This window comes from Heterodontus francisci, chromosome 1 (genome assembly GCF_036365525.1).
Source record: "Heterodontus francisci isolate sHetFra1 chromosome 1, sHetFra1.hap1, whole genome shotgun sequence".
In the NCBI taxonomy this organism is placed as follows: Eukaryota; Metazoa; Chordata; class Chondrichthyes; order Heterodontiformes; family Heterodontidae; genus Heterodontus; species Heterodontus francisci.
Window position 1 is genome coordinate 139,013,918 of NC_090371.1, and position 131,907 is coordinate 139,145,824.

General features: G+C 43.6%; 2 protein-coding genes across 10 annotated transcripts; one reads left to right on the plus strand and one right to left on the minus strand.

Moving 5' to 3' along the window:
* Positions 1-7,963: 7,963 nt before the first annotated feature.
* On the minus strand, positions 7,964-58,903 carry fam114a1 (family with sequence similarity 114 member A1). Of its 2 annotated transcripts, XM_068036837.1 has the most exons (14): positions 58,799-58,903; positions 55,554-55,964; positions 52,686-52,770; positions 50,349-50,465; positions 34,561-34,661; positions 34,039-34,173; positions 31,217-31,369; positions 23,477-23,603; positions 19,458-19,540; positions 16,556-16,711; positions 15,113-15,252; positions 14,114-14,186; positions 12,862-12,915; positions 7,964-10,999 (listed from the first exon to the last, which is right to left on the minus strand). In XM_068036837.1, the coding sequence occupies exons 2-14, from the start codon at positions 55,950-55,952 to the stop codon at positions 10,898-10,900; spliced, it is 1,725 nt and encodes a 574-aa protein (XP_067892938.1). In that variant the 5' UTR covers positions 55,953-55,964; positions 58,799-58,903; the 3' UTR covers positions 7,964-10,897. The 2 variants fall into 2 exon arrangements, with proteins under 2 accessions (XP_067892938.1, XP_067892949.1); XM_068036848.1 differs by lacking the exon at positions 14,114-14,186 and having other exon boundaries at positions 10,912-10,999.
* A 12-nt stretch (positions 58,904-58,915) lies between these two features.
* On the plus strand, positions 58,916-95,435 carry tlr1 (toll-like receptor 1). Of its 8 annotated transcripts, none has more exons than XM_068036779.1 (4): positions 58,916-60,936; positions 78,599-78,655; positions 80,917-81,004; positions 88,916-95,435. In XM_068036779.1, the coding sequence occupies exon 4, from the start codon at positions 89,002-89,004 to the stop codon at positions 91,387-91,389; it is 2,388 nt and encodes a 795-aa protein (XP_067892880.1). In that variant the 5' UTR covers positions 58,916-60,936; positions 78,599-78,655; positions 80,917-81,004; positions 88,916-89,001; the 3' UTR covers positions 91,390-95,435. The 8 variants fall into 8 exon arrangements, with proteins under 8 accessions (XP_067892880.1, XP_067892869.1, XP_067892898.1 ...); XM_068036768.1 differs by having other exon boundaries at positions 58,916-60,912; positions 78,593-78,655; XM_068036797.1 differs by having other exon boundaries at positions 58,916-60,912; positions 78,625-78,655.
* Positions 95,436-131,907: the final 36,472 nt, after the last annotated feature.

Here is a 131,907-nt window from a genome sequence, read left to right on the forward strand (position 1 = left end):
CTTTCATGGGATGTGGGCATCGTCGGCAAGACCAGCATTTGTTGCCTACCCCGAATTGCCATTGACAACTGACTGGTTTGCTAGGCCATTTCAGAGGGCAGTTAAGAGTCAACCACATTGCTGTGGGTCTGAAGTCACATGTAGGTCAGACCAGGTAAGGATAGCTCATTTCCTTCCCTAAAAGACATTAGTGAACCTGATGGGTTTTTATGACAATGATAGTTTCATGACACCATTACTGAGACTAGTTTTCAATTCCAGATTTTTATTAATTAATTGAATTTAAATTCCACCAGCTGCCATGGTGTCCCCAGGGCATTTGCAACACCAGTGCAGACAACTGTGGGAAGAAGTGGATAGTGAACAGGAAGAAAATAGTCAAGTGTCTCAGGAGTGTAATGACTTAAAGCTGGCATTCCGGGTGCTGCGGGAACCGCATAAGGAACTCAAGAATTGTTTGGTCATTCAGCACGTGAGGAAGAAATCAAATTGCTCCAGCACAAACTATAGAGACAGAGAGGTAAAAACAGAAAGTGCTGGAAATACACAGTAGGTAAGGCAGCATCTGCAAAGAGAGAAACAGAGTTAACATTTCAAGTCAATGACCTTTCATCACAACTGGGAAAAGTTAATAGACTTTAAGCAAGTGAAAGGGGAGAGGGGGAAGAACAGAAGAGAAGGTATGCGATAGGGTGGAAGACAGGAGAGATTAAATGACAGAGATGCTACAGAATAAAAGGCAAAGGATATATCAATAACCATGGTAGTGCTCGATAAGGTGTCTACCAAAACTCGTTTTCACAGCCACATCTCCTTCCTCAGCGACTGTCTCCAACTCTGTTTAGTTTAGTTTAGAGATACAGCACTGAAACAGGCCCTTCAGCCCACCGAGTCTGTGCCGATCATCAACCACCAATTTATACTAATCCTACATTCATCCCATATTCCTACCACATCCCCACCTGTCCCTATATTTCCCTACCACCTACCTATACTAGGGGCAATTTATAATGGCCAATTTACCTATCAACCTGCAAGTCTTTGGCATGTGGGAGGAAACCGGAGCACCCGGAGGAAACCCACGCAGACACAGGGAGAACTTGCAAACTCCACACAGGCAGTACCCAGAATTGAACCCGGGTCGCTGGAGCTGTGAGGCTGCGGTGCTAACCACTGCGCCGCCCCACTGACTTATTGCACGTGGATTCCAACTGAAGTCTCATCCTTTATGTTTCGGATCCACCCAGTATTACAGGAATCTCCGAGACATACGTTTCTCCAACCACTGTTCTCGCCGTATCCTGACATCCACATTCAGTGCCATGCGTCGCCACTGTACACACTCAACCTCTCTCCAGCAGCACCGACTCACCTTATCTCAAAGTTGTCCTGCTCCGCTGTTTCATTTCATCCTTCGTCTTATCCAACGCATTAACAAAAAACTTTCAGGCGTTAAGGAACGCAAGCTCCAGCAACTCATGGGTACCAATGCCCCTCCAGATCCTTCTTCCCCTTCATTTCCCTCTGACTCCATCTCTTCTTCTAATCTCACCCCTTGCCATGTATTTACCAATTCCTCTGACCTTCCCCTCTCTGGTGCTGAATAATCTATACTTAGCAAAGGACTCAGTTTTGTCCCCTTATGCCCCCACCTCAATGAATTTTGCGCTCACCATGACATTGAGCTCTTTTTCCATTGCCTTCACCTCTGGGCTCACTTCTTTGGCCAGGAATCTTCACTGAGACCAGCAGACCCATTCACCCACCTCCAGTACTCTCCCTCCACTTAGACCCCTCCCTCTGGCCGCTTATCCGCTCTTGATCTTTTCATTGAGAACTGTCAGCGTCTGTCTCAATTTCTCTGCTCCCCTCACTCACTCTAACCTATCTCCCTCTGAACTTGCTGCACTCCGTTCCCTAAAGTTTAACTGACATTGCGATCAAACCTGCTGACAAGGGTGGTGCTGTTGTTGTCTGGCGTACCAACCTCTACCTTGTAGAGGCTGAGTGTCAACTCTCAACCACTTCTTCCTACCTCCCCCGGACCATGACCTCACCATCAAGCATCAAGCTACTGACCACAGGACTGTCACTGACCTCATCTCCTCTGGAGATCTTCCCTCTACATCTTCCAACCTCAGTGCTGCAACTCAGACAGCCCGTTACTACCTCCTTCCCAAAATCCACAAACAGGACTGTCCGGCAGACCCATTGTTTCAGCCTGTTCCTGCTCCACTGATTTCTTCCCATCTTGACTCTATCTTTTCTTCCCCCTGTCCAGTCTCTTCCCACCTACATCTGTGACTCTTCTGACACCCTACACCATTTCGACAATTTCCAGTTTCCTGGCCCTAACTGCCTCCTCTTCACAATGGACGTCCAATCTCTCTACACCTCCATCCCCACCAGGACAGTTTGAGGGATCTCCGTTTCTTCCTTAAACAGAGGCCCAACCAGTCCTCATCCACCTAGCTGTTCTCATATTGAACAACTTCTCCTTCAACTCCACTCACTCCTGTCAAATAAAAGATGTAGCTATGGGCACCCGCATGTGTCCCAGTTATATCTGTCTTTTTGTGGGGTATGTCGAACATTCCTTGTTCATGTCTTACTCAGGCCCCTTTCCCAACTCTTTTTCCGCTACATTGATGACTGTAGCGGTGCCGTTTCCTGCTCCTGCCCTGAACTGGAAAACTTCCATCAACTTTGCTTCCAATTTCCACCTTTATCTCACCTTCACATGGCCCATCTCCAACACTTCCCTCCCCTGACTTCTCTGTCTCTAATTCTGGAGATAGGCTGTCCACTAATATTCATTATAAACCCACTGACTCCCACAGCTACCTCGAATACACTTCCTCACACACTGTCTCGTAAGGACTCCATTACATTTTCCCAGTTTCTCCGTCTCCATCGTATCTGTTCAGATGATGCAATCTTCCATAACAGCACTTCTGATGTCTTTTTTTCTCGACCGAGGATTCCTCCCCACTGTGGTTGTCAGGGCCCTCAACCGTGTCCGGCCCATTACCCGCACTTCTGCTCTCACCCTTTCCACTCCCTCCCAGAACCGTGACCGGGTTCCCCTTGTCCTCGCTTTCCACCCCACCAGCCTCCAACATGATGCCTCCATCAAACACATCTTCCCCTCCCATAGAATCATAGAGCCACAGAAAAGTTACGGCACAGAAGAAGGCCATTCAGCCCATCGTGTCTGCGCTGGCTGAAAAAACTAGCCGCCCCATCTAATCCCACCTTCCAGTACCTGGTCAGTAGCCTTGCAGGTTACAGCACTTCAGGTGTATGTCCTGGTACCTTTTAACCCCTCCCTTGTCAGCATTCCAAAGGGACTATTCCCTCTGCAACACCCTGATCCACTCCGCCATCACCCTGACACCTTGTCCCCTTCCCACAGCACCATCCCGTGCAATCGCAGGTGTAATACCTGCCCTTTTACCTCCTATCTCCTCATCATCCAAGGCCCCAAATACTCCTTCCAGGTGAAGCAGTGATTTACTTGTATTTCCTTCAATTTAGTATACTGTATTCGGTGCCCATAATGCATTGGGGAGACCCAGCACAGATTGGATGACCGCTTTGTGGAACACCTACGCTCAGTCGCGATCCCGAGCTTCCGGTTGCTTGCCATTTTAATTCACCACCCTGCTCTCACGCTGGCATTTCTGTCCTCGGCCTGCCTACTGCCCTCTGACACAGCTTCCTTTTTGTTGTTCTTCTCCCCCTCCTTCGTCAGTTCTGATGAAAGATCACAGAGCTGAAACATTAACTCTGCTTCGTTCTCCACAGATGCTCCCAGTCCTGCTGCATATCTCCAGCACTTTGCTTTTATTTCAGATTTCCAGCATCCACAGTATTTTGCTTTTATTATTAGAGACAGAGAGCTATTGTCTGTGCTATGGCAGGGGCTGTGGAAGAAGGGAATACATTAGATCAATGGTGGGAAAAGGTAGAAAAGATAGTGGAAGATGAAGAGAAAGGGCGTGGTACCATATGGTGAGGTGTAATATGCCCGGTATGGCACACAAAAACAACACTGGTGGCTAGGGGAAACCCAGTAGTATCAAATGATGATGAAGCTTATACTCCCTCCCAATTAAGGGAAGCATCAAGGGATTTAGTAATCCTCAGATGGGGAGATGTAGCAGGTAACTTTTTGCATTTAAAGACGATGGCTGTGATGCAAAGTTTTGACAAATCTGAGAAGAGGTGTTTGCTTTTTAGTCTGGATGGGGCGGTTCTGGCTGCATTACCCCCAAGTAGGCCCGACCAACGGTTACCTGGGACAACCCTAAGTGACATGTTAGGGAAGGTTGTGGGTACAGAAGGGGTGATCCATTTAGGATCATGGCAGAAAAACTATGCTGGGAAACGAGGAACGCCCAGAAGCATTTGCAAGCAGATTGTGGCCTGTTTATAATGAAAGCCAAGGAGGTTTGGATTGGAATCAACTGGTAGTAGACAATCTCCGCCAGTGGTTAGAAGCTTTTATAGCTCACCAAGAACCTGTTACTAATACAGCCATGTCAGGGTTCGATTTGGGAGATGCAGGCATGACAGAAGCTCAAGTACTGAGGAAGTTGATTATGTTTTGGGAGGATAAGCAGGAGAAGCAGTATAAGGACAGGGCAGAAAGGTGGAACAAAGGAAAAGTATAAGAGATGAAACCCCAGGCAACTCCAGACCCGGCCCCTAAACAGAGCCAGGGGAGGCAGTGGAGAAATGAAGGAGCAAAACTTGTGGGAAAAGCAAAAGTAGGTAACCAGGCAGATAGTGATAGGGAATGCTATAACTGCAGGAAATTTGGTCATCCAGCATGGGAGTGCTATGCGTTGAGGAATAGGGAAGGACGGGAAAAGAATCCTGAGGATGGGGGAATCGCAGGATGTATTAGCGCATCTGGCCCATGCCTTGGAGAAGGTGATAGGCCAGGCTGGAGGTACTTGTAATCCTACCAAGGGAGGAGACAGGGGAACCTAAGCTGGAACCCTGCATAACCTCTGAGCAGTGAAGGGGCCATGACAACCAGCTGTCACACCTGTGCCCATTCAGATATTACAGCCATGGAAGACTGACCATAGATTGAATAATAGGGCAGCACAGTGGCTAGCACCACAGCCTCATAGCTCCAGTGACCCAGGTTCAGTTCTGGGTACTGCCTGTGCAGAGTTCACAAGTTCTCCCTGTGACCGCGTGGGTTTCTGCCAGGTGCTCCGGTTTCCTCCCACAGCCAAAGACTTGCAGGATGATAGGTAAATTGGCCATTGTAAATTGCCTCTAGTGTAGGTAGGTGGTAGGAGAATGGTGAGGATGTGATAGGGAATATGGGGTTAATGTAGGATTAGTATAAATGGGTGGTTGATGGTCAGCACAGACTCGTTGGGTTGAAGGGCCTGTTTCAGTGCTGTATCTCTTTATGACTCTATAATAGAAGGAAAGAAAGGGGAATTCTTGGTAGGTACAGGGGCGTCACATACTGTGGTCCATGCAAAGGATCTGGAAAGGTCCAATTGGTCTAGCAGCGAACCCTACATTTTGGAAGGACGCGGGAAATATGCTGGCTGGCACAGTAGCAAAACCTCTTCCCGTAGAAGTGAGGCCACTCAAAACAAAGTGGGTATGCATATCAATGAATTAGGATGAGGAGAGAGGAGCATTGGGACCAGACTGTATGGGTTCGTGATAGATCTAGTTAATCACTGTTTATGGAAGGGGAATGAAAGACAGTGCATTATGGTGGATGGGCAAGGGAAGATATGAGTGGCTTCAGGAAAGTGGGTATACGACTGGGAGGCATTGGTGAAAAGCAGCCCGGAGTGGAATAAAGCCATTATAGAGCATGAGAAGGCAGCATTTGTCCAACACAAACACGACTGTGGGAGAATATCAGGACTAGAGGTGGCATTGGAAGGAGAACCTATGAAAACCCCATAGAGGCAATATAATTTCTGCAAAGCAGCAGAAGGGAATTTAGAGGTAGCGGCAAAGTCTTTCGACTTAAGGCCTTTCTTTGAGGAACCAGATGGATCACGGAGGATGACGATAGATTTTAGGGTATTAAATGCCAGCATGTGCCTCAATGGTCGCTGCTGTGGTAGATTCGATTGGCAGTATACCAAGTTCCACGAAAGTGTACACTGTATTGGATATTTCTAATGGGCTTTGGTCTATTCCAATGAGGAAAGAAGATCAGTACAAATTTGTCTTCACCTTTAAGGGGCAGCAGTACACGCAGACATGTCTGCTGCGAGGGTTTCATAACAGCCCATCAATATTCCATCAACAAATGGCTAAGTGTTTAGGAGGGTTCTCTGGCAGGGAGAAGCTGATCCAATACGTGGATGATATGTTATTATGGTATTGCTGAAGGAGTTGTTGCAGCTCCTGACGCGATATGGGTTGAAGGTAAACACTAAAAAGGTCCAGATAGGGCAAAAGGAGATACAATTTTCGGGGCTTATGCTGAGTCTTATCCTGTACCTTGAACATCGCAAACAGTGGAAGGGACATGTTTGATATGATCCGCCAGTCTTTGGAACCAAGGTACAGGCCGTACCCAACCAGCCCGTACTTGCAAAACCCAAAACACCGTGTCCAACATTAGATGTGATTCTGCGATTGGACAACATTTGCTAAATAATCCTCAGTGTGCTAAGAATTATGCTGACAACCAATTTAAGAAAGTCAGTCAGGCTCGCAGTGTGGCACATTTGCGTGTACTGGAAGCTACATATATTAAATACATAGGGCCATATTCTTTGCAGACAGAGAGAACATGCACACAGATTGCGCCTGTTTCAGCTGAACAAAATAAGTGACAGCCATTCACTGGTTCAATTCTCAGGGCAATGCCTTGACCAATCCGAGTCAAACTGCCTGGTTTAAATTTCAAACAAAGTTTGGCAGTTAATGGTCAGTCATCATAAACTGGTGCATTCCCCATGGCAACATCGCTACCAGAGTCCACCTGCCAACCAATCAGCACTCACTTCTCAAACAGTATAAATTTGTTGTTTTCCTTTACATTGGTATTCTTGTGAATTGTCCTGATGAGTGCAAGATGAAAAGCTTCGACAAAATATCTCCATTTTCAGCAATACTAAAAAGTAAAACCTGAAAATCAGAAGGCCTAATTATTTACACTAAAATAAAAGCAAAATACTGTGGATGCTGGAAATCTGAAATAAAAACAGAAAATGCTGGAAATATTCAGCAGGTCTTGCAGCATCTGTGGAGAGAGAAGCAGAGTTAATGTTTCAGGTCTGTGATCTTTCATCAGAACTGGCAAAAGCTAGAAATGTATAGGTTTTAAGCAAGTGAAGAGGGGATGGGAGCGGGAAGAAAACAAAAGGGAAGGTGTGAGACAGGGCAGGAGAGATTAAATGACAAAGACGTCATGGGACAAAGGCAATGGGAGTGCTCACGGTGTGGTGAAAGACAAAGCGTTAGTCCAGACAGAGTGTTAATGACAGAATAACAGACAGCTCTGTCCAAATGCACAAACATGAAAAACCAAGACTGGCCTTTTTATTATTTTAGTTTTTAACCATGTGCCTGCCTTAAACTTGTTTTTTTCACGTTTGTGCTTTTGGACAGAGCTGTTCATTATTCTGTCATTAACACTCTCTCTGAACTAATGCTTTGCCTTTCACCACACCATTAGCACTCCCTTTGCCTTTGTCCCATGGCATCTTTGTTATTTAATCTCTCCTGCCCTATCACATACTTTCCCATTTGTTCTCTTCCCCCTATCCCCGCCACCACCCCCACCCCCCCCCCCCCACTCTCACTTCACTTGCTTAAAACCTATTACATTTCTAACCTTTGCCAGTTGTGATGAAAGGTCACAGACCTGAAACATTAACTCTGCTTCTTTCTCTATAGATGCTGCCAGACCTGCTGAGTATTTCCAGCATGTTTTGTTATTAATTATTTACTCTGTAGCCTTGAACAAGATTTACATTTACTGAACAGCAATGGAATACAAATCACTTACAAATCATAGCAAATCATTACATGTATCTGTTCATCTGAATTCCTGTTTTGTCAAAGACAGACATTTTGCACTCTGAATGCAATTTAAACAATAAATAATTCATCAATTTAGAACAATAAGAATATGTATTAACGTAAGTAATAATATAGACCTAAAAAACAGTCATATGCCCTTCATGCTTTTTTAAAAATCCTCTCCTGAAGACATTTAGGCTGTTGGGATATGCTTCCACAAGCACTGGCTGACCTTCACTATCGTGGCCAAAAAGCCAATCCATTCCTCATGTGCAAGCCTTGGCAGCAAATGATGTCCAGATATTCACCCCATGGAGTATTACTGCCAAACCTGATTGTGTCCTTGTCAAAGTTCACAGTCACTAGCAATTGGAAGCAGGAACCCTAATTTTGCCTTCCCTACCCCAGGGTGCTGCGGCCAACAGTAACACCTCTAAGAGACCAGAAACTGAAGTTGGGACTTTTTGTTGCTTGACTCAGTTATGATAGGTTTAGTATCTGAGCCATTAATAAAACTAAGCGTTCTACTTAACTGGTACACTAATATCTTTAGACAAATGAAGTAGAAGTGCTACAAGGGGTTTCTTGAACTTCCTTGGATATTTTGCATGGTGGATACTGCTACTTCAGAACAATTCTCAGGTGCTGTAGTTAAACTTTTTTTCATTTGTGAATACACTAGCCAATGTAATAGCAACATCATTAAAGTGATCTAAATGCAAACTTGTGGCAAGGATTAAGGGAATGAAATGTGGGACAGTAACCAGGTCAACCCAGTTTTTCTTTTTTGGACAGATTTTGTTTTATAGTTGGTGTGCATCTGACAGAAGAATTAGATATGCACCTGCCTCTCATGTCTCACCAAACACAAGCCAAGTGCAGAATTTTTGTGCCCATAAAGTTAGAGCCAAAGGGTTAGATTTTTCATCCATTTAATGTGACTAGGCAAAAAATCTAAATAAAAGTGCATTTAACTGCTGTACTAAACTACAGGGTTTTTTTGGTTATAGTTTGATTTTTGAAAATTTAACAATCATGAAAAATACCAGAGGCAGGATTTTCCCTATGGGCTTCTGAACTGCACCATCAGGCTCAAATGGGGGTTAGAAGCCCGCACTGTGTGGGAAACAGCGATTTTCCCCGGAGCTGTCAATTAATTGCCAGAGGGCAAGCTTGCCGTCAAATTAAGGATGACGGTCAAGATCTCGAAGCTGGAGGGCCGATCAGAGGCCTTCCAGCATAAGAGCAGCAGCAGGATCCCATGGCAGGTAAGTGGGAGAGTGCCCCAAAATGGAGATCACCTCTTTCCAACATTTTTAAACTTGAAATAAAAAAATGGCCATTGCAGCTGGGCCACCACTATGGGGTGGCAGGGTGGAATCCCCTCAAAAGGGCAGCAAAACAGGCAGGGAGGGACTCAGCCTGCCTGGTGCGCTAGCCCCCGGTCTGCTGCCAGAAGGCTGCTTCCAGGCAGCTAAACTGTCCCCCGCCACCTCCTTAAACCTGGAGGCCAACTGGAAAATCCCAGTCGGCCTCCTTCAATTGGCCTTAAGTGGCACTTAATTAGTTTCATCAGTCAACAGCCGCGTGCAGGCAGTGAGCCCTGCCGCAACCCCTCCTGCCCCACCCCACCTCCGGGAAAATGGCTGGGTGCAGAATGGGGGAAGCAGCACACCAGCTGGCAGTGCTACTTTTAGTACCTGCCTGCCTCAGTTCCCAGGCCTGGCAGTGGCTAAAGGTTCAGCCCCAGGTTTTCACCCATTTTTTATTGTTTAACTTCTCAAGATACTTTACATAAATTACAAGCAAAACACAATGTAAGAATGTAATTTGGATTCCAAGATGGGGAATAGACAAGTATAGAATGCATGGTTAGAATATAAAAATTTGAAAAATTTGACTGAATTTTCACAGTGTTTGGTAACTTCACTCGGAAATAGGCAGAGACCCTGGAGAAATAGCTGTTTTTACACCGTTTCTCCAGGGTTCTGCTGGTCTACCACTGAAGTTACAGTGGGAGATCGGGCCAACCCAGTGGAAATTCAGTGCTGACATATTTAACAGGGACACATTTAATTTATTTTTGCCGGCTTCTATTCAGTGTAGATTACATTAATGGCAACTGTTTTAATTCCTATTCTGCACAAATTTTTAATACATGAAATTCACAAATATACGACAGTAACACTTAACTTCCATACATTATTCGTATCAGCTTCTAAATTATTGTAGTGATTTTCTTGCAATCCTATAAATGACACTCTTGCATCCCTTTCCTGGATCAAAACATTATTTTGTACAATACTGAAGATGAAACTATTGCAATGATGTAAAAATATTAGTGATGTTTGCTGAGTGTTCTGTACTTCTGACTGGATCAAAAAAGGATTTAGAATGAAAATATAACTAAAATAGAATAGAAAAGTGCAGCTTTGGCGCCAAGAAAATAGAAGCTGAATTCCTGTATCAATGGCGTGATTTAAATATCATAAATTGTAAGTTTTACTTTGGAATTAAAAAGATTTTCAAATACTGTAAAATCTAATGCGCGAGTTGCACCTCCAGGTTCCTCAAAGGCACAAATCTGATACATGCAATTATTAGTGATCATTGCTTCGAAAAGAGTTTGGTACACCAAACACTACTTTCATTTCACTGTTAGCTGTGGTCTTTTAACAATTAAGGCATTTTGCATTTCAATTGGTCTTACGAAATTAACAGAAATTCTACTAATGACTTTTCTCCAGTCTTAATGTAAACCCTTCAGTGCAGAATCAGGTTCCTGTCAACTTTGCTGCAGGCTGTCCAAAATTCTGCAACTCAAAATCTATTATTACTGAATTCAAAGGCAGTCCCACAATTTCCTAGCTTATTCAGCTGCTTTGATGGTGCTGGACCGTATATGGCAAATCTGAAGAATTGGAAGCAGTAACTGAAATGCACTTTGGATGTAGGTGGTACTGTTAGAGCCCTGTAAAGATGAATCCAAAGCATATTAGTTCCTCCAATTGTTAGCAGTCTTTTACACACACAAGTTTTATAATCAAAACAAATAAGAATTTCTGTTTTCCAGTTTATAGGCTTGCTTTCAAAAAATGACACTGACAAAGTGGATTTCTGTGATCAGATCATGTGATTTGCAAGTACCAAAACTGTACCGAGTGTTTTCACAATCAGCTTCTCTAGGATTGAATTAACTAAATGGCATCATAACATAAAATAGTGAATGGGGCTGTGTAAATATCTTGCAAAATCTAGCCCATAATGTTACACAACTTACAGCAATTGGTTCAGTGAGCAGCATTCATTAGGAATGTTGAGTTCTGCAGAACATTTAGATGATAATTATTTTGTTTGCATTAGTGATTTAAGAAAGGATATGCCAATTTAATGCCAGCAATATTAAAGTTCTGGGGCCGATTGTATTTCCATGTCATAAAAAAGAGTGAGGCCTTGGCCAAGCAGCACAACAAAAGATGCAAAATGGTCAGAATATGCATTTTAAGCAAAATAAAAATGGAAACTGCAAATGAAGGAAATCTGAAATAAAGAGATAAAATGCTGGACATATACAACATCTGTAAAGGGAATATAGGCTTTGATGTTTCAGTTGCATACTCTTCATTAGGACTGAAGACTGGAAGCTAAGCATGCATTTTAGAAAGGCTAAAAAAAAAGACAAAGTTGACGGAAGAGACAGTCAACAGATGCATCAATCAGGGGGGTAAGTTGACCTGCATATTGAAAAAATATTTTTTTTTAAAGAGTTTGCAATGAGGTTAAACAAGTGGAAACAGCATATGTAGTGCTGCAGGAAGGGATCTGTAGACATGGGGTTATCTTCCACATGCACACTGTTGCCACCCAGCTCTACCTCTCCACCACCTAACTCGATCTTGAATGAGCCATAATCTCCTCCAGCTAAATATTAAGAAGCCTGAAGTTACTATCTTTGGTCCCCATCACAAACCTTTCACATTCGTCACTGAATTGATTCCCCTCCCCGCCAACTGTCTAGGACTGAATCAGACTGTTTGCAATCTAGATGTCTTATTTGCCCAAATGTTCCCTCCACCACAAACATCACTTAATTCTGCCTCTAACATAACCTGTCTCCACCCGCTACATCAGCCCATTTTCCACTGAAATATTCACCCAAGCCTTTGTCACATTCAGACTGGACTATTCCAATGCTTTTGAACCTGATTTTCCATCATCCAAAACTCTGTTGCCTAAGTCCTATCCCATGCCAAATACTCTGTATTCGCTAACATATACTGACTCCTGGCCCCAATGCCATCAAATTATAAATTCTCATTCTGGTGTTTAAATCTCTCTATGGTCTCACTCCCACCGCCCCATTTCTGGAGCGTTCTCCAGCTCTGCAACCCTTCCCCTCCGAGATCTCCATTCCTCTGCCTTAGCATTAATTCTTTAAGCAGTCATTACTGTACTACATGGGTCTTCCCCATTTCACCAACCTGTCTATGTCCTCCTATTTGAAAAAGTAAATATGTAAAAGGTATGGAGAAAATGCAGGGGAATGGGACAAAGTGGATAGCTGTTCAGAAAGCTGGCACAGCCTCAGTGACTGAATGGCTTCCTTCTATTCTGTTAATTCTATGATGAGATTTGACAGACTTTACATTCTTGCCCTGCAGTCAACATGCTGGCTAAATTTAGAAACAGTTTCCCATATTCTGAAAATTAAACAAGACATCTCAGTGTTTAAGCAAATGTTAATGGTAGGTGAGATAAGTTATCCCACATGAAACAAAGAAGTACATTAGGGAGCATTTTATAGGCCTTATTTTTAAAAAATGTAAAGCTCACCTCCAACACAATAGTACTTATCTGTGGATTTAAAACCTCTGCCTTCTGTTTAGCCTGTAAAAATAACGTGTAGAAAATTACACAAAAGCAATTAAAACAAGTCTGCCTTATTTTAAAATGGCTAACTCTTTAAAATATGGGAACAATTTCTGAAGTGTTTATATCCCTTGACATAATTTACGGATCGGTATGATGTACTGTTTTTAAAAAAATTTTAAACAAGGTACTTCTAAGTTTAATAGTAAGTACTTACACGTCAGTGTTTCTGTTATGTAAAATCATTAACATATGTTTAGAATATTATCCTATTTACAGAGTTGGTCAGTGTTTACTCAGCAATGCACATTCTTACTTCATGGAACTCTAACTTACTGTACTCTAATTATTGCTCCAATCAAGACTATATTGAACTTCTTGTGGACTGTGAAATCACTATTAAACCCACTGGTCACCTTGGAGTCCATGGCCGGATTTTGTGCTCATCCTGACGGCAGGTTTCATGGTTTGGGGGGGGGGGGGGGGGGCCAGAGATTGAGGGCAGAATCGTCTGCCAGGGAACCAGATATCGGGAATCCGGGTTCTGATTCTCCTGGGGGCGAGATAGGCCGACGACGACCTTCTTGCCCAGAGGCCAAATAAGGCTCTCTTCCTACCTCTGGACCACTGGGATCTTATGGGGTGGATTCCGCCACAGGGGAGGACACCTTGGAAAGCCCCCACTGTGAGATTGGGGGTGGGGGGGGGCGGCGAGTCTCTCCTGTGCGGGCAATTTATGGCCCAGGAACAAATGTACCTGTGGGACCCCCCCACCCCTGCAATGAACACCCACCACCCCCGCACTCTCGGGCCTTCTGGACTGGCCCCAGCGACCCCGCCTCATCTCTGGGGCTCCAGTGCTGGACCTGGGTCTGAGCCTCTGTAGTACCTGCAGTGGCCACCGCTACTGGTGGCACTGCCTATACTGCTGAGCTACTGGTCCTGTGATTGGCCCGCAGCTCTTGGGGACGGGATCATCCCCATTAAGTCTTTAAAGGGACGGGGATCCCGCCTCCTTAAACTTTGACCCCAAAAGTCCGGAGGATTACTCCAGGGGCTTGAAAAAAATGCAGAGGTGGGGTTCCCCCTGCATTTTTGGTCTAGCGCCAGGAGCTCTGCCTCCTGCGCAAAATCCAGCCCCATGTAACAGTTTCAAGTAAGCATCTTCCACAAACTTAAGACAAAAAAGTGATAACATAGAACTACAATAACCTACCCCTGCTCGAATCAAACAGGAAGCAAATTTCTTAGAAAGTGAGGACACTTCCTTACACATAGCAACAGTTAACCTGGATCAACATGAAATAAAATCTGATCAGAAAATGTGATTTATAAATCAGAAATAAATAAACATGCATATAAAAGGCTTGGTGAAAGCTTTCAAATTCAATCCAAGAAAAGCTGTGCCAGACTAAACTAAATGCTCAAACAAGTGTCCATTTACTACACAGCTCAGCCAGAAAGTCATATTAAGATATTAAGCAACCTGAACAGTGATATTCATTTTTAGAGAAGTAGTGGGTAGCAATGAGATAAGAAGTGATTACGGCATCCTAACTTGACAAAGTTGAATAGGCTGCATGGGTTTTACCCCAAGTGGATTTTTGTGATTAAAAAGCAGAATGAAAGACCATGCTTTAAACTCTTATCTAATGCAGATATTAACTATAATAACTAAACAAAATGTCTCAAATTCTTAAGACAAGAATTGAAAGATTGTATTGCATGCCCACAACAAGCCAATAATAGCTGTTTTCACATAAAGATTTAAATAGTTTTAGTTTGTGAATAATGAAGATAATTTGAATATTTGTAAAACTTTACTGCAGCCAGCTAAAAATAAGCAGAAACCTGGGATAAGTTGTATGCACAATTCCTTAGGTTATGTGGAAAGTTGGGTTGGTGTGGAGCACGGTTAGAGGGGAAAAATACGAAAAAGGAGCTCATTTTAAAAACAAATATTGGTGGCAAATCCGATCTCCTGCACACTACTGCCTTTGCCAGGATTTTGTTATTCACTGTGCTGTCACAAAAATACGTTATTTCAACACTTGGATGGATGTTTTCCTCGGTTTTCTAATTTTAGCAAAAAAAACAAAGTAGAGATCCTTGCTTTCAGCATTGTTCTTTCATAATCATGATGTACAGAAGACATTTTTTGATTAAATCAAATAAATTATCCCAAATGACAATCAATCTAGTTTTTATGTCTTACGTAGCGAGGATTGTAGACTGATCCAATGCTGATTTCTCCACATCCTGTCCATGAAGGATTAACTCAGCCACCTTATGGAGTTGTTCAATGCAGCGTGCTGTTACCTCAGCCAGACTCTCAATGGACAACATTAAAACATCCTGCATTTGAAACACATTTATTTGTGAAAAAAACAAACTATTTTTCTCTATAATCTTTGCCCCTCCCTCCTTGCTGGGATAGCACTCTACAGTTGACAGCCACCCAACACTAACTTGCCAAAATGGTCACTACCATGTATACTCCTCAACAATGAGCACTGGCGGGCAATGTGTCCGCAGAGGCACCACAGTTTAGCCCAATCCTATCCACACTTTATGGCACTTCCAGTACAGGCTGTTAGATTAAATATTAAGGACCCGCTGTTTGGCCCTCCATAAACCAGAAGCGCTGGGCAATTCTCTTGCTGCTGCCTCATCTGCCATCAGCTAATTCAGTGCAGACCAGAGATTGAACCTGACACCTTCTAGATTTGTTTGGCTCAGTTATTCACTGGATAAATTCATTAAGCTATCATAGAGCTCTTAGTTTATTAATTTTAATTGTACAAAACCTAAAATGAATTAATTTAAGTTTATATAATGTTTTATTAATTTTCTCAAGATGTTCTAAAGCATGTCACATCCAATGAATTATTTTGAAGTGTAATGAGATTGATGTCATGTAGACTAAATATGGCAGACATTCTGCACACACCAAAATCTTCCAAGGAGCAATGAAATGAATGACCAGTTCATCTATATTTTCATGTAATCGTGTAAATGACGGAACCAAAATTAACAGATCCCGCAAAAAGCTTATTTATCCCAAACTACTCACAACACAATATTTCATTAAAAATAAAATCATGTTACGGCCTTTATTTTGAAACTAGAAGGTACAGTTTACGTAATTTATCCACAATTAGAATGCCATTGTATATGATTTTAGATTAGATTAGAGATACAGCACTGAAACAGGCCCTTCGGCCCACCGAGTCTGTGCCAAACATCAACCACCCATTTTTTAATACTAATCCTACACTAATCCCATATTCCCAACAAACATCCCCACCTGTCCCTATATTTCCCTACCACCTACCCATACTAGTGACAATTTATAATGGCCAATTTACCTAGCAACCTGCAAGTCTTTTTGGCTTGTGGGAGGAAACCGGAGCACCCGGAGAAAACCCACGCAGACACAGGGAGAACTTGAAAACTCCACACAGGCAGTACCCGGAATCGAACCCGGGTCCCTGGAGCTGTGAGGCTGCGGTGCTAACCACTGCGCCACTGTGCCGCCCCCATAGCTGAAATATGGCTATGTACATTTGAATAATAGAAATTTAGTAAGAACAAGTTTATCTAGATAATCTTTGAATTTAAGCAGTTGAATACACTTCACATCCTAGAAAAGCCTCACCTCTACAGATATTTTGTCTTTTTTACTTATTTTGTATTTTTGTTTCTCTTCCTGTTCATCCTCTTTTTCATTATTTGCTTCTGAAACCTTTTCTTCAGCTTCTTCTGCAAGCAAAGCATTGGTCTCTTTCACCCAATCATATGCCTTCTTCCTTACCTGGAAAAGTGAGTGGCTGTCAATTTAATACGTCAGCTGACTTTCAGTGCTTTAGCATTACATAAATCTCTTCTTTAAAATCATGTTTTGAACATCTGATCATACCTTGTGCCATGATCACAAAAGATTAATATCAGAATAAGAGTTCTGCATTGCAATATATTTAAAACCTAAAATAGGTTTACAGTAACAATGATTTAAAAAAATGACTTTTGTGCTTTACTGATTTATATCTGTTCCCCCAAATCCACCATTGCAAGGTGTGTCTCTCTGTCCACATTCGGAGATTTTCTTGGAAAAATATCTTAGTTGAATCCAACTATCATAATTTGTGTAAAGCACAAATCACTTATTTTGTGAGTTTCAACTATTATGAAAGCAAAAAAAATTATTTTAACCATTTAATCAACTTTTTAAAAAAACATTTAGAAGTGGGCGTAACCCGATAATAAAAGCGCAGTCTCGTTATCAGAGAGATTTCTTATTTAAAATAATTCTATTTAATCCAAGTAATTATATTCCATGCAGAACACAAACTGTTAACATTGCAAACAGTGCGGCTAGAACCACATTTGAAGCCATTGTCTTGTTTGTTTCAAAACTGAATAGAGCCAGCGGGCCATTACTGAACAGTTGTACAATAAAGAAAAAAGTCCTGGAATGTTTCAGTAACAGTAGTTGCAGGATCAAGAATATGATTAATGCACTGGTGGGGCAATGGCTCATTTTAGAAGGTACTGCTTACAGTTCCTTTTGGAATAGTATATAAAGCACAAGAAGATTGATTCAGCACAATGTGAATTATACTCATTAATCAAAGATCCAAATGGAAAATAGACTTAGTGGCTGTATACAGATTCAAGACTGGTCAGAAAAGCTATAATGTATTGCAACACTGCAATTTATACAAAGAAATAACAGCTCAGATCATTTAATAAAAACTTTAACATGAAAATGAAATTGATGATAGTAGAATTAATAAACCTTGCTTTTCATAAATAGAGCTGTTCACATTACCAATGTTATTTCAATTGAAAGTTTGACTGAAAACATATAAGCATAGATGAATATGCACAGATTGCATAAAAGAAAGTCTCAAATCACTTCAGAGTCAATGAAGTAAGTTTGATCTGTTGACACTGTTACAGAGAAACTCAGCAGCTAGGTCCTGCAAGCAGTAATGAGATAAATACTTCATATAATTTAATGGGCTGAATTTTACTCACCCCCTGACGTTGGGGGTCGTGGCGGGGGGCCCAGAAAATCCTTCTGGGCCAGACCGCCACGGGCCTCGATGCTGGGAAGGCCCCACCCCATATTACTGGTGGCGGCGAGGCCTCGGGGGTGACCCCCTTACCACTCGGAAAAAAAAGTCATTAACATATGTAAATACATTATAATTGAAGAAAAATCACTTACCTCATCACGATGGCTGTCCCATGCCAATATTCCGGCTGGTTGCCTGAAGGCCCGTGCCTTGGGATTGTTATTTGGAGATCCGAGGCGTAACACTGGTGGGGAGGGGGGAAGGGGGAGGAGTAAAATTTTAAGGTTGGTGGTGGGGGGGTGGGAGGGGAAGAGTGGGGAAACCTCCTAGTATTGGCTGAGGGGATGGTGGGAAGGGGTTCAAGGTCAAAGGTAACGAAGTTTGGGGAGGAACTTTTGGCATCAGAATAAAAGTTTGTTTGGGGGTATAAGGCAATTTATACAATGAATACTCACTGTGGGGGGTGGTGGGAGAGGGAATGCAAAGTGAGAATACAATCTTATTTTAACTTTTAACAGACCGACACCTTTAAAAATTTAAATGACCCATCAGGGCTTGAAGCCCTTTAAAAATGGCAGTGCACCTGCGGAGTCGCACCAATCGTTGTTGCTGGAGACAAAGTGCTCCCTCCATGTTTATAAGCCGCCGTGCGAAATAGCGCGGTGGCTCTGCGGCGCACCTCTTGCGTGTGCGCCACATACTTTTTGATCAGCCCAATAATTCTGAACAGTTCTACAACCAGCAAAATGTTAAAGATATGTTTCCAGCCAGCATGGTATTAAGCATGTCCATTTACTGGCTAATATCAAATAATAATTCTCCTTAAAGCAGCCCCTTTGCATTAAAAAGTCAGGATCCCTAATGGTTCACTGGATAAAGGCATATGATGCAATACTGAACAATGCAGACCAGGAAGATCTCAGAATTGATCCCCAGCATGTACAAAGTTTGCTTTAGTAAAGCAGGATTGAGGTAAGACCACTATAATAGGTCTTAGAATGGCTGGGCTAGAAAGTGGCTGCACCTGATTATTGGGCAGTGATCGTTGCTGAAAAGTATACTTAGTTGGACTTTGGGCGAGGATAGGATTAGACTCGTATGAATAGTTTGCAGATACTCAGCATTTCAGCTTATACAGGAAAAATGGCTATTAGAGAGAGGTACTAGTTCTGATCAGTTTGTAAATAGATAAGTGGTTCTTAATGAATGTTAGGTATCATATATATTCTCACAAATCACACTGCCTAATGTAAAAATCCATGTGATTGAAAGGTCTCTAATCTAACTCTAGAAAGGAAGGCGAGACTTTAATCAAGAACGAGAGGATTTTAAAAAAGTGATGTAGAACACACAAAATTGCAAGTACATTACATCAAGAGTGCTCTCCCACACACACCATTACCTCCCCAATTAAGCAACTGCTGTGTATCCCCAAAACTTATGGCAAATGTACTGTAATGATTCACAAAATCTACTTGCCTTGTTGAGCTTGTCTGGAGTAGCAGCCATATGCAAATCAAATAGTAGCTCAGTTAGCATGATCACAAACTCCTCTCTAACATCTGATAGAAACAAAACAGCATTTCATCTCTTTACTGCATTCTTTTACACTATATTCGAGTTAACAGAAATTACAGATGACAATGGCTTCTTCCTAAAGTATTTGAGGATACATCAGTGTGTCACACCACTTATACAAGATAATCTCTACATCTATAGTGTACTTCTAGTCTTTAATTGAAGCAGTGGTAAATTATTTTCTCTGATTGTACTATACAGAAAACACTCATTAGTGAAGGACTTCTTTTGGGAAGAATGCAGAATTATTTGGGAAATCTAAATTCTGTGACATGTTAATTTGATATAATGGTAAGAGATACTTGGGCTTGTGCATGTTGAGATTTTCGTTCTGTTAAGTTTAAAGACAAAAGTTTGGGTACATTTTGTTTACATTAAGTTAGGCTAAAATGTATTTACTTGTTAAATAGGGGAACGTAATTTTTGCTCCTCCTATACGATGTGCTATTCCTCAGCTGACATCGCTCATGTCACATGTTTCTCAGTAGGTTATTGCTGTATGTGAGCATAGTTCTCCATATTCCGAGAACAGTTGAGGTGACACACATTCATGCAGTGAAATTGATTCTTTTCACTGTCACAGGAGCAGGCCATTCAACCACTCAAGCTTGTTCTGCCATTTAGTCAGAAAATGGATGACTTGTACCTCATCTCCATTTACCCACTTTCATCTATATCCTTAATTAATAAAAATCTGTTGATTTTGAAAATATAATTTGACTCAGCATTCACAGCCTTCGGAGGAGGGAATTCTAGATTTTCAACATCCTTTGTGCGAAGAAAATGTTTCCTGGTCTCACTCTTGAATATCCTACCTCTAATTTAAGATAGTGCCTCCTTGTTCTATATTCCCCCACCAGAGAAGACAGCTTCTTTGTATCTACTCTATCAAATCCTTTTATAACATTAAACCTCTCAATTAGATCACCACACTACCTTCTGAACTCAACAGAATACAAGCCAAGTTTATGGAACCTGTCATCATAATTGAACCATTTAAGCTGTGGTTTTATTCTGGTGAGTCTGGTGAATAAAATTAAAGTAATAAGAAATATGAAGCTTAAAGCAATGAAGTGAGAAATAAAATGCCAACTTAAGGGAGAAGTGAGAGAAAAATGAGAAGCAATAAAGGCCTGCTACCCGACCCAAATCCGATGGGACCCGACGTGTGTTGGGTTCGGGTCGGGTTGCACTTTCGGGTCCGGCATTTGGGTCTGACCGGGTCGGCCACGCTCTATCACAGGTAAGTGCCTCCAATGTTAATTTAATTTTTGGACTAGAAAGGTGATTTTGTTACAGTTATTTTAAGCTTGTGCAGATCAGCAACAAAGTGAAAAACGGAAGGCAAGTTAACTGATGGCCGGGTCGGATCGGGCGCAGGAAAAAATGGAAGGACTTGGACCTGGTCTAATGTGGCTCTGTTGGGCTCGGGTCGGGTTTTTTTTTTTGCAGACCCAAGCAGGCCTTTAAGAAGCACAGCAGATTTTTTTTTTTTAAAGTTAAAGGCATCTTAAAGGTTCATCATTTTAGTAATATATAACATCAACAATATAGAAATAAACCTACTACTGACATCTGGGTAGTAATATTAGGGAATCATTTAACTGTTGCAGCACTTGGACTGAAATGTGTTTTTTTTTAAAAAAAGGCCAGCTGTTGCATAATAGGTTTGGATAAATGTAATGGTTTGAATGGAAAGGATTAATCAGGGAAGATATTAGATTCTAGTGTAGCACTGCCAACAATTTGCTTACTGAGCAGACGGCAGCTCTGAGAATTAGAATGTGCTGGACGATAACATGTTTGCATCCATTGATAGGAGATACAAGGTAAGAGAGTACCATCTGCTCAGAAAAACATAACGTTTATGTAGCGTCTGGGAAACAGAGAATACAGCTGCTGAGTCATGCTGACAGTCAGGCAACAGTCATACGGATATACAAATAGTGAGGCTGCACCCGCAGGAAGGATAAATAGGGTGGTCACAAGGGCTTCAAACCTTGTCCATCTGTCCTGCTAACTTCAGGGATCTGTGGATATGCACTCCAGCCTTCCTCTATATCTAGAGAACTAGAAAATACTTCAGCTATACATAGGCCTGGTTAGACCACACCTGGAACACTGTGAGCAGTTCTGGGCACCACACCTTAGCAAGGATATATTGCCCTCGGATGGAGCGCAGCATAGGTTTACCAGAATGATACCTGGACTCCAAGGATAAAATTACATGGAGAGATTTCACAAATGAGGGCTGTATTCTCTGGAATTTGGAAGGTTGGGTGATTTGATAACATTTTCCCAGATATTAAAGGAAACGGATAAGATAAATAGAGAGAAACTATTTCCACTAGTTGGGGATTCTAGGACTAGGGGACATAGTCTAAAAATTAGAGTCAGACCTTTCAGGAGTGAAATTAGGAAACACTTCTACACACAAAGGTGGTTGAAGTTCAGAAAACTCCTCCACAAATGACAATTGATGCTAGATCAATTGTTAACTTTAAATCTGAAACTGATAAAGAGTTTTATTGACCAAAGCTATTAAGGGATAAGGGATAAAGGGATATGGAGTTAGGTTGTAGATCAGGCATGATCTCACCAAATGGTGAAACAGGCTTAAAGGACTAAATAGCCTAACTCCTGTCCCTATGTACCTAGGATTTGAACTACCAAAGGAATAGAACCTTGGCTAGGGTAGTTTCCTGGACAGAGATAGCTTCATTGTGATTGATGTGTCCTGCTTTTAGGTAAGGTAAAGACAGAAGGTAGTGAACTATCCTCTTATGAAATGCTGCTGCTTTGTTGATTTTAAAGTCTGTCATAAATAAGGCTGAAATTGATTTTAGTATACATAAATACATTCATGTCTGATTTGACAGGCCTGAACTCAAATTACATGTACAGGCACAGTACCTACTATTTGGCTAATATAGCCCAAGGAATCCAGAATCCTTAAAACAGCTAATCTGAAGGATAAAATTCTCTAAGAAAACAAAAACTAAAATCCTTCAGTTGTAGTTACATGGGCTGGATTTTATCAGCCCCTCAGCGTCGTGGATCGTGGCGGGGAGGGCTGTAGAATGCTTGTGGGAGGACCCGTCACAACCCAAGACGCCAAGAAAGCCCCACCGGATATTAGCTGCGGTGAGGCCTCAGTGTGGCCCCCCACCGCTGTGTGAAGGTGAGGCCTTCATTAAAATATTGAAGTGAGCTCACTTAACCTGCAAATGAACTTACCTGCTGCTGGCGGCTGTCCCATGCCGAATGTGCAGCCACTGTTCAGAACTCCGCACAGAGTTCCGAGGCGAAACACTGGTTTGGGGGGGGTGGCGGTGGGGAAGGAATAAAACTTTCATGGTGGGGTGAGGGGGGAGAAGTGGAAAAAGCAATCCTTATTGGCTGTGGGGATGCTGGAGAGGGGTTTAGGGTCAAAGGGAATCAAGTTCGGGGGGGTGGGGGGAGTTCGTGAGAAGTCATTTTTTGGGGGGGATAGGGCATAAAACTAATTATTTATGCATAGGGAGGATGAGAGGGGGGATTTGAAGTTTTAAAAAAACTTTATTTTAATTGAACTGAAACAGTGTCACTTTAAAAATGTAAATGTCTCCTGAAGAGCTTCAAGCCCTTTAAAAAGGGCGCCAGAAGCTGTTGCCGGGGACACGGTGGCCGTCCCCTCCATGTCATCAGAGGTGGCCATTCCGCCCCCTCCATTTAAATGATCCCCCGCGCATAACGTCGCAGGGGCTCTGCGGTGGCGTTTCTGGGTCGGCAGGCTGAAGTCTTCACAGCGTGCTGTCGCAGAGCGCGGTGCTCTGGTAAAATTCAGGCCCATAACTGTTACTTCTGAATAGCTTTCTAATGCTCTTTTCATCATCTTTTGAGAGACTGAGCAGAGACACAGTAATATCATATCAGCAGACCTTTTTCCTCCTCTTGCTCTTCCTCTAAATTTAATTCTTTGAGTAAGAAGACATCTTTAATACTGATCAGTTCCTTTTTCAGCGTCTCCAATTCTTCTCCTGTGAGGGACATCAAAACTGCTTGAACCTGGAAAAGCAGAAATTAGTCTTCAATAAAGTGATATAAAGATGAAACCATACATCAAGATCGTAATTTTTGTGCAATACCTTTTACGTGAAGTACTAATAAGGTGACAATGCTGTGGAACCACTCCCCAAGGTAATTGTGCTCTATTGTTCCTTTAAAGGAGTGACAATATTTACATATTTACAAACATCAGGCTCCAAAGCTGCAACTGCTTCAAATAGATCAAATAAAGAATTGGTAAATGCACCTCGAGTGGCAAAATTAATACTGAGAATTAAAAAGAGGGGAAAAAATCTAACCTAAGCAACAAAGACAATTGTACCCAGAGGTTCAGTTTAATTATGTCATCATTCAATTCTTCCCATTTCTGAAGCCAAGATTTAAGTGCTCTTAAAGCACCTGAATTAAGGGATATGGGAAGTGAGTGGGAAAGTGGAGTTGAGGCAGGAGTTCAGCCATGATTATACTGAAAGGCAGAGCACGCTTGAGGGGCCATATAGGCTACGCCTGTTCCTATTTCTTATTGTCTTATGTCCTGCATAGTGCAGTGTTTCTACTGACCAGGTTGCTGGTCCAAAAATGTTAGGAAATCTTTGACTGAAGCAATAAGCAACAATTGCATTTGCCATTTTTACAAGTACAGCTATTTATTTAGAATCTATATTCATCTTCACTCATCTCAGTTTCTTTCAATTAAAAAGAATAAGTTCCATCTGACAAGTTCAGAGGTTTAAAAGAACGGACGAATAGAAAAGATTATAGGATTAAACTATAACTTAGCTGAATGTAATTGAAAGACAAAGCAGAAATTGAGTATTGCTGAAAATAGAGACATGTTGGCGAAGCTTTTCATCTTGCACTCCTCAGGACAATCCGGAAGAATACCAATGCAAGGGAAAACAACTTTATACTGTATGAGAAGATTAAGTGCTGATTACTTGGCAAGTGAACTGATTGGTAGAGGCATTACTGTGGAGAATGCACCAGTTTATGGTGACTGACAGTTAACTACCAAGCTTGGTTTGAAATTTAAACCAGGCAGCTTGACTCTGATTCTTCAGGACAAGGCCTTGACCAATGAACCAGTGAATGGCTGTCACATATTTTGTTTAGCTGAAACAGGAACAATTTGTGTACATGTTCTTTCTGTCTGCAAAGACACTCTCAGTACTCTCTTCTCATACAGTATAAAGTTGTTGTTTTCCCTTACATTGATGTTCTTGCAGATTGTCCTGATGAGTGCACGACGAAGAGCTTTGACATGTCTCTATTTTCAGTGATACTCAAGTTCGGTACTACCAAATGACAAAACAGAAAGTGAAAAAGTATGAAAAAGTGAAAATGTGAGGAAAATAAATAATATAGAATAATGATGGGAAAGAAAAACAAACTGAAAAACATTTAAAAAATAACAAATAATGACAGAAAAGAGAGGTGAAAGAACAATATTTGAAGATCGTCCAGAAAAATCTATTTACTTTCTCCCTATTTATTTGAAACAAAGGCCGCAATTTTACACCCCCCGCCCAAAGAGCAGGAAAGTGGTGGGGAGGGGGCACGTAAAATGGAGCGGGAGGCTTGGGGGGCCCTTCCCGACCCGCTGCCACTGCCATTGCACGCAGGGTGGCGGCAGTGAAAATGGTCCGCCTGCCCCTGGCCAATCTTAACAGCCACTTAAGGGGCTCCACCCGCTGCCATGGGGATTTTACCCTCGGCTAGTTGGGTGGCCGATGCCCGAGAAAATAGCCGCCTAACAAAATCAGGCAACTCTCCGATGGTCTTCGGGGGGGCGGGGGGGGGGGGGGGGGGACCATCATCAGCACCCTGTGCCCGACAGAGGGCCGCCCCCGCTGCCCCAACCACCCCCAAAACGACCCCCTCCCCTGCAATCGACCACCCTTGCCTCAGTGGGGCGCGACCGATCACCCCCGGCGAGGCAATAAAAACTTACCTTCGTTCTGAGCCTCCCCGACATCATCTTGAAGCCGGGCATATTCGCAGCGGCGCTGCTGGGGCTAGGAGCTGTTGGCCCACTGATTAGCTGGCAGCTCCATTAGGTGGGACTTCCTGCCTCAAGCAGGTGGAAGTCCCGCCTCAGAACAGGCCAAATGAAAAATGCGGTTCGGATCCCCAGGCTAGGCGGAAGCGGGTTCGCCACCGACTTTTCAGTTGTTGGACGGCTCCCATCCGCCGAGGGAAAAATCCCAGCCACAACCTCATAGCTTTCTTCAGGGAGTGAAAAAAGGACACATTCAAACTTTACACCTTGCTACCTTTGTGATTATAAATGTTTTAACAGGTTTGCATAATACAAAAGTTCCCACAAGTCATCCAAAAAAAAGCACTCCAAGGTCATCTTATATGACTCTTCCACTGGTTTATTGTACATTTGTTAAAACTCTTTTGGTACCATGCACTCTACTGTTGAGTGCTCGACATTACATTTCACTTTAAATTCTTATTTTGAATACTGCTAAATACATAGAGGTATGGGTAGGCGTCAGATGTAATGATAGATCTGTAAAGTGTGAATGCTTCACATGGACAAGTGATAAATATAGAGCAGATTCACTGACACATGGGACACAGAGGGCTGAATTTTTCCACTCATTGCCGACCTCAGCAGTGAGCTTCAAAAATGGTGCAGCGCATGCACGAGATGTGCACTGTGGACTGTGGCAGCTCATTTAAATGGACGGTGCGGACCTCCACCCCATCCCCCCAACTGATGACATGGAGGGGGCGGATGCTCCATCCTTGGCAACAGTGTCCGGTGCCACTATGCAGGCGCCAGCGCCATTTTTAAATGGCTTAGAGCCCTTACTGATCGTTTAAATTATTAAAGGGACAGTGCATGTGAACTTATTAAAAATAATTGCAGAAATATTCCCAGCCTCTCTGCCACCGCCCCTCCCCCCCCCTCCCCATAGCATTACATGACATTCCTGCCCTCTCCCCCCTTGCCGAAATACTTGAGTATATGACCTTCAACTCCCACCTCAACACCACCCACCTCCCCCCCGACCCCACCCCCGGAAAAGTTCAGAACCTTTTACCTTTACCCCTTCCCATCAACCCCTCGACGAATCAGGTAAGTTTTGTCCCTCTCCCCCCTCCCAACCAGTTTGCTGCCTCAGATCTCCAAATGGAGATCCGAAGGTGCAGGAGTTCTGGCAACTGGCCAGAAGGTGACAGCGGGAAGGCCGTCGCATCGAGATAAATATTAATTCATTTATTTACATAAATTAAAATATTTTAATGAGACTCCCATTGTCAAGCAGCAAGGGAGGGCCACCATGAGGCCTCGCTGCCAACGGTAAAATGAGGTGGGGCCTTCCCGGCATCGAGGCCCATATCGGGCCTCTCCCGGAGGTATTTTCCAGGCTCCCCTGCCACGACACCCAAACGTCGGGAGGCTGGTAAAATCTAGCCCAGAATCTTGGACCATCTACCCGATAATGTTGGGTAGTCTTACCTTGCAAGATTTGTTACACTATGCAGTCTTCTCCTACATTTGTGCCCATCTCCTATGATAATGCACAAAGCACTGGATAGCTATACCTCCTGGCAGGTACTGCTGTCCTCTCGTGGAGAATGCCCTGGAGTTTTAAACAGGATAACTCAACAGTCACCCTTTCATGTAGCAGCATGCCCACTTCGAAATGGTGGTTGGGGACAGCACTCACTCACCCACTTGCCTATAGGATCCATTCGCGTCCACAATGGGTTTTCATTGTTGACTGTTACCTCTTTGGCCCCTATACAGCTTTTGCAAAGGCTGAAAATTTTAAAATAATTTGAGACTTTAAAAAGGCTACTGCAGCTTTTCATTCACACATGCAGTCATTTAAAGTTAAGGGACCATGTCGCTCCAATTATGAAATGCAATTCATTAGGACGGAACGCTGACAATATCCAGTTGTGTGCCCTTCATCTCACTCCCTGCATAAGGTTCAAACTGCCCAGGAAGTGCAAAATAATGATATTCATGAAATGGCTTTGTTGCAGAATTGTTCTGCCAGCAAACAATTTGGACCCTTACAAAGAAGTGTTTTGGCGTTTAGCTGGGCTCACTGTATTGGTCTTTAGAGATATTAAAACTAATACAAGGAGAGAAATATCACTGTTGTCACAAATTCCCATGCCCAATTTACTCATAACAGACATTGGCAACATAATCCAAAGAATAAACATTACACAAGAAATAGAAGCATGAGTAGGCCATATGGCACCTTGAGCCTGTTCTGCCATTCAATAGCAACATGACTGATCTTTGACCTCAATACCACTTTCTCATCTGATCCCCATATCCCTCCATTCCCCAGAGTCCAAAAAGCTTTATCTCTCTCTCAGCTTTGAACATACTCAATAAATGATCATCGACAGTACTCTAGGGTAGAGAATTCCAAAAATTCACAACCTTCTGTAAAGAAATTCCTCTTCATCTGAGTTGTACATGATCAGCCCCTTACCTTGAGACTATGTCCCCTAGTTTTAAACTCATCGTGAGAAACAATCTCTCAGCATCTACCTTGTCAAGCCCCCTGAGAATCTTATGTCTCAATGAGATCACCTTTCTCTCCTAAACTCCAGAGAGTATAGGGCCAATCTACTTAACCCATCATAGGACAACCCTCTCATCCCAGCAATCACTCTAGTGAACCTTCGCTGTACCACCTCAAAGGCAAGTATATCCTTCCTTAGATAAGGAGACCAAAACTGTCCATAGTATCCAGGTATGATGTCACCAAAACACTGCACAATTTTAGCAAGACTTCCTTATTCCTGTACTCCAGTCCCCTTTGCAGTAAAGGCCAACATGCCATTTGCCTTCCTAATTGCTTACTGTACCTGCATGCTAACTTTGTGTGTCTTGTATGGGGACACCTAAATCTCTCTAAACATAACACTGAACAAATATTTTGTGTCTGTCTTCGCAGTAGAAGACACAAGTTTCATACCAGAAATAGGCAGTAACCTAGGGGCTAAAAAGAGTGAGGAAATTAGGGATATTATATTAGCCGAGAAAATGTATTGGAGAAACTTGAGGGGCTAAAATCTGACAAGTCCCCAGGACCAGATGGCCTACATCCTAAGGTTCTAAAAGAGATAGCTGCAGAGATAGTGGATGCACTGGCTATGATTTTCCAGAATTCCTTAGACTCAGGAATGGTCCCGTCAGATTGGAAGCTGGCAAATGTAATGCCGCTTTTCAAGAAAGGAGGTAGAGAGAAAACAGGGAACTACAGGCCAGTTAGCCCAACATATGTCATGGGGAAGATGCTGGAAACTATTATTAAGGAAGTCTTAACATTGCACTTGGAAAAGCATAGTATGATTAGAACAAATCAGCATGGTTTTACTAAAGAGAGATCCTGTTTGACAAATTTATTGGACATCTTTCAGGATGCAACTAGTAGGGTAGATAAAGGGGAACCAGTAGATGTAGTATACCTGGATTTTCAAAAGGCATTCGATAAGGTGCCACATAAAAGATGAATAGGCAAGATAAGGGCTCATGGTGTTGGGGTTAACAGACAGGGAGAGGAGAGTGGGCATAAATGGGGCATTTTGAAGTTGGCAGGCAGGGAATAGTGGAGTGCTACAAGGATTAGTGCTGGGGCCTCAGCTAGTTACACTCTATATTAATGACTCGAATAAAGAGACAGAGAGTAACATATCTAAGTTTGCTGATGATACAAAGCTCGGTGGAAAGGTAAGCTGCAGGGAGGATGTAGAGAGGCTGAAAAGAGATCTAGACAGGTTAAGTGAGTGGACAACAAGATGGCAAATGGAGTATAATGTAGGGAAGTGTGAAGTTGTTCACTTTGGTTGTAAAAATAGAAAAGTAGAATTTTTTTTTAAAAAGGTGTGAAATTGGTAAGTGTTGATTTTCAGAGAGACTTGGTGGTATGCGTACAGGGAATGCACAGAGTTAACATGCAGGTGCAGAAGGCTATTAGGGGGGAAAATGGCATGCTGGCCTTTATTGCAAGGGGATTGGAGTACAGGAATAAAGAAGTCTTACTAAAATTTGGTGAGACCGCACCTGGAATACTGTGTGCAGTTTTGGTCTCCACATTTAAGAAAGGATATACTTGCACTGGAGGCAGTGCAGCAAAGATTTACTAAATTGGTCCCTGGGATGAGGGTGTTGTCCTGTGATAAGAGGCTGAGTAAATTGGACCTATATTCTTTGGAGTTTAGAAGAATGAGAGGCAATCTAATTGAGACATACAAGATTCTGAAAGGGCTTGACAGGGTAGAAGCTGAGAGATTGTTCCCACTGGTCAGGGAATCTAGAACACAGGGACACAGTCTCAGCATAAGGGATCAATCATTCAGGACTGGGATGAGGAGAAATTACTTCACTCAAAGGGTTGTGAATCTTTGGAATTCTCTACCCAGAGGGTTGTGGATGCTCCATCATTGAAAAGATTTAAGGCTCGGATAGATAGATTTTGGGGCTCGCAGGGAATCAAGGGATCTGGGGAGTGGGCAGGAAAGTGGAATTGAAGCCCAAGATCAGCCATGAGCATACTGAATGGCGGAGCAGGCTTGATGGGCCATATGGTCCACTGCTGTTCCTATTTCTTGTGTTCTTGTGTTTTTCACCATTTAAAGGATATTCGGCTTTATTATCCTTCCTACCAAATTGAATAACCTCACATTTCCCCACATTATACTTCATCTATACAACCATACCATACGACCTTATGAATTAGGAGCAGAAGTAAGCCATTCAGCCTGTCGAGCATGCTCCGCCATTTAATAAGACCATGGTTGATTGGTTTGTGTCTTGAACTCCACACTCTCATCTCCCCTGATAATTTTTGATTCCCTTGCCAAACAAGAATTGATCTACTTTCAACCTTAAAAATATTCAATGACCCCGCCTCCACCACCTTCTGAGGCAGAGAATTCCAAAGTCATACAACCCTCAGAGAAAAAATATCTGCTCGTCTCTGTCCTAAAAAGGCGATCCCTAATTTTAAAACGGTGTGCCCTAGTTCTGGACTCACCCACAACAGGAAACATCCCCTCCACATTCATCCTGTCAAGACCTTCTATACTTCAATCAAGTCTCCCCTCACTCTTCTAAACTCCAGTGAAAACAAGCCCAGTCTGTCCAATCATTCGTCCCAAGACAACCTGCTCATTCCAGGTATCAATCTAGTAAACCTCCTCTGAACTGCCTCCAATGCATTCACATCCTTCCTTAAATAAGGAGACCAAAACTGCACACTGTATTCAAGATGTGGTCTCACCAATGCCCTGCATAACTGAAGCATAACATCCTTACTTTTATTTTCATTTCCTCTCGTAATAAAGGATAGCATTCTCCTTATTGCTCACTCAACCTGTCTATATCTCTTTGCAGCCTCTTTGTGCCCTCCTCACAGCTTGCTGTTCCATCTAGCTTTGTATCGTCAGCAAACTTGGATGTATTACTCCCCAAGGCCATTAATATAGATTGTAAATAGCTGAGGCTAAAGAATGAGAGAGAGGGGGGGAGAGGGAGATGTGGGGGAGAGGGAGATGTGGGGGAGAGAGAGAAAGCCCCCAAAAAAACAGAGAGAATAGAACAATGAGAGAAACTTTTCAATACTCACTTTAATCTCACTCTCATTGGACAGAATTTCCAAAGCTTCCAAATGAGGAAGACCTTGAAAGTCATCAAACAACATCTCATAGTGAGCAGTCTTCTCTACAGTAATTTGGTGAGAAAGTCGTTGCTTCTCTTTTTCTTTTGCTTCTCTTAACATCTATTTGGAAAATTAAATATATTATGAGTTAGATCTCATCATAATACTAGGTGTTTGAACAATATACTACAGATATGAATGAAGTGGTCTGCACTGATATAGTGACATGTGCACATCTCATCATGTTGTGGTGTAACTAGATTCAGAGATATCCACACCATAACATTTTTGAGGTTGCTATGAAAAATGCATAATTGAATTGCCACTGCAGTGTTGAATGCGGTCTCCTGAGCCCAATGCTCATATCGTGGAATGAAAATCTTGACGGATAAAGTAATCCATTTTAATAGTTATTGAAATCATAATGAATGAGCCTTACTATGGTCTGACACTAGCCCTGTTTCTATTCTTGTACTGAGAAAAACATTGGACTCCTTTGTAATCTGACATTAATACTCTGTTAATCCCTCGCTACTAAGTCTCATAACATTTCTCAATTGGGAACTGATGAGCTTTAATCATATGTACCAAAAGTGAGCAGGAAAGATTCAGCTGCTTGACAAACCCATGGCAAGTTAACTGTCACAATTTTTACAGTTCTCTCAACAATCAACTATCAAGAATAACAGAACATATTTGTCCCTCTCAGGTACATATCAGATTCATGGCAAACGTTTAAGAGAAGCATGCATAAGCTATACTGCAGTACTGTGCCGAGTCTTGTAAAAAAAAACACCCTTTATGAGGTTTATCCTGCATCATCAAGTAGTCAAATAGGTCTAAAAACAAATAAAAAGAGCAATATATGCAAATATATAGGGCAATTTTTTAAAAACTGCTCTTTCATTAAATTACGAGGAGAGATTACACAAACTAGGATTATATGCCCTGTAATTTAGAAGGTTGAGGGGTGCAGTACTAAGGGAGTTGGAAGTGCCGTCTTCCAGAGGAGACATTAAACTGAGGCCTGTCTGCCCTCTCAGGTGGTCGCAAAAGATCACATGGCATTATTTCAAAGAAAAGCAGGGTGTTATCCCCGGTGTCCTAGTCAATATTTATCCCTCAATCAACATCACAAAAAGAGATTATCTGGTCATGATCATATTGCTGTCTGAGGGAGTTTGCTGTGCACAAATTGGCCACTGTGTTTCCTACATTACAACAGCGACTACACTTCAAAAAGTACTTCACGGGCTGAAAAGCACTTTGGGACATCCAGTGGTCACGAAAAATGCTAAATAAATGCAAGTCTTCTTTTGATTTGATCAAACTTTTCAAGCTATTAAGGGGAACAGATAGGATAAATGTGGTCGACATCCTTCCATCTACGAAAGACACGCAGCAAACAATCCATTTAGGGTGAATGTGTCTTCTTGGTGCACCTTTGCTGATGGCTGTGAAAGCCAATCCTCAAGAGACAGGTTCACAAATGCTGCACATGAAGCTGCCAAGTGACGCTGTGAGTTGTTGTTTTTGTCGTTGGTGCATGTTGCCAAGCTGCGATATCAGCTGCTCATCATCGTAGTGCACACCAGTCCACAGGATGTGCTACCATTTCCCTCTTTCACCAGCTAGTCCAGATGCGATAGTTGACATTTAGGGCCTTCATGTCATGCTTGCAAACATCCTTGAAGTGGAGCTTTGGTCATCCCACTGGTCATCTGGGCCCAGCTAACTCACCATACAGAAGGTCCTTGGGTATGCGGACGTGTAAATGGAGAAAAATTATTTCCGCTAGTTGGGTGCCTAGAACTAGGTGGCATAGCCTAAAAACTGAAGCCAGACCTTTCAGGAGTGAAATTATTAAACACTTCTACACATAAGGGATGGTAGGTGTTTGGAAGTCTCTTCTGCAAATGGCAATTGATCCTAGATCAATCATTAATTTCAAAACTGAGATTGATAGATTTTTGTTAGCCCAAGGTATTACTGGATACGGGGAAAAGGCAGATATCTGGAGTTAGGTTGCAGATCAGCCACCATCTCATTAAATGATGCAACAGGCACGGAGGACTAAATGGCCTACTCCTTTTTTCGCAGTTTTTAAACAGTTTAAATGAGAATCTGTTCAGTTTAAATATTCTATCTGGTGAAGTTGAGATTCCAAAATAACATTTAAATATGTAGTAATGGCAGGGGGTGGACAGCAGCCACTAGTTTATAGTGTGGCATCATTTGAAGGCCCCATTAAATTGGATACTGTGAAATTAGGAGAAAAATGCTGTCTACTGCAGCTAACATGTGCACATTCAAATAAACCACATCATTGTCTTTTTAAAATGAGGGCAACATTACCTTTTCTTCCTCATTTTTCTCCTCTTTCCTGGTGTTATTACATCATGTTACACCAATAGCCAAGATTACAGCTGGAGGTGACTTGCTTTTATTCTTCATTGATGTTCTGAAAAGGCCACCAGTAGGTGTGTGATACTCCATCTACTGGCTCTGAGTAATTGTGGAGCTCAACAAAGGAAACACTGCAGGCACTTAAGCTTGTTTCGTTATTGTGTGGCACAGCACATTGGTGCCAAATACTACTCAGCATCCTAATTTATGAAGTCATCAATTCATACAAACTTATACACGGGTACCAAAATAAGGACATGTTTCTGAAGTGGCTGTAAGTGCCCTGATGAGACCATTAAAAAAAAGTTAAGTTATTTAACACTGTGCAAAAATGGTACTGCAGTTTTTTAAAATGCAATTATTGTGAGGTGCATTCTCAATACCTGGGACAAAGTGGCTGTTCGATGTATTAATATCTTTGTTTTCTTGAATCCAGGGTCACTTTCTGCAAGGACGTTCATGGTCTTCTTGCCAATAAATTCCAGTGCATCCAAGCCACCTGTGATCACAGTCTTCCCCTAAACAGAAAAAACAGGAAGCAATATTCACCATTTTTACAATTTATTTATTATTCCACACTACATCACACCACATACACCATCACCTATTTCAAACATATCCATCATACCGCTGCTAATTATAAACCCTCTTACATTATTGGACCCTTTCCAGAACAATGGGCAATGCCAAAGCTCAGGATAGGTGGAAGCTAGTATTGGCTGATGTGTTTAGTATGTTTCCCCTTTTTACAGATGGGTTTGAAAAATACTACGTATGCACGTTAATCCACTTTAAAAAGTTTTTAAAAATGAAGCCAGACTAGAAATTGATTGAAGAAAATAAATCTTGCATGAAAACCATAATGTGGGCTTCCCATGCCAATCAGGATGTTTCATGTCACTTACTGTGCTTTGAACAACATTAGAAATTGTTGACAACATGCCACGAGATTCAGCAGTGGGGGAAGAGGGTAGAACATCTACAGGTTGGGTTTCTTCTTGTGGATCTGTCCAGGAAAGTAAAAGAATTTACTAAGTACACAACATATCTCAATTATTAGGGAACTTGAAGCTGCATAATTCTATCAATTATTTTAAACTATTCCCCACAATAAATCCAATGGAAAAATAGAAATCACTTTCTAATCCTTTTCGCTACATCTCAATCTCCTCACTCCTTTATAAGAATAGGGATCAAACTGGACTAGTATGGTTAGGACTGCCAAGGACTTGACAATGGCTGGAATTTTCCAGGCCCTTAGGGATGGACTTGGAGGTGTGGAGTGTAAAATCGGGATGGAAGCCATTGGACCAGAAGTTCGACATTGTTTCCACATTTTATTGACGGTGGCCGACATGGCGGGAGGACACTCGTGCATGGAAGCGGCGGGAAGCTGACGAAGACAATTAATTGGCCAATTGAGAAGAATTTTACAAATGGTGCACGGGAACCACAAGGCTTCAGAGCCTCACCCGGTAAAAGGAGGTTGTGAACAAATGGGAGCTCTGTGTTGGCTCTTTCCAGCAGCCATCAAGAAAGCCAGCATGGCGTGCCAGGGAGGGTGAAGCAGCGAGGGCAACAGCAAATGAAGTCAGGAGAGGAGGATAAGGTGGCAGCACTACAGGGGCATGTTGCCAGAGTGCCATCGGGGCAATGGCACTTGAGCAGAAGAAACAGGTGGGGGAAAAGTGGAGTGGGAGGGGGGTTGGTGGGCTTTTTGCATAAAAGGCCTTGCATACTGAGACAGGCCACCTGCCATAGGCCTCATTCACCCAGGGCTCCCTTTAAGGAGCAGCAGCAGCAGAGGGAAGGGAGGTCCTGGCACAGGCAATGGGGGATCAACAATCTCTCTTATGCTTAGAAGAGGCTACCCTCCAGAGATGGTCTACCATCCAAGGCTCAACTAGCTGCAAATTTCCAAGTAGCAGTGCCTCTGAAGACTGCGCCTCTCCAGGTAGGCAGTTGCTGATTTCTGTGCCCTGTTGCATGACAAGCTGAGCCCCATGGGAGTTTGTGGCCACCCAATGCCAGCGGTGCTGAAGGTCACCATGGTGTTGAATTTCTATGCCTCTGGATCTTTCCAGGGAACCACTGGAGATAAGTGTGAGATCTCGCAAGTCACGGCGCATCAATGCATCAAGGTGGTGACCAATGCCCTTTTCAAAAGGGGCAGTGAGTATGTGCATTTTCATATCGAACCAGACAAGCAAGTTGAAAGAGCCATTGGGTTCAGAGACATTACTAGATTTCCCCAGATGCAGGGTGTCATCAACTGCACACGTGGCCATCAAAGGTTCCCACAGACCAGTCAGACTTCATCAGCAGGAAGAGCTTCCACTCGCTCAATGTACATCCAATCTGTGACCACCACAGGGAGATCCTTCAGGTGTGTGCTCCTGGGAAGCAGCCATGATGCCTACATACTAAAGCAGTCCCAGGTGCCACGGTTTATCTGGCCCCCTGCGCCCCTTCAGGGATGTGTTCTAGAGGACATGGCTACTTACGTCTGTTAGGCACTCACGCACAGATGCAGAGGAGAGGTACAACACCTGACAAGGGGCAACCCGAGCGACCATCGAGCAGGCCATGGGTTTCCGAAGATGTGATTCAGGTACCTTGATCGATTTGGTGCAGCCCTTCAGTATGCCCCAGCAAGTATCGTGGTGATCTGCTATGTTCTGTACAACCTGGGGCTGTAAAGGGTGTTGGCACTGAACAAAGGATCTCGTGGATCGCGATGCCTGCTCCTACGATGAGGACTGCTGACCAAGTGATGAAAGATGAGGGACCCAAGGGACCACAGGCAAGGTGCAATGAGATGCACAAGCAAGGGATGCTCCGGACACGTTGATACACAGGCACTTCATGTGACCCTTACACTCTGTTGGATTCATACCAATAAAGCATCACCTTTCTGCAGCCCTGCTGTTGCCTCTTTCATTTACTAATCCGGTGCCCAGGCGCACATTGTACAGTGGCAAGGGTGAAGCATTAATGGCATGCACCGTCATGACCATGAGAGCGCCAGCGCATAACTGAAGTCCCAAAGGGCAGCAAAAATTGAAAAAGATGTACTGAGAAAAACAACAATGCATTAACATGCGCAAGGTACCCAACGGTTAACATTTTGATACTCTCTTCACCTGTGAACCCTAAGTGCAGCTAGGTGCTCTTCTTAAATTTCCTACGTGTGCTCCTATGTGGTTCTCCCCCTGCACTGTCAGTTGAGGTGGAGGCAGGCTGCTGACCTTGATGCCCTGTGGCTTGGGATGAACTTGGCGGTCATTCTCTGACTGCCTGAAGCCTGGACTGCCCTGGTATGCTGAGGTGCAGGACCCTTCTCTGTCATCGTGGCTACTTGAGGTGCTGGCATAACTGGCAGAAAGGCTGAGGAGCCACTGACTACACTAACAGTGCCCCCGAGAGGAGCCCCCAGATGTGGAAGGTAGCCACTCCTCTTCCCTCGCAAGGCATACTTGTACCTCTTTGCTGTCCTGAGAGGTATGAGGACCTGGCAGAGACTCGAGGCGCCTCGTCCCCCTCTCGCTTTGCCACTGCTGCATAGAGCTCATAGAGGTGGCGACGATAGGCTGGCCTGCACGCATCTCCAAGATCCACTGACTGGTCTGCTGCAGCTGGCTCTCCACGAGAGCCGCCAATCTCTCGATGGAGGAAACCAAATGTGGATATGTCAAAGGCATGGCAGCACTCAAGATCTGGATGGACTCCTTCATTGTCTGCGCAGAGCCTCTGGAAGCTCCGTCAGAGGTTCCCTTATTTCACATTGCAGTGTTGCCGAATATTCCAGAGTCTCGTCATCAGCCTGAGGCTCAGCATCGCCCTGACTTCCCACAGTCCTCCAACCATCAGTGGCCTCGGTTGTCACAGCCTCTGTCAACTGCTCGGGCACGTTTTTAGTTTTAGTTTTTTTTTAGTTTTAGAGATACAGCACTGAAACAGGCCCTTCGGCCCACCGAGTCTGTGCCGACCATTAACCACCCATTTATACTAATCCTACACGAATCCCATATTTCTACCTGTCCCTATATTCCCCTACCACCTATCTATACTAGGGGCAATTTTATAATGGCCAATTTACCGATCAACCTGCAAGTCCTTTGGCTGTAGGAGGAAACCGGAGCACCTGGAGGAAACCCACGCAGACACAGGGAGAACTTGCAAACTCCACACAGGCAGTACCCAGAATTGAACCCGGGTCCCTGGAGCTGTGAGGCTGCGGTGCTAATCACTGCGCCGCCCTACTGCGCCACTGTGCCACCCTACTGCGCCACTGTGCAATGTACAGTACTGTACGTCTGTGCAATGTTCACCAGATTGCGTCCCCAAATCAGAGGTTTTTTTTAAAATTTGTTCATGGGATGTGGGCATCGCTGGCTAGGCCAGCATTTATTGCCCATCCCCAAATGCCCTGGAGAAAGTGGTGGTGAGCTGCCTTCTTGAATTGCTGCAGTCCTTGGGGTGTAGGTACATCAACAGTGCTGTTAGGAAGGGAGTTCCAGGATTTTAGCCTAACAATGATGAAGGAGTGGCGATATAGTTCCAACTCAGGATGGTGTGTGGCTTGGAGAGGAACTTGCAGGTGGTGGTGTTCCCATGCATTTACTGCCCTTGTCCTTCAGGGTGGTAGAGGTCACAGGTTTGGAAGGTGCTGTCAAAGAAGCCTTGGTGAGTTTCTGCAGTGCATCTTGTAGATGGTACACACTGCTGCCACTGTGAGCCAGTAGTGAAGGGAATGAAAGTTGAAGGTGGTGGATGGGGTGCAAATCAAGTGAGCTGCTTTGGCCTGGATGGCATCGAGCTTCTTTAGTGTTGTTGGAGCTGCACCCATCCAGGCAAGTGAAGAGTATTCCATCACACTCCTGACTTGTGCCTTGCAGATGCAAACCCATCGACAGGAGATTATCTATGTTGGTGAAGGGTGCGAGGGAATGATGTGACGAAACAACCTCTGAGGCTCCCTCCTCCTCAGAGGCAGCCAGATGTCCCCCAGTTTCTCCAGCTCTCTGCTCTTTAGCTGGACCTGCATGAGAACACAGACAGATTGAAGGACCATGGGCTTTGCATCGTGGCATTCCAACTATGCCTATTGTGGAGCTCCTTGTGTCAACGAGTGGACATATGAGTATTATGCCTTGTGTGCGCCAGATTCACCCTTGTGCCCCTGTGCTGGGCCACTCACTCTCTTGGGCTGACAGTCTTGTTTTGCCATCAACGATGGATTGGCTGCCGTACTACCCTGCCAGCTCTAAGGCCTCGTCCTCCATGGGGATCAGGATGGACAGGCATGCAATGCCTCCAACCGCCTTAGCCCGTTGCTTTAAATTATGGACTGTCTTTTCCTGCAAGAACAAAGATGAACACTGTTAGCCTCCCCATGGAGACAAGCACAATGCCTATGCTGTTGGCAGCCCAGCAGTCCATGATGGGGGCATATGAATGGCTCCTACATGCAGCCACTCGAGGGACCTTGTGGGGGTCAGCAATGACAGCCGGGTGCCTCTCACCGAGATATAGCCATGCCTCTGACAGCATATGCTACAGTCTGATCCCATTGCCACCAACTGGGTGGGCACTCCCTCTCCACCAAACGCACCCTCTCGCATTGCCACATGCGAAGGGAAAAGGGGTATGGAGTACGTACCTTGGCAGACTGAACAAGGTCATTAATGCGCTTGCGGCACTTTATCGAGGTTCGGGAGGAGGTGGGGAAGTGGCCCCACAGCTGCTGTCATCCGGTGCAATCTCTGTCCACGTCTGCTTGATCAGAAGAACTGGTCCCCTCCTGCCATTGCTGGGGAAGAGGACATTCCACCTTACCCTTGCAGCCTGGAGGAAAGCTGAACTGTGGAGCCACCTGGGGTCTTCCTTCTGCCAATCTGACTGCAGGTTTCCAGGCAGTCCCCATTACATGTAGTGCTGGCAGCTCTTTAAATGTGGCACCAGCACATGATGCCATCTCCCAATCCGGCCTTCCTACTCTCAGCGCTTGACCCCTGCGCTTCCCCACTGTTAATTGGCTGGCTGCCGGAAGATTGCATGCAACTGGCCAATCCCCACCCAAGTGGAAGCAGCACCCACTACCAGACCCGATGTTGGGACCTGTACCACGCCTCAAAATTCAGCCTAATGTTTAATTTTATTTCCAAAACAAAACAAACATTTTGTGCACAGGCCAAGCACAAGTTGTCCCCTTTAAGTTACCGTGCATGCGTGGCCGTGCAAAAAAAACGGGAATGTTGCTCCCAACCCCACAAACTTGAGCACTCTGTCTCGAAGGATAGCAAATGACCCTGAATAGGTTAAAGTCAAGCCTTTGAGAGACAGAGCTTTAGTTCAATTTGTCACCGTGCTGTGACATTTGATAATTCTGCAGATCTGGTTTTAAATTCTTAAAACTACTGGATTCCTTCTTTGTCCCAACACTTTCCAGCAAAGGCTGCACTGTAACTCTGTGGAACTATGCGCAGCAATCCTACGCCACCACTTTAGGTCCCAAAAACCATGGCCACCTGTTTTTTTAAAAAAGAAAGTAAAAAATCCACTAAGACAACCCAGGGTATGCCTGGCCTTTTCAACCATCTGGCAAATTCCATCTTCCAACAGGTTTAAAACTTGGCATAAGAAAGGCATCGCAAACACTAAGTAGGGTATTCTACATTGGATAGCCATTGCCCTTTGATTCCCCTGGTTTCCCAAAACTCCCTCCCAAAATGATGCATTCCTTCAACCTCCAAGCTTGGATATCATCATGCTCTGCTCTATCAATTCCAAAAGAACCTCCACCATCCCCCGCCACACACATCCACACCCAGATAAGTATATCTCTATCCCAAACCTTTTGCAATTCATTGTGCCACATTCCTCTCCTTGAATTCAGAAATTACAGAAGATCTAAATTAAGTTAAGTTCGGTATTCAGTTCTGAACACTGGTGAGAGTGATGGTTGCTCTTGGGAATACAGCCAGAGCCAAGGCCACAACAATGTGGATGGTTCAACTGTGTGGGGGTGGGGAGGGAGAAGGGGTGGGTGGGAGTCAGGAAAGCAACAGCAACAGGGGATTCAGTAGTTGGGGAACATACTGGTGCTTCTGCAGTTGCAGACTAACTCCAGGATGGTATGTTGCCTGTCTTATGTCAGGGTCAAGGATGTCACTGAGCAGCTGAAGGACATTCTGAAGGGGGAGGATGAACAGCCAGAGGTCACGGTCCATGACTGGTACCAATGACTTAGGTAGAAAGAGGAATGAAGTCCTGCAGGCAGGTTTTAGGGAGCTAAAAAGAATTTTAAAAGTAGGACCTCAAAGTTACTTTTAGGGAAGGAAGCTGGGCAGATGGAAGGGGAATCAGTGGGAAAGTATTTTAATGGTAGTGATTATAGCACAGTTACACTTAGTGTAGTTATGGACTAGTCAGGTGGGCAGAAAACTAGCAAATGAAATTCAATCCAGAGAAGTGTGAGGTAATGCATTTCAGGAAGGCAAACAAGGCAAGGGAATATACAATAAATGGTAGGATAATGAGAAATGCAGAACAGAGGGACCTTGAAGTGCATATCCACAGATCTCTGAAGGTACCAGGGCAGGTACATGAGGTGGTTAAGAAGACAATAGGGATACATTCCTTTCTTGGCCAAGGCACAGAGTATAAGGGCAGGGAGGTTATGCAAGAACTGTATAAAACACTATTTAGACCGCAGCTGAAGTTCAGCATAAATTCTGCTCATCAGATTGTATGAAGGATGTGATCACACTAGAGAGGATAGAGAGATGATCTATCAGGTTGTTGCCAGAAATGGAGAATTTTAGCTATGGGGATAGACTGGCTAGGCTTGGGTTGTTTTATTTGGAACAGAGGAGGCTGAAGGGAGATTTCATTGAGGCATATAAAATTATGAGGGACCTAGGCCCAACCATCTCCCGCTGATTCAACAATGACCTTCCTTCAATCATAAGGTCAGAAGTGGGGATGTTCACTGATGATTGCACAATGTTTAACACCATTCGCGACTCCCAAGATACTGAAGCAGTCCGTGTAAAAATGCAGCAAGACCTGGACAATATCCAGGCTTGGGCCGATATGTGGCGCGAATGTTACTTGTCACTTAAATGCAAGGCAATGACCATCCCCCCCTTGACATTCAATGGCATTACGATTGCTGAATCCCCCACTATCAACATCCTGGAGTAACCATATAAATATCGTGGCTACAAGAGCAGGTCAGAGGCTAGGAATCTTGCAGCAAGTAACTCACCTCCTGACGCTCCAAAGCCTGTCTATCATCTACAAGGCACAAGCCAGGAGTGTGATAGAATACTCTCCACTTGCTTGGATGGGTGCAGCTCCAGCAACGCTCAAGAAGCTCGATACCATCCAGGATAAAGCAGCCCGCTTGATTGGCACCCCATCCACAAACATTCACTCCCTTCACCACCGATGCACAGTGGCATCAGCGTGTACCATCTACAAAATGCACTGCAGCAATGCACCAAGGCTTCTTAGACAGTACCTTCCAAACTCACGACCTCTACCACCTTGTAAGACAAGGCTAGCAGATGCATGGGAACCCTCCAAGCCACATACCATCCTGACTTGGAAATATATCACCTTTCCTTCACGGTCGCTGGGTCAAAATCCTGGAACAACCTTCCTAACAGCACTGAGGGTGTACCTAATCCACATGAACTGCAGCAGTTCAAGAAGGCAGCTCACCACCACCTACTCAAGTGCAATTAGGGATGGGCAATAAATGCTGGCCTAGCCAGCAGCGCCCACATTGCATGAATGAATAAAAAATAGATAGACTGGATAACAAGTATCCATTCCCGTTAACAGATTGGTCAATAATCAGAGGACAGAGATTTAAACAAAAGCAAAATACTGCGGATGCTGGAAACCTGAAATAAAAACAGAAAATGCTGGAAATACTCAGCAGGTCAGACATAGATTTAAAGCAATTGGCAGAAGGATTAGAGAGGATTTGAGGAGAATTTTTTTTCACCCAGAGGGCGGTGGGGGTCTGGAACTCACTGCCCAAAAAGGTGATAGAGAAAGAACCCTTCATTGCATTTAAAAAGATACTTGGATGTGCTCAAAATAAGAGTTCATGGTGTAGGAAGTAGTATATTAGCATGGATAGAGGATTGGTTAGCTAACAGGTAGCAGAGAGTAGGGATAAATGGGTCATTTTCGGGTTGGCAAGCCGTTACTAATGGAGTGCCACAGGGATCAGTGCTGGGGCCTCAACTATTTATAATGACTTGGATGAAAGGACTGAATGGTAGCTAAATTTGCTGATGACACAAAGGTAGGCAGGAAAGTAAGCTGCCAAGAGGACATCAAGCATCTACAAAGGGATTTAGATTGGTTGAGTGAGTGGGCAAAAATTTGGCAGATAGAGTGGGAAAATGTGAACTTGTCCACCTTGGCAAAAAGAATAGAAAGGCAGTATATTATTTGAATGGAGAGAGACTGCAGAACTCTAGGCACAGATGGATCTGGGCGTCCTGGTACATGAATCACAAAAAGTTAGTATACAGGAACAGCAAATGATTAGGAAGGCAAATGGAATGTTGCGTTTATTGCGAGGGGTTTGGAATATAAAAATAGGGAAGTGTTGCTATAGCTGGACAGGGCATAGGTTAGACCGCATCTGGAGTACTGTGTAGAGTTTTCGTCCCCTTACTTAAGGAAGGATATAACTGCATTAGAAGCAGTTCAGAGAAGGTTCACTTGACTGATTCCTGGGATGAAGGGGCTATTTTATAAGGAAAGGTAGAGCAGGTTGGGCCTATACCCATTGGAGTTTAGAAGAAAGAGAGGTGATTTTATTGAAACATACAAGATCCTGAGGGGACTTGACAGGGTGGATGCTGAGAGGATGTCTCACCTTGTGGGAGAGTCTAGAATTAGGGGACACAGTTTAAAAATTAAGGGTCTCTCATTGAAGACGAAGATGGAGAATTTCTTTCTTTCAGAGGGTGGAATTCTATTCTCCAGAGAGCAGTGGAGGATGACTCACTGAATATATTCAAAGCTGAGTTAGATAGATTTTTGATCGACAAGGGAGTCATGCTTTATGGAGTGCAGACAGGAAACTGGAGTTGAGACCACAATCAGATCAGCCATGATCTTATCGAATGGTAGAGCAGGATCGAGGGGCCGGATGGCCTATTCCTGTGCCTAATTCTTGTATTGAATTGCCATAACCTACAGGGTTAAGAGCAAGAGCTGGAAAGTGGGATTAGGCTGGATAACTCTCTCACAGCCGGCACAGACACGATGGGCTGAATGGCCTCCAACTGTGCCGTAAAGTTTCTATGTTTATGTCAAAATTTGGATTGACTTCTCATCAGAAGAACAGCCGTCAGTATGCAGCTGTCACTCAACTGTCATGTAGCAGAATACAAGAAAATGGTAGTTTTAATAATATAGTTCAGAAAGAGTAGTTTTTAAAATATAGAAATGCTAGAAATAATAGTTTTAAAAGAAATGCTGAGACTGTGCTTTCTTAGCAATAAAGTTTCTCTCTCTGCCCCAAGTGCGGGAGGTAACAAAGACATAACACAGTTGTCACAAATGGATGAAAACCAACTGAAAATTATAACATTTTTGTGCACTTGGGAAGTTATTGTCAACTGCCATTATACACAGCATGTTAAGTTATTTTACTTGTGTCAAAATGGAGGAGGGAGATCACTTCGCCAACAGGAGGTGGGACAGCGACTTGAAGGGGTCCAGTGACATGACCCAGAAGCCACCCTTTTTAGCCCGTCTGGTTTTAAAACAGTGGCAGTGGATGGAACAGCTCATACAGGGAAGCAGCTGCCTGAAAGGTGTGCACCTAACTATCCGTGGAGCCTGCCTGCAAGAAGGACAGAAGCCACAGTGTGCAAACTGGCTTTCTGCCAGTTTCTCTGTCAAATATGGGTGAAATCAGAAACTAAGCTGCTTTAGCTCATCTTCGAACCTGCAAGAAGCAAGTGTAAGAGAAGAGGTTTCCTATGACTCCTACTCCACTCGGCATTTCCAGTCGGTTAATTCCAGCTTTGGACTTTATGCTAGTTAAAAAATCAGACTCGAGTTTCAACTGGAACCCCACCCACCATTAGTTTGTATTTAAGCTATTTTCTATTTAGTAAATGTCCTTGCCCTTTTGATGCTTTTATCTTTTCTTGTATGTTTGTGAGTGTGCGTTGCGAAGTTAACCCCCTCCCGAGTCTAAGTGTGTGTGTTAATAAACACTATTTCTTTGTTTTAACTTTAACAACAGTGTTGTTGCAGTCCTTTAAAAGTCAGGGTTCACAAACTGAGGGAGTGGAGAAATATGCCATCAGGATTTTCCATTTTTTTCTTTAAAAAAAGGAAAAATTTAAATCATAATCTGCTTACGGACAGGTTTTTTTTTGATTTTGATTTAGAGAAACAGCACTGAAACAGGCCCTTTGGCCCACCGAGTCTGTGCCGACCATTAACCACCCATTTATACTAATCCTACACTAATCCCATATTCCTACCACATCCTCACCTGTCCCTATATTCCCCTACCACCTACCTATACTAGGGGCAATTTATAATGGCCAATTTACCTATCAACCTGCAAGTCTTTTGGCTGTGGGAGGAAACCGGAGCACCCAGAGGAAACCCACGCAGACACAGGGAGAACTTGCAAACTCCACACAGGCAGTACCCAGAATTGAACCCGGGTCGCTGGAGCTGTGAGGCTGCGGTGCTAACCACTGCGCCACTGTTGAAAATAGAGAATTTTTTTCCAAAATTAACTACCTGTTCATAACACAGTCAACTGTCCATTGATCTCAAGAAGGTGGTTATCGAGGTCACATAGCTCCTTCAAGCACAGGCCTTCATGCAGACATTCCTGGGCGAGATAAGATGGAGCCTTATGCCCACTAAATGGAAGAGATGTTCTTACAAAAAGCAAGCAATAAGGTGATATCAGGGGCAAGAGAAGGTTGTCTAACTTGTGTATCTGTCCCTCAGTAATTGGACATTTGAATAGGAAGCCGTGGTTGAATGAGTGATTGACATGAGAAACCCAGCCCACTAAAAATAAAATATATAAAAACAGACAGTCAAGAGGGAAAAATCACTTCAGACCGGAGAGCTTTGTGAAGTAGATCCATGCTGGCTTCAGCCTAACACTTTGGTGAGCTTAAGAAGACTGAGAAGAGACGAGACAGATACCACCACTCCGCTTCATCTGTCCTTTCCTTCGATTCAGGACTGGTAAACTGCCTATTTAACTTATATATTGCATCTAAAACATTGCTTCTTAATAAACTGCTTTAAACCACTACTTGTGACCTTGACCTCCTTTTGGTTAATCTGTGACTCTCAGATCAAAATCTTACAAGAGGCCCAGTGTGAAACCATATATACAGAACAATCACCAATGCACACAAATTCCACCCCTGTCCCTCAGAGCAATACTGAAAAGCATTTGGCACATATTACACACATTTTAGTAATAGTCATAGTAACCATATTGAATAGAAATCCTAACAATCATTAAGACCTTGATGGGACTAATATCGCTCCCTAACCCAATCCTGTGCTAGCTTGAACCAGGGACTGCTGTACCATAGGAGCTAGTATAATTCTTACTATTTGCAACAAGAATGGACATTACATCCCCATCACAAATGTGTTTGGGAAATTTGTCAATCTGGGCAGGTTTTGCAATGGCCTATGCCTGGAATTGGTAAAGACCAAACCAAAGAAACATAGAAAATAGGAGGATTCGGCCATTCGGCCCATCCGGGACCTCTTCCTGGCAGCCCACCTCCCCCATTCTTCAGCCTCAGGAGAACGAGATTAGCTTGATGTGAAGATATCGATGTGTTGGCAATTAGTACATCACATCCCTTCCAAAGCATTCAGCCCATGATGCTAGAGTGCAGTTTATGTTGGCACTCAACATCCATCCAAGCATAAAGTTCTAATATGTGTCAGGAGTGCAGCTTTGCAAAACCTGCCCTTATATTGCATCTATTGATTTTGTTAAAAACATATTACTATTGTCTTGTCTGTTTGTGATACCAGGGAGGAGAAAGGGGAGCTTGTGTGGAGGGCGAGCTCTCTGGGGATTCTTAGACTTTCTAAGATTTGATATGGCACAATTTTCTCCCAGTTGATATGATTGATTTGAGTATGACAAACATGAAATAGCATAAATTGAATACAATTGGAAAAGCTGCAGAATTACTTCCTGTATAGTGTTACTAGAAAGGGCAATGCAACAGCAAAACAAATTCCAGTTCATCCAATTCACTTACTTTGATCAATAAGTTTTGCAGATTAAGCAAATAGGCAATATTTCACGAGGATAATTTGTTGATCCCTCAGTGGCTCAGTGAATTTATCCATGAATTGTACAGCCAGGAAAGACCCATGTTTAACTCTTGTTTTGACCTGATAGGACTCTCAAATGAAACAGCCTACTGACATTCGCTACCCAGTTCCCCTAAATGATGGACAACACGGACATCAATAACATATACTTATGTAGTGCCTTTAACATAGTAAAACATCCCAAGGTGATTCACAGGGGCATAGTCAAACAAAATTTCACACTGAGCTACATAAGCAAGGCCTTTGACAAGGTCCCGCATGGTAGGTTGGTACAGAAGGCTCGAACACATGGGATCCAGGGTGAACTGGCAAATTGGATAAAAAATTGGCTTGGTGATAGGAGGCAGAGGGTGGTAGTGGAGGGTTGTTTTTCAGATTGGAGGCCGGTGACCAGTGGTGTGCCTCGGGGATCAGTGCTGGGCCCTCTGTAGTTTGTCATATATATTAATGACTTGGATGTGAATGTAAGGGGCATGATTAGTAAGTTTGCAGATGACACCAAAATTGGTGGTATAGTGAACAGTGAAGAAGGTTGTCTAAGGTTACAACAGGGTATAGATCAACTGGGAAAGTGGGCAAAGGATTGGCAAATGGAATTTAATGCAGACAAGTGTGAAGTGATGCATTTTGGGAAGTTAAACCAGGGCAGGACATATACAGTGAATGGCAGGGCCCTGGGGAGTGTTGTTGAGCAGAGAGACCTTGGGGTGCAAGTACATAGTTCCCTGAAAGTGGCAACACAGGTAGACAGGGTGGTGAAGAAGGCGTATGGCATGCTTGCCTTCATCAGCCGAGGCATTGAGTACAAGAGTTGGGACGTCATGTTACAGTTGTACATGACGTTGGTTATGCCGCATTTGGAGTACTGTGTGCAGTTCTGGTCGCCGCAATACAGGAAAGACGTGATTAAGCTAGAGGGTGCAGAAAAGATTCACAAGGATGTTGCCTGGTTTGGAGGGCTTGAGTTATAAAGAGAGATTGGATAGGCTGGATCTGTTTTCCCTGGAGCGAAGGAGTCTGAGAGGGGACATGATAGAGGTATATAAAATTATGAGAGGCATAGATAGGGTAGATAGCCAGAGTCTATTTCCCATGGTAGGGTGACTAAAACTAGAGGGCATAGATTTAAGGTGAGAGGGAAGAGGTTTAAAGGGGATCAAAGGGGTAAATTTTTCACACAAAGAATAGTGGGTATCTGGAATGAGCTGCCTGAGGAGGTGGTGGAGGCAGGAACAGTAGTGACATTTAAGAGACATCTGGACAGGTACTTGAATGAGCAAGGCACAGAGGGATATGGAATTAATGCAGGCAGATGGGATTAGTATAGATAGGCATTATGGTCGGCATGGACGCGGTGGGCCAAAGGGCCTGTTTCTATGCTGTACGACTTTATGACTCTATAAGGAAATATTAGGCCTGATGACCAAAAGCTTGGTCAAAGAGGTTTTAAGGAGTGTCTTAAAGGAAGAAAGACAGGAACAGAGGCAGAGGTTTAGGGAAGGAATTCCAGAGCTTAGGACCTTTGCAGCTGAAGCCACAGCCATCAATGGTGGGGCAATTAAAATCAGGGATGCTCAAGAAGCCAGAATTAAATGAACACAGTTATCTTGGAGGGTTGCAGAGCTGGAGGAGATTACAGAGCGAGGGAGAGGCGAGGCCATGGAGGATTTGAAAACAAGGATGAGAATTTTAAAATCGAGGCATTGCTGAAATGGGAGCCAACGTAAGTCAGCAAGCACAGGGGTGATGGGTGAACAGCATTTAGTATGAGTTAGGGCACGGGCAGCAGAGTTTTGGAGACCTCAGGTTTATGGAGGGTAGAAATGTGGAGGCCAGCCAAGAGTGTATTGGAATAGTCAAGTCTGGAGGTAACAAAGGCATGGGTGAGGGTTTCAACAGCAGACGAGCTGAGACAGGGAAGGAATCGGGCAATGTTACAGAGGTGGAAATAGATGGTCTTAGTGATGGTGTGGGATGTGTAGTTGGAAACTCACCCTGGGGTCAAATCTAACACCAAGGTTGCGAAAAGTCTGGCTCAGCCGCAAGCATTTGCCAGGGAGAGGGATGGAGTCGATGGCTAGGGAACAGAGTTCATGGTGGGGACCAAAAACAATAGCCTTGGTCTTCACAATATTTTGTTGAAGGAATTTTTTGTTCATCCAGTACTGGATGTCGGACAAGCAGTCAGACAATATGGAGACAGTGGAGGGAAAGTCAATGAAATATCAGATATCTCAGTGAGAAGCTTGGTGTAATACTTGGGTGGGCAATATAGAATAAGGATTTTAAATTAGGCATGAGGGGTGGAACAAGGTGAGATGTTCAAAGGAGGAGAAGTTTTCAGAGGAATAGGGAGATAGACCATGTTATTTTAGAGATAAGGGCTACAACACCACCACAATAGTTTGAATGGGGCAAATGATGAAAAGTACAGCCAGGCGAGACAGCTTCAGTAAGGGGAAAGATGTTATCACCCCTTCTCATGTCAGACTAGGATGGGACAATTGGGGTTACTGCTCATTTGGAGGCAGTGAAAAGAAGTGCCTTGGTGGGCCTTACAGAGGTTGTCAAAGGAGGCATTGTGGGAAGTTGGAGGGTTATCTACGAGTGGGATGGCAGCTGGAAAGTAGGAAAGGCAGGTACTGCAGAATTAGGGTTTGTGAGGGTAGTGCACCTTGGGGCAGACAAAAGAATGGAGGCATGATGGTAGGAGAGGTAAAGAGAAAAAAGGAAAAAAGGGAGAGAAAAGGAGAAATTAAAATGAGGGGCTCAAGTCCAGAGCTGCAGCCAAAACATAATGCAAATGGATGCAGGAAAACTAAGCTACATAGGCCTGGTTACATGCCAGATCAAAATAGCTATGCTCTGAACTGCATGGATAAGAGAGGAGACTACATGTGGGGAAAACTAGATATAAAGTCAGAGGTCTAACAAATTTATATAGTTTGGGTGGAATCAACTACGAGCTGATGTCCAGGTAAATGAGACCAGAGGCTAATCGACAGGTAGAACATTGATGTAGGTATTTCCAATCATTTAAATATTTCCTGCAACCATACTGAAGCAGCTCTTGCTGGTGCTTAGACTTTTACATGAAGACAAGACAGCCACTGGTGTCTGTTGTGGATCCCCCATGAATCACTGCCGATATATTTAGCAGGTCACAAAAACAAAGCACCTTTAGCGAGGTTACCAGAAGGCACACAACGCCATTTGAAGTATACACAAATAAGAAGTCAGTGCCTTCGGAGAGAAGGAAAGAAAACAGACAAGAAAGAACTGTCCAACTTTTTTTTCCAGCTACCTGATGCTGAAGTAATCTCATCTGGCTCAGACAGTTTTCTCTCCTCGGATGCTTGAGCATTACTGTGTATTTTGAGGGATTCTTCTGCCTTCTCCATTACAGTGCTCAGCCCATGACCTGCAATTGAGATTAAGTATTAATTTGTTCAAGATACAGATAATGCTTTAAAGCATATTTCATAAAAGTAAAAATGTTTACTTTTTCATCTGTTAAATGTTGCTGAAAGAGCTTTAAATCTCATAGCAATATAAACCTGCATTTGATTATTTCAAATGGAAATTAAAGTCACCTAGGCCAGAATTTTGTGTGGCCCCCAAGGCAGGGGATATGGGTGAGGGCACTGAGTATCGCGACAGGTAGCAGGAGGGGAGGTGGGGAAGCAGAGGGCCCATTGCCAAGTGATCTTCCCAGGGTGGGATAGGCCAACGACAGCCTTCCTGCCCAGAGACCAACTGTGGCCCTTATGTGGCCTATTAACGGCCAATTAAGGGCCTCGTCCCACCGCTGCTGGGATCTTACTAGTGGCGGAGGACGCCTTGAAACATGAGGCACCCTCTCTGTGGGCTTGGCTGGTGGGGGGGGGGGGGGGGGGAGAAAAGAGGGGAACATTCCTTTGTTGGCATTTTGTGGCCCATGGAGGACCCCCACCAGCAACCACTTTACTCCCCAGGACCACCACCCCCCACCTCCCCTCGCTGGTGCCTTCTAGACTGGCCCCGGCGACCCCACCTCACCTACCTGAGGTCCGGAGTTCCAGTGCTGGGCCTGGGTCCGAGGCCTCTGCAGTACTGGCAGTGGCCACCGCTCCCAGTGGTGTTGCCAATACTGCTGACCCTCTGATTGGCCAGCAGCTCTTGGAGGCGGGATCCCCATCTTTAAAGGGTCAGGGACCCCGACTCATGAAACTTAGAAGTTAAAAGACTGGAGCATCGCTCTGGAGGTGGTGTAAAAAGGCCAAAGCCACCTTTTCAGCCAAGCGACGGGAGCCCCGCCTCCAGCACAAAATCCAGCTTCTAGTGCGGTGGACTAATGGTTAATTCATTTTAACCATTAGCAAACTCCTGCAGGGTCGTCTGGATGTTACTCCTCTTCGAGACTATAACTAGGGGATACAGTTCAAAAACAAGGGGTCTCCTATTTAAGGCAGAGTTGAGGAGAAGTTTTTTTCTCTCAGAGGGTCATTAGTCTGTGGAATTCGCTTTCTCAGAGAGTAGAAGAGGCTGGGTCATTAAATATATTCAAGACTGAGTTAGACAAATTTTTGATAGTTAAGGCAGTCAAGTGTTATGGGGGGCAGAAGGAAAGTGGAGATGAGGCCACATTCATATCAGCCATGATCTTATCAAATGACAGAGCAGGCTCGAGAGGCCTACTCCTGCTCCTAATTCATATGTTCATAATGTTCTCTATAAGACTGCCAACAAGTATACTTATCCATCCACATGCTCTGACTGCATCATAACTTACTCATAACTGTTGATGCCATATCCGAGCCTCCCAATGTCATGTGATTAACCTCAGTGTACAGAATCCCAGAGACGATCCCAATTCACACCACTCTGACACACTGGGCATAACTTTAACCCCCAAAAATGGGTGGAATGTAAAAATATTAAAATTCTCAAAACCAAACCCAGCCTGGGTCGATCCTGTCCCCTTCTGGTTTTAATGGAGGTGGGACAAGCGGCGGATGACCAACCCACTCCCCGGAGTTGAGTTGGTCATTTAAATATTAGAATGAGGCTGCGTGCTCAGATTTAATCTCTAATTAAAATTTAACCCTGGCTGGCCAGTTTCTTCTGGCCTCAGGAAACCCCACAACTAAAGTGAAGCAAGGATTGCTGGATGCAGCAGCTGTATCTTTCCATTTAGCTGCTAAATCCATATTACCTGCCTCTGCACCGCCTCCCCCACCCATGATCTATCACCTCCCACCCAGTCTTTCTGATCACTCCCACCCTAACTACAGCCTCTGATCTCTCTCCCCACAACTCTCCCCTGAGGCTTACGATCTTTCTCCCACCCCCAGTACCCTCGGGCCCTCCTCTCTCCTCTCCCGTACTACGGCTTACCTGCCCAACAATCAGCCAACCTCACAATCTGGCTGGCTGTGGCTGGGAAATGGAAGCAAAAGATGCTACATTCCGCAGGACCAGAGAGAAATAGGTTCTTCCAGGTTTCACAATCTCAAAACAGCACCTTCCCCCTCTGCAACCAATATCAGGGCCACTGCATTACGATGTTAACCTATATAGCCACTGGATTCCCCTCTGGAAACCTCCATGGTCAACAGACTTTTAGTCCTCCTCAGCACTTCATTTCTTCCATGATACTTACCAACAGTTGCTCTTGCTGTGGACAGCAGCGATTTCCCCCAGGTTCCCCAGGATCCCCAGGCTTTACTTTTATTAGAAGTTGAATCCTGTAGAATCGATGCACAAAAGAAAATGTTTATCCAGTATTGCACCAGCTATTTTTGAAGTCCTTTGAAAATACACAATCTGCACTGCGACCAGCACCTAATTTCATAAAATGGTGGTCATCAGTTATATTAGGCAGAGAAACACTCTTTGATTTTACAAACTTACACTGCAAAAAGCTTCATAGCAGGAATTTGGGCTCAGAGATTGATGGAAAATTCTGCACCCAAATTTCCAATGCGCGTTCCTAATGCGGATGTGCCAAGTGGGTATTCCTTCTCGGTCTCCTCCTGAGCTCCGCACCATTACAGATACCAGTCTTCAGTCAATTTGATCTGGGTCCCAACAATGTGCAACTGTAGTGCTGAAGACCTGTGCTGCAGTACTAGCCACATTTCGAGACAAACTGCTTCAATACAGCTATAACACTGGCCTCAACCAATGTGGAAAATTGCCAAAGTATGTTGCATCCACAAAAAGTAGGATTAATCCAACATGGCCATTACTGACTCATCAGCCTACTCTCAACCATTAGAAAAGTGATGGAAGGACTAGTCAACAGTGCTATTAAGCAGCATTTACTCACCAATATCATGCTCGCTACTGCTCAGTTTAAGCTCTGCTAGGACCAGGCATTGGAGGCAACCGGCAGCTAGTAAGAAGCTTTGAAAGATTGTTTTGATTAAATTTTCACTCGCTTTTTTAGCGAGTTATTTTAAAATTCAATTTTTTACTTCGTGTTTGGATCACAGCAGAGAAAATGTGTATGTTGCTATACATGTAGACAAATCACTGGTTCCAGCAATAGACATAGCGGCTGGCATTTTATCTGGGCGACGGTGGTCTCGACCACTGACAGGAGTGCCAATGAGAGCCCCACGTTGCCTCATCTGGGGAAGGCCTGCTGAATCAAGTGACAATTAGGCACTTAAGTGGACGGCGTTGGGCTTTCCCCAGGATCAAGAACCCTGGTGACGGAAGTCACGCCTGCTGAGAGCTGTCAGCCAATCAGAGGCCAGCAGCTCTTTAACTGAGCAGTGCCACCGCAGAGGCAGTGACTGCTGCCGGCACAGCACTCACCCGAAGCCCTGGAACTAGGCCACAGGTAGGTCTCAGTGGGAGGGGTCACCGGGGGGGTTGGCAGCAAGGACGGGGGGGGGGGGGGGGGTGTGTGGGTGTGGGGGGCTGCTAGCTCTCGGCAGGCCCCCGCCTTCTCGAATGCCACGTCCCTCCTTCAGGTACTAAGTGCCTTTTAACAAGGACCCACCCCAGAGCCAACAAGCAACCCGCAAGGGTTTGCTTGGTGTGCTCCCCGTGCAGTGACAGGCCCACCTGCCGTTGGGATAATTCCGACGGCAGCAGGATCGGGCCCTTAATGGGGCATTAATTTCCCACTTAAGGGCCTCAATTGGTGGCAGGGTGGAAAGGCCGTTCACAGGCCTGGACTTGACCCCCACCACCATCCTGCCAAATTATATGCTCTCCCCCCTTCCAAACCAGACACGGCAAAGAGCATAAAATTCCCTCCATTGAGCATAAAGTATTTCCAAGAGTTCAAAAGCAATTTTTTAAAAAGGGGAATCTATAAAGTGTTTTTGTTAGGCGGCTTCTCTCAGGTCTTGGCTGCCCAACTAGCCACAGGTAAAATCCCCGCAGAGGCGGGCGAAGGCCAATAAGCAGCCGTTAAGTGGTCACTTAACGGCCTTGATTGGCCGGGGGCAGGCGGGCCATGTTTTGCCGCCGCCGCCCTGCATAATGTGGCAGCGGAGACAGGAGCGGGTCAGGAAGGGCTCTCAGAGCCTCCCACGCCATTTTATGCCACCCTCCCACTACCATCCCACTCTTTGGGGGGACGTAAAATTCGGCCCCATGACGCTGTGTGATTTACCATTAGTAAAGTACATACAACCCATCCTCCAGAGAACCAGCACTGAATGTTCCAGGTAATGTCAGAACTAATATCAGTAAGGTTTTGCCATTTATTCCAAACGGAAAAAACTGACTACTCAAATTGGAACATGCAATGGTTAAAACGGTAATCAGTAACTAGCAGTACTATTTTGGGAAAAATAAATTCAGCCAGTCAGCTTTAGGGAATACAATTTGCTTAAGCACATCTATGCCAGCGAAGAGAGTTGAAAAACACAAACAGGGTTCTCTATCCTGATTGCTATCCAGTAACTCTGCTGGATAGTGCAAAGATAAACACTGAAAAGAATAATTCCTTGCGTGCATGCGACTGTTTGATGATTTGGGGCATACGCAAAAACTTTCATGCACTGGGTCAAAATCAGACAAAAGCCAAATAGACTGTTATAATGCAACAAATTCTCTATTATGTGTATATATATATTTTAAGTTTTTACCATATTTTTAGAAAGCATGATGGCCAGATTATAATCCTTTATTAGCTAAACATTTATTTAGCCTATTTAAAACATTAAAATATATACATACATATACTGAATACAGATTTTAACACTAGTGATAATTTACATAAATACTGCAATAACTTAATTGTGTGATAAAATAATTGTACAGCCCCAGTTTACATAATATTCAGTCAGCAGCAATGGTAAATTACAATTCTAGCCATCATGAAACATGCTGCTCATAAGCACAAGAAGCAAGAATCAATTACAACATGAAAATAGTACAATGGCTGGAACTTTACCACCATCATAATATGGTGGGTTCGCAACAGAAGTTAGAGTTAGCAACCTGTGTGGGAATGAGAACTAAATTTATTGATTGTTCAAGATTGACTTTCAAATGCACCACATACCTCAATAATATTTTCCTCTGCTGATATATGTTCATCCAATGTGTGAGGTCTGTTGGATTCTGATTCAAGACTTACTGTTTCCTTACACTCAGCAGATATGCTTTTAAATGTCTCTTCTGTGAACAGAGGGTCTATTGCTGCAGCCTCTTCTACTAGACCACTCTGTTCAGGTTCATCCACAGCCTCTGTATGCTGTACAGCGTCTTGTTGGGCTGTGCTCCCACTGTTAATTGGCACTTGGCTGGGGCCAGACTCCAAAGCATCGCTCACTTGAGAAGATGGTACAATGGCTGGAACTTTACCACCATTTCCAGATGGCACACTGAACCCATCTTCCACAGATAAGCTTGTCACCGCAGCTGAAATATCACCCCTTTTGTCATCCTCTGCCCTAGACATTGCCAATCATACCTATCAAATAAAATGTTAATTATCACCACTCACATTTATTCCCTTAATTTCTCTCAAACAAATGCACTGACAGTTGAACCATTTAAAATGCAAATAAGCATGCATTAAAAAATTATAAAAGTGCACCAATATCTCTACCCCAACTCCTGCATGTGCACATTGTATTCCTTAGCCAGTTGATCTAGCTCATGGACATCTTCAGACAGCAGGAACACCATTCCATGGTAACTAATCAGAAGGTATCAACAAGAGAGGTGCATGAAGAATTCACTGGACAGATTTTCTCCTTATTCTAGATGATGAAGCCAAGACCTGCTAATCTGTTCCAGGAGAAGGCACGTTGCGAATGCAACTGAGACTGAAATTTGAACACAGGCCTCCTAATCCTGTCACTGTACTTGTAGCTCTGGCCTAAATTAATATTTCTAAAATAACATTCACAGGAATTGCTGTACTAACTACACTGATTTTCAGCCTGTTCCTCAGCCTGTTCCTCAAGGTAACAAATTTTCTGGTTGGACATTAACTTAAGACAAAACATGCCATCTTGTTTAGACATAAACTTGAAAGAAATAAAATCATAAGAAATACTTAGCCTAAACATTGTTCCTTAACTTTGGATCTGTTTAAGAGCTACTTAAATACATTGAGATACATGAAAAGGTAACAAGGGGGCAGTTTTCCTCTCTCTCTCTTACCCCACTGCACCAACCACCAGCCCATCTGAGCACGCATTGCGGCATGCACCTGAGCTGTGCTCCACTTGAACGTGTGTGAAGCTGTCTGTATTTTGGCTCCAGGACATTAGCACAGGCCTGATGTGCCCAGATACAGGAACACCCTTGGGATAGGCATATGGCCAAAATTAAGGAGCAGTGGCTTTAACACCTTACATTTGGTACCAGTTTGAGCTAGAACACTCCATTCTCACTGTTGGGATATCCCAGAAGTGCAAGGGAAGGAGAAAGGGGTCAGACACACAGCATAATGGATCTTCAAAAATGTTTCTTCAGCTTTGAGTCCTGGTAATAGGTATACTCCAGGAGCAAAACAGAGGAAAACAGTAAAATATTTCCACCTGAAATTTTTGTAAATTCTGATGATCTTTACCCCTCTGTCCAGTGAAACTATTTTCCCTATCTCCAATCTCCAGTTCCTTTCAAGTCCTTGAACATGTTGTTGCCTCCCAAATTGATGTCCACCTTTCCCACTATTCCATGTTTGAACCTCTCCAATCAGATTGCTGCCCCTGCCACAGCACTGAAAAAGACTTTATTAAAGTCAGAAATTATACCCTGGCCACAGTCTGAGGCTGAACCAGATGGTTAGAGGGATGAAGTTTGTGACGGGGACCAAAGCCAATGATTTCAGTCTTCCCAATATTTAATTTGAGGACATTTCAGCTAATCCAATACTGGATGTCAGATAAGCAGCATGACATATCAGATACAGTGGAGAGGTTGAGATAGAGCCAGATGGCATCAGAGTACCTGTGAAACCTGATGTTGTGTTCCACAAATACTTCTAGACTTGACTAAAGCAACGCACTCCTGGCCAATCTCCCACTTTCTATCTTCTGTAAACTTAGGGTCATCCAAAACTCTGCTGCCTATGTCCTAGCGCACACCAATTCCTGTTCGCCCATCACCCCTGTGCTCTCTGACCTATGCTGGCTCCCGATTAAGCAACACCTCAATGATAAAATTTTCATATATAATAAAAACAAGAAATGCTGGAACCACTCAGCAGGTCTGGCAGCATCTGTGGAAAGAGAAGCAGAGTTAACGTTTCGGGTCAGTGACCCTTCTTCGGAACTGCTTCTCTTTCCACAGATGCTGCCAGACCTGCTGAGTGGTTCCAGCATTTCTTGTTTTTATTTCAGATTTCCAGCATCCGCAGCATTTTGCTTTTATAAAATTTTCATTCTTGTTTTCAAATCCCTCCAACAACCTTGACCCTCCCTGTCTCTGTAATCTCATCCAGCCCTACAACCCTCTGAGATCTCTCCGCTCATCTAAGTCTGGACTCTTGAGCATCCCTGATTCCTTCAGCTGCCTGGGCCCTAAGCTCTGGGACTTGCCTCCCAAAATCTCTCTGTGTCTCTACCTCACATAGATGGTCCTTAAAAAGTAGCTTCATCAGCCAAGCGTCCAGACATCTGCTCTAATATCTCATGTGGCTCAGTGTCAAAATTTGTTTGATAATGCTCCTGTGAAGCACCCTGGGGCGTTTTACAACATTAAAGGTGCTATATAAACACAAGTTGTTGTTAAACTTTCAATACTGTAATAATAATGATAAAAACCCAGAATATGTCATAGTCATAGGCCCTTCAGCCCATCGTGTCCGTGCCGGCCATCAAGCACCTAACTATTCTAATCCCATTTTCCAGTACTTGGCCCGTAGCCTTGTATACTATGGTGTTTCAAGTGCTCATCTAAATACTTCTTAAATGTTGTGGGGGTTGCTGCCTCTACCACCTCTTCAGGCACTACCTACTCATTTCTAGTGGTCCATAAGTCTGTTAATATATATTTGTGTATTCTATGTAAAACCATTGAAGTCCGGTCATAGCGAGTCTAAAACTTCTATGGACCACTTTGTCCTAACATCAGTCCATGAACAGCACCTGTTTTCCCAATCCCCCGCCCCCCAGGTGAGCAAAGTAAACAGACCCCGGGACAGTGAAGTGACTTTGCTGCTTCTCATCCAATTCAAACATTAAAACTCCTCCAATCGGGGCTGAGGCCAGCAATGGCAACGCAAACGCTACAGCTCATCTCCACCGGCGTCCGTTAGATTTCAAACCCCCACCCCGGGGGCTCGAGACTCACCTGGCCGCGCACAGCGCTTCCCTTCGCTTCTCTCTCCGCCCTGCTCGGCGCCGCCACGTCGACAGCGAAGACCCATCCTGGAGCCGGAACCTTGTGCTCAGTATAGTGCGGCCCACCGGAAAGGAGTGTCCCACCCAATGGAGGGGAATCGGCTCAACGTTGCACCAGCGCTAAGCGCGACATTTGGAGCGCAGACCGTTTCCGGTCGAGGAGTGGGAATCGTGAAATGCTGACTATATTTCCCTGCTGCCAGAAATGCTGAGTATTTCTTGTTATCCAGGGATGATTGTGGCTATCTAATTTATTGCGCTCCCCTGCACATTTGCTATGCAATTTTCCCTTTTCAAGAGAATAAGTTATTCTCTCTCTCCAGTTAATGTCGATATAAGGAGTACCTTGGAGGAGGAGCAATATCCATAGTTTAGTTTAGAGATACAGCACTGAAACAGGCCCTTCGGCCCACCGAGTCTGTGCCGACCATCAACCACCCATTTGTACTAAACCTACACTAATCCCATATTCCTACTACAACCCCATCTGTCCCTATATTTCCCTACCACCTACCTATACTAGGGGCAATTTATAATGGCCAATTTACCTACCAACCTGCAAGTCTTTGGCCATAGTGTAAAGCAGAACCGGGGTTGGACAGAGTAGAAGCCCGATGGACTACATGAAGAGGTAGAATCAAGAGTTGGTAAGTTCAGATATTTAAAGTAGACGCAGACGCTGGAAATCTGAAATAAAAACAAGAAATGCTGGAAATACTCCAGGTCTGGCAGCATCTGTGGAGAGAGAAGCAGAGTTAATGTTTTGAGTCAGTGACCCTTCTTCGGATATTTAAAGCCTGTATTGTCAGATAAAGAAAAGAGTGAGGGGTGGGGTGAAGAGAAGCCTTCAGTTTAATGGTCAAAGAATTTTGCTTATTCTGAGACTGTCACCTGGTTTTAGACCCCCAGCCAGGGGAAGCATCCGAGCCCTCTTAGAATTTTGTATGTTTCAATGAGATCACTTCTCATTCTCCTACATTGTGGAGAATACAGGCCCAGTCTCCTCAATCACTTCTCATAGGGCAATCCCACCATCCCAGGGATCAGTCTGGTGAACCTTCATTGCACTCCTTCTATAGTAAGTATATCCATCCTTGGGTAAAGAGATCAAAACTGTATACAATACTTCAAGTGCGGCCTCTCCAAGGCTCTATACAATTGCAGCAAGACTTCTTTACTCCTATACTCAAATCTTCTTGCAATGAAGGCCAACATAGCATTTGCCTTCTTTATTGCTTGCTGCACCTGCATGTTAGCTTTCAGTGACTTATGAACAAGGACACCCAGGTCCCTTTGGGCACCCACACTTCCCAATCTTATCATTTAAGAAATACTCTGGATTTCTGTTTTTCCTACCAAAGTGGATAACTTCACATTTTTCCACATTATATTCCATCTCCCATGCTTTTGCCCATTCACTTAGCCTCACTAAATCCCCTTGAAGCCTCCTCGCATCCTCCTCACAACTTAAATTTGTACCTAGTTTTGTGTCATCAGCAAACTTGGAAATATTATATTTGGCCTCCACATCCAAATCATTTGTATAGATTGTGAATATCTGGGGCCCAAGCACTGATCCTTGCGGTAAAGCCTGGCTAACAAACTCGACCACGTGTCGGGTTCAGGTTGGGTTTGTATTCGGCGTCCAGCATTCGGGGTCGGGTCGGGCTAGACTGTACTGTTTCGTTTTGTATTGTTTTTATTTTAGTCTATGATCTTTTTCTGTTTCAAAAATATGTTTGTTATTTTTGGGTCGGGCATTTTAAAAAAAATTAAAGGACTCTGGCCTGGGTCGGGTTTTAATTTTATACTCGAGCCAGGCTTTACCTTGTGGTATCCCACTAGTCACAGCCTGCTAACCTGACTGAGAATGACTCATTTATTCCTACTCTGTTTTTTGTCTGTCAGTTCTCAATTCATGCCAGTATAATATCCCCAATCCCATGTGCTCTAATATAAAACCAAAATACTGTGGATGCTGGAAGTCTGAAATAAAAACAGTGCTGGAAATACTCAGCAGGTCTGGCAGCATCTGTGGAGAGAGAAGCAGAGTTAACATTTCAGGTCAGTGACCTTTCATCGGCAAAGGTTAGAAATGCAATAGGTTTTAAGTAAATAGAGCGGGGGACGGGGAAAAGAGAACAAAAGAAGTGTGTGATAGGATAGGGCAGGAGAGAGTAACTGACGAGGTCATGGGGCAAAGGCAAGAGTGTGTGCTAATGGTGTGTTGAAAGACGAAGTATTAGTGCAGAAGAAGTGTTAATGACAGAATAATGAGCAGCCCTAGCCAAAAGCTAGGGCCAAAAGAGATGTGGGCATGAGAGCAGGGGGGTGTGTTAAAATGGCAAGCGACCGGAAGCTCGGGGTTGTGTTTTTGGACTGGGGAGGTGTTCCGCAAAGCGGTCACCCAATCTGCGTTTGATGATCTCAATGTAGAGGAGAGCACATTGTAAGCAGCGAATACAGTATACTAAGTTGAAAGAAGTACAAGTAAATCACTTTCACCTGAAAGGAGTGTTTGGGGCCTTTGATAGCAAGGAGAGAGGAGGTAAAAGGGTAGGTAAATTTGCTTACTAACCTGTGTGGGACCTTATCTAAAGCCTTCTGAATATCCCAATACACCACTTCCACTGGTTTCCCCCTTATCTATTCTGCTAGTTAAATCTTCAAAAAACTCTTAACAGGTTTGCTAAACATGATTTCTCTTTCTTAAGTCTGTGTTGAGTCTGCCCAATCCTACCATTATTTTTTAAGTGTCCAATTATCACGTGCTTTATAATAGTTTGTAGCATTTTTCTTATTATTGATGTCAGGCTAACAGATCTGTAATTTCCCAATTTCTCTCTCCTGCTTTCCTTAACTAGTGGGGTTACATTTGCTACCTTCCAATCTGCAGGAACCATTCCAGAATCTATAGAATTTTGGAAGATGATCACCAACGCATCCATTATCTGTACAACCACCTCTTTCAATACTCTGGGATGTAGATCATCCGGTCCAGGGGATTTATCAACTTTCAGTCCCATTAATTTCTCCAGTACTACTTTTTTTATTAATACTAATTTCTTTCAGTTCCTCATTCACACTAGTCCCTTGGTTCTCTAGTATTGCTGAGAGGATTTTTTTTAATCTTCGTGAAGACAGACACAAAGTATTTGTTTAGTTTCTCTGTCGTTTCCTTATTCCACATTATAAATTCTCCTGTCTCTGTTTGTAGTGGGCCCATATTTTTCTTTGCTAATCTTTTCCTTTTTACATACCTATAGCAGCTTTTATAGTCCGTTTTTATGTTTCTCACTAGTTTACTTTCATATATTTTATTTTCTCTTTCTTTATCTGTTTCTTGATCCTCATTTGCTGAATTCTAAAATGCTCCCAATCCTCAAGCTTACTACCTTTTTGGCAACTTTATAAGCCTCTTCCTTTGATCTAATACAAAATTTAACTTCTCTTGTTAGCCATGGTTGGATCACCTTTCCTGCTGGTATTTTATGTCTCAGACGAATGTAAATTTGTTGTAAACCATGTATTAGTTCTTTAAATGCTAGCCATTGCCTGTCTACTGTCATACCTTTTAATGTAGTTTCCCAATCTACCACAGCCAATTTGCCTCACATATCTTCACAGTTTCCTTTGTTTAGATTTAAGACCCTAGATTTGGATTGAACGACACCACTTTCAAACCTAATGTAAAATTCTATCATATTGTCACTCTTCTCTCAAGGCTCCATAACAATGACAAGATTAATTCGCCCTTTCTCACTGCACAATACAAGATCTAAAATAGCCAGTTCTCTAGTTGGTTTTTCAACATACTGTTCTGGCATTATACTGTATATATACTGTATACATTCCAGGAATTTGTCCTCCACAGCATTAGTGCTAATTAGGTTTGCCCAGTCTATATGTAGATTGAATTTCCCCATGATTACTGTATTACCCTTATTACATGCACCTCTAATTTCCTGATTTATACTGTGCCCTACATTACCACTATTGTTTGGGGGCCTATGAGCAACAACTACCAATGTTTCCTGCCTCTTGCTGTTTCTTAGCTGTATCCAAACTGATTCTACACCTTGATCTTCGGATCTAAGAGCCTTTCTCACAAATGTACTGATCTCATCATCAGCGTGTTGATGCTGCAGCAGACAACGGAAGACCTTAAGGAGGGAGTTTACGTACACTTCCGGACTGATGGGGCCTTTTCAACCTAAGGCGTCTTCAGGCTCACACAGAGACACAAGAAAAACTCATCTGTGAACTTCTTTTCGCCGATGACTGCTCTCTTTGCCCACAGTCAGTCAGACCTGCAATGTATAGCAATACATTTTTCCGAGGTGACGCAATACTTCGGACTAAAAATCAGTTTAAAGAAAACTGAAGTCCTGCATCAGCCTGCGCCCCCAAGAAGAATATAGATCACCAAGCATTGTCATCGAGGGAACTGAGCTGAATGCCGTCAAGCAATTTACTTATTTGGGGAGCGTCATCTCGTTTGATGCCACCATAGACAAGGAAGTGGACAATAGGCTTTCAAAAGCAAACAGAACATTTGGCAGATTGTACAAATGTGTGGAGCAACCACAGCCTCACAGCACAGACCAAACTCAAAGTATACAAAGCCATAGTCCTTACCACCCTTCTGCATGGCGCCAAGTCATGGGTCCTATACTGCCGTCATGTATGCCTCTAGAACGCTTCCATCAGCGCTGCCTCTGCAGCATCCTCAAGATCCGCTGGCAGGACTGCATCACAAACATGGAAGTCCTGGAAACAGCCAACATCACCAGCATGAGACAATCCTGCTGCAAAGCCAACTGTGTTGGGCGGGTCCCGTTGCCCGGATGGACAACAGTCGCCTGCCCAAGATCGTGTTGTATGGAGAGCTGACCACAGGTAAAAGGAACAGAGGGCTCCCTGAAGAAGTCCCTCTCTGTGTGCCACATCAACCATCGCCAGTGGGAAGTGCAGGCTATGGATCGTGATGCTTGGAGATGCTACTTCAGGAGGGTTACAGACACCTTTTCAGGCTGAGCAAAGAACCAGCATGAAAGAGAAAAGGAGGAGAAGGTTAGATCCAATTGCCTCCAGCAGCGGCTACGCCTTCACTTGTACCCGCTGTGGGAGAATCTGCCAGTCACGGATAGGCCTGACTAGCCACCAGCAGGCCTGCAACCAATGACTACAACCTTCCCAAAATCTTTGTCTGCGAAGAAATGCCAAGAGAGTCTGATCTCATCCTTTATTAACAGCGCTACCCCACCTCGTTTTTCCTTTTTGTCTATCCTCCCTTAATGTCGAATACCCTTGGACATTCATTTCCCAGCCTTGGTCACTCTGCAGCCACGTATCCGTAATGGTAATTAGATCATATCTGTTTACTTCCATTTGTGCTGTCAATTCATCTCCCTTGTTGCAACTGCTGTGTGCATTCAGATAGAGTGACTTTTTAATTTTTATTATTTTCGCAACTTCTAGCCTTATCTGCTGGCACACTCTTAAGTTTGTACACTCTATCCCTTTCTGCAACACTCAGATTATCGATTTGTCGATTCCCTTATTGCTACCTTGCTTTCTTGTCCTCTCTCTTTAATTTTATCACATCTTCCCTCACTTTTGATCCCTTGCCCCCACTATTTAGTTTAAAGCCCTCTCTACTGCCCTAGTTATATGACTCGCCAGAACACTGGTCCCAGGACAGTTCAGGTGAAGACTATCCAAATGATGTTGCTCCCACTTTCCCCAGTACTGGTGTCAGTACCCTATGAAGCGAAACCCTTTTCTCCCACACCAATCTTTGAGCCACACATTTAACTCTCTAATCTTATTTACCTCTCTAATCTTATTTACCCTACTCCAGTTTGCTCGTGGCTCAAGTAATTACCTTTGGGGTTTGGCTTTTTAATTTAGCCCCTAGCTGCTCATACACTCTAAGCAGAACCTGTTTCCGAGTCCTACGTGGACCATGTGGTGAAGGTGGTCCCACACTGCTGTTAGGTAGGGAGTTCCAGGATTTTGACCCAGCAATGATGAAGGAATGGCGTGCGACTTAGCAGGAATCTTGGAGGTGGTGACGTTTCGATGTGCATGTTGCCCCCTTGCTCTTCCAGATAGTAGAGGTCATGGGTTTGGGAGTTGCTGAGATCTGTCCTTTTTCCCACTTGTGCAAAGAGTCTATTGAAATTAACACTCAAATTAAACTTTACCTAACGTCGGTAGTGGGGGAAATTCTAGAGTCCATTCTTAACAATTTTATAGCAGAGCACTTGGAGAACAGTGGTAGAATCGGGCAGAGTCAGCATGGATTTACGAAAGGGAAATCATGCTTGATAAATCTGCTAGAATTCTTCGAGGATGTAACTAGTAGAGTTGATGAGTGGGAGCCAGTGGATGTGGTTTATTTGGACTTTCAGAAAGCTTTCGACAAAGTCCCACATAAGAGATGAGCATGTAAAATTAAAGCACATGGGATTGGGGGTAGTGTATTGCGATGGATAGAAAGTTGGTTGCCGGACAGGAAACAAAGAGTAGTGATAAATGGGTCTTTTTCTGAATGGCAGGCAGTGACTAGTGGGGTATCGCAGGGATCGGTGTTAGAACCCCAGTTATTCACAATATGCATTAATGATTTAGATGATGGAACTAAATGTAATATCTCCAAATTTGCAGATGACACAAAACTGGGTGGGAGGGTGAATTGTGACAAGGATGCAGAGAGGCTTCAGGGTGATTTGGACAAGTAGAATGAGTGGGCTAATTCATGGCAGATGCAGTATAATTTGGATAAATGTAGGGTTATCCACTTTGGTAGCAAAAACAGGAAGGCAGATTATTATCTGAACGGCTATAAATTGAGAGAGGGGAATATGCAGCGAGACCTGGGTGTTCTTGTACACCAGTCGCTGAAGATAAGCATGCAGGTGCAACAGGCGGTAAAAAAGGCAAATGGTATGTTGGCCTTCGTAGCGAGAGGATTTGAGTACAGGAGTAGGCATGTCTTGCTGCAATTATACAGGGCCTTGGTAAAGAACAAAGAAAATTACAGCACAGGAACAGGCCCTTCGGCCCTCCAAGGCTGCGTCGATCCAGATCCTCTATCTAAACATGATGCCTATTTTCTAAGGGTCTGTATCTCTTTACTTCCTGCCCATTCATGTATCTGTCTAGATACATCTTAAAAGACGCTATCGTGCCCGTGTCTACCACCTCCGCTGGCAACGCGTTCCAGGCACTCACCACCCTCTGCGTAAAGGACTTTCCACGCATATCCCCCCTAAACTTTTCCCCTTTCACTTTGAACTCGTGACCCCTAGTAATTGAATCCCCCACTCTGGGAAAAAGCTTCTTGCTATCTATACCTGTCTATACCTCTCATGATTTTGTACACCTCAATCAGGTCCCCCCTCAACCTCCGTCTTTCTAATGAAAATAATCCTAATCTACTCAACCTCTCTTCATAGCTAGCGCCCTCCATACCATGCAACATCCTGGTGAACCTCCTCTGCACCCTCTCCAAAGCATCCACATCCTTTTGGTAATGTGGCGACCAGAACTGCACGCAGTATTCCAAATGTGGCCGAACCAAAGTCCTATACAACTGTAACATGACCTGCCAACTCTTGTACTCAGTACCCCGTCCGATGAAGGAAAGCATGCCGTATGCCTTCTTGACCACTCTATTGACCTGCGTTGCCACCTTCAGGGAACAATGGACCTGAACACCCAAATCTCTCTGTACATCAATTTTCCCCAGGACTTTTCCATTTACTGTATAGTTCACTCTTGAATTGGATCTTCCAAAATGCATCACCTCGCATTTGCCCTGATTGAACTCCATCTGCCATTTCTCTGCCCAACTCTCCAGTCTATTTATATTCTGCTATATTCTCTGACAGTCCCCTTCACTATCTGCTACTCCACCAATCTTAGTGTCGTCTGCAAACTTGCTAATCAGACCACCTATACTTTCCTCCAAATCATTTATGTATATCACAAACAACAGTGGTCCCAGCAGGGATCCCTGTGGAACACCACTGGTCACACGTCTCTATTTTGAGAAACTCCCTTCCACTGCTACTCTCTGTCTCCTGTTGCCCAGCCAGTTCTTTATCCATCTAGCTAGTACACCTTGGACCCCATGCGCCTTCACTTTCTCCATCAGCCTACCATGGGGAACCTTATCAAACGCCTTACTGAAGTCCATGTATATGACATCTACAGCCCTTCCCTCATCAATCAACTTTGTCACTTCCTCAAAGAATTCTATTACGTTGGTAAGACATGACCTTCCCTGCACAAAACCATGTTGCCTATCACTGATAAGCCCATTTTCTTCCAAATGGGAATAGATCCTATCCCTCAGTAACTTCTCCAGCAGCTTCCCTACCACTGACGTCAGGCTCACCGGTCTATAATTACCTGGATTATCCCTGCTACCCTTCTTAAACAAGGGGACATTAGCAATTCTCCAGTCCTCCGGGACCTCACCCGTGTTTAAGGATGCTGCAAAGATGTCTGTTAAGGCCCCAGCTATTTCCTCTCTCGCTTCCCACAGTAACCTGGGATAGATCCCATCCGGACCTGGGGACTTGTCCACCTTAATGCCTTTTAGAATACCCAACACTTCCTCCCTCCTTATGCCGACTTGACCTAGAGTAATCAAACATCTGTTCCTAACCTCAACATCCTTCATGTCCCTCTCCTCGGTGAATACCGATGCAAAGTACTCGTTTAGAATCTCACCCATTTTCGCTGACTCCACGCATAACTTTCCTCCTTTGTCCTTGAGTGGGCCAATCCTTTCTCTAGTTACCCTCTTGCTCCTTATATATGAATAAAAGGCTTTGGGATTTTCCTTAACCCTGTTTGCTAAAGATATTTCATGACTCCTTTTAGCCCTCTTAATTCCTCGTTTCAGATTGGTCCTACATTCCCGATATTCTTTCAAAGCTTCGTCTTTCTTCAGCCGCCTAGACCTTATGTGTGCTTCCTTTTTCCTCTTAGCTAGTCTCACAATTTCACCTGTCATCCATGGTTCCCTAATCTTGCCATTTCTATCCCTCATTTTCACAGGAACATGTCTCTCCTGCACGCTAATCAACCTCTCTTTAAAAGCCTCCCACATATCACATGTGGATTTACCTTCAAACAGCTGCTCCCAATCTACATTCCCCAGCTCCTGCTGAATTTTGGTATAGTTGGCCTTCCCCCAATTTAGCACTCTTCCTTTAGGACCACTCTCGTCTTTGTCCATGAGTATTTTAAAGCTTACGGAATTGTGATCACTATTCCCAAAGTAGTCCCCTACTGAAACTTCAACCACCTGGCTGGGCTCATTCCTCAACACCAGGTCCAGTATGGCCCCTTCCCGAGTTGGACTATTTACATACTGCTCTAGAAAACCCTCCTGGATGCTCCTGACAAATTCTGCTCCATCTAGACCTTTAACACTAAGTGAATCCCAGTCAATGTTGGGAAAATTAAAATCTATCACCACCACCCTGTTGCTCCTACATCTTTCCATAATCTGTTTACATATTTGTATCTCTATCTCACGCTCGCTGTTGGGAGGCCTGTAGTACAGCCCCAACATTGTTACCGCACCCTTCCTATTTCTGAGTTCTGTCCATATTGCCTCACAGCTAATAAAGGAAAGTATTTCATATGTCTTCTTAGCCACCTTATTGACCTGTCCTGTGACCTTTAAGAACCTGTGGACATACACTCCAAGGTCTCTCTGTTCCTCCACATTACTCTGCATCCTCTCATTTGTTGTGCATTCCCTTGTTGCACCTCCCAAAATGCATTACCTCACACTTCTCCAGATTGACTTCCATTTTCATTTTTCTGTCCAGCTGCCCAGACCATCTATATCACAGTTGTCCAACATATGGCCCGCGGGCCAGGATCAAGCCCACCACATGTTTCCATCCGGCCTGCGAGTGTAACATGTTCCTGGGGCTGTTTCTCATCTTCGCTGTGACTGGAGATGAGAAATTTCTTACAGAGCAGCTTTTTAAAAAAACATCGCTGTCAGTTTCACAGCTGACAGCTACTGACACCAGGAACAGGGATTCCCAACAGACTTGGGGTTTCCTGGTGGATTCTGACTTTTTTTTTTCAAAAAGCCTGCCGGAAAACCCCAAGTCTGTTGGGGATCTGCTGTTCTTGATGTCAGTAACTGTCAGCTGTGAAACTGACAGCGATGTTTTTAAAACAACTGGCCAACCATCTGCTAAGCGTTCCACTCTGCAACTGTGTGAGAGAGAGGGGGAGAGACAGAGAGAGGGGGGGCAATAGAGAGAGAGAAATGGGAATAGAGAGAGTGGGGGGGGACAGAGAGAGAGGGGAGACGGGGGAGTGGAGAACACTGAGCGGGGAGTGGGGAACACTGGAGACATGGGGGTAGAGTGGGGGGTAGAGATAGAGAGGGGGAGAGAGACAGACAGCAAGGGGAGGGGGATAGAGAGTCAAGAGTCACTTACTTACCGCACAGAAGGAGGCAATTCTGTCCTTCCAGCCCATGCCGGCTCTCCACGGAGCAATGCAGTCAGTCCCATTCCCTGGCTCGATCCCCATAGCCCTGTTAGTCTATTTCTCTCAGGTGGCCATCCAACTTTGTCTTAAGTCTTGATCGTCTCCACTTCTACCATTCTTGTGGGCAGAGAGTTCCAGGTCATTACCACCAGCTGCATAAAAAAAAGTGCTTCCTCGTATTCCCCCTGCACCTTTTGCACAAAACTTTCAATCTGTGTCCCCTAGTCCTAGAAGGGGGTGTGGCGGGGAGAAAGAGAGAATGAGACACACTCACACACAGCACGGGAGAGAGATCAAGGTCTCTCCTGACAGATGGATATCTATCCAGCATACTCTGCTTCGCTACATCAAGTGTGCAGGCAGAGATTGACTACTTATGCAAGCAAAAAACAATTATGATTATTATGATGAGAAAGCAAGTCTTCTCATTTAAAGCTTCTTACAAAAATTCACATTTGTTTTTATTAGCAAGATAAATTTTTAGTACCCTATTTTTCCAAATTTGCTCACCAGCCCTCTGGGCCAAGCAAAAATCATAATGCGGCCCTCCGCCTGAAAAGGTTGGACAACCCTGATCTATATCATCCTGCAGTCTAAAGCTTTCCTCCCCCATTGTCAACCACATGGCCAATTTTTGTATCATCTCCAAAGTTCTTCATCATGCCCCTTACATTTGAGTCTAAATCATTAATATAAACTGCAAAAAGCAAGGATTGGAGTACTGAGCCCTGCGGAACCCCACTGGTAACAGCCTTCCAGTCACAAAAACATCCATCAACCATTATCCTTTACTTCCTGCTACTAAACCAATTTTGGATCCAATTTGCTCCCTTAGATCCCAAGCACTTTTACTTTTTTGACCAGCCTACCATGTGGGAGCTTGTCAAAAGCCTTGCTAAAATCCATGTAGACCACATTCACTGCACTACCCTCATCAACCCTAATTGTCACTTCCTCAAAAAAATTCAGTCAGGTTAGTCAGATGTAACCTTCCCTTAACAAATCCATGCCGACTTTTTTTGATTAATCTATGCCTTTGTAAATAAAGGTTTATACTGTCCCTCAGAATTGATTCCAATAATTTGCCCATAACCAAAATTAAGCTAACTGGTCTATAAATACTCTGGCTTTCCCTTTTTAAATAGCTGCATAAAGTTGGCAGTCCTGCAATCCTCTAGCACCACTCCTGTAGCCAGAGAGGATTGAATTATGATGGTCAGAGCCTCTACAATTTCCTCCCTTGCTTCTTTTAACAACCTGGGATATATTTCATCTGGGTTTGGCAATTTATCTATTTTCAAAGATGTCAAACCTTTTAATGCTTCCTCTCTTAAAATGTTTATCCAATCTAATATTTCACATTCTTCCTCCTTAACTATGACGTTATCATCCACCCCTTTTTTGCGAAGACAGCCGCAAGGTATACGTTAAGAACTTATGCACATCCTTAGCTTCCACACATAGGTTACCTTTTTGGTCCCTAAGAGGCCCTGCTCTTTCTTTAGTTATCCTTTGCTCTTTATGTATGTAAAAACATGTTTGGATTTTCCTGGATTTTACTTGCTAGTATTCTTTCATGTCCTCTCTTTTTGCTTTCCTAATTCCTTTTTAATTTCACCCCTGCTGTTTCTGTACTCTTCTAGGATATCTGCATTATTAAACTGCCAATGTCTGACCTAAGCTTAATAAGGTCACCCGCAGATTGGGTGACCGCTTTGCAGAACACCTCCGCTCGGTCAGTAAGCATGATAGGGCGGCGCAGTGGTTAGCACCGCAGCCTCACAGCTCCAGGGACCCGGGTTCAATTCTGGGTATTGCCTGTGCGGAGTTTGCAAGTTCTCCCTGTGACCGCGTGGGTTTTCGTCAGGTGCTCCGGTTTCCTCCCACTACCAAAGACTTTCAGGTGATAGGTAAATTGGCCATTGTAATTTGCCCCTAGTGTAGGTAGGTGGTAGGGAATATGGGATTACTGCAGGGTTAGTATAAATGGGTGGTTCTTGGGCGGCACAGACTCGGTGGGCCGAAGGGCCTGTTTCAGTATCTCTAAATAAAATAAATAAATGACCCCGAACTTCCGGTTGCTGGCCAGTTCAATACCCTACCCCGCCCCTCCCCACTGCCCAGCTCTCATGCTCACATCTCTGTCCTGGGATTGCTGCGGTGTTCCAGCGACCATCAACGCAATTTCGAGGAACAGCATCTCATTTACCGATTAGGCACGCTACGGCCTGCCAGACTGAACATTGAATTCAATCATTTCAGAGCATGACCGGCCGCCCTTTTTATGTTTTGTTATTTTTTCTTTTTTTCTCTTTTCTTTATTATTTGGTTATTTTATTTTAGGTTTTTTATTAGTTTGGTTAGTTTGTTTCTACTGTGCCTACTCACTTACTTTTAATTTTTTTAATGTTTATGTTTGTGCTTGTGCTTTAGTCAATTCACACCCTCTCTCAACTAACGCTTTGTCTTTCAGCACACCATTAACATACCGTTTGCCTTTGTTCCATGACCTTCTGGTCAGTTATTCTCTGTGACCTTGTCCTATCGACACCTCTTTTGTTATCTCCTGCCCCACCCCCTGCTTTACTTGCTTAAAACCTTTTACTTTTCTAATATTTGCCAGTTCTGATGAAGGGTCACTGACCTGAAACATTAACTCTGTTTCTCTGTCCACAGATGCTGCCAGACCTGCTGAATATTTCCATCATTTCTTGTTTTTATTTCAGATTTCCAGCATGTGCAGTATTTTGCTTTTATCTGACCTAAGCTTCCCTTTTTTGCCTTATCTTATCTTCTATGCACCCTTGTCATCCGGGGCCTCTAGATATGGCTGCCCCATCCCTTTTCTTTGTGGGCAGCATGTTTACCCTGAAGCCCTTGAGCCTCCTTGAGTGCCTCCCATTGCTCTGACACTGATTTACCTTCAAGTAGCTGTTTCAAGTCCACAGAGGAAGAGGAAGGGAGGAGGTCGCATCCACATGCAACTGTATGCAATGAGGGATCGCATTGTGAGGCTTCGCTTCAGTTGAAATGAACTTCCCCACTCCCAACATGGGCCCACCATTCCCTTACAGTACATCCATTGCAGGCTTCCCGTCACAAAGTTCTCTTGGCCAACATCCATAAACAGCAAATACCTTCACTCAACAACCTTATCCAGCAGGAATTCAAAATTTAAAAAAACATCACCCTTGTGCATCCCCTTTGTGTGTGTCATGCTCGTGCTGTTACCTGGCCAAGTGCTCTTATGCAGTGCTGCCCAGTGCTTGCAACATGGCTGGTGGAAGGCTGCTGACTTGCACTGCCTGGATTCCAGTGAAAGAGCCTCTTGTCACCACGCTATTAGGGAAATGAGGTGGGATTACAAATTTTGCATATTGCCCACATCATTTCCAACAGGCGTGAACAGCTTGTGAATTGCAGCACCTGCACCCAAAAATCAGAGCAAAGGAATTTCTCGCCCTAAGAGTTGCATTAGCGCTAGTATTCCAGTTTAAGTACTCATGGGACAGTGTTGGCTCATCCTGAGCCTTAGTGTTAGCAGCTCATTAAAGAGCGGTGGGGAGATTGCACCATTAGTAGCAGTTAAAGGTAAGGTGGCCATATAGAGGTATAAAAATTGTCTTCGCCTTTACAAAGGTTGCAGCTATTTTAAATTTCTTTTTTTAGTCTTGGAAAAGGCTGCATGGGGTAAAGAAATGGCAAGCAAAAGGGTGAGGAATGGCAAACTAAACCTGGAGTAATGAAGTGGATGACTGGTTAAGGGGAGGCATCGCTGCATTAGGTTTGTGTGAGGAGGGTTGCTTGGTTTGGCATTCCACAGCACTCCCCCCCCCCCCCCCCCCCCCCCCACACCACCACCTCCCCGAGGGTGAGAAAAGAAAATTAATAGGGTAAGGAGAAAGGGCAGGGGAATAAGATGAAATGGAGAGCTCTATCAGAGAGCTGGCATAGCATATTGGGCCTCCATTTGAGTTGTAGAAATCGATGGCTGCAATAGAGGGTGGTTGTGGTCAACAGCGCGTGTAATATCTTCACTTTAGAAAAACAGATATACAAGAAAATGGAACAAAAACAAGAAATGCTGGATTCACTCAGCAGGTCTGGCAGCATCTGTGGAAAGAGAAGCAGAGTTAACGTTTCAGGTCAGTGACCCTTCTTCGGAACTGGCAAATATTAGAAAAGTCACAGATTATAAACAAGTGAGGTGGGGGTTGGGCAAGAGATAACAAAGGAGAAGGTGCAGATTGGTCACTGACCTGAAACGTTAACTCTGCTTCTCTTTCCACAGATGCTGCCAGACCTGCTGAGTGAATCCAGCATTTCTTGTTTTTGTTTCAGATTTCCAGCATCCGCAGTATTTTGCTTTTATTATACAAGAAAATGGCACTTGTTAAGGAAACTGCCAAACAAGACTACCCAACATTGGCCCAGATTTTGCTGTTCTAATGATGGCAAAGCTGTCAGTGTTTGCCATCATTGCACCTGTGAGAGGCCTAGCAACGCACTGTAGCAAGAAATTCGGAAGTTGTAGTAGATCATTCTGCGTTGCTCCAGAGGCTTCACTATTGCACTTGGCGACCTCGAGGTTAACACGGAAGAAATGGCACTGGCGAGAATTTGGGCTAACTGCCCACTAATAACCAAGTATTGTCACTGCAACATCTTTGGGCTGGTGTTTCCAGGTGGCAAGAGCCTCCGGAGTCACTTAAAAATCCGGGCCAATAGCGATACTGATGCTGGAAGGCGTTTCAACTTTCAGACGGCTGTGGATGGGATCTGACTTTTTAAATGATTTAATTGAAAGACTTTTTAACATTGCTCTAGTAAAATTTATCTGATTTTAAAAATATGCACAAGTTTATGGTTTTTTTAAAATGATTCTTCTCAAATTTATTCTTTTGTTCCAATGACTTTTTAAAATGAATCTATTGTGATAGATACTGCAGCAGCTTAGTTTTGACAGATTCTGTGGGTGTGGCTTCTATCCGTTGCACCACATGATCTGTCTTTTTTCCCTGCGTTGGAGAACACTGCAGAGCCACGCTGAGGCCCAAACTGTAAGGGAATCCTCGTTCCCCGCAAGTAAAATTCTACACCCCCTGCCCCCCATCCCCATCCTCACGTTAGGCATGTTTGCACTTCGAGGTCAGCAGCATGCACCGTTGCTTCACTGCTGACTGCAACGTTTGGGCCGCATAATGTCCTTTAGGGAAGGAAATCTGCTGTCCTTACCCGGTCTGGTCTACATGTGACTCCAGACCCACAGCAATATAATTGATTCTTAGCTGCCCACTGAAATGGCCCAACAATGGCTCAGTTGTATCAAATCGCTACGGAAAAGTTGAGTAAGAAACCGAGATCATCTGGTATCAACCTAGGTACTGGATACAATAAAGGCACACCCTGTCCAGTCAACCCGGCAAAGTTTTCCTCACTAACATCTGGTTACTTTTGCAAAAATTGGGAAAGCTGTTCCACAGACTAGTCAAGCAACAGCCAGACATAGTCATACTCACTGAATTATGCCTTACCACCAATGTCCCAGACTTCTCCATCACATGCGAGTGAGTATAGGAATAGGAGGTCAGAGCAGATGAATGCGTGGCTGAAAAGATGGTGCAGGAGGGAGTGCTTTAGGTTCCTGGATCACTGGGCCTGTTTCTGGCGAAGGTGGGATCTGTACATTGGACGGGTTACACCTGAACCGGAACGGGACCAACATCCTTGCTGGGAGGTTTGCGAGTGCTGTTGGGGGGGTTCAAACTAATTTGGCAGGGGGATGGGATACAGAGTGGAGGTACAGTAAGGGGTGATGCACAGTCAAATATAGAAGAGAAACTAAGTCAGTCTGGAGGGCTGAGCAAATATAGACCTGTTAAGGCACAAGTGAATAATGTAAGGCTGGATTGTAGCTATTTTAACACAAGGAGTCTTACTAGTAAGGCAGATGAATTGAGGGCGTTGATTAACACATGGGAATATAATATTTTTGCTATCACAGAGACACGGTTGAAGGCAGGGCAGGACTGGCAGTTCAATATCCCAGGGTATAGAATCTTCAGGCGTAATAGGGGAGGGTGTAAAAGAGGAGGTGGCACTTGACTAAGCCCGGAGGGCTTGTATCTTAGAAGCTCCTCAAATGAGGCCAAATAGGTAGAACTTAAAAAGAAAAAGGGGGCAATCACTTGGCTGAGAGTGTACTACAGGCCTCCAAACAGTCAGGGAGAGATAGAGGAGCAGATATGTAGGCAAATCCCAGAGAGGTGCAAAAATAATAGGGTAATAATTGGGGATTTCAACTTCCCAAGTTGAAGGGGGCGGAATTTCTTAAATGCTTACAGGAGAGCTTTCTGAGCCTGCACGTAGAGAGTCCTACAATAGGAGGGGCAGTACTGGACCTAATGCTAGAGAATGAAGCTGGACAAGTGGTAGAAGTGGGGGGGGGGGGGGCATTTTGAGGATAGTGACCATAACTCTGTAAGATTTAAGGTAGTTATGAAAAAGGACATAGAGGGACTGGAAATAAAAGTACTGAATTGGGGGAAGGCAGATTTCGATATGATAATACATGATCTGGCCAAAGTGGACTGGGAGCAGCTTCTTGTAGGAAAGTCTACATCAGACCAGTAGCACCATTATTCACCGAGCTGGCCGAGTCTTGAAGGACATACCTGCAGACAGCCTGCAGCAGATGGCTAGAGAACCAATAAGAGGGAAACATCTATTCAACCTCATTCTCACAAATCTACTTGTTGCAGATGCATCTGCTCATGTCTGTATTGTTCAGAGTGACAACTGCACAGTCCTTGTGGAGACAAAGTCCAATCTTCACTGAGGATACCTTCCATCATGTTGTGTGGCACTACCACTATGCTAAATGGGATAGATTCAGAACAGATCTAGCAGCTCATAAGGTACTTTGGACCATCAGCAGTATTATATTCCATCACAATCTAACCTCATGGCCTGACATATCCCTCACTCTACCATTACCATCAAGCCAGGAGCCCAAACCTGCTTCAATAAGGGGTGTAGAAAGCATGCCAGGTGCCACATCAGGCGTCCCTAAAAGTGTTGCCAACCTGGTGAAGCTACAACACAGGACTACATGCATGTTAATAGTGGAAACAGCATGCGATAGACAGAGAAAAGCGATCGCACAAACAACAGATCAGATCAAAGCTCTGCAGACCTGACACATCCAGTTGTGAATGGTGTTGGATAGTTAAACAACTAATGGGAATCCACAAACATCCCCATCCTTAATGATGGCAGAGTACAGCATGTCAAGGCAAAAGACAAGGCTGAAGCATTTGCAACCATCTTCAGCCAGAAGTGCTGAGTGGATGATCCAGATCCATCCTTTCCTCCTCCCTAGGTCCCCAGCATCACAGATGCCAGTCTTCAACCATTTGCTCCACATCATATCAAGAAACAGTTGAACTCACTGGATATGATTGCACATTGGTAGCAGCATGTACCATCTACAAGATGCATTGCAGCAACTTGCCAAAGCTCTTTTGACAACTCCTTCCAAACCCATGATCTCTACCACCTAGAAGAACAAGAGCGGAAAGGTGCAAGGGAAAACCACCACCTCCGAGTTCCCCTCCAAGTCACACACCATTTGACTTGGAAATATATCCCTGTTCCTTCATTGTTGTTAGGTCAAAATCCTGGAATTCCCTTCCTATCAACACTGTGGGTGTTCCTACACCACATGGACTGCAGTGGTTCAAAAGGCGACTCACTGCCACCTTCTCAAGGGTAATTAAGGAGCGCAATAAATGCTGACCTTGCCAACGATGCCACATCCCATGTATGAATAAAAAGAAAGGCACAGTAGATATGCCACACAATGTTGCTTATCAACATTTATTGCTGACCCACATCAAGCTGTCACATGATGAGTTTAGTGGTCTTTCGTTGCTTTCCCTACAAGCCCATGTAGGTTCATATTCAAGCTGCAGCTTACAACTGAATTCTAGGCTTTGCACAAAAAATCTTTATTACCACATCCATTAGCATGATACGTGGGCCCTGAAAATCAGCCTAAGTGCCAGGATCAGGCCATCAGTGACCCTGTCAGAATAAGTGGGGTTTGGGGGAGATCACTTATTATAATGCTAATGGCAGGTCTTGGCACATATCACTGGATGCCACATTTTGGGAGGGGAAGCCAAGAAGCCCTCTGATGTAGTGGATCATCTAGTGGGCATATCTGGGTCCTAGACTAATTCAGAGCCCTTCTGCTGGATTCCTGTCTGACTTGCTGTGGGGTTGAGCCAGAATAGCCACTATTTTTCAGCCTGATATGCAAGGTGATCAGCAGCATGGCCACATGATTGCTACCAATAGCCCATCTACTTTGGGAAAGTTAACAGTGAGTGATATTGGACACTGCGCCACACTGCTGTTGATATTCAGCAGGTAAGGAGAGAAACTACTGGCCATTGTTAACCAGCACATCAGCCACCTCTTTGATAGCTGTGTGGGTAACACATTGACTATTGGTTTTTAACAAAATTCAGGAAATAAAATGCAACTGGCCATCTCCTATTTTTGGTTTAGAAGAAGGGTTCAGACCCAAAACGTTAACTAGTCTGTTCTGACCACAGATGCTGCCAGACCTGCTGAGTCCCAACATTTTCTGTTTTTGTGAATTTATCAGGAGCTCCTAGTGAGAATATTTTGTTGGTATTTCCATTGCCATATTTTTGATGATTTTCTATTAACTACTAACTGCAAAATTTTATATTCAATGAAATTTTATCAGTTAAATCTGGAAACTGGCAACCCTAATTCTTTTATACTAACATTTACCATTTCAATCTTATAAAAATTCAGGTACTTTCCAGTCCTAAATTGATCTATATCCCCTTCTGTTTATAACCATTTCCCGTTCCTTTCACCACATTTGGTCTCGTAATTTCTGAAAGTTTCGGTTCTGCATTGGACCGTCCAGAAAGTACTACTTAGAAGCAAAGGCAAATATTCATGTTTTTTTGTTGTGTGCTCCATGTAATGGGCTGCCTTTTTACAATTGCCACCTAAAATGAACAATGTGTAGAGCAGTAACTGATTCAAATGTTAGGGAGCCACCAGTTTCAGATCTGTTGACCTGTTAAGTGCCTTGTTTTAGCCCACAATTTGCAATAATCAAAACGATATTTTCCCTCATTATGCCATTTCCTGTATGTAGCAACAGTTGGACAGTTTTGTACTGCTTTGCAGATGTCGGTGCAGGGAGCATGGCCAATTAGAGGTAAGAATCTACATTTTTCACTTTAAACTAGTTGGTTCTCCTCAAACATATCAGTCAAATGTAATCTTTTATTAGTTGCAAAGAAAAGTAAAAGTCCCAGAATGAACAGGAGTTTTTCAAATAGTGTACGATTAGCAGTAGAAAGCTTTTTAATGCGCTGAAAGCTTGGAATCCATCTGTTGCAGCCTTTTCTATATGAATTCTGGAGCATTCATTTCTTTTCAGTAACATATTCGTAAAAGTAATTGTGTATAAAATTGGTGTTTGACTGATGTGGTTCAAGTGAAAGACCCACCACCACCACCTTTTCAAGGGCAACTAGAAGTGGACAATAAGCACCAGCTTTGTTAGTGGTGCTCATGTCCTGAGGATGAATTTAAAAAATCCTAACAGATGGGGGAAATAACATGTTTGCACCTTTAGTAGATAGCCCTGTTTGATATACAAGAGAATATTTAGGGAGACGCATAGCAGAGCTCAGATACTTCATAGGGTGAAAAGAAAGAGCAAAGGAGATTGAAGGGAGATTTGATAGAGGTGTGCAAGATTATGGCAGGCTTAGATAATTTAGACAATGAAAAACTGTTCCCATTAACTGATGGTATAAGGACTAGGTGACACAGATTGAAGGTTTTGGGCAAGAGATGCAGAGGGAATGTGAGGATGAACTTTTTTATGCAATGAGTGATGATGATTGTAACTCATTGCCCACAAGGATGGTGGAAGCAGAGACAATCAATAATTTCAGAAGGAAATTAGATGGGCACTTGAAGGCTATGGGGATCAAGCGGGGAAATGGGACTGACTGAATTGCTCCTCAGAGAACCATCGTGGACTCAATGGGTCAAATGGTTGCCTCCTATGCCATAAATGACTGACTGATCTCCTTTGCACATGTTCCAGAAATAAATTTTAGAATAGAATTAGAAAATGCCTTGGAGGGAACTTCCAGCCTGTTCTCATGGTGGCAAAAGTTAGATGGCCAGCAGGGGTGGGAATGATAGCATTGGTTAGAGTGTACTTCTTTTACTAGTTTTGGGAATCCCTTGGTGTTATTTATTGGAACACCTGCTCTAAAACCTCTCCACCCTCTTCTCTCTCTAACTTTGCAAGCTTTTTGTTGTTCCTCAGTAAAGAATCTTGGGATGATTTTCAGCCCGGGGGCCCAACTTTGACTCTGTACAAGTGGATGGGTTTTGAATGAGTTAAAATTTTGCCTTTAGTGTCAAAATTAGCTCAGTGGTAGCGCTCTCACCTGCAGAATGTTGTCAGGCACTCCTTATCCTATAAATGCAAGAAAAACTAATGTTTCAACTACAGGTTATGGTGGCAGATTTTACCACGGGAATGTTTCAAATGTATGTACAGTAGATGATATTCTGATTATCAGCATACAGATTTTAATTTGTGCTGTACTATTTTGCATCACTGTCTTGGCTGTGCAGTAGCACTCGTGCTTCTGAGTCAGAATGTTGTGGGTTCAAGCTCCACTACAGAAACTTGAGCATGTAATCTAGGTTGCCACTTCAGTGCAGTATTGAGGAGTGCTGCATTGTTATAGAGTTGTCGTCTTTCAGATGAGATGCTAACCCAAGTCCTTGACTGCCCTGTCAGGTGTATATAAAAGATCCTGTGGTAATATTTGAAGAGGAATGGAGGAGTTTGACCCAGTGTCCTGACCAATATTGTGCGTCTCAACTAGGATCACTGACAAATTATTTGGTCACTTATTTCACTGCTGCTTGTGGTATCTAGCTCTTTTTTTGGGCCTCCTTATCTCGAGAGACAATGGATACGCGCCTGGAGGTGGTCAGTGGTTTGTGAAGCAGCGCCTGGAGTGGCTATAAAGGCCAATTCTAGAGTGACAGGCTCTTCCACAGGTGCTGCAGAGAAATTTGTTTGTCGGGGCTGTTGCACAGTTGGCTCTCCCCTTGCGCCTCTGTCTTTTTTCCTGCCAACTACTAAGTCTCTTCGACTCGCCACATTTTAGCCCTGTCTTTATGGCTGCCCGCCAGCTCTGGCGAACGCTGGCAACTGACTCCCACGACTTGTGATCAATGTCACAGGATTTCATGTCAATCTAGCTATGTGCAAATTAACTGCTATAATATGTTTCTCTACGTCACAACAGTGACTACACCTTTAAGACAATCTTTTGGAGGTTATTTAGTCCATTAAGTTTTTCTCTGTGATCAAAATATCTTTTGTTTGTTTCCTGTTTTTTGTTTTTCAATCTACTAAGGGATTCTCTTATCTTTCAGTTTGTAGTGCTGACGAAGGGTTCTACACCCAAAACACTACTATGCTTGCATATTGTGTAACTGAACAGTAGAGGACCCTGAGATGGAGGTAAGAACGTGGTAGAAATTACACTCTGTGTTGATTCGTATAGCTAAGAAATGACTTTTCATTTCAGATCCTCTGGAACAGTCATTGAATTATCACACTTACTTGAGTGTTTATTCAGACATAACATTCAGCATTTCCTGTCTTTAGTTTGGATTTCCAGCATTTACAGTTTTTTTTCCTTTTTGTATATAGACATAAAACTCCTCTTCCTTTAGTGTGTATGTTACTTACTGTAACTGCGCGATTCAAACAAAAATTTGTTGATATGTCATAAAAATTCATAAACAATAAATAAAATAAATGCTTGCAGTAACAAATACATAAATGATACCTCCTTATAAAATAGTGTTTTGGATTCTGATTGGATCTTAACACAGCTACTGCACCAAATGAGTCTAACAAGAAAGAGGAAGTTATTTTACATTTTTAACTGACAGGATTCCAATTTATAATTCTTCCTTTTTTGAATATCTGGGGCCAGTTGTAACAGAAAATTAAATAAATACATTATTTAATTAAGAAGTCCTCTAATCTGTAGGATGTCTGAGCAAAAGTTAGATCTATAATCCTGGATAAGAGGATACTTTTCCAGAATATTCTCCATCATTTTGCAGCCTTCCTTTCAGTATGATGAGCATTTTCAAATGAAAGAATCTTTTGAAAAGTAAGTGTTTCATATTTGTTTCTAGTTTTATTTAACTATTTCATAGACTGAAGTAACATCCTTTACAAAAGGCTTTATCGCCATTCGGAGTCATAGCAAAAGGTATTAGTGACTTGTAATTTCTGCTTTACAGATGGAAACAACCTGGCATGTTTATTCTGAAAATAAATGAGAAAGGTTAATCTTGTACAATAGAACTATATTCAGATCTGATAAACTGCATAAGTACATCTTCATAGGAGACACTCCAGAAAATATTGTTTCATATGAAGCTTATGTCATGCTGTATTAGCATTCATTATTACAGGATTGCTTAGGAGGTGGAGGCAGAATTTGTACTGTAACAAATTCATCAAAAGTCTGATTATTTGTAGTTATTCTTGCACATGTGGACTGTGGAATTGAGTAACAGGGATGTGCAACATTGGCATCTACATAGTGCGATATAGTGCTGGAGAATCATAGAATCTTACAGCACAGAAGTCTATTGTGCCTGTGCTGACTGTTGGAAAGGGCTATCCAATTTAGTTCTGCACTCCATCTTTTTCCCTGTAACCCTGCAAATTAATTCTTTTTAAATATATGTTCAGTGCCTTTTGAAAGTGCCTGTGGAATCTGATTCCATTATCCTTTCAGATAGTACGTTCTTGACCATAACAACACTATGTGAAAAAAACTTTTCATTGCCCCTCTGGTTCTTTTGCTAATTATTTTAAATTTGTGACCTCTGGTTACCGGCCTACTTTCCAGAGGAAACAGTTTCTCCCTATTTGTTCCATCAAAACCCCTCATAATTTTGAATACTGCTATTAGGCCTCCCCTTAACCTTCTCTGCTCTTAGCAGAACAATCTCAGCTTCTTCATTCTCCTCATATAACTGAAGTTCCACATCCTGATAAAAACCCTTTGTAACCTCTCCCATGCTGTTTTCCAAAGTATGGTGCTCGATATTGGACACAATACTCCAGCTGAGGCTTAATCAGTGTTTTGTAAAGGTTTAGCATGACTTTCTTGCTTTTGTATTCAATGGCCCTATTTACAAAGTCAAGTATCTCAACTTTCTTAACTGCCTTAATAACTTGCTTGGTTGGCAGACAGGAAACAAAGAGTAGGAATAAACGGGTCTTCTTCCGAGTGGCAGACAGCGACTAGTGGGGTACTGCAGGGATCAGTCCCAGGACCCCAGCTATTCACAATATATATTAATGATATAGATGAGGGAATTAAATGTAATATATCAAAGTTTGCGGACGACACAAAGCCTGGCGGGAGTGTGAGCTGTGAGGAGGATGCAGAGAAGCTCCAGTGTTATTTGGACAAGTTGAGTAAGTGGGCAAATACATGGCAGATGCAGTTTAATGTGGATAAATGTGAGGTTATTCACTTTGGTGGCAAAAACAGAAAGGCAGATTATTATCTGAACAGTGATAGATTGGGAAAGTGGGAAGTGCAGCAAGACCTGGGTGTCCTTGTGCACCAGTCGCTGAAAGTAAGGATGCAGGTGCAGCAGGCAGTTAAGAAGGCAAATGGTATGTTGGCCTTCATAGCGAGAGGGTTCGAGTACAGGAGCAAGGATATCTTGCTGCAATTATATAAGGCCTTGGTCTTAACATCTAGAATATTGTGTGCAGTTTTGGTCTCCTTATCTGAGGAAGGATGTTCTTGCTATGGAAGGAATGCAGCGAAGGTTCACCAGACTGATTCCTGGGATGGCAGGACTGACGTATGAAGAGAGATTGGGTCGATTAGGCTTGTATTCACTAGAGTTTAGAAGAATGAGAGGGATCTCATAGCAACGTACAAAATTCTAACAGGACTGGACAGACTAGATGCAGGAAGGATGTTCCCAATGGCGGGGAGTCCAGGACCAGGGGTCACAGTCTAAGGATAAGGGGTAAGCCATTTAGGGCTGAGATGAGGAGGGATTTCTTCACTCAGAGAGTGGTGAACCTGTGGAATTCTCTACCACGGAAAGCAGTTGAGGCCAAATCATTAAATATATTCAAGAAAGAGTTAGATATAGTTCTTAGGGCTAAAGGGATACGGGGAGAAAGTTTCTGCTAAAGTACATCATTTCACACCTTTCTGCTTTAAATTTCATCTGTCGTGTGTCCTCCCATTTCACCAGTCTATGTCCTCCTAAAGTCTGCTACTAACCTGCTCACTATTTACTATGTTGCCAAGTATTGTGCCACCCGCATACCTCAACATTTTTTCTCCTATACCCAAGTTTAGGACATTTATATGTAACAAGAAAAACAATGGCCCTAATAACGACCCCTGGGATCCCACTGCATACTTATCTCCAATCAGAAAAAAATCCCTTCACTGCTACTCTCTGCCTCCTATTCCTTAACCAATTATGTACCCAAGTTACCATCATCCTTTTACCATGCGCTTCTATTTTCTGAGTAAGTCTGTTATGTGGCACTTTATCAAAGGCCTTATGTCCATACATGCATCTACTGTGCTTCCTTCTTCAACCTTCTCTGTTACTTCATCGAAGAATTCGAAGGTTAGTCAGGCATGATTTTCCTTCAACAAATCCATGCTGACTTTCCCTTATTAACCTATACTTCTCCAAGTGAAAATTAATTTTGCCCTTAGAAATGGTCCTAATCTTGTCCCAAAGTTCTCTCTCCTATCCTAATCTATAGCATTTGATATAATCATACATTTCCCCAAATTGAATGAGGTTAATTGATTGATCAAATTGAAATGGCACCCTGATTCACAGTACAAAAATACATGCTGACGCTCCAGTGTAACTTGCTTCTGAGGCTCTTGTTTTATGTTAGTTCCATTGAAAGGGCTATGCCAAAATTTTACAAATCCCATCAAGCCACCAAAAAACTTACTTTGTTACCAGTATTAACGAGGCTTGCTAACTCTAGTTGGACGTATTCCTGGCGGTTTCATTGCACAACTTCCTGCCTCCCCAGCCGCCCCGCTCCCACCCTTGGTTGACACAACCATCCTCATAGCACTTTCCACTTTCCCATGTCAATTGGAAGGCAAGCAGAATCTCAATTACCTAATTGCATGATGCTTGATTCTAGGTTAAACGGCCTTTTTAGTCCCGTCTCCAATATTTTAATCATAAATAAATGTTAACAAAAAAAATACACTTCTTTAATGTTCCTATGAGTTGCTTGTAGCAGTGTCCTGGCGATTAATCTTCCAGCACATCCTGGAGGGTTGGCAATACGAGAGCAAAATCAAAGAATGATACCATGTAGAAGTTGGTCATTTGGCCCATCGTGTTGTGCCAGCTGTTCAGTAGAATTTTCAAATTAGTGCCACTCTCCTGCTCTTTCCCCATAGCCTGGTAATTTTTTTTTACCTTCAAATATTTATCCATTTCTCTTTTGAATGTTACTGTTGATCTGCTTCCACCACTCTTTCAGCCAGTGCACTCCAGATCACCACAAGTCGTGTGTAAAAAAGAAAATTATTGTCTCTGGTTCTTTTGCCAATCATCTTAAATCTGTGGCATAGAATCATAGAAATTTACAGCATGGAAGGAGGCCATTTAGCCCATCATGTTCGCGCAGGCTGGCAAGAAGCCATCCAGCTTAATCCCACTTTCCAGCTCTTGGTCCATAGCCTTGTAGGGTATGGCACTTCAGGTGCATATCTTAAGTATTTTTTAAATGTTGTCACAGTTTCTGCCTCTAAAACCCTTTCAGGCAGTGAATTCCTGATCCCTACAATCCTCGGGGTGAAAAAAATTCCCCTCAAATGCCCTCTAAACCTCTTACCTCATAGTCTAAATCTATGCCCCCTGGTTATGGACTGCTCAACTAAGGGGAATAGGGCCTTCCTATCTAGACCCCTCATAATTTTATACAGTTCAATTAGGTCTCCCCCACCCTCCATTGTTCCAAAGAAAACAACCCTAGCCTATCCAATCTTTCCTCATAACTAACATTTTCCAGTTCAGGCAACATCCTCGCAAATCTCCTCTGTACCTTCTTTAGTGTGTTCACATCTTTCCTATAATGCAGTGACCAGAACTACAAACAGTACTCCAGCGATGACCTAACTAGTGTTTTATACAGTTTTAGCATAACCACCCAGCTCTTATATTCTATGCCTCGGATAATAAAGGCAAGTATCCTGTATGCTTCTTGACCACTTCATTTACCTGTCCAGCCACCTTCAGGGATCTGTGGATATGCACTCCAGGATCCCTCTGTTCCTCTACACTTCTCAGTATTCTCCCATTTAATTTGTATTCTGTTGCATTGTTAGCCTTCCCCAAATGCATTACCTCACACTTCTCAGGATTGAACTCCATTTGGCACTGTTCCGCCCACCTGACAAGTCCGTTGATATCTTCCTGCAGTCTACAGCTTTCTTCGTCATTATCAATCGCATGGCCAATTTGCAGACAGTCTGCAAACTTCTTAATCATACCCCCTACGTTCATGTCCAGATCATTGAAATATGATTCATGCGCTAGGACACCCAGGTCACTTTGCATCTCAGAGCTCTGCAACCTCTCACCATTTGGATAATATGATTCTTTTTTATTCTTCCCGCCAAAATGGATAACTTGACATTTTCCCACATTGTACTCCATTTGCCAGATTATTGCCCACTCGCTTAACCTATCTATATCCCTTTGTAGCCTCCTTATGTCCTCTTCATAACTTACTTTCCTACCTATCTTTGTGTCATCAGCAAATGTAGCAACCATACCTTCAGTCCCTTCATCCAACTCATTTATATAAATTGTAAAACGTTGAGGCCCTGGCACGGAACCCTGTGACACACTCGTTACATCTTGCTAACCAGAAAATGACCCGTTTATGCCTACTCTCTGGTACCTGTTAGCTAGCCAAGCTTCTATCCATGTGTACAGAGACATAGTCTGTTCCTGAATCTCAGCAGGACCATGCGTTGAGAGAAGAACACACGGAAGGTTAGGCTTACAAGGGTATTGTGATTGTGCTGTGCCACCATGTTCAGTGAAGAGCTGCAGGGATAGTCGACCATCTGCATTTTTGATCACTAGTGCCCTCACTATTATCCCAAAAGAATCTTCTAGGCATCTAAAGGAGACCTTTCAGCAGGCAGCTGCTTTGTTATTTATGGCTTTAAGGAATTAACTGATGGGCATTTACGGTGTACTGCTATGGTATTGCCATGCATTCATACATACATATAACTGCTGCAGGCAAGGAGACAGGTGCGAGAGGGTTTCGTCCCATCACCCCAGCAAGTTATGTGATTGAACACTTCTATTTCTTTATAACGTATCAACAATGATAAAGTTGCAACTTCCCAGCTTTATTTAGTTTTTGCCTCATACTTCATGTGATTTGTTTTTTGGCTTTTGAATAACTGATACTTTGGCCTCAAAAATACGTGTCAGGTGAGTTGGATTCCCAGCATAAGTGCCAGAATGTGCCCACTGGAAACCTGTGTTGCTTGCCCAGTGGAGACTTTCTGGGATCTGGGAGGTTTCCCAATTACAGTAATCTGGGTGGATTCCTGCGCCACGGGGTTGCGGCGGCGGTGGGGTAGGTGTCTCAGGTGCACTCCAGTGGGAGGGCCACGAAATGCAGCAGTGGCTACCTACCCTTCCAGAAACGTGTCAGTATTGCCCCAAACACCTGCTAAAGGGGTTAAATTCAGCTTTAGCTGAGGCACAGAACAAGTTGTAATGGATTTGCCCCTAATTTCCATTGCCCTCACAGCCCCAGCTTCTTCCCCGCCCCCCCAACAATTCCCCAACAACTTTTAAAAATCTTTAGCTGCTTGGGCCTGCTAAAACTGCTAGCACATTGGCCAAAACAAAAGCAAAATACTGCAGATGCTGGAAAACTGAAACAAAAACAGAAAATGCTGGAAATACTCAGCAGGTCAGATGAAACGTCATGCAGACCTAAAATGTTAACTCTGCTTTTTTTCTCCACAGATGCTGCCTGACCTGCTGAGTATTTTCATCATTTTTTGTTTTTGTAGCACACTTTCCATTTTGGTACTGAGGAGCCCCTGGGCTGCAAGATACTTTCTCCTAGCCAATCCTCCTCATGTGGGTGACCTTGGGTGTGTAGATAGAGGTTCCACCTGAAACAAGGCTTATGGAAATCGTCGCGAAAGCCAAGTCCTGGCGTATCCACATCCCTACTTGGTTTCCGCCCGATCCTATGCACTCCTGCTGAGCTTACGATGGGCATGTGCCAGAAGGGCAATGGATTTTCAGACCTCTTAAGTTTGATAGAATGACAACCTGCAAAACACAGCAGTAGTGAATTTGGGTTTGTGCACATTAACTGTGTATGTGTCTAATATTATTTGCTGCTGCTTTTGCCCCTTGTGTGCCGTGATTCTGTCTATGCTGCTTGCAGATGTATTTCTCTTATGGTTAAAGGATTAGTACAGGTGGCATGGCTGATGGGTGGGCTGAAAGGGAAACAGCAAGTTTACTACTAACCCTGAATAATCTGCTTCAGTGCCCAGGTCTTTGGTACTACAACCACTATGGATTCAGTATCATCCAGATGGCATCTGAATGACTTTTGAGGAATTACAGAACTGCTACCAACATGAGGTCCAACTAACGTAACTGTAGAGATATAATGGGCGATTTGATCAATCCAGTTGTCTCGGCAGCAACAGCACTCTTAGGGATTGTAACTTGGGAAAATCTCGTGTTTCCACTTCATGGGAAATTGCAGGCCTGCAACTTGTGACGTCCTGTCCATTAATTGCAATGGATGATAAATCACATTCTGCGTTGCCAGAACTTCCTGTGATGAGCTCCCTGTGAGGGTTAATTCCTGCCAAGAGTGCTGGATTCCTGTAAAAGAAAACTGTAAATCTTAAATATAAACAGGAAAAGCTGGGAATACAGTTCAGCAGCTGAGAAGGAATAAAGACAGGTATCAGGTGCTGCCTCTTTATTAGAATGACTTCACTGTAAATGTGTTCATCAGAGCTTTCAAAGTCTTCTTCCTGAATCTAACTTTACATTGTGTCATTACCCCAATTATTCACTATTCTATACTCTACAACTGAACTCTTTCACCTTTTTGAAACTTAGGTCGGTTCAAAAATGTGAAATTATAATTATTACAGGTGTATTCTGTTCGGCTGTTACATTTTTGTTACCATTTCTCAATTAATATTTTTTGCAAGTGTCATTTTGGAGCGTCACTCTATCGCACCTTTTGTTTTCAGATCAACTTTGCTTGAGACACAATATTAATATTGTTTGTATTTTGTTTTTGTTTCAGATTTTTCATTGCTCTCAATAGATTTCACTTAAGAAATACGTCAAGTGTTCAGCTGCAGAAAAGAAAATTCAGGAAAGCACCCCACCATGGTCAACATTCTCTCCTTTTTTGTATGGATCTTAATATTTAAAACCTGCCACAGTTTGTGTTTTCCTGCAGAGAATGATGTTGTCATAAACAGTTCATCCTCCTCACTGTCTGCGGTCCCAAAGAACCTACCAAGTCGCACAAAAATACTGGATTTATCACAAAACAAAATCACTGAGATTCATATGCAGGATTTTGCTTCTCTTCACTGGTTGAAAAGTTTGAATTTGTCCTCCAATAAGATCAGCAATTTATCAGCTGCTTTTCTCAGGTCTAATCAAGAGCTGGAATGTTTAGATCTTTCCAAGAATGAACTTTTGAGTATTGAATGTCACTTTTTATATCATGTTATATCTCTCAAATATTTAGATATTTCTTATAATAATTTCCTTAGCCTGACACTTGGAAAAGCATTTAGCTTCCTGAAAGATCTGGAATATTTAGGATTAGGAAGTAGGAAAGCAATAATGTTACTGAAAAATGATCTTAAAGAAATTTCAGGGATACAGTTGCAGGAAGTTTCAATTGGATTAAAAACTTTGTCAGAGTATGACCCTGGTACCTTACAGGTTTTGAGAACAGCAAAACTCCATATTATTTTGCCATCCACTAACAAGGCAGGTCTACTTGAAAACGTCATGCACGATGCCTTCAACTCATCTGATATTTTAACATTATCAAACATTGAATGCTGCCAAGATTGTAGCCATTATATAGACAGTTTCAAAACATTAGGAAAATTCTCAAGAGTCAGTAACTTATCTTTACAACATTTATCACTGGATTGGAAAGATGTATTAAGCATATCAAAATCTATTTGGGCTTCTATGGTTAAAAATCTCAGTTTTTTTAATATGACATTGTGCAAAATTACATCCTCTTCATTTCAGCATTCAGAAACGATGTTGAAAACATTGACTATGAGACAAATAAAAGTCATACCATTCTATTTCCGTCAATCGATTATATATAATTTCTTTGATGGGCTAATGATTGAAAATCTGACAATTAGTGAATCAGGATGGATTTTCATGACCTGTCCGAACAAAGGAAACACTTATAAATTCATTGACTTTTCTGTTAATTCATTTAGCAGTGATTTTTTGTTTCAAGACTGCCACACTCTACATTTGTTGGAGACTCTTATTTTACAACAAAATATGCTTAGTAAGTTATCTAAAGTGAGTAAGATGACCAGATATATGAAATCTCTGAAGCACTTTGATGTGAGTCAAAACCAACTTACTTATGATGAGAAAGGAGTTTGCTTTTGGACCAACAGTTTGATAAACCTAAATCTATCCTCAAACAGACTTACAGATTTGATTTTCATATGCTTACCCAGCAGCCTAGAGGTCCTTGATCTGCAGAAAAATGATATTTATAGTGTTCCCAAAGAGCTGAACAACTTGGACATGTTGAAAGAATTATACCTTGGCGGCAATAAGCTAGTAAATCTGCCTGACTGCAGCAAATTTAAAAATCTTGAGATTTTGTTTGTTGAGGCAAATGCATTTCATGAACCTTCAAGCAGTTTCCTTCAAAGTTGTCAAAGGCTAACTGTGTTGAATGCCGCCTACAATCCATTTACGTGTACCTGCAATCTGAGAGACTTCAGTAGGATGAAGGAAAACACCCACATCGAGATGATTGGGTGGCCAAAGTCCTATCACTGTGCCTACCCAGATAATCTTAAAGGAACACTATTGAAGGACTTCCATTTATCAGAAGTGACATGCAGCACAACTCTCTTACTGGTAATTGTACTGGGTAGTATGATTGCGTTGACAATTGTAATAGGACTGATGTGTTATTTTTTGGACTTGCCTTGGTACTTGAGGATGACCTGGCAATGGACCCAGATGAAACGAAGAGCAATGAAGACTGACCCGCACCAGTTAACTGAACATTTGGTCTATCATGCTTTTTTGTCCTATAGTCAACATGATTCCAGTTGGGTGAAGGAGCAGCTGCTACCAAATCTAGAAGAAAGGGACAGGCGATTACAAATCTGTTTTCACGAAAGAAGCTTTATTCCAGGAAAAGGTATTATTGAAAACATAATCAACTGTATAGAGAAGAGTTACAAATCAATATTTGTTTTATCGCCTAACTTCATTCAGAGTGAGTGGTGTCATTATGAGCTTTACTTTGCACAGCACCAGGTGTTAAGTGAGCAGTCTGATAACTTGATACTGGTTGTTTTGGAGCCAATATCTCAGTACCTAATTCCATCTAAATATTATAAATTGAAATCACTTATGGCAAAGAAGACTTACTTAGAATGGCCTAAGGACAAAAACAAACAGAGGCTATTCTGGGCGAATCTGCAGGCAGCAATAGGAATAAACCTGAGCACTCCAACAGAGGACATTTCTTCTGGGTAAACAGTGACTAATTGCATTCTGAACTGCATCACTTTAATTTTCATAGTGCTGTTCTATCCTATCAGTGTATTCACTTCATGAGATTATAATGTTTAGAATTATATTGAAGGTGCAATATTCATAAGTTAAAAAAGCAATTACACCAGAAAACCTCTTTTAACAGAGCGTTGGCTGCATCCAGTACTTAGGAGCATGTAAACCTGAGTAAGAAGAGCAGGAGGGTTTAAATAAAATGTGGGAGGAAAAGATGGATTAGTTAACCAGTACCATGAGTGAGGTCCTTAAATAATAGGGGAACTGACATGGTGCTCAAGACCTGTCAGACCATATACATTGTCAACAACAGCAAAACCTTGTATTTAAATAATGCCTTTAATATAATAAAACATCCCAAGGCACTTCACAGGAGTATTATAAAGCAAAACTGGACACTGAGCTACATAAGGTGATATTAGGGCAGATAGGCAAAGGCTTGGTAAAAAAGGTAGGTTGTAAGAAGTGTCTTAGAGGAGAAAACAGAGTTCAAGAGGAGGAAAGGTTTAGCAAGGAATTCCAGAGCTTAGGGCCCAGGCCCGTTTGGTGGAGCATTTAAAATTAGGGATTCTCAAGAGGCCAGATTTACATGAGTGTAGGTATCTTGGAGGGATGTGAGGCTGGAAGAGGTTACAGAGATGTGGAGGGTTGAGACCATGGAGGGACTTGAAAAAGCGGATGAGAATTTTAAAATCGTTTTGTTTAAATGAGAGCCAAGAAAACACTGGAGGTGGAGGCAAGTTTAAAAGAAAGGCCATAAAATGGACCTCATTTACTAAAAGATAGGAAGAGTAGTAATTCTTTATGGGAAAAGAACTAGCAGAGAATGTTAGCCAGAATGAACATGTCCAAGACAGGAAAGTGGAGAATTAGGGTCTGGAGCCAGGACCTGACATACACCAAACTCCCAAGCAGTGCTGAGACTCAGATGAGTAGTAAACCAGAATGCAGCAGGTGTTGATGAGGGGTTCTGTAATATTCCCTGTGTGTCCCCGTGTAAAAATGGATGTGAATGTGTGGAAATTTGATGACCTACAAATGTTTAATGGAGTAAACCGCACTTCAAATGTCTGTCGTCTTTCTTCGATGGTTTGGTGGCATCTTCATGCAAGTTTCAAAACTTTCAAAGACTTTGAAAAAAAACTGGACATTGGTTCTTTATCCTTTGGCAATATTTTAAAAGATTAATGCGAAGTGACGGAACTGTGTCTAACGATATCTTATGATAGATTAGGAATTAAATTAACCCTTTCTGCTGTTTTTAATTCACGAAGCAACAACTCTTTGTATACTGTATGTAAATATATATATTGAGCTTTATTAAGTTTTATGTTTCTTAAATTGAGTGGATATTTCTCCACGGTGATAGAAGAAAATCATGGATTGACAAATTAACTCTTTGAGCTCTCAAGAAAATCCACAGTGGATTCTCTGATTTCATTTTCTTTTAAACAGGACCATGGGTTTCAGGACTGCATGAATGTTGATGGTGCAGCATTATAGAGAATAGTTCTTTGACATAAAAATAGCTTCACAGAATTAGGAAGTGACCCTTGGAAAAGTGTTGGTGCAGCAAAATATCCAGTAGTTTTAAGAATTTAAGATCTTATCTGCAGAAAGAGTCAGACATCAAATGTCACAGCGTGATGATGATTTGGATTTAAGATTTTGCCTCTCAAAGACTTTTTTACAGTTATTTGTTACTTTCCAAGACAAAGAAAAGCGGGGTAGGGGGAGCAGGGGAGATATGGGAGTTACCTCCAAAAGAAATTGCAAGCACTTCTGTCTCTAATGTGAAATCACTAAGCCGGGGCATTATTTGTTTCAGAAATTGTAAATTATAAGACAAAGTGATATGAGTTGTGATTAAAGTGCTCGAGTAGGGTAAATTTATCTGAAGTTTAAGAGGACAATCAACATTTACTAAAAGAAGAGAGGTTTACAGTTTAACTGGTTCCTGTCCAGTGCTGTGTATCAAGGAAGAAAGTTTTTGGGGAAAAAATTGAACATTGACAAGTTCTGTCAGTCCAGCAATACAGCTTTTTGGATTTGGAATAGTCTGAAATGCTAAAATAGATTCAGGCACAATATAGAGGATTATTTTGTGAAATAAAAGATCCAAGAAGAGGTTTGGTGAAGTAAAATAAAATGTGTTAATAACCTGAACCATTTGATCTATGTTTTAAAGATATCGTGATAATGTATTGGACGGTAAAGTTCCTCCAAGGCTTATGAATGCGATCAATGGTAATTAAAATTGGATGAGAGGAAGTGATTGAGGATATAAAATAGAAACAGGAAAATTGTACCATCAGATGGGATTTTTTTCTAAAATCATTTTCTTAAGTGATAATAGGTGAATTGGAATCAATTCATAGGGGGTTGTGGGAAGATGTATGACTGCATCCATGAGTAACATAAACCACCTGGTGTCAATTCTCCAAAATATATCAATTTGGTATCAATGCACATTCTGGTGAAAGTCAGGAAAATGCAGATGAGAATAGTTATTTGATAACTTTCTCTTGGAAATTTTTGTGTCCTTGCCTATACTGAACAATAAGTAAACTGCATTTTATAGCCTGGCCACTATCGGAGACATTGGGTGCATGCAGGAGGAAATAAGCAAAGATTACCAGACTGCATGCCTGATCTGTTGATAAGTAACTGACATGCTTAGGTGACAACATTATGACATGAAATGGTCAATGTGGCTCAGAAGCATGAGAAAACTTCTTAATCAAGGCCAGTGATCTATAGAGAAACTAACTTTTTCCATAGTGAAGCTAACCTAACTAACTAGGACAGAGTTAAGCACACTGGTACCTGTCAGAGGTATTGAAATTAAAGTAAAGAGACATGGAATTTGGATTTCCAAAATCCAGAGTTCCTTTGAGTTAACAATGAAATTGGGATAATTGAGGGTAAAAGGAAAGCTGGAGAACCATTTAAGCCCATGATTTCTTGATAATATGATATATTTTGGCTTTCTTTGCAATACATCTTGATTTTCTTTGTATCATGATTTTAGTTTCGGCTAAATGAAACTTAGGCTAGTTATCTTATATATAGTGCTTAGAGATGCCCTTAAAAATAGCAAAAAGGGAACCAGAGAGCCTGGTTAGAGGAGAGCTCCATCAAATATGGAGTTTCAAGGAGCAAAAGGATGATTATCAACAAATGAAATAAGACCAAGGGAACCATTGGAGCAATACATGTATGTTTTCAGAGACATAATATTAACTGATTGTATGCTCAGTAATCTGAGGCAAGGCTAGAAAGAAAGTTAAGGGGTAATGTGAAAGTTGTTGCAGAGTGGTTCCACTCAAGTACAAGATGAGGGAACGTTAAAATATTTTATGATATAGTTTAAAATCTAAAAAAATAGTCACGGTGGCCCACCTCCCTTTGCTCCAGCATTTTAGCCAGACTGCAAATGTGAAGGAGGAGTTTGGGTGAGGGGTTGTGGGGAAGCGTGTGGTGGGTGGAGATGAGAAGTCGAGTGTTGTCTCTATGTGAACAAAGACGACAGTCTGGAAACTAAAAGACAGAAAATTCTGAAGTTTCACAACTATGATAACACCCAAGTCAAGAGATTCAGCTACCTGGATAAGTGGTTACAGTTGCTAAGACACCTACATATCACAATAGCTGATAGCATTGAAAGACTGCTAAGGCAGTCAGAACTTTGGAGGCCCACAAGACCATAAGGAGGCCTGTACATGGATAAATATTGGTCTAGGTGTTTCTGGCTGCAAAAAAAAAACAAGCTTGTGAGACAGAGATGGATGTCAAGGTGATTAGGATACTATGCAAAACAGTTCATCTTGAGTTGTTAACTCTCAGGACAGTCAGAAGTAAACATCTGAGTAGGTAGCCTATCCAGGTCTAGGAACTAAGTTGTATTGTCTCTCATTTTCTTGCTTGTCAATTAATGTAATCTGAAAACAGTTATGTTATAAAACTGTTGAGTCTGTATATATATGTAAAAACTTGTTGAATAAACCACTTGTGCCTGAGTTCCACGGAAGTTATTGTTGAAAGACTAACAACTCTTTGTTACAATAACTGGAAGAAATCACTTTCATAAACCACTGATTTATGTGTGGAGTAAAATCCATAAATTGAATGATTTGAGCAGCAGTGATAAAATATGATGTCAGTATTAAATAAGAAACAACACTGTTTTACATTATTGTAGAGGAATCCACAATGCTTGGTATTTGAAAAGTGATAAATAGCGTCTATCTAAGATTTGATAATACTAAGTTGCGCATTAGCTGTAGGCGAGACCTCAGCTTTTCTTTTAAAGAAATTCGACTTTGGCATCAAAAATTCAGAAGTGTTGAAATGCAGAAAGCTGAAGACCAATTCTGATTACTGAGGCCAATGTGGAAACTGCAATGTAACATGATCCACACCATCAACTTGACCATCGGGAATCAGGTGTCTACTCATCACTGGTCTTCCAGGGATTATGTTGGTAGGTGCCAGTCCATCTCTTAAAGCCCACATGAAAATTGTCATAACTATGTAATCACAACCTCAAAACCACAGGGGATTGGTTACATTCTACGAGACATCAGAGAGCAAGCTCAGCCTCAGCAGTAGACATCTAGGGCTAGATTTTTGGGTTGGAGCTCGGGGAACACAAGCCAGGACGATTTCCTGTTTGTGAACCTGCACTGGGGGAGGGGTGGGGGGGGTGGGGGGGGTGGAGGTGGAATGGAAATAATACACAATATTAATGGGGGTGACTCCTTAATTGATTTGGAGATGGGTTCGCCATCCAATTAGCGCCTGCTGGGTCAGGAACGGAGGTGGGACTTCTGAAGTGTGTGCTCAATTTAAACAGACCATGGCAGACATTTCTGTGGCTGCTGTTTAAATCAATTTACTAACCTTTGGAAGATGGCCCGGGAGTGCCAGGGGCCTGGAACCAAGGGCAGGGTTGTCCCCAGATTCTCCAATGTTGACCTTGACGCAATGTTGGAGGCTTTGAGTGAGAGGAGGGAGGTCCTTTTCCCTGAGGGTGGGAGGAGGAGGCCACTGCTCAAATGAAGCAGACCTGGCAGGACATAGCAGCAATAGTGAGCGGCAGAAGCATGACATGTAGATCCTGGATCCAGTGGCAGAAGTGCTTAAAAGACCGCATATGTTCTGGCAAATTAAATGCTATCCCCAACCCTCAGGACAGGCTCCTGGGTGTTCACTCTCCAGCAGGTTGCCAAGCTGAGGAGCCTCAGGGTGCATGCTGCTCTTGAACATGGGAGGGATGTGTGCCCACAGCATTACAGACCCCTCAGACTGGCTTAGATCGCTAGTGCTGCTGCGGATCTGTCACCACTGTGACATGTAGCTGCTAATGAATAGAATATAATGAAATACTAGGACATAACTCTAAATAGCTGGGATAGCACACTACTATTAGGGTGTGTGTATAAATAGCTTAATAATAAGGAACAAGTGAGTAGCTGGTATTTTTTTTTGAGTAAGGTTTATTTTAAATAGTGAACTGTATTGAGTTTTAGTAGGATTTATCAGTACTAGTAAGGTTTTATTAATAATTCTAAGCTGTTGTATTGGTAATTTTTTTTAGCAGTAGCAAAGGGTCAACTAATAAATAAACGGATGTCAGGGTTGCTTCAACCTCGAGAATGCACCTCCTGAAATGTGGGAGCTCCAGGATGCTTCCCGTATCCTGGAGAACCATTTGTGCAGGAAGAGTTGTCAATTGTGGGAGCTTGAGCTCCGGATTTTGAAACTTGAGTGGCAGCTGGTGACACTGTGGTGCATTCATGAGGATGAGAGCTACATGGCTAGCACATTTATAGATGTGATCACCCCACAGCTTAAGAGTATGCAGGGAGAGAGGGAATGGGTGACCACCAGACAGTCAAAAAGAATCAGGCAGGTAGTGCAGGCGAGCCCTGAGTGCATCTCACTGTCCCAGAGGTATTCAGTTCTGAATACTGAGGAAAGTAATGCTTCGCCTGCAGAATGCAGCCAAAGCCAAGTCCATGGCACCACAGGTGGCTCAGCTGCACAGTGGGGTACAGGGAAGACTGGAAGAGTCATAGTGATAGGTGATTCAACAATCAGGGGAATAGACAGGCGTTTCTGTGGCCGCAGATGTGAATCCAGAATGGTATGTTGCTTCCCTGATGCCAGGGTCAAGGATGTTACTGAGTGGCTGCAGAACATCCTGAAGCGGGATGGTGAACAGACAGCAGTCGTGGTCCACATCAGAACCAACGACATTGGTAGAAAGAGGGATGTGGCCTTGCAGTCAGAATTTAGGAAGCTAGGTAAGAAATTAGCAAGCAGTACCTCAAAAGTAGTAATCTCCAGAATACTCCCAGTGCCACGTGCAAGTGAGTATAGAAATAGAAGGATAAGACAGATGAATGTGTGGCTGGAAAGATGGTGCAGGAGGGAGGGATTCAGATTCCTGGGACATTGGAACCGGCTCTGGGGGAGATGGGACTTGTACAGGCCAGATGGGTTGCACCTGAACAGAGCCGGGAGTGAGTTCCTTGGGGGACATTTTGCTAGTGTTGTTGGGGAGGGTTTAAACTAGTTTGGCAGAGGGATGGGGACCTGAGGGTAGATTCAGCTGGGACAAATTCGGAAATGAAAATGGAAGGCGGAAAATTAATGGATGAGTCTGGAAGACAGAGGAAACGAGGGTTAGAAAATTTTAAAAAAGAGTTTGGCAGTGCTCAAGGGTATCTATTTCAATGCAAGTATAGCAAATAAAGCAGATGAGTTGAGGGCACAGGTAGACACGTAGCAGTATGAAAGTACAGATATTACAGAAACATGGCTTAAGGGGGACAGGAATGGCAGCTTAATGTTCCTGATTACAGGGTTTTTAGACGCGATAGGGAGGGGGATAAGAAAGGAGGGGGATAAGAAAGGAGGGGGAGTGGCAATTTTAGTCATGGAAACTATTACAGCTGTGAGGAGGAATGATATGTTGGAAGTTTCATAAAATGAGGCCATACGATTTGAGCTAAGGAACAAAAAAGGGGCAACCACAATGCTGGGAGTGTACTATAGACTCCCAAACAGTGAGAGGGAGATAGAAGAGCAGATATGTAGGCAAATCTCTGAGAAGTGCAAGAACAATAGGGCAGTAATAGTAGGGGATATTAACCACCCCAATATTAACTGTGATAGTTTTAGTGTGAAAGGAATTGAGGGAGAAGAATTCTTGAGGTGCATTCAGGAGAACGTCTTTGCCCAGTATGTAACAAGTCCAACAAGAGAGGGCACAGTTTTAGACTTAGTTTTAGGAAATGAAGATGGGCAGGTGGAAGGCGTGGCAGTGGGAGTGCATTTTGATGGTAGTGATCATAATTCAGTCAGTTTTAACATAATTATGGGAAAGGACAAGGATAGAACAGCAGTTAGAGTTCTCAATTGGGGCAAGGTCAATTTTACTAAACTGAGGAGTGATTTCGCAAAAGTGGACTGGAAACAGCAACTTGAAGGTAACTCAGTGTCAGAACAGTATGAGCCATTCAAAGGAGAGATTCAAGGGGTTCCCACAAAGAAAAAGGGTGAGGCGGCCAAATCTAAAGCCCCATGAATGTCAAGGATCCTACATGGTAAGATAAGTCACAAAAGGAAAATTATGTCCAGCACCGAGAACTCAATACTTCAGAAAGCCGAGAGGAGTATAGAAAGTGGAGGGGTGAAATCAAAAAGGAAATTAGGAAAGCAAAGAGAGGCCCTGAAACAATATTGGCAAGCAAAATCAAGGTGAACCCAAAGATGTTTTTTCAATACATTAAGAGTAAGAGGATAACTAAGGAGAGAGTAGGGCCCATAAAAGACCAAAAAGGTAACTTATGTGTAGGAGCGGAAGATATTGGTATGGTTCTTAATGAATACTTTGCGTCTGTCTTCACAAAAGAGGGGGACGATGCAGATATTGTCGTTAAGGAGGAAGAGTGTGAAGTATTGTATGTGATAAACATCGGGAAATTGGAAGTATTAATGGGATTAGCATCCTTGAAAGTTGAAAAATCACCAGGGCCAGATGAAATGTATCCTAGGCTGTTAAAAGAGGTAAGAGAGGAAACAGCAGAGGGTCTGACCATCATTTTCCAGCCCTTGCTGGATACAGGTGTGGTGCCGGAGGATTGGAAAACTGCTAACGTTGTACCTCTGTTTAAAAAGGGAGCGAAGGATAGACCAAATAATTACAGGCCAGTCAGTCTAACCTCAGTTGTGGGAAAATTCTTGTAATCTATTCTGAGAGACAGGATAAACTGTCACTTAGAAAGGTACAGGTTAATCAAGGATAGTCAGCATTCCTGGATCAGATGATCCCTGACAGTCATGGCATCTTTCTGAGATCTTTGCGCCATGTGCCATGCCTTGCCACCTCCCTATGCTGCTGAAGCACCTCAGTATTCTGCATCCAGTTCCTCAGCCTCCACTTCCTACTCCTTTCACCTCCTGCTCCTCCTCTTCCTCCGATGTGCTATATGGTTCCAGAACCTCACCGTCCTCAAGGTCCACACCTCTCTGGCAATGAGAGAGACCCTTGCAGAAGTGTAGGGTGCCAGCTGACCAACCCAGGCACCAGCATCGTATCTTCAGAAAACCGATAGCTTGTCTTTATCTGTGCCTTTGTCTGGGGCTCTCATGAAGAGGTGAGTAGCCATGTCTTCAAAGGAAGTGAGTGGACACATGAAGGAAGCTTTTGTTATAGTCGCAAACTACTGGAAAGTTGAGGGAGTGGAAGCCTGTCCTGTTCATGAAACTTACTGGCCAGTCACTGGGTGCCTTGATGGTCACATTGGTGCAATTGATGATGCCCTGCACCTGGGGGAATTCAGTGATGGCAGCAAAGGCCACTGCCCTCTGTCCCTGCAAGCCCTCATCTGTTGAGAAATTAATGTACTGTCCAGCTCTGGCAAATAGAGCAATCGTGACCTGCGAGAGGCAGTGATTTGCAGCCGTTTCCAAAATGCCACTTAGGTCCACAGTTGATCCTTGCAAGGAGCCAAATGCATAGAGGTTCAAGGCCACACTGACTTTGACAGTTACTGGCAGGGCATGGCAACCAGCGCTGTGAGGTGTGAGGTCTTCAGTGACAAGATCACAGATGTCTGTGATCATCTGCCTGGAGAGTTGCAGTCTCCTGCAACACTGGGTTTCAGTCATCTTCAGGTAGCTCCGTCTTTGCCAGTAGATCCTATGCAGAGGGCATGGCCTCCATGTCCTTACAGCCCCTTGTTCCTCACCCCGTCTTCCTGATGCCCGGGGTTCCATGCTTCCTATAGAGGGTGTTGCCCCTCATTGCCACTGGGCTCAAAATCTAGGAGTCATGCCTCCATTGCCAGCTGCTACCATTCTTGTGCTCAGCTGGTTGTCCAGTTTGTTTTATTCATCATTTGTGGAATGTGGGCTTTGCAGGCTAGGCCTGCATTTATTGCCCATCCATAATTGCCCTTGAGAAGGCGGTGGTGAGCTGCCTTCCTGAACCGCTGCAGTCCTTGGGATGTAGGTATACCTACAGTGCTGTTAGGAAGGGAGTTCCAGGATTTTGAACCAGCAACAGTGAAGGAACGACGATATAGTTCCAAGTCAGGATGGTGCGTGGTTTTGAGGTGTTCCCATGCATCTGCTGCCCTTGTCCTTCTAGTTGGTAGAGGTTGCGGGTTTGGAAGGTGCTGTCTAAGGAATCTTGGTGCGTTGCTGCAGTGCCTCTTGTAAATGGTACACACTGCTGCCACTGTGCGTCGGTGGTGGAGGGAGTGAATGTTTGTGGACGGGGTGCCAATCAAGGGGGCTGCTTTGTCCTGGATGGTGTCGAGATTCTTGTTGGAGCTGCACTCATCCAGGCAAGTGGAGAGTATTCCATCACACTCCTGACTTGTGCCTTGTAGATGAAGGTGGACAGGCATTGGGGAGACAGAAGGTGAGAGTTTGCCACAGAATTCCTAGCCTCTGACCTGCTCTTGTAGCCACGGCATTTATGTGGCTGGTCCAGTTCAGTTTCTGGTCAATGGTAACCCCCAGGATGTTGATGCTGGGGGATTCGGTGATGATAATGCCATTGAATATCAAGGGGAAATGGTTAGATTCTCTCTTGTTTGAGATGGTCATTGCCTGGCACTTGTGTGGTGTGAATGTTACTTGCCACTTATCAGCCCAAGCCTGAATGTTGTCTTGCTGCATCTGGACATGGACTGTTTCAGTATCTGAGGAGTCACGAATGGTGCTGAACATTGTGCAATCATCAGCAAACATCCCCATTTCCAACCTTAAGATGGAGGGAAGATCATCGATGAAGCAGCTGATGATGGTTAGGCCTAGGACACTACCCTGAAGAACTCCTGCAATTATGTCCTGGGACTGAGATGACAGACCTCCAACAACCACAACCATCTTCCTTTGTGTTAGGTATGACTCTAACCAGCTGAGAGTTTCCCCCCTGATTCCCATTGACTCCAGTTTTGCTAGGGCTCCTTGACGCCATACTTGGTCAAATGCTGCCTTGATGTAAAGGGCAGTCACTTTCATCTCACCTCAGAGTTCAGCTCTTTTGTCCATGTTTGGACCAAAGCTGTTATGAGGTCAGGAGCTGAGTGGCTCTGGCAGAACCCAGACCGAGCATCACTGAGCAAGTTATTGCTGACCAAGTGCCACTTGATAGCACTGTTGATGACACCTTCCATCACTTTGCTGATGATCGAGAGTAGACTGAAAGGGCGGTAATTGGCCGGGTTGGACTTGTCCTGTTTTTTGTGTACAGGACATACCTGGGCAATTTTCCACATTGCCGGGTAGATGCCAGTGTTGTAGCTGTACTGAAACAGCTTGACTAGGGCCGTGGCCAGTTCTGGAGCACAGGTCTTCAGTACTATTGCCAGAATGTTGTCAGGGCCTCATAGTCTTTACAGTATCCAGTGCCTTCAGTTGTTTCTTGGTATCACATGAAGTAAATCGGATTGGGTGAAGATTGGCATCTGTGATGCTGGGAACATCAGGAGGAGGCTGAGATGGATCATCCACTCGGCACTTCTGACTGAAGATGGTTGCAAATGCTTCAGCCTTATCTTTTGCGCTAATGCGCTGGGCTTCCCCATCGTGGAGGATGGGAATATTTGTGGAGCCTCCTCCTCCTGTTAGTTGTTTAATTGTCCACCACCCTTCACGACTGGATGTGGTAGGACTGCGGAGCTTAGATCTGATCCGTTGGTTGTGGGATTGCTTAGCCTGTCTATCGCATGCTGCTTTCGCTGTTTGGCACGCAGGTACAAGAACACAAGAAAAAGGAGCAGGTGTAGACCATAAGGCCCATCAAGCCTGCTCCACCATTCAAAACAATCATGGCTGATCTTCGGATTCATCTCAACTTTACCGTCCGCTCGCCATATCCCTCGATTCCCGAAGAGAACAAAAATCTATCTATCCCAGACTTTAATGTATTCAACGATTGAGCATCTACAACCCTCTGGGATAGAGAATTCCAAAGATTCACAACCCTTTGAGTGAAGTAATTTCTCCTCATTTTAGTCCTAAATGATCGGCCCCTTATCCTGAGACTGTGCCCCCATGTTTTAGATTCCTTGGCCAGCGGAAATAATCTCAGTGTCTACCCTATCCAGCACCTTTAGCATCTTATATATTTCAATGAGATCACCTCTCTAAACTCCAGAGAATACAGGCCCAATTTACTTAGTCTCTCATCATAGGACAACCCCCTCATCCCAAGGACCAATCTAGTGAACTTTCACTGTACCACCTCCAATGCAAATATATCCTTTCTTAAATGTGGAGATCAAAAGTGCACACAGTATTCCAGATGCAGTCTCAACAAAACCCTGTACAATTGTAGCAATACTTCCTTATTCCTGTACTCCAATCCTCTTGCAACAAAGGCCAACATACCATTTGCCTTCCTAATTGCTTGCAGCACCTGCATGTTAGCTTTCTGCATTCCTTGTACAAGTACACCCGAATCTGGTAGTCCTGTGTTGTAGCTTCATCAGGCTGACACCTCATTGTTAGGTATGCCTGGTGCTGCTCTTGGCATGCCCTCCTGCACTCTTCATTGAACCAGGGTTGGTCTCCCGGCTTGATGGTAATTATAAAGTTGGGGATATGCCGGACCATGAGGTTACAGATGTGGTTGAATACAATTCTGCTGCTGCTGATGGCCCACAGCAACTCACAGATGCCCAGTTTTGAGTTACGAGATCTGTTCGAAATCTATCCCATTTAACACAGTGGTAGTGCCACACAACATGATGGTGAGTTCCCTCAATGTGAAGATGGGATTTCATCTCCACCAGGACTGTGCAGTGGTCACTCCTACCAATACTGTCATAGACACATGCATCTGCCACAGGTAGATTGGTCAGGGTGAGGACAAATAGGTTTTCCCTTACCACCTGCCACAGATTCAGTCTAGCAGCTATGTCCATTCAGCTCAGCCAGCACTGGTGCTACTGAGCCACTCTTGGTGATGGACAGTGAAGTTCCCCTCCCAGAGTACATTCTGTGCCTTTGCTACCCTCAGTGCTTCTTCCAATTGGTGTTCAACATGGAGAAGCACTGATTCAGCAGCCGAGAAGGGACGGTAATCAACAGGAGGTTTCCTTGCCCATGTTTGACTTGGTACCATGAGACTTCATGGGGTCTGGAGTCAATGTTGAGGACTACCAGGGCAACTCCCTTCCGACTGTATACCACTGTGCCGCCACCTCTGCTGGGTCTGTCTTGTGGGTGGATTATGACTATGTCAGGCTGTTGCTTGAATAGTATGTGGGACATCTCTCCCAATTTTGACGCAAGCCCCCAGATGTTAGTCAGGAGGACTTTCAGGGTCGACAGGGATGGGTTTGCCATTGTTGTTTCCAGTGCCGAGGTTGATGCTGGGTGGTCCAGCCAGTTTTATTCATTTTCTTAGACTTCATAGCGGTTTGATACAACTGAGTGGCTTGCTACTCCATTTCAGAGGGCATTTAAGAGTCAACCACAAAGCTGTGGGTCTGGGGTCACATCTAGGCCAGACCAGGTAAGGACAGCAGATTTCCTTCCCTAAAGGATATTAGTGAAACAGATGGGCTTTTACAACAATCGACAATGGTTTCATGGCCATCATTGGACTAGCTTTTTAATTCCAGATTTTTATTAATTGCATTCAAATTTCACCATCTGCCGTGGTGGGATTCGAACCCATGTCCCCAGAGCCTTGGCGTAGGCTCTGGATTACTAATCCAGTGACATCACCACTATTCCACAGCCTCCCCATTTTGTCCTTCACAGGCAGATAATGCCAGAATTCTTTTGATGGCCTACTGGTCTGGTATTATGCCAGGCCATCAAGTTCCCAGGTTTGATTCTAAATTTATGTTGTGATGGCTGACCTCAGCCTAGGCCAGAGTAAGGGTGGTACAAACTGGCCTTACCTTCGGGGAAAGAAATCAGCCTGTTCTTGATTGCTACAAATTGATCCTTGCTGGGAAGTGTGTGTATGCGTGTGAGTGTTTTGACTATTTGTGTTAGTGTGCATGTGTGTGTGTGTCTGTGAGTGTGTGTGTGTGTGTGTTGGTTGGCTCAGAACAAGGGCAGGATTTTTCTGTGTGCGTCAGGACTCCACCATCAGGCTCAAATGGGCGTCAAAAGCCCACACTGCATGGCAAAAAGTCACTCACTTATGATTTTCCCTAAATTAGCCAATTAATGGCCAGAGAGCAGGCTCGCTGTCCAATTAAGGACGGCAGGCGGGCACTTGAAGCTGGAGGGCCAATAGGAGGCCTTCCAGCTTTAAAGCAGCTGCAGAATGCTATGGCAGGTACTCCCTAAAATCCTCCACAGGATGGCTGTTACGTCTTCTTATTGTTTCTGGTTCCCAGATGTTAGAAATAATCACACTTTAAACTTGGAAAGGCTGGAATTTTTGTTTAATCATTCATGCTGCCTGGTGTTGGACTGCTTGAGACTGGTTTCCTGTTACAGGTCACATGACACTCCAGTGCCAGTTAATAACTGTCCCAGTTATTAACATTTCTTTAACTAAATTATCAACTGACTTTTGGAAATAATCTGAACCCCTTTTTTGAGTCTTTTATAGCGTGTTTTCCTGTTCTAAAATATTATTCACGGTAGCGTTTGGGTTGTATGATATTGCAGCTCCATCTTGTAGATTTGGCATTTGTTGCTCTCAGTGGTAAGTTGGCACACTGCACAGGAGATGTTGTGTCATTTACTAGTGATATTGTTAATGTTGTCTCACTGGATAGTGATACTTCTGGCGTTATAGATGGTCTTTTCTCTTTTCCCTGCTCAGGCATAGGTCGAGTATAGATTCTGTTCCTTCTTGTTTGGTTACTGGTTTCGGTCTCAATGATGTATGCCTTGGGGTCTCAGCTTCACCAATAACTTTTGTGGGGCTCCAGGTTTTCATGATTGGATCCTGTACATGTACAGTTTGTCCTTTCAATAGCTCAGGTAGGGATTTAGCATACCCTTTGAAGTGTTGCTCTCCTCTTACCTGTGCTTCAGTGAATTGTTGTCTCACTTCCTCTTGGGGTCACTTGAAAGATGTATTTAGCTTGGCAGAGTAGTCTTATGTTTTATATATAAACAGGAAGTGCTGGAATTACTCAGCAGGTCAGGCAGCATCTGTTTGCGTTTGCTTTTATTTTGCTGAGTAATTCTAGCACTTTGTGTTTATATTTCAGAGTTCCAGCATCTGCAATATTTTGCTTTTAGTCTTATATTTTCTTCCATGCAACAGCTCTGCCGGTGATTTCATGTCAGCCTTGAGAGGTGTGAATCGGAGTGACAATAAGGCCAGGTTTAGGTCTTCCTTTGTCTCTTGGAATTTCGCAAGGGTTCTTTTGACCATCTGGTGTCTTTCTATAAATCCGTGTCCCTGTGGGTAGTGTGGTGATGAAGTGATGGTGTTGAACCCATACTGGTCAGTGAATTCCGTAAATTCTCTGGATGTAAATTGGGTGCCATTGTCACATATCAACCTTTCAGGAATCCCTTGCTCAGTGAACAGAACTCATACTGCTGAGATTATTGTTGTGGCTCCCAAGTCTTTCACCTTCCGGATAAAAGGGAACTTTGAGCAGTAGTCTGCAACTATGAGATACCATTCTTGATCATGTGTGAATAAATCGACTCCTACAGTATGCCATGGTCTGGGTGGTACTTCAGTAACTATCATCTTCTCTTTCTGTTGTGAGTTTCTGTACTTCTGGCATACATTGCAGGTAGACACCATATTTTCAATATCTTTGTATATGCCTATCCAGTACACAGCTGATCTGGCTCTGAGATTACACTTCTCCATGTGGCCTTCATGTATCTTTTGGAGAAGTTCTTCCTGCATTGTTTTGGGTATGATTACTCTGGATCCGGCCAGCAGAACACTATCTTCTAGTGTGATGTCATCTCTGATAGACCAGTATTGCCGTATTGCTGGCTGTGTTTGCTGTATCCTATCAGGCCATCCCTGGATCACTTGCTGGGATAGCATCTGTAACTCCTCGTCTTTGCTGGTCTCATCTCTAATTTGACTAAGTTTCGGTGGTGTTACATTCACTCGGCAATGAATCTTTATACCTAGATCTTCTATCTTGTGTTTCCCCTGTGGCGACATCCAAGATAGGGTGTCTGCCAGCACCATTTCTCTTCCTGGCTTGTATTTCAGAGTGAAATCGCAACTCTGAAGCCTCAAGAGTAACTTCCGCAGTCTTGCTGGTGCTTTACATTGATTTTTCTTGTAGATCTGCTCCAGTGGACGATGATCACTCTCCACTATGGACTTTCACCCAAAGAGATATGTATGGAACTTCTCACATTCATACACAACTGCCAAAAACTCTCTTAATATGTTGGCATATCTTATCTCAGCTAATATTAGAGCTTTGGATGCAAATGCTATTGGCTTTCCCTCTTGTACCAGGGCTGCTCCCAGTCCTTTTGTGGAAGCATCTACTTGCAGTGTGACAGGTTTCTTTCTGTCATAGTATGACAGACTTGCCTCCTTGCTTACTACCTTTCAGAGTTTGTTGAAACTCTTGTCATGTGACTCTGACCACTGATACTCTACATCTTTCATCAACCCCCGCAGGTTTGCTGGGTGTTCCGACATAATGCGATATGAAGGAGCTCATGTATGGGATCAAGCCAAGGAAACTTCTCAACTCTCTCTTATCCCTTGGGGCTTCCATCCCTGAGATGGCTGAGATCTTTTCAGGAGTTGGCTTGACTCCGTCAGGTGTGTACACCATTCCAAAGAACTGGCATTCTGTCACTTTCACAATGTATTTGTCTGCGTTTGGCTTAATCTCAGCTTTCCTGGTTCTCGCCATGGATTCATGTAGATGATTGTCATGATCTTTTCCATCTACGCCATATATCTGGATATCATCTGCTATGCCGACTGCTCCTGTATATCTCGTCTACATCTGACTCACTTTGAGGCCAAGGGGTAGACGCAGGAATTTGTACCATTCAAAGGGTGTGTTGAATGTTGTCAACAGTGAAGATTCTGCGTCTAGCTTCACATTCCAGTAGCCATTTCTGGCATCAAGCTTGCTGAAAACTTTTGCCCCCGTCAGTGCTGGTGTGATTTCTTCCAATGTTGGAATAGGATAGTGATCCCTCTTTATTGTTTGGTTAAGATCTTTGGGATCAAGACAAATTCTTAGCTGCCTGTTTAGCTTCTCTCTCACCATGATAGAATTTACCCAAGCTGTAGGCTCTGTGACTCTGGCAAACACCTTCTTTGCTTCCATTTCTTGGACCTCTCTTTCCAGCTTTCTTTTTACTTCTGTTGGTACTTTATGTGGGGGCTGAATCACTGGTTTCATCGCTGGATCAATACTGATGTGATACTCAAAATCTTCAAAGCATCCAAACGTCTTATCAAAACACTCTGGGTACATTTGTACCAGATCTTCTTTGCTTCTGATTGGAGGGTGCTTTTCAATGGGTTTACTATCTTCAGCACTCAGTGTTGCCTCCTTCACTTCATGGTTTACTGAGATAATCTGCAGCTCTTCACAACTACTCAACCCCAGGATACCTGGACCATCTGTTTCAGTAACATGGAACACAGTTAACACTTTTTCCTTTGTGTGTCCCTCTGATTTGGGTTGTTCCTAGTTGTCAAATCTCAGTTTTCCCATATGCTGTTAGCATGACGTTGTTTGGTTTCAGAGCACCTTCCCTTGGATAACCATTTTCATCCAAATTTTCAGGGAAGATCTTCTAGCATAGTCTGAGCAGAATGATGTTACTCTGTGCTCCAGTATCAATCTTCGTCTTCAGATTTATCGTTGTGGGCTTATTTCTCAGCCTCTTCCTGATCTGAATGGTTGTGTGAATTTCTTTTCTCTGGGAACTGTCACATCCAGATATTTCATGCAATTGTATGGTTCCTATGTCTATCATGTTCTCAAACCCATTGTCATCTTCCAGGGTATGGATGTTTTGGTTTCTTTCACTACTCATTTGCCCTGTTACTCTGGCTCTGGTGACCTGTCTACCACCTTCTTACCTTATTCTGCACATCTTTTTCCAGTGATTGGTGTTTCCGCAAGCTCTGCAGATTGATCCATTTCTGAGACATATCCTTCTGTCTGCAAATTCATGTGGTCATCCACAGCTCCTGCATGTCTTTCTCTCTGTCTGGTGTACATTCTTTCCTTGTTGTTTCGTTGCATCAACCCTGCTGCCTTTCTCTTCGCTTAACTGAAGGCTAGCTGTTTGGGTAATGAGTATCTTCATCTGTCTGCTCGTGGCTTCATGTGCTCTGGCAGTGTCTACAGCCTGCAATATTGTGAGCTTCTCCTGTCCGATTAGAGCTTTCTGTACTTCAGGATGTGATGAACCCCAAATGAGCTGATCTATCAGCTGTTCACCTGTGTCCTTAAATTTACATTTTCTGGCTGCATTTTTCAATCTTGTTCTAGGCTCACCTAGTTCCTGTCTGAGGCCTTGAAATTCATATCAGTATATCTGATGATTTGATTTTGGCTGGAGATGGGTGCTGAATCTTTCAAAAATTTTGTCTGGGTTTCTGCTGTCCTCTTCGCTTAGGTCCCAGCTGTTAAATAAATTTAATCCTTTATCTCCTTCCCACAGAAGGATATAGCTGACCCTCTCCTCTTCACTCGTGCCTTTTAGGAAACTACTGAACGTCAATTTGCACTTTTGTTTAAACTTCTCAAATGCCTCAACAACATCATCAGCTTCCCAATTCATTATGGGCTGTAGCTGTGCATTCATTCCTGTCCCGGCTGACATTTTGTTTTTTCATTTTCGCACAAGTCACTCAGTTTTTCTTTCTCTTTCGCTGGCACTATTGTGGGTCAATTTTTCCCAATCTAATTCTTTTAAAATGTTCTAGGTTTACTCACAGACACTCACTGCCACCATATTATATCTTATTGTTGCTGATTCTCAGATGTTAGAAATAATTGCACTTTAAACTGGAAAGGCTGGAGTCTTTGTTAATCATTCAGCCACCATGCTGCCTGGTGTTGAATGTTTGAGACTGGTTTCCTGTTACAGGTCACATGACACTCCAGTGCGGCCCCAGCAGAACACTTACGCGTAACAATTAGTTCCTAGCAAATTAGTTCCTAGCACTTTACAGATAGTATAACAGTATCTAACAGTGGTCTGCGACTGCTGCTGAACCCAAGCAGGCAGGAAGGGCCTCTAAGCCTGCCTGGAGTACTGGCCACCGGGTCTACCACTGGAAGGCCGCGTCCAGGCAGATGTGTTGTCCCTGTCGCCTATGGGGAACTGGAGACCAACTATAAAATCCCAGTCAGCCTCTGACAACAGGTGTTAATAGGCCCTTAAGTAGCTCAATTAGCTACCCACCACTTGTGAGCAAGTAGGCCTGTCACACCCCCCCAAATCCCTCCCCACCCCCATCCTGCCTCCAGGAAAATGGCATAGCCGGGGAACTGGCACGCATGCCGGTGGCACAAAATTCCTCACCTGCCTGCCTCCATTCCCGAGTGGAGGCTAAAAACCCAGCTCCAAGTTTTGGTTTGATTGCAATTTCCCCATAGTGGGATAACTTGCCAAAATTCATTTGCAAGGTATGGACAGTTGGGTGAGACTCTGGACAAATGCCATGGAGCCATATCACAACACTTTCAGGAGAGGAGAAGGGAGCAAAGAAAAATTGTATCAAAATATTGAAAGGACGGTAATAGATTCATGATCACATATCAGTGGAGTTGAGTTAAATGCCTCATATTTTTATCAGAACAACTCACAAAGACAGTTCACCAGCCTTTTTCTGTTTCCATAATGTTCATCACTAGCCACTAGAGGGGAATCTAACTACACCAGATCAATGTAGGATCACTGCAGTTCACTTTGCTGTTCTCTACATTTTTTATTTTAGTGGTATTTTCACTTTATTAGTGAGCCCTTAGCAGATAAATCAATCCTCATGTGATATAAGACATCGTTATTAGGCCGAAGACACATACAGGCATGGAGCCTGGGGGAAAATGTTCAGAAAAAAAGAACTGTACAGATTTTGGTCAATTTGTTTAAATGACATTTAAACCCAGCTCTGTGTTAAAAATAATAAGCAGCACCAGATTACAAAAGTGAACCTACAGAGGAAAATTTGGGGATTTTCTGATGCTAAAACATATCTAAGAAAGTAATCAAGTATAGAGCAAGAACAGCCATTCGGCTAATCAAGTTCATTCTTCCAATGCACAACTTCATCAGGAATTACTGTTGTTTGATATTAGCAGACAAAAACTTAACCTGTTTTTGGGCATTTCTTTATCTATTATTTTAACACAGGCATTAACAAGGTTAGAGATTGGTTACTGCACACATTAAAGTACCTTAGAAAGGACATGAACATGAATTGCCGACCATAATTTCTAGACTATTCAATCTCCAGAGCCAGAATAACGATGAATAAAATTCAATGAAATGTCTCCTTGATCCACCAAAGTAATTGAACCTAGGCCCTGATTTTAAATCCAGGTGAGTGTAATATTATTTGTTCCTTTGGTATATGAACCAGTGCATGATTCATAGCACTCCAAGTAATATTCAAAGAATACATGGGTTGTTGGTTATAACTTAACTGGAACCTTATATATATATATATATATATACACATACACACAACTACTACAGGAGTAAATCTACATACGTCTCACTCTGTTGGGCTATAGCAACAACTCCCTGGTCAAGTGTGACGTGACATCACTTCTTCCAGTGAACTTCACTTACAGCTTCTTTAGGTGGTTCCACAACATCCCCCTTTTTTCAAATTAAAAACATGCTCAATGATGTTGCAGTTTGGACTAACTATACATGAATTTTTAAAAATGTAATTTACAAGTAAGCAAGTTTAACACTCTTTAAAACGTAGAGGAAGTTTGCTTTATTTCTCCCAATCTTGTTATTGTAAACCTCTTCCAAAAGGTGAGGTTGTCTTGATGGCTCCTCTGAGATTCTGGTAACTCAGAACTCTGGTTAACATGTTCTTCCTCTGTGCTCGTAGCCTCTGAGCCTTTATCTTCAGACTTTGTCTTTGAACATGTCCACGATGCCACAGGGCTGTCACATGTAGTGTTGTCGTACAGCTCACGGAGTTGACTTCAGTTCCATTTGAGAATCGCACCATTGGGTGTCTGGACCTCATAAGCTCTGGGTTGGTCACATATCCTAGCAATCTCTGCAGGATACCAAGTTCCCGATGCACAATGGAGGACTCTGACCTTATGCCTTATTCGCAATTCAGCTGATTCTACTCCTACTTGCCTGTCATATGATGCCTTCATCTTCCCTTCTTTAGAAAGAGGTATATCCTTCACTGTGGAAAACTTACAGAGATGATGACTGGGCAGCGTGGTTTTACCTGCCTTCCAAACATCAACTCTGCAGGCGACGGTAAGCCCATGTCTGATGGAGTAGCTTGGAGGGACAGCATTGCAACCTTGAGATCTTCTCCCACCTGCCTACACTTCAAAGATTGGCTAGCTAACAGGAAACAGAGAGTAGGCATAAATGGGTCATTTTCTGGTTAACAAGATGTAACGAGTGGTGTGCCGCAAGGGTCAGTGCTGGAGCCTCAACTTCTTACAGTTTATATAAAGGACTTTGATGAAGGGACCGAAGGTATGGTTACTAAATTTGCTAATGACACAAAGATAGGTAGGGAAGTAAGTTGTGAAGAGGACATAAGGAGGATACAAAGGGATATAGATAGGTTAAGTGAGTGGGCAAAGATTTTACAAAAGTAGTATAATGTGGGACACTGTGAAATTGTCCATTTTGGCAGGAAGAATAAAAAAGAAGAGTATTATCTAAATGGTGAGAGATTGCAGAACTCTGAGATGCAGAGGGAACTGGGTGTCCTAGTGCATGAATTGCAAAAGGTTAGTATGCAGGTACAGCATGTAATTTGGAAAGCTAATGGAATGTTATCATTTATTGCAAGGGGAATTGAATACAAAAGTAGGGAGGTTATGCTTCAATTATACAGGGCATTGGTGAAACCAGATCAGGAGTACAATGTACAGTATTGGTCTCCTTATTTAAGGAACTATGTAAATGCATTGGAAGCTGTTCAGAGAAGGTTTACTAGAATAATACCCGGAATGGGCAGGTTGTCTTACGAGGAAAGCTGGAACAGGCTCGGCTTGTATCGCTGTTGTTCAGAAGAGTAAGAGATGACTTGATTGAAACATATAAGATCTTGAGGGGTCTTGACAAGGTGGATGTGGAAAGGATGTTTCCCCTTGTGGGAGAATCTAGAACTAGGGGTCACTGTTTAAAAATAAGGGGTTGCCCATTTAAGACAGAGATGAGGAGAAATTATTTCTCTCAAGAGGGTCGTAAGTCTTTCGAATTCTTCCTCAAAAGGCGGTGGAAGCAGAGTCTTTAAATATTTTTAGCGCAAAGGTAGATAGATTCTTGATCAGCAAGAGGATGAAAGGTTATCGGGGATAGGCGGGAAAGTGGAGTGGGGGTTACAATCAGATCAGCTGTGATCTTATTGAATGTTGGAGCAGGCTCAAGGGGCCCCCTACTCCTGCTCTTAATTCATATGCTCGTATATTCATATGTTCAAAAATAATGATTTGGTGGTGCGCACCATGCATTCAGTCATGCCATTGGACTTTGGATAATTCGGCGATGATGTCACATGATGGACTCCCCGCCTGGCACACACATCTTGGAATGGTCTTCCTGCATACTGCGGCCCATAATCGGACATAATTTCTTCCGGCACGCCAAATAGGCTGAACAGTGCACTGACTGTATCGGCAACCACTGCACTTGATGGGCTGAATTTTATGGCTCCCCGAAGATGGGTTCAGAGGCAGTGGTGTCCATAGAATTGCAAAGAGTGGGGTGGAGGGTCCGTCACCCCCCTTTTACAATGCAATTTTATCAGGGCCAGGTTAGGTCTAAGATGCCCTTCCTTCCCAGAGGCCAATTGAGGGTCTTAAATGGCCTATTAATGGCCAGCCTCCGCCACACAGGGAGGTCACCCAGTAAAATGAGGCGACATCTCTGCCAGCTTTGGGTGGGCCCTCCTCTGTGGGCAATCTATGGCCCATGGAAGGCACCCACTGGGAATTCCTGCACCTCCCTGAACCATCCTCCCCCTGGACTGAATGCCCATCCTCCCCCACCCTGCACAAGGGCCTGCCGGACTCGCCCTGGCGACCCCGCCTCACTTACTTTGGATCCCGGGCTCCAGCACAGGGCCTGGGTCCAAGGCCTGGTGTAGTACCAGGAGTGGCCACTGCTCCCAGTGGCACTGCTGATACTGCTATACTGCTGGCCTTCTGATTGACCGGCAGCTCTTGGAGGCAAGATCCCCGTCTTCATAGGGACGGGGATCCCAGCGCCGCGCTGTTAATTGGCATGACGTTTTAGAATCGCTCTGGGGGCTCCAGTTGTCTGCGGCGTGATTCCTCCTGTCTTTTTGGCCTGACACTGGGAGCCTCACTGTGGGCAGAAAATTCATCCCAACAGATCTCGTAGCTACCTGATGATCGGAAACATGGTGAAGTAATTCGTAACAAGGATGAAATCATCACCTGGAATGTGAAATAAATCTGTGTTGATCTTCGCCCATGGATGTGAAGGTGTTTCATGTGGAATCAACAAAGGAAGAACATAGGAACATAGGAGCAGGAGTAGGCCATTCAGCCCTTTGATCTTGGTCCACAATTCTAGATCATGGCTGATTGTCTACCTCAACACCATTTCCTGCACTATTACCATATCCCTTGATGTCATTAGCAACTAGAAATCTATTGATCTCTGTCTTGAACTTACTCAGTGACTGAGCTTCCTCCGCCCTCTGGGGCAGAGAATTCCAAAGATTCACCACCCTCTTGGTGAAGAAGTTCCTCCTCATCTCAATCCTAAATGGCTTGCCCTTTATTCTGAGGTTGTGTCCCCTGCTTCTAGACCTCACAGCCAGGGGAAACATCCTTTCTGCATCTACCAGGTCTATCCCTTTAAGAATTTTGTCATGGGTTCCTTCTGTCGATTTGACTGACAACTTTGACATGCTTCACAGGATTTCACCACCGTCTCAACATCACTGTTGATTCCTGGCCAGTGGACCATCTCTCTGGCAAGGTGTCTGGTATGTTTTATTCTTACATGCCCTTGAGGCAGTTGTGTTAGAATAACAGAATGCAGAGATTCAGGTATCAGAACCTGTTTCCCTTTGAAAATCACCCCTTGTGATATACCGAGCTCGTTTTGATATGACCAGAAACAGCGTAGACTTTCAGTTACTTCCTGTATGGTGCTGGGCCATCCTTCCACAGTCACCTTCCGCAACAACAAAAGGTTAGGGTCAAGTGCTGTTTCAGCTCTAAGTTGCTTGCATTTGTGGGGTCCAAAACTCATAAGGTCAATCTTCAAGACATCCCTAATCTAGTATCCAATCCGTGGATATGCAAATCTAGCGAGACATCTGCATGTTTATTTGGGTTAGGCAACCCGCTCAGGGTGTCTGATTTTGCTGCCCAGTTTATATTGAACATCACAATGATAGCGCTGGACCTTCAACAAAAGTCTGTGCAATCGCAGAGGAGCACTCATGAGCAGATTGCAGCATATGGTTTCAAATGGCTTGTGGTCAGTCTCCAGGGTAAAATGTATTTTGAGCAAGTAGGTGTGAAACCTAACGATACCAAAAATCAGAGCTAAGGTTTCACATTCGACACTAGAATAATTGGATTCGGTTTGCAACAAACTCTTCAACACAAAGGCAATTAGCTTCCCTTCCTGCATGATACAGGCGCCTAATCCCTTCTGGGACGCACCAACCTCGAGTGTGGTCTCTTTTGTCGAGCTGTAATAGTGTAGCATGCTGTCTTGACTTGACAGAGATAACTTTAAGGACTCAAACATCTGCTGGTGGTCTTCCTGCCACAAGTAAAGGGTACCTTTATGCAGCAGTTCCCTAAATGGTGCTACTCGCTCAGCAAAATTGGGGATAAAAGAGGCCAAAGAGTTGAGCAGCCCGAGACACATCGTGGGTCTTCCTGGTCCTGAGGAGTCGGCATGGCTCTGACATATTAGATCTTACCTGGGTCTGGGTGTATTACTGTGGTGGAATATATCAACCCAAAGAAGTTGATGTGCCCAATGTTGACCTGACACTTCTTGCTATTACATACAAGGCGTTCATGATGAGCAGCCAGCATTATAGCAAATGCAAGTTTCAGTCATGTTCTGCCTTGGTCCGCCCCATCACCCTAATATTGTCGGTGATACAGATACAGCCCAGGATATTTTCCATTATCCTGTCCATGTATTGTTGGAAAATGTCCTGGCTAATGCACAGACCAAACAGTAATTATGTGAAACAGTATCTCCCGAATTACGTTCTCAAAGTTGTGAGTAACTGGGACTAAAAACAGAAAGTGCTGGAAATACTGAGCAGGTCTGGCAGCATCAGAACTTCTGATGGGAGGTCACTGACCTAAAACGTTAACTCTGCTTCTCCCTCCACAGATGCTGCCAGACCTGCTGGGTATTTCCAGCACTTTCAGTTTTTATTTCAGATTCAGCATCCACAGTATTTTGCTTTTATTTAGTGAGTAACTGGGACATCTTGGCTAAGTGCACAGACCAGTCGAGCTTTGAAAAATACTTAGCACCAATAAACTTAGGATGCGGCTCCTCCAGGGTCATGATTTTCTGTAGGTTTCTCTTGAGGGCTAAATTCAGTCATCGCGGGTCTAAACAAATCCTGAGATAGCCATCTCTCTTCAGCACAAAGGTAATGGAGCTGCACTAATCAGAATGCTGGTGCACTCGGCAGATGGCTCCATTATGCTCCATCCCATCCAGCTCCACTTTATGCTTCTCTTGAAGGTGAACTCTGCACTTCCTTGGTGCGTTGACAGTAGACACTGCATCGTCCCTCATGTGCAATATGGCATTATCCTTGAAATCGCAGATTGCATCAAACATGTCTGGGTAAAGTAGTTTCAGGTCTCTAAGCAACTCAATGCACTCCGTGCCGCAACCATCCGTACCTTTCAGTGCGGTACTGACCGCATACGAACATATGAACTCGGAGCAGGAGTAGGCCATTCAGCCCTTCGAGCCTGCTCTGCCATTCTGTAAGATCATGGCTGATCTGTTTGTGGACTCAACTCCATTTTCCTGCCTATCCGTGATACCCTTTGACTCCCTTGTTTGTCAAGAATCTTCTGCCTCTGCCTTAAAAACATTCAATGACCCTGCCTCTACTGCTCTCCGGGGAAGAGAGTTCCACAGACTCATGACCCTCTGAGAGAAACAATTTCTCTATCTCTATCTTAAATGAAAGACCCCTCCTTTATTTTTAAACTGTGCCCCCCGGTTTTAGTCTTTCCCACAAGGGAAACATCCTTTCAACAACCACCCTGTCAAGTCCCCTCAGGATCTTATATGTTTCAATAAGATCACATCTCATTCTTCTAAACTCCAATGAATAAAGCCACAACCTGTCCAACCTTGCCTCATAAGATGACCTTTCATCCCAGGAATCAATTGAGTGAACCTTGTCTGAACTGCTTCCAATGCAATTATATCCTTTCTTAACTAAGGAGACCAAAACTGTACACAATAATCTAGATGTGGTCTCACCAATGCCCTGTACAACTGCAGCAAAACATCTCTACTTTTATATTCCATTCTTCTTGAAATAAATGACAACATTGCTTTCTGAATTTGCCTTCTTAATCACTTGCTGTACCTGCATATTAACTTTTTGTGTTTCATGTACTCGGACACCCAGATCCCTCTGCATCTCAGAGTTCTGCAATCTCTCTCCATTTAAATAATATGTTGCTTTTCTATTTTTCCGGCCAAAGTGGACAAGTTCACACTTTCCCACATTATACTCCATCTGCCAAATCTTTGTTCACTCACTTCACCTATCTATATCCCTTTGCAGACTCCTTATGTCCTCTTCACAACTTACTCTCCTATCTATCTTTGTGGCATCTGTAAATTCTGTCCCTTAATCCAAGTCATTGATATAGATTGTAAATACTTCAGGCCCCAGCAGTGATCCTTGTGGCACTCCATTAGTTACATTTTGCCAACCAGAAAATGGCCCATTTATGCCTACTCTCTGTTTCCTGTTAGGTAACCAATCCTCTATCCATGCTAATATGTTACCTCCTACACAATGAGCTCTTATTTTGCTTAGTATCCTTTGATGTAGCACCTTGTCAAATGCATTCTGGAAATCCAAGTACACCACATCCACAGGTTCCCCTTTATCCATGTTGCTTGTTACTTCCTCAAAGAACTCAAATAAATTAGTCAAACATGATTTTCCTTTCACAAAACCATGTTGGCTCTGCCTGATTGCATTGAGGATTTTCTGAATGACCTGCTACAACCTCCTCAATAATAGATTCCAGCATTTTTCCTAAGACAGATGTTAAGCTAACTGGCCTGTAGTTTCTTGCTTTCTGTCTCCTTTCTTTCATGAATAGCAGTGTTACATTACCAATTTTCCAATCTGATGGGACCTTTCCAAAATCTAGGGAATTTTGGAAAATTAAAACCAATGCATCCACTATCTCAGCACCCACTTCTTTAAAATCCTATGATGAAGACCATCAGGACCTGGGGACTTGTCAGCTTTTAGTTCTAATAATTTTCTCAGTACCCTTTCCCTGGTGATTGTAATAGTTTCAAATTCCTATCTCTCTTTCAACTCTTGATTCACAATTATTTCTCGGATGTTTTTTGTATTCTCTACAGTGAAGACAGATGCAAAAAATCTGTTCAGTTCCTCTGTCATTTCCTTGTTTTCCATTGTTAACTCCCCAGACTCACTCTCTAGAGGACCAACACTAACTTTACTTACTCTTGTCCTTTTTAAATACCTGTAAAAACTCTTACCATCCATTTTTATATTTCTCGCTAGCTTTCTCTCGTACACTAATTTCTCTTTGCTTATTATTCTTTTAGTCATTCTTTACTGTTTTTTATATTCTGTCCAATCTTCTGACCTGCCACTACTCTTTGTTGAATTGTACGCTTTTTCTTTCAATTTGATACTATCTTTAACTTCCTTAGTTAGCCTTTCTCACTGGAATGTATCTTTGCTGAGTGTTATGAAATATCACCCTAAATATCTGCCACTACATCGCTAATGACCTATCCCTTAACCTAATTTCCCACTTTACTTTAGCCAGCTCTGTCTTCAAACCCTCATAATTACTCTTATTTAAGTTTAAAACACTAATCTTAGATCCACTCTTCTCACTCTCAACCTGAAAGTGAAATGGTGTGATCACTGCTACCCAGGGGCATCTTTACTATGAAGTCATTAATTAATCCTGTCTCGATACATTACCAGATCTAGAGTAGCCTCCTCTCTGGTTGACTCTAGAACGTGCTGTTCTCAGCCACTGTGTAAGATCCTGCCACCATAGTGAACTGAGGGGCTGGAACCTGTGTAAAACCCCTCGGGCTGTATGCACCAAAATGTTTTTACTATGTAATGCCAATGTACATTGCATTTAAAATGGAATGGAAAGGTTTGGAGGCACTTCATGTTCTTCTGTATTGAAGAAATGTGATCTCTATGGTTCTTTCCAGAATGTGACATTTAAACTGTTCTGAACTGTTCTGAGCCTGTCACTCTAGAATTGGCCTTTATAGCCACTCCAGGCACTGCTCCACACACCACTGACCACCTCCAGGCGCTTACCCATTGTCTCTCGAGACAAGGAGGCCAAAGAAGAAGAAGAACTGTTTTGTAATGCAATTTTGCAAATTTTTATGAATAAAGTATATATATTTGGAAAAAAAGCTCTAAGAAACTGTCCCAAAAACATTCCATAAACTCATCTTCCAGGCTCCTTTTGCCAATCTGTTTCGTCCAATCTATCTGTGGATTAAAATTACCAGTGATTATCGCCGTACCCTTCTCACAGACCTCCATTATTTCTTACTGTATACCCGGTCCTACAGCATGGTTACTGTTAGGGGGTCTATAAACTATTCCCACAAGTAACTTTCTACGTTTGCTATTTCTTATCACAACCCAAACTGATTCTATATCTTGATTTTTAGAACTAAGGTCACCTCTCTCTATTGTACTAATGTCATCCTTAATTAACAGAGCTACCCTCCACCTTTTCCTAGTTTCCTGTCCTTCCAAAATGCCATTTACCCTTGAAGAGCAGGTCAGATGCTAAGAATCCTGCGGTGAGTAACTCACCTCCTGTCTCCCAAAGCCTGTCCACCATCTACAAGGCACAAGTCAGGAGTGGAATACTCTCCACTTGCTTGGATGAGTATGGCTCCAACAACACTCAAGAAGCTCGACAGCATCCAGGACAAAGCAGCCCACTTGATTGGCACCCCATTCAGCACCTTCAACATTCACTCCCTCCACTACTGATGCACAGTAGCAGCAGTGTGTACCATTTACAAGATGCACTGCAGCAATGCACCAAGGCTCCTTAGACAGCACCTTCCAACCACAACACTTAGAAAGACAAGAGCATGGGAACACCACCACCTGCAAGTTCCCCTTCAAGTCACACACCGTCCTGACTTGGAACTATATCGCCGTTCCTTCACTGTCACTGGGTCAAAATCCTGGCACTCCCTTCCTAATAGCACTGCAGGTGTAGCTACCCTACATGGATTTCAGCGATTCAAGAGGGCAGCTCACCACCACCTTCTCATGGGCAATTAGTGATGGGCAATAAATGCCAGCGACGCCCATTTTGCATGGATGAATAAAAAAAAAATTCAGGTTCTAGCCTTTGCCATCTTACAGCCTTGTCTCTGCAATGGCTACCAGATCATATATATTTATTTCTGTTTGAGCTATCAATTCATTTGTTTTGTTACAAATGCCACTTGTATTCAAATACAGAGCCTTTAGTTCTGTCTTTTTATTATTTACACAGCCTTTAGACTTAGCTGCTTGCACACTCTTAATTTTGTACATTCTGTCCCCTCCTGCCACTTTTTAATTATTATTTCCCTTATTGCTACCTTGCTCTCTTTCCTTGTCCTTTTTCTTTAATTTATCATATCTTCTTTTGCTTGATCCCTGGCCCTCACTATTTAGTTTAAAGCCCTCTCTACCACCCTAGTTATACGGTACACCAGAACACTGGTCCCAGCATGGTTCAGGTGAAGATCATCCCAACAGTACAGCTTCCACTTTCCCCGGTACCAGTGCCAGTGCCCCATGAATGGAAACCCATTTCTCCCATGTCAATTTTTGACTCACGCATTTAACTCTCTAATCTTATTTAGCCTATGCCAATTTACTCATGGCTCAGGTAATAATCCAGAGATTATTACCTTTGAGGTTCTGCTTCTTAATTTGGTGCCTAGCTCCTCATACTGACTATGCAGAATCTCTTTCCTGGTCATATATATGTCATTGGTATCCACGTGGCCAACACCAACTTGAGTCACCCCCCCCCACCCCCAACATTCCTCTCCAGCCCTGAGCAGAGGTCCTGAACCGGGCAGGCAACACAGCCTTCTGGACTGTCACTCTTGGCTGCAAAGAATCGTGTCCATCCCCCTGACTATACTGTCCCCTACTACCACTACATTCCTATTTACTCCCCCCGCTTGAATGGCTTCCTGTACCATGGTGCCTGGTCAGTTTGCTCATCTGCCCTACAGCCCTTGCTCTCATCCATACAAGCTGAAAGAACCTCAAATCTGTTGGACAACTGGCTGAGGCTCCGCCACTTCTACCTTCTCAATCCCCTTTTCTGCTTCACTCGCAGTCACACCCTCCTGTCCCTGGCCACTGACCAAATCAGAAGACCCTATCCTATGGGGTATGACTGCCTCCGGGAACAAAGTGTCCAAGTAACTTTCCTCCTCGCTGATGCATCGCAGTGTCTGTAGCTTGGTCTCCAGCTCACTGACTCTGAGCCAAAACTCAAGCTGTCGACACTTAGAACAAAGAACAGTACAGCACAGGAACAGGCCATTCGGCCCTCCAAGCCTGTGCCGATCTTGATGCCTGTCTAAACTAAAACCTTCTGCACTTCCGGGAACTATATCCCTCTATTCCCATCCTATTCATGTATTTGTCAAGATGCCTCTTAAACGTCGCGATTGTACCTTCTTCCACCACCTCCCCCAAGTTCCAGGCACTCACCACCCTCTGTGTAAAGAACTTGCCTCGCACATCCCCTCTAAACTTTGCCCCTCGCACCTTAAACCTATGTCCCTGAGTAACTGACTCTTCCACCCTGAGAAAAAGCTTCTGACTTACTGGAGGCATGGTTGCCGTGGATCACACTGGTGTCCCACATACTGCAGCTGCAACTCTTCATCTGCCCTGCCATTCTGATTGGGTTTTAAATATTTATTTATTTATTTAATTAATTAATAGGAAATACTCTCCAGCCAATCTATTAAGCTTTACTACTATAAGCAAATAAAATAAAACCTTCCAATTACTACAATTAGCCGAGTTTTTGGAAGATAAATGAGAAAAACTCCCACCAATCAACTACCTGTTTTCCTGTGATGTCACACTTTGATTTTTTTTTTCCTCAGATCGCAGCATGAATTAAAAAGCACACCCATGAAATGTAATTGATCCATACATGGGGAAAAATCAGACACCAAAATCCATATTGAGATGCCCAGTGCACACACACCTGAACCCCATGGTCAGTGATGGATGAACACTTTGTTTAGATGAATGAATGGCCACGTTACCATGCCATCCTAGCATATTTACAGTGCCTCAGAGTGACCAGCATGGATAGGCCATGAAACAGGAGTAACACAGCTTATGTCTGTGCTTGCAGGAGAAACGTGCTCATAATGCTAGGGAGCATCAACACACAGGAAGTGGAGTGCCATTCATTGCCGTGGTGACCCTGATGGAGGAGGAGGCCATGGACATCAAATGGGTCGGGGCAGTACAGCCTGTCGCTGAGGGCAAGTTGGGTGTGGAAGCTATGGAGAGTGAATAAACTGATGGTTGCATCCATCATTTCTTTGACCATGTGTAAGATGTGGCACCTTTGTGGGCCTTTCACACCACTGGAAGCCCTTATCAAGGGGAGGCACCAAGGGTTGGTTGAAGGCACAGCTGTTTCATTTAAGTCATGTCTCTCCAGCAGATCCAGCAGCAGATGAGGAAGAGACCAAGGCTCCTGCTACAATGGAAAGCTCAGAGGATATACCACCACCTCAAGACACTGCGTCACTTCATTCCTGCACATTCTCCACCAGTGCAGTTACACCCGCATCGGTGGGCTTTGTTGTGCGTGTAGAATGGGTTGCACAATCTGGTGAGCACTGCACAGATGCACAGGGGAAGTTAAGGAAGTTAACAGAGACAGTGACTGCTGCAGCCACCTCCCCTTAGAGGAATGAGGAGAGGCACAGTGATGCTCAGCTTCATGCAGATGGTAAGCCTCAGGTATTATCAGCAAAGCAGCAGATGCTTAAACAGCAGCTTGAAATATGTGAACATCTGTCGAGTTTCCAGAGGCAGTGTACTCCCATGTGCAAACAATGGAGGAGTGGTGCCATTTCCCTAGCATGTGAGAGCATGGCCTCCTCCATTGAGAGAGACACATGGAGCATAGCACCGAGTAGATGCAGGATGTGCACACAGACCTCCACAGCATGGCCTCATCAATGAGATCTATGGAGTGGTGGGTGGGCGAGATGGGCCAGCCACACATCTCCCCATTGTCAGAACAGCCAGTAACCTCAGGAGTGCATGTGGGCCTGAAAGGGCTGAGAAGGGGAAAGTTGAAAGTAATGGGGACTTGTCTCAAGGCGCTTCGATCACTGATGGCAGATTCTCAGCCCCTTTGACAATGACGCTGTATGCTGATATGATGACTAAGGCGGGCCCTGCACAGACTGTGCCTGGACCCAGTAGGGCTCAGGCACCCAGAGGACACAAGCCACGGCCATCTAATGCACTGGAACAAGAAAGGCAGCAGCCTGCCCCCACACCAACACAGGGACAACACCACGTAGAAATAATTATAAGCGAGAACATGGACTAGAACTTGAATATTCACTGGGTGATAAGTATTTGTTAAATGCAGAAGCCTTTAATGTTTTATGAGAGTTAAATGTCTTGTGGTGCAATGTTTAGTAACTTGTGTATTTATTTTCCTGCACCAGTTGGCAGTGGCCAGATGTAGAATCAAATAAAAGCAAAATACTGTGGAAGCTGGAAATCTGAAATAGAAACAGAAAGTGCTGGAACTAGCAGGTCTGGCCACATTTGTGGAGAGAGAAACAGGTTCAACATTTCAGGTCTATGACCTTTCATCAGAACTGGCAAAAGTTAGAAATGTAATAGACTTTGAGCAAGTGAAAAGGTGGAGGGGGGAAGAAGAACAAAAGGGAAAGTGTGTGATAGGGCGGAGGGCAGGAGAGATTAAATGACAAAGATGTCACGGAATAAAAGGCAAATGGAGTGTTAATAGTTGGAGTAAAAGGCAAAGCATTAGTCCAGAGAGAATGTTGATGGCAGAATAATGGACAACTCTGTCCAAAAGCAAAAACCTGAAAAACAAGTTTAAGACAGGCACATGGTTAAAAAATTTTTTTTTTTAAAGTTGTCATGCTCTGAAATTGTTGAACTCAATGTTGAGTGCAGAAGGCTGTAGAGTGCCTAATCGGAAGATAAGGCGCTGTTCCTTGAGTTTGCGTTGAGCTTCACTGGAACACTGCAGCAGGTCAAGAACGGAAATGTGGGCGTGAAAGCAGGGTGGTGAATTAAAATAGCAAGTAACCAGAAGCTCGGGGTCATGCTTTCGGACTGAGCAGGGGTGTTCCGCAAAATGGTCACCCAAACTGCATTTAGTCTCCCCAGTGTAGAGGAGACCACATTGTGAGCAGCGAATACAGTATACTAAATTGAAAGATGTACAAGTAAATCGCTGCTTCACCTGAAAGGAGAGTTTGGGGCCTTGGATAGTGAGGAGAGTGGAGGTAAAAGGGCAGGTATTACACTTCCTGCGATTGCATGGGAAGGTGCCGTGGGAAGGGGTGAGGTGTCGGGGTGATAGAGGAGTGGACCAGGGTGTTGCGGAGGAAATGGTTCCTTCGGAATGCTGACAGGGGAGGGGAGGGGAAGATATGTTTGGTGGTGGCACCACATTGGAGGTGGCAGAAATGCTGAAGGATGATCCTTTGAATGTGTAGGCTGGTGGGGTGGAAACTGAGAACAAGGGAAACCCTGTCGTGGTTCTGGGAGGGAGGGGAAGGGGTGAGGGTAGAAGTGCGGGAAATGGGCTGGACACAGGTGAGGGCCCTGTCAACCCTAGAGGGGGGGGGACTCCTCTGTTGAGGATAAAGGAAGACATATCAGAAGCGCTGTTGTGGAAGGTTGCATCATCTGAACAGATGTGTCGGAGACGGAGAAACTGGGGGAATGGGATGGAGTCCTTACAGGAAGCTGGGTATGAGGAAGTGTAGTCAAGGTAGCTGTGGGAGTTAGTGGGCTTACAATGAATATTAGTAGATAACCTATTCTCAAAGATGGATACAGAGAGGTCGAGGAAGGGAAGGGAAGGGAAGTGTTGGAGATGGACCAATTGAAGGTGAGAGAAGGGTGGAAATTGGAAGCAAAGTTGATGAAATTTTCCAGTTCGGGGTGAGAGCAGGAAGCGGTACCGATATAGTCATCAATGTCACAAAAAATGAGTTGGGCGAGGGGCCTGAGTAGGACTGGAACAAGGAATGTTCTACATACCCCACAAAAAGACAGGCTGGCATCCATGTGGGCACCCATAACAACACCTTTTATTTGGCAGAAATGAGTGAAGTTGAAGGAGAAGTTGTTCAATGTAAGAACAAGTTCAGCCAGGCGGAGGAAGGTGGTGGGGGATGGGGACTGGTTGGGCCTCTGTTCAAGGAAGAAGCGGAGAGCCCTCAGACCATCCTGGTGGGGGATGGAGGTGTAGAGAGATTGGACGTCCATAGTGAAGAGGAGGCGGTTAGGGCCAGGAAACTGTAAATTGTCGAAATGACGTAGGGAAAAAAGTGGGAAGAGACTGGACCAGGGGAGAAAAGATAGAGTGATGAAAGGAAGAAATCAGTTCAGTGGGGCAGGAACAGGCTGAAATGATGGGTCTACCAGGACAGTCCTATTTGTGGATTTTGGGAAAGAGGTAGAAGCAGTCTGTCCGGGGTTGCGGGACTATGAGGTGGGAAGCTGTAGAGGGAAGATCTCCAGAGGAGAAGAGGTCAGTACAGTCCTGGAGGCAGTAGCTTGATGTTTGGTGGTGGGGTCATGGTCCAGGATGAGGTAGGAAGAAGTGACTGAGAGTTGGCGCTCAGCGTTTGCAAGGTAGAATCAAATACATGATGACCTGGAAAGGTGAGTGCCTCATGAGTGCCTGTGTTGACGGAAGGCTTTGGCATGTAATGTTGACAGGTATAGAGGGATGGTAAGGACCTCTTACAAAATGTTAGCAAGGTTGCTTCTGAGAGAGAAGATCCTGTTTCGGTGGCCCCTTGAGCCCTTCCTCTTGGTAAAGTGTCTGCTGATCAGTCATGGGTCTCCCTGCCACACATGTCACTGCCCAGTGACCTGGGCCCCGTGGTGCCATCTTCACTGTCTGACAGCTGTTGAGGTACCTCATGCTCTTCCTCCTCCTCTGAGGATGCAGCTCGCTCAGTGTTTTCCTCTGGCTCCAGCGCTACTTTCTTCTGGAGCGCCAGTTTGTGCAAAGTGCAGCAGATGACAATGATGTGGGATACCCTACAGGATGAGTATTGCAGTGCTCCATCAGATCTATCAAGGCATCAAAACCTCAACTTCAGAAGGTCAATGGCTTGCTCGATGGTGCCCTTGTAGTCATATGGCAGCGGTTGTATGTGTCCTCTACCTGTGTGATGGGGTTGCGTACAGGGGTCAGAAGCCATGACTTCAGTAAATACTCCTTGTCCCCCAGGATGCAGCCATGAAGACACCTGGGTGATCTGAAGAGCTGAGGCAATTGGGACTGTCTAAGGATGTGGGAAGTGTGGCAGCTTCCCGGAAATCTCACACACACCTCCATGATCCACTTACAGTGGTGATTTTGAACGTGGAGTGAGTGCAACCCCTGCCTGTTCAAAAATCCGCCTGGCTGCTCTGAGGGAGCCTTGATGGCCGCATGGGTACCATCAATGAGCCCCTACACCTGGGGAAATCCAGACACGGCCCCGAAGCCATCTGCCCTCTTGGCCTGACTGGCCTGGTGGGTTGTGAGCCTTGATGTATTGGCCAGCCTGACGGTACATGGTATCCTTGACCTCCTTTATGCAGCAATGGGCCACTGACTGATAGATGCCAGCTAGATCTCCAAACGATTCCTGGAACGAGCCCCGGATGAAAAAGTTGAGTGCTATTGTCACCTTTAACGCTACAGACATTGGGCATCCACCACTTCCTATTGGCATCAACCCCTGCTCCAGCATACCGCACAGCTCTGCCACCACCTCCTGGAGAGTCGCAATCTTTGTAGAATTTGGTGCACGGACATCTCCACGAAGGTGAGCCTCTGACAGTGCACCCTTTGAGCTGGATAATGCCCTTTGCCCACATGCACCCTCCCCCCCTTGTCCATGTTCAATAGCTTCCTCAAACTGCTGGAGCTCCCCTGGCTGCTGCGTAGCTTTTCCATGTGACTGCATCCCCATCTCTCTGCCATTCTCCTCATTAGAGGAGTAAAAGTCTGAAAGCATAAACACCATAGCCAAATAAAGCTTCCATTGTGATGAGTCTCTCAAGAAACTTGCCCTGCCTCCAGTGAATGCTAAGGACCTGAGAGACACTCTTCCATTAAGTTTGGACTCATCCTCTGCAATGTCACAGACTTGATAGCTCTTGCATCTTCCATACACAGCAGAATGCTGCAAACAATGTCTGCCACTTCCGTCCACCACTGAGCTGCTGCACAAATCACTGAGACGCTGAGCCCTTCATAAAATCGACCAAAGTTCGCAAAATTTCAGACAATTGGATGTTTAACGGCCTTAATTACTGCCAGCCATTGACCTGTTGCGCAGCCCACACCTCACAAAATTGCTCAGCAGTGGAATGATGTTGGGGAGCCGCCATGACACAATCCCACACCATTTTATTTCCCTCCCCCATTTCCGTTACCGCCACCATGGGGCCAATAAAATTCTGCCCGTGAATTCTGTTCCTCTTTCCTGATGCTGCCTGATTTGCTGAGCGTTTCCAGCAATTTCGACTTTATTTCAAATTTCCAGCATCCACAATATTTTTCTCTTGTTTTAAAGCAAATAAGACACTGGGTTACATTAGCAGATGGACGCAATAAAAAAATAAAAAGCAGTAGTTGCATTGCTTTGTAAGGAGCTCATCTGACCCCATCTTGAGTTCTGTGTATAGTTCTGGTCATCTAATTAAAAGGTTATTATTAATCTTGGGAGCGTTCAGAGGTGAACCATAAAGATGATTCTGAATATCAGGAATTTTGCCAATGAGAAAAGATTGAGGAAGTTTGACTTTGGGAAAAAAGGAGTGACTTAATTGAAGTTTTCAACATGATAAAGAGGATTGGCAACCTATTGTGAATGTTTCGAATACCAGGGAACACAAGTTAAAAATTAGGAAGTTAGAAGTTAAGAAGAGATGTTCGCTAATAACAGCATTGTGGAATAATTTTAAGTCCAACTGGGCCAGGAATAAATGTCAGCGTTCAGACAATTTGTTCCACAAAAGACAAAACTGTAGTTGGCCCGCCCAATTCCTGAACTCAGGAAATTATGCTTCTCCAGTCTGGGAAAACTGGTGCTTCTGCTCTCTCCTCTCACTAATGTGTGTATTCTCTCTCTATTTTTCTGCTTTAGTTTCCCCTTTCCTCTTTTCCCATCCTTCTATCTGGTTGTTTGTTGCTTGTCTGAGGGCACAGTGGCTGCTCTTTATTAGTTATCTGAGTCTGTAGTGAGTCACACCTATTGGTATGAGTGCACACAAATATATTTTTATGTTTATAAGAACAGGCAAGCAGTAATTACTGAAGGGAGGAGGAGAGGAGAAAAAGATAATGTTGGTTTCATTTGGATGTAGCAATTTTTAATCACTACTGGAAAATAGGTTAGTAAATATTGAGTTATTAAAGGAGAACAAAAACATAAGAGCTTTTTCCTGAAAATAAAACTTAATTCGGTGAAATTTTTTTCTTTTGTGTTTTACTATTTACACATTTGAAAGGGCCTTCTATTTTAACTCATAAGTTTAACAAGCACAAGAATATACATTAGTGTAGATTTTCAGATTGGCTACAACTGGTGTAATTATACAAACAGTTCTGAGAACTATTTTTTTAAAACTGTACTAGGAGCCAGTAATGCTTATATAGTACTGTGAATACAGAGAGACCATTTTCTCTGAACTCTTTCTTCCTGGTATGCTGGACAGGTGCAGTGTGCCCAAAATGCACTGTGCCTGTTGTTACAACTGAGGCGGGAGGAGTGCACTGTCTTTCTCTAGTTTCACTTCTCCACAGGTCACAACATATATTTAAATGTTTACCCAGGTACCGATATGGCCAACTCTCTACCCCGTCTTTATTTCAGTATAAAATCTTTAATAAACAACAAAATTATTAATTTATTCAGAAAAAGATGCAAAACATTAACACACATCTTGAAATATGACAGTTCCCCTCTAACTTAACTCAACACATACGCACACACTAGTTAAAGTAAAAATAAAGACGTTTTCTCTGCAGAGATTTCTTTACAAATAAAAAGACAAAATAATACTTTGACTGAATACTTGTTACTTCTTGAAGGAAAAGGAGAAAATATTTTATTTTATTTTATTTTATTTAGAGATACAGCACTGAAACAGGCCCTTCGGCCCACCGAGTCTGTGCCGACCAACAAGCACCCATTTATACTAACCCTGCAGTAATCCCATAATCCCTACCACCTACCTACACTAGGGGCAATTTACAATGGCCAGTTTACCTATCAACCTGCAAGTCTTTGGCTGTGGGAGGAAACCGGAGCACCCGGCGAAAACCCACGTGGTCACAGGGAGAACTTGCAAATTCCGCACAGGCAGTACCCAGAATCGAACCCGGGTCCCTGGAGCTGTGAGGCTGCGGTGCTAACCACTGCGCCACAAAATATGGCATGATATCAGTTGTCCATTAATCTGGAGTCCCAAATACACATAGCTGGCTGTCACTGGGGTCTTCCTGGTGACGTCGAGGATTAATCTGGCAAGCTTTCCAGGAGAAATGCGGCATCAGCGGTTTCAGCTATCACACACTGGATTCTCAGAGAGGTGGAGAAAGGTTGGTTGCTTCTCTCTTGCCAGGCTTGCCCCCAACTGACTCAAAACAATCCAAAACAAAACCAACTCTTGACCACCATAAATCTTGGCATGTCACTTCTCTGTTACCAACTTCCCCTAGTCACCAAGGCTGCTGTTGTTTCTTTAGCTTAAGACATGTGACATCCAGTAAGCGTTGTTTTTAAACAGAAAGCTCGAGTCCTTCCAGTGACCTTTTTTTAAAAAAAGAAACAAAGTCCAGCATCTATGGAATCTCTTCAGTCCTCCAAAGGAATCCATTTCCACAATTCTAAAACATGAGACCTCAAAAATATTTTAAAATGGAAGCACTTTGATAACACTGTCTCGGCCTCAATGTACCCAAGTTTGGTGGCCCTTGTTGTATCTTGGGTTGCCAACTCTTAGAGGTTTTATGACATGGCCTCCTGCCTCCAACTGCCACACTCAAACAGCCTGTGATCCTATCTCCAATATTGTTGAAACTAATAAATAAAAGTGTTCAAAGAAAATAAAGCAGTCTCTGTAAAGCCCCTGAGACAGCTTTTATAAATTTTATTCATTCATGGGATGTTAGCATGTCAGGAAAACACCCCAATTGCCAAGACTGAGGCACATATGATTTCGCCACATGAACATTAAAACTTAAAATTGCAAGCCCCTGACTGGAAGGACATTTACATAGTACTAACAGTGTTGGAACAAATGGGATCCAGTTGTTGCTTCCCCAATACACAGAAGGTGTGGTCAGGCCAGTTTCAGTCACATGACTAGCTGGCTGTTGAGATTTGAGCTTCCAACAAAGGATTCAAACTCAGAAAGCTCCCTGCTCCTGGTTTGATAAGACATCTATCCTGTCTGTCCTCATCTCGCTCCCACCAGCTTCGGAAACCATTGAAGGCACGTAAACTCAAAGAGAGAAAAAGTCTCCTACGTGAACAAGGTTCAAAAGGAACAATGGGCCCCAATGAAACGCAAGACCATATCTTCAATCAAGGGCTACAGCGAGCTCGAAGCACGGTAACAAGATATTGCCTCAAACTGTTCTACTTATCTTTTCTTCTGCTCTTTTCTGTCCCTATTTGCATGTGTGTATTATATGGACATGCTAGCGTGGGCACATCGTATATCTGTAGGCGTTAACCATATTAGAGTTTAAGTTTAATAAATCTCACTTTTCTTCTTTAAACCACAGAAAGCCTCTTTGTGCTCATTTATTTGGCTTATAATTGGAAAGCAGTGAACAAAGATTCACAAAAGGGAAGTTCAAAACACAGTGTGTTTAAAATTAAATCCTGTTACAATAAGACCAGGTGAAAATAGTAACAGACCCCAGACTCATTTCTCACCTGGTCGTAACAGAATTTGGGTGCCAGCGTCCGGAATTTTACCTACAGACGAACGAGTGAAATTGGAAGTGGGAAGCCAAATTATTCCCAACCAAAAAGAACAAAGATCAATACAGGATATCTTGTGGTTGTGTGTGCTTGAATAATAACATGTCTGCAATTGAAGCTAGTGTCTCCCCAAGCCAGGGTGAAGTAACTTGGGATAAGTTAAAAGCACTGTCTCTGGAGGAGTTGAAGAAAATGGTTCAGCAGTGTGGGATCACTGTACATGGCAAGATTAGGAAGTCTGAACTCCTACGGCTAGTGGCC

Coding starts and splice junctions, on each gene's coding strand:
- fam114a1 (XM_068036837.1), bottom strand. CDS start 55,952: ATGTCTAGGGCAGAGGATGACAAAAGGGGTGATATTTCAGCTGCGGTG. Junction 31,370..34,038: donor GAACAGCCACTTTGTCCCAG/GTATTGAGAATG, acceptor TTTTCCAAATAG/ATGTTAAGAGAAGCAAAAGA. Junction 11,000..12,861: donor TAAGTACTATTGTGTTGGAG/GTGAGCTTTACA, acceptor TCATCTTTACAG/GGCTCTAACAGTACCACCTA.
- tlr1 (XM_068036779.1), top strand. CDS start 89,002: ATGGTCAACATTCTCTCCTTTTTTGTATGGATCTTAATATTTAAAACC.